The 141,188-nt window shown below is 39.5% G+C and overlaps 3 protein-coding genes across 4 annotated transcripts; 1 reads left to right on the top strand and 2 right to left on the bottom strand.

Annotated features, from left to right (window-relative positions):
* Nucleotides 1–23,305: 23,305 nt before the first annotated feature.
* Nucleotides 23,306–58,225, top strand: LOC149302759 (AT-rich interactive domain-containing protein 2-like). Of its 2 annotated transcripts, XM_089482106.1 has the most exons (22): nucleotides 23,306–23,397; nucleotides 25,002–25,095; nucleotides 26,111–26,208; nucleotides 38,611–38,744; nucleotides 39,475–39,693; nucleotides 42,565–42,632; nucleotides 44,567–44,633; nucleotides 46,316–46,566; nucleotides 47,243–47,339; nucleotides 47,428–47,637; nucleotides 48,046–48,213; nucleotides 48,464–48,542; nucleotides 49,161–49,295; nucleotides 50,074–50,297; nucleotides 50,455–51,602; nucleotides 51,663–53,297; nucleotides 56,191–56,345; nucleotides 56,435–56,573; nucleotides 56,678–56,763; nucleotides 57,269–57,389; nucleotides 57,757–57,848; nucleotides 58,081–58,225. In XM_089482106.1, exons 1-22 carry the CDS (start codon nucleotides 23,306–23,308, stop codon nucleotides 58,223–58,225), a joined length of 5,457 nt encoding a protein of 1,818 aa, XP_089338232.1. The 2 variants fall into 2 exon arrangements, with proteins under 2 accessions (XP_089338232.1, XP_089338231.1); XM_089482105.1 differs by having other exon boundaries at nucleotides 50,074–50,246; nucleotides 50,455–53,297.
* Nucleotides 58,226–71,454: 13,229 nt separating this feature from the next.
* LOC149302758 (protein SCAF11-like) lies at nucleotides 71,455–89,824 on the bottom strand. Its single transcript, XM_089481967.1, has 11 exons — nucleotides 89,773–89,824; nucleotides 88,975–89,123; nucleotides 86,367–86,444; nucleotides 84,100–84,197; nucleotides 80,665–80,760; nucleotides 80,148–80,248; nucleotides 75,295–78,096; nucleotides 74,408–74,757; nucleotides 72,654–72,866; nucleotides 72,041–72,160; nucleotides 71,455–71,565 (listed from the first exon to the last, which is right to left on the bottom strand). Exons 1-11 carry the CDS (start codon nucleotides 89,822–89,824, stop codon nucleotides 71,455–71,457), a joined length of 4,170 nt encoding a protein of 1,389 aa, XP_089338093.1.
* Nucleotides 89,825–102,282: 12,458 nt separating this feature from the next.
* Nucleotides 102,283–125,908, bottom strand: LOC149302757 (sodium-coupled neutral amino acid symporter 1-like). Its single transcript, XM_089481966.1, has 15 exons — nucleotides 125,790–125,908; nucleotides 121,730–121,805; nucleotides 121,495–121,610; nucleotides 114,911–114,984; nucleotides 113,373–113,465; nucleotides 112,574–112,655; nucleotides 111,202–111,284; nucleotides 110,569–110,627; nucleotides 110,035–110,145; nucleotides 109,598–109,677; nucleotides 108,803–108,903; nucleotides 108,274–108,392; nucleotides 103,977–104,118; nucleotides 103,058–103,152; nucleotides 102,283–102,369 (listed from the first exon to the last, which is right to left on the bottom strand). Exons 1-15 carry the CDS (start codon nucleotides 125,906–125,908, stop codon nucleotides 102,283–102,285), a joined length of 1,437 nt encoding a protein of 478 aa, XP_089338092.1.
* Between the last annotated feature and the right edge of the window lie 15,280 nt (nucleotides 125,909–141,188).

Here is a 141,188-nt window from a genome sequence, read left to right as displayed (position 1 = left end):
CAAGACGCCTGAATTGACTTGCTTGAAATCAAAAGGATTACACATTGCACTGAGGGCCATTCCATGTATTGATCTTGCTGCATATTTTGAATTTACTGAAGTTTAAAATTCTCTACAATCACTTTTTTTTAAAAAATCACATTTTATTAAAATTTTATTAAAATCACATTTTTAAAGGGCCCCTAACACCTACTCTAGTAGAAGTTAATTGAATAAGAATATTAAAGTACTCAGCTTAATATGTATTCTTCCAAAATAAAAAAAGGACTTACCTGACCTAGATGCTGCAGCAACTGCTCTCCTCCTCCATGATCTGACATTTGTTGCCACTGATTGGCTAAAATCAAATCGTTTTGCGTATACCACATATTTCCTATTTGTGGGGTTTTTTGCCGCATGCAAAATATTTTTTGTGTGTTTACATCATCTTACAGACAGGCTGCTATTTTACATGTTTTAACATTGTATCACTTACCCAGAAAATACAAAATATGAAGAAAATTAGATGAGCAATTATAACATAAAGCACCCCCACAGCAGCTAGTGTAAAATCTATTAAAATATGTTTAAAACCGATGAAAAATGTGCAATGTGCAAAACATGGTGTTGAAGTTTAGGCTGGTTCTAAAGCTTTAAAGTTATACTGTCCTTGGTCTCATTACATTCAGGAGTAGTAAAACTCATCTGTTGGAATCGAGCTATGTATTCACCCACCCAGATACTGCCTTCTAATGTATTTTCTAGTCTAAATTTGCCAAATTGCCATATACCAAAGAAAAGACGTTTATTCGTGAAACCAGTTAAATGATAAAACAGAACTGCTGTCGGGACAATCCGTCCAATACCTTTTCATGAAGCATATATTCTAATGATTGATTTTATCAGAAGGATTAGCTTTGTAATGAGGCTGGGTCTTGCAAATGGATGCATACCTTATATAAAATAATGATGCAGGTAATCTATTAATATTTATCTAGCGGTTTTCTAATTTTCCATGTACTGAACTGAAATCAGTTATGATTGTGACTTGCTTAAAGAGAAAAATACCTTGTTAGATGATTTTTTTTTTTTTTAATGACCAACAGAACTCAAAAAGGATAATTTTTTTGACTTCTATGGAATGCTTAATGCTTGTTTGACTTTATATCGAATTATATACATGAGTTAACATTAGTTCACTAGGATACAGGAGGGTTTACCCTAAAAGTTTGTGAAACCAGCTTTTATGTTATGGATTGGCACTACGGCTGCTGTAGAATGTACATCACATGATTTAATAACCGCAATTTGAGTCCTATTTTGGTTCCAAGCCTTTATATGTCCCCTTTCTACTACCCGTGAGGTTGATCCAGCATCTACAATAATATTTAGCCAGATGTATTACTAGCTCAGCTTTGAGGGAATTGAAGTTATAGACCTGAGTTGTGATGGTCTCCACTACACATTTACTTTTTTGTTGCTGACTGCAGCTTCCATGATATATAACGAGTCTTTACTGGATGAACACCGTAGGCATTGTTGACTAGGGTAGTTGTGGCAAATCTTTACCACCCCAGCTATTGCGAACTAAAGTTCCTATGTTGTGCAGGTACATGCTGGTCTGCTGATCATTATATGTATATATGAAAAAAAAAGTCAAATAAGCATATAACTGTTTTTTTTTGTTTGTTTGTTTTTTTCCTTTTGTCGTGCTGGTCATTTTGCTATTTTTTTTTTAATTTGTTTTTTATTTTTCAATTATCTATTTAAGGGGACAGAATTTTCCAATAGCACTAACTATAGTCCCTTTGAGTCCTGTGAATTTTTGCTTTTAAAATATTTTGTTTGATTTATTAAATATTCATATAGCATTTCAGTGTCGTAAAGCAAAAACATCTCTGTTTATTTTAGTTTAATAAATTAAGTTGATTTACTGCAAAATGAACTGTACGTTATCACCCAAAGAGATAACATTTGCTTATCCTAACAAGAAATATAACATTTACCATGGCCAGACTTAAACTGGTAGAATGATTAAAATAAAGTGATTGCCACAGTTAACCTGTTTTGTTTTGTTGTTTTTTTAATTGTAATTGCACATATATAATTATAGAGGCCAGTTTGGCTTTACAGAAATTTGAGAATTCAGTTAATCAAAGTCCTTCCCAGTTCTAAATTACACATTCTCTTTCCTGTGTAATTACAAACTTTTAAATCTCACTGGAAAAATCCATACTGTTAGGGTAGGCATTGGCAGGTGGAGAATGAATGATGGTGCACTTAAAAATGTATACTTGTATATATTTTACTTTAACAAGATTTATAATTTTTTGATGCTTTAACACAATGGTATAAAAGGTTGGAAAAATATAAATATTAATGCAAAGCAACCTGCGTGTTGTGAGGTTATGAGCGGAATGCAGTACTTATTCAATCAAATAATTGAATGCCTTGTGATCAATAAATGTCATGTTTAAAGTTTCTGTAATGTGTATTTGATATATGCAGTGTCAAATGATAAACACAAATATATATATATATATAATAATAATAATATGGGAAATGCAAGCATTATTGAAAATTCATTTAGGTTTTGATCACTTCATATATTTAAGCTATGACGAGTTAAGCTACAAATCAGCCAACGCAAATTTTAATTACAAAAGTATGTCCCGTTCCACAAAGCTAACTTTTGGCATTCAATAGTCTTTCTATGTCGCTAAAAATGGTGTTCCTTTCAATGTGCTGGAAATCATATTAGAGGTTCTACAAACTATTTTGAGTGTTTGTGGCTCTGTAAGCTTTTTTAAAAACTTATAGAAATCACCATTGAATGTTGTAATGTATTTCCACCCTTGATATGGGAATCATCTAATTATGGCATGTACTATTATTTGCTATTTTATTATGTTGCCCTTTTGGATGCCATTAAAATGACAAGCTGAGCTGGGTCATGTGCACAGGTGTAGGGTGAAATGTTTGTAGGCTGTACCATTTTATCGTTGACTTTTGGAATTGTGCGTGTGGTTTGTTGGGAACTAGGAGGACTAAAGAGCTTTCCAAAACTGGAATACATTGGTACTTTTCTTTTGTAAGTCCAGATATAGCAGACTTTTTACAGTTTTGAGATTTCTATAGCAGTTGCACAATGCTTGTTTACCATTAATAACAGAAGACGTTTTGACATTTATGGAGATGTCACTGAACGTACTGTTTGAATAGGCGCACAGATCAGGCCTGTTTTTAAATAGCCACGGTAGGGTGGGGTGAGGTCAGAGATCCTATATCCATACCCTTTCATGCGATTTAGGCTTTGAGATTGTTATAGGTAAGCCACTAAACCATAATCACACTCACAGGTTTGACCTGGAGTCTCTTGGTGAAGCCCTGTTTCTCCTGGAAAGGGAGCCCTTCCGCTCCATTCTCACTAAATGCCACTTGCTCAGAAGAAGGAGAGCTCCAGTAGGTATTTGTATTGCTTATGGTATGTTTTACAAAATGTAAGATGTTCCTAATGCATGTATGTATATCAAATAACTTTGGAAAATCAATATATATTGTTTAACATTGCAGGGTGCAAAATCTGCCAGAAATAAATGTATTTATTCTATATGAAGTAAAGTTGTGAACGGCATTTTGTGACAGCTTGCATTAGTGTGACCACATCTCCCTGTTTTCCAGGATGCATATACACTTCACATGTTGCTGATGTGGGATCCTGCAGTTTGTTGGATTTATATGTGCACAGAAATGGAATTGATTACTTAGTTATAAATTAGACACTGCGGGAGAGCACTCTAGATGTAAAGCGCATAGTATATTTTTCTTGGATAAACGGCACACGGGGTCATCCTAGCTGGCATACATCTTTGTATAACTGTTTTGTTACTATGATGTGTACATCTTATACTAAGAGAAAATTCTGAAGGTTATGTTATAATGTCTTTATATGTATCCATTGTTAATGTTTATAATGTCCATAATCAGAGAATTGTTTTGTGGTTTTTTGTTTTTTTTGCACATTTTGCAATAAAATGTTTTATATTACATTATTTCTTCTAGCATCATTACTTCGTGATTACCAGTTTTAAAGTTTAAGTAGCAGTAATATTTTGGCACATAGATAAATGGTTTAAATGCTATTGAAAACTATAAACGTTGGCAATGTACGACATTCAACACATTTCTGCTGACTGGCCCATTCCATTAGTTTCTGTAAAAATATTCTATTTAAAACCAAGCACGCTGTTCACTAATACCCAGTGAGGGTTTGCGTAGTAAGTATACTCTTGAACGCTCACTGCGTTGCTGGACAGGAGTTTAGCGCCGCTGCTCTACATTGATCATTTTGATCAATTAGCATTTTTTTATCACTTGTAAATACAGTAAGTAAATGTAAATATGCATGGAATAGACATATGGGCTGAATAGTTATATGCTCTCAAATTCTGTGTCTGTCTCTTTCTGTCTTTTTGTTTGCATTTTACTTTTTGACAACATTTATTTTCTTTGCAGAAAAAAAATGTACATTGTAAGACACTCAAAGAAGACCCGATACTCATTCAGCGACATACCCTATCACTTATTAAGATCAGTGCCTTGTTGGTATGAGGCCTCTCAAAGATTGGTGATGACCAGTTGAGGCGCTATAGAGAACACAATTTAACATCCCATCGCAAACGCTGACCCATAACAGATATGTCTGCCACCAAAACCAAACCTATAATGAGCTTTAACAAACTATTAAATCTAGATTGGTCATGTGTAAATATTGGGATGCTATGTCAAAGTGCAGTGCTTAATCCCCCAAGTGCAATTTAGGTGTCTATTAAGCTTTTCCCAAGCACTAGTTGCGAACCATACCATTCTGTATGCTGGAAAATTTTCTTTCAAAAATGATGACTGACAGAGTGCACCCAGTCCATGGTAAACAGAAAATGCAGCTTGCCCTTAAACAGAGCTATTGTGGGTCTGTCCGGATGGTTTTCCGCGTGACCTTCGTCATTATCTGCTCCACACTACGGCTCTCCCAGTAATTTTGTTTACCCCCAAAACTGCCATCTGGGGTAAGATGCAGATCACAAATGTGCATGCCCTTTTAAGATATATTTTAAGCCTCTTCCAGAATCAACTAAACTGCACGACCATAGACCATGCACAACATCACCTCAAGCTGACCGCATTTTGCGCACTTGCTATCTGGTTGAACACCCCATTTATAGAGACTCATTGGGGAGAGCAATGGTGCGTAATTTTAGATGTCATTTCTGCATGCGACCATCAGTAACATCTGTTAGTCCTCAAAAAAGCTTTCCGTATAACCTCTGGTCCTATGTTCGGAAATGTACAGGCCCCGGTAGTTCAAGAGGATCTAACAGAGCTTGTTAAGCGTGTGGCCAGTGTGTGGGGTAGCCTGGATACATTTATCTAAATCTTATTCCAATCAGCTGGTGTAAAATTATGTATTACTGACCTTACGCATCTCTTCCTGAAAAACGCGAGCAGGTATACCATGCTGGAATTATGGGTTGTGGGAAAAAAGTAGATAATATCTCCTGGACATCATGATTGGAAGGGAGTCCAGGCCATTTGTTTTGAGCTGTGTTCTAGTGTTACAGTATAGGCTCCTTATTAAGCCCCAAAAATTTGCCCCAAAGAATCTTTTTCAGTATTTGAATCAAGTTCTATAAGGACTTCTGCCTGTTTCTGGCCCATACGTTTATGTGCAGGGCTACCTGCACCCCCAGCACCAAGTGTTTGCCCTTCAAATCCCGGTTGATGCGGGGTCAGCAATCTGTGAAGCCTATTTGCCATTATTTTAGTTTAACATCTTGGTTTTGTTTCTTGAAATACCCAACATACATATAGTAAATTTTACTGTGTACTATAGTTTATCTTTTCACAATCTGCTAAACAATTGCATTTATTTATTTTTTGCGTTTATTTTTACCTTTAGTCAAATGGATATTATTTTTACACTGCTAAGGAAACACCAGACGATAAATAGCTGCAAAATTTGCTTCGATACAATCCATTTAAAATGGTGTAACTGAAATGTTTTGCACTCAGCCACTAGGTGGAGCAAAATGACATAAATATGTCCAAAGTCTAACAGGCTTTTTTTTCACATAAAGAATATTTATTGCCAAATAAAAACCCATTATTCTCAGACAAAATATTTCCTAAGAAATGATTTAAAAAAACAAATACTTGTAACTGATTGTCCGATAATATAACTAACCCCAGTGATATACATATAAAACAGGTTACTAATGCATTCATGTAGCTTATGTTAATTTATATGCCATTACACAGGCTTACTTTAGTATTCTGATCTGAAATATGTAGCATATAGGAAGAAAATGGCACATCAACTAAAAAAGTAGAAAATACATATTTTGTCTTCAGGTTGTGCTGATATTCAAAATCAGTATATTATTAATGTTGACATGGCCAAGCATTAGGAGCTGTCCAACAGCTGCTGTTCCTGGTAACTACCCATGAAAACAAAGTTTCAGATGTGTCTACCATGCTTTCACACCATGGCTAAGATGTAGCAAAAAGTACTAAACATATAGGAAGGGGTTTATGTGATAAAGCCCACTTTCTTGCCTAAAATAAATATTCCATGGTTTGTGATTTATTTTCTCCCATTTGTTCATTCCTTCAATTATGAGAAAGATTATAACATGTTCCCTATATAAATTAATCCAACGTATTAAATGCATTTCTAAATCCAGCAGCAACCAAATTAAGTGTCCATTCAAAGTCATCCCACTGGTTCATTTACTCATTCACCAATAAACGTATTGTTAATTATTATTTTGAAAGAAAACATTTTTGTCTTTGCATGGGTAAATATCAAATATCCAAGTTAGAGTTTTATTTTTTTATTTGTTTTTGCAGTGCTTCCTAGTTACTTATTTATTGGGAGAAAATATACTGGCCCATAAATGTCAGGGAACAGGCATGGCAACTAGTGCTATGGTGCAAGTAGATTTTTAAATGTTTGGAAAAGACTAGCTAAGGCTTAGGCAACTGGGATGTGGACTGGAGACTAGGCATGTTTTAGAATTGTGACTACTCGTAGGAGACACACCGGGCTTGATTTAATGAGCCGTCAAAAATCCAGACTAATGAAAAATAAAATAAACACTACAACCATACTTACGCCTAAGGAATTCTACTCCTGGGTCACAACTAATAAGCGCTAACTGCTCCACCTCGCAGACACACGTTTAGCGAACATAACACTTAAGTTTCTTATAGCAAATGGTATTGTCAATTTAAGATCACATCTGTCCAAGAAGATCAAAGCAAACATCTGGGCATCCAATTGTGATCAGTTATTGCAGGGGTGCTCAAACTGCGGCCCTCCAGCTGCTGCAGGACTACATCTCCCATACTCCTCAGCCAGCCCCTTAGCTGAAGGAGCATTATGGGAGATGTAGTCCTGCAGCAGCTGGAGGGCCGCAGTTTGAGCATCCCTGAGTTATTGAGTAATTAGGTTCAATATGTGTAAACCACGTATAAAAATGTCTCCAGATACAAACTAAAAATGATACAAGACATGCAACAAATACATATATATTTAGAACCCAAAACATTATATAACAATCATATTTGCTACAACTGTTTTGTTCACTTGTGTGAGTTGTAGTTTAAATGTGTTTATACATAACTGCATTAAAAGGGTCTCTTAAGTAAAAAGCAGACATTAAGTTTAAAAAACGTAATTTAATATATTTCACAATGCAAGCTGGGTGCCTAGTGTTGGAAATGCAGTTTGGAAAGCTAATATTCATTTGGTTTGGTTTTGTACTAAGTAGTTTATATAGGTCTGGGTCACTCTAAATGTAATTTATTTTGAACATTAAATTAATTGAGCATTGCGAAGGTTAGAAAAGATTTTTTTTTTTTAAAGTTTAGTTTTTGTAAATAAAATAAATCTTGGCTATGCCTGTACTACATACAATACATGAATCTATATTGGATTGGCACATATTAAATCTTGCCTAGCAAAAAAGGATACATTTGTCTATATAAAAAAAGTGTCCTTAAGACTCTATGCTTGCGTTTTGTGAGGTTGCTTTAGCATTTAACTCTGAGTTAAAGTTTAGACCTACAAATATCTAAAATGTACTTTCTGTCCATCTAGAAAATCTGAGAAGTATCAATTTAAGATGTGCTAACATTATGCACATCCCATTGAATCACTTAGGTGAGGTTGTTTCAATTGATTTCTGGGTAGCTTTTTTAATACTTAATTTAACAAGTGCTAAGATGACCTTAGAACACCAAACAGGCATTTCATACTTCTGTTACAGCCAATTGATGTTTACACAAGCCCACTGTCTCTTGGCTGGTGCCCAAGTTGTGCCCCATTTAAGTACATATTCAATTCGTTAAACACAGTTCTGTATGTTATTTTACAAGATCTGTATTATCATCCGCAGTGTATTTATTAATCAACTGTTTCTTGATTGGAAGAATGCATTCATTCTGTGGTTACTTTGGATTTTTCTTCATATATATATACTTACAAGTAGAAAATAATTAAAAAAAATGATCCGTCACCTTTGCTCAAAATTGTCAGCATCAAAAAAAAAACATGAAATAGTTTAAATAACTTTGGTTTTCTGATAGCACTTACAGTTTCAGTTGTAGTTTTAAGAAAACAAGGTGTATCTCCTGAAATAAGTCACACACTGTAGGGGCAGCTTGTCAGCAGGTGCACAGTGATTGGCTGAGACAGCATGTGTATCAGCCAATTAGCTGAAAGTAGACACCAACTGAGTAGCGAGTACAGAGCTATCTTTAATGCTAAGCAAGAGAAGCAGATGCCCTGTGTGGTAACTTGTCTTCTCCCCATAAACAAAGGGAATAGGTTCCCTTAGAATCCTTCCCTCCCACAGTTCACTAAAGGAAGTGATGAAACCGGATGTGATGTCAAATGAAGGGTATATAATATAATACCACACATGGACTCTTTCAGTTCTTTTTGCTTTTCCTCCATGGTGGATGTGGTGAGAGTCAGCTCCCAGCAGTGAGCTATTATTGGATCTGGAGGCTTAACATTGGGTGAGATCAAATTGTGTTGAAGGGAATTGTTATATGTATAGAGAGAGAGATAAAAGGGGGTTGTTGTCCTGTGGTGTTTGGCTAGGCGTGTGTATATGAAATAAATGTGTCTGCTGTGTTGTTACCTTATAATAAATACCTTTTAATGTAAACGAACCTTTGTGAGATATATTTTTATATTTGGTTTAAACACCACACCCTGTGCCCAGGCTTACCTTGGAGAACCACAGTGGTTGTCCTTCAGTCCCTATGAACAGATGTGGTGTAATTTTCACCCTGACACAAGCACAACATCAGCGTATGCATAGAAATATTAAGTATATTTGTATAGCGTGACTGATTAGTCTGCAGCTGAGAGGTAGTAAGAAAAATTACACTGGCTGATATGTGTCAAGTGTAACAATTTTCACCATTTTCACAATGGAAATTATTTGAATCTAATCAATGTGTTCTTGAAACATCCACTTTTAAGTTGATCATCCCACATCTGGAGTAGAAATAATGCAACACGTTATAGGCTGGATCAGCCACAGTTCTTGGTGAAAAACTTTAATATCGTTATTGTACTTTCCATCCAGTTGTATTATACTGTCTCCAATACACTGTGGACCATTGAGAACTGCCAGGAGAACATTTTTGATTCAGAGCCTCTCCATACATATGTATCAGTGATTTAAAGTCTCAGAACGGTGAATTGAAGTATTTTCTGGAGCAGTAAAGAGGAGACTGTTATATCTCTCAAGTATAATATACCACATTTTATTTCAGGAAATACTGTGATATGTCATCCGACACATAATCATGGCTGGTGCCATAGAAACTGAAGTGGCTTCTTAAAAGTTTTGTCTTTGCGTGATTAAACCTTCAGAGAAAAGAATTAAAAAATTTCATAAGGAGTATTTGCCTAACAGGCTGATGTGCTCAATAAATGTTTTGTCTAAGTGAAACAGTACCAAATGTATTATTATGCATGTGAAATGTGACATTATTTTGCAACAATTTAATTTCCTTCTTCTTGTACTCAAGTAATAAACAGGCACAATCTAATGTCCGTGATGCCCCCTAAACATATCTTCTACACTGCAAATATCTGTACATATTGTAATACTAAGAACGTTACAGCATCATAAGCAGTATTGCCTCTCCTTTTCCGACTTCCCTATTTGACTGTGGTTGACAGCATGTGACTGCTCCAAAATAAACACTGAGGTCTTTTCATAATTCAAATTTAGGCTATTCAGTAGGTTGCCTTTTGTTCATATACATGAAGCTTTCTATATTCATTGTTCTCCAGCCCTCAATAAAATGTGAAACATTGTGTTTTATTTGCAAGTCTTATCAAGTCCTGGATTCGCCGATATATTTACACAAAAAATGTTTACAATACTAGATATTTCAAAGTGCACTTTGACCTTTATCTTTGTCAGAGTTTATGAAGGCATTATTAACCTACTGACTGCCAGATGGGCTACATAGACCCCAATTAATAAAAGTGAAAACTGAACGCTCAGATGTTAATATTTTCCAATAAATTGTCAATTCATCCCTTTTGAGGCTATGTACTTAAGCTTTTGCACCATGACATGGCAGCTGTATGGCTGCCCCTGACCTTACAAAATAATTACTGAAAAAGGATCAAATTATTTCTCCCCGCCAGCAGGCATTCCATGTTTACATGTGGTAGTGGTGCTAGTTTAACTGTACCTATCTAAGACTTGTATGACATTTCTCAACATTGTGGATTGGAGCAGTCACGTTGTGTTGACCAGTTTTGCCTAACTTAACCTGCTTGGGACACATTTTCATTTGGTATTTTACTTTAATGGAAACCTCAATTATGATGAATGAATTACCTGGGTAACTCCTGCCAAGTATAGTACCACTCTTAACTTTTACTGAGCACCAGTAATTGGTTGAGACAGGTGAACACATTACACCAATATAGACATTAACCAAAGTGTACAAGCAGGGCCGGCCCAAGGCAAAATGCCGCCCCCTCCCCCTTATCTACCCTTTCTCTCCCTCCGTCCCTGCCGCCCCCCCATTATCTACCCTTACCCCCCCCCCCTTGTACTTACCTTTCAGCAGTCCGGCGGCGAGTCTCCCTGTTCGGTCTCGGTGCACCAAGACCGAACAGGGAGACTTGCCGCAGAGGAGAGAGAGAGGGGCGGCGAGCGGGTACTGACAGCTTGGTAAGCGAAAACCACTCAGCGCCCCTCTCTCTCTCTCTTTCTCTTTAAAAAAAAAAAAAAAAAAAAAAAAGGGCTTGGGGCGGCAAAGTGGCGTCCGGAACGGTTGCCCCACTCGGCTCCATTGTCGGGCCGGCCCTGTGTACAAGCCTTAACTAGACAAACATGAAGTTGACCACTAGACAACTAAATGCAGCACCTTGGGATATAAGCAATAATACATTTTAAATTGGAGTTGTAGTTTCTCCAATGATTTTCTATCCACGTTCAGAGAATGAGAATGAGCGGGGCCTGGTCATTGAGGACCAGTATGACCTTTTATGTGCATCCCCCACTTGGGGAGGCTTACTTTGCACCCCTGGCAGGCACCAGAACTCCTTCCCCAAATTGTGGACATTTTCTGGGGTGCAAACATCACCCCCATCCAACCCTTCCAATACACCATATTTGAGAACAGGTAGATATCTTCAGGTGTTCTATATAAAAGGTGATATCAATTGCCAGCCTTGTGAATACTAGAGAATGAAAATGTCCTTCCTGACTCACAGTCTTTTACAGTGGACAGCGTAAAAAGTGCTTGTTTTTGAGCAAACTTAAGCTAAATTCCAGCTATTGATATAGATCCAGTAGCATTATTTCCACAAATGGTTTGTAGTCAGCATAATATAAGGTGACCTGTGCAGGATCACCATCTTGTCTTGTGATAAGACATGGCAGAGTAGTGTGGTTATCCACATTCCCATTGATAAGCCTCTTGGTTTCTTGTTGTCATAGTCAGCAGCTTCTTTTAAAGGTAAGATCTTTTAACTCATGCTATACTGAAAAGTGTAGCGTAGTGTATTGCTTTTATAATGTATCCTATAACCACAAGCCCATACATTTGTTGAATATGTAGAAGGGCAAGCTGGTGGTCGAAATACTTTGAAACAAGGTGTCATCGGACTTGCCTGTCCTGTGTTCACATGTATACAGAGGTAGTAACATTCCCATTACAGTGAAACACATTTCATTAGTCCATTGACATCATTCAGCCATAAAGTCCCCCTTTATGAGCGACAGTCCCTTTTTGGGGACTTTAATGCCTGATACCGCTCTTTCCTTGCCTGATATCCACCTTTTCTAGGTGACCCGGATGTTCTACAATGTTCCGCATCCATAGAAGTCACAGCTGTATATATGTGAACACATACAAACAATAGGGAACGTGTATACCTTAACCCTTTGTGTTTCAGGGGGAAGGACACCTTTTTCCCCATTGGAGGCCAGGACATTTTTTTTTTTTGCTACAGTTAGATTTAGATGGGAAAAACCCTAACTTATCTCCTCCCCAATTCTCTATATAAGGTTAACTACAGAGTGAAAGAAACAAATAATAAATTAAATAGGTTCTTAAAAATCCCACGCACAACCCAATATATGTAGTTTTACATACATTACTGCACACAATGCCCATATGGGTGACAGTACACAATATTTGGATAGGCACACAAAAGAAAAGGTTAAATTCTGTAATTAAGATGCACAATATAGGCTGAGAATAAACTTTTCTACGATTATGACACCTCTGGTTCATCTGATTTTTGTGCAACACTTCTCATCATCCACCTCCTTTTATCATCATTCCATCTGTGGGTGATGGGAGTTGCAGTTTACAAAAGCAACACATGCTCTGTAGTGCTCACATGGAAGTCAATTAGGATCAGGGATAATCTGGAACATGTCAGCTCCTTAAAAACTAAATTTAATTAAAAATAAATATGAACATGACATATAAAAATAAATCTGAACAGCATGGATTACAAAAAATTACAGGATAGACCGGCTGGCTAGACCTCTGAGATCACTTATTTTGAGTAACAGCCTGTGTTGTGTTGTTCTTAATTGACATTTAAAAATGAGGAGCCAAACTTTTAATGGAAGGTTATTATTACCTGTAAATAATAGAGGTGTGTTTTGATTGACAGGAGACGTATCCAATCATTTTGTAATGCCTCTAATAAAATGGCTATTTTAAATATTCTTCAGGCTAGCTATGTTATATTTTCTCCTGACACAGCCAGCTTTTTGGTGAATCTCGGTTTTTTTAGGTTTTGGTTTTTTGCAAAGGTAATAATAGTACAATAATTGTAACTTTTTTTGTGTCCCTCTTTCTTCTGTAACAATTTTTTAATACATATCTCAAATTATAGCCTGTGATTAAGGTTGGAGGAAAACTGATTTTTAGGCAACTGAGTAGGTGTGCTTGGTTGAGATGGTTTTGCTGCGGAAAAAAAATGGCTTACCACAAATATACACATTAGCCCTTGATAGGTTAGACTTGAAATTTTTTATTTTAAATACATTTTTAGTAAAGTCTTAGTTGAAAATTGTTTTGAGAAACACAGTCTCGGGACTTTGTAGAACACTATAATGTCGATTTCAGTGGTTTCATCTGTCATACAACAACTGCACACTGTTAAAGGTTATAAAGGTGTATTAAATGTATCATGTAGCATAATTAAAACTATAGATATCAACTGTTTTTATGTTTATAGGGTAATAAACCAGTGGCATAACAAAGGCTCTGCAGCTCTTATGGTGCAGGAATTCAGGGCATGTCATAGTGGCCCCTTCATGGTGCAAAAATGGGATCTTTGAAACTGACCCTAAACTCCTGTTAATGAGATATGTAATATGTTAATGGTGACCATCCACAGAGTGATTGTTAACATACCACTGGCTCATATTTTGAGCAAAATTGTGTTAATTTGCACATAAATCAGCACTAATTTCACACATTCAATAACTTCTTCTGAAGCACAGCCATCTGAATCCATCCAAAACAAGATACATAGATGAAAAGGGACCCCAGTTCTCTAGTTGCCTCCATTCAACCCAGGAGGCAAGCCCAAAGCTACAGGTCCAATAATATGGTGTCCCAAAACATTTATCGAATAATGGCATGGACAAATAATGTTCTATGCTCATAATCTGGTTCTGTCCAATACATATTTGCCAAAATAATCTGTGTAAAAGAAGTGCAGAATGAATACAAACCACTCTGGTGACTATATGTGGAACTGAAAGTAAAACAGTTTAAGTTGCATCATTTAACTTTCTAAACATACATACTTTTACATTAAGATGCCAATATAAAAAAATCATATAGGTACTTTAAGTGCCACACACACCTCATAGACTGCAGCAGCCAAGTACACAATAAGAACTCAGTTATATAGTAAATCACATGTGGATAGTGCTGGGCAACAAAGAGATATTTCATGCAAACAAGTTTACATCTCTATTTGTGTATCCCACGTGTTGGTTAATCAGCCTCCTGCTAGGTAAGTAATTGTTATCATTTTTCACAAAGTCACAGTTGAGATGTTGGCTGCGTACAGGTCAAAGCACTATTTCACAAGGACGTCAGTGAGGAAGACCGAAGCGATACAAGTTTGGTTTCCACCAGACTAGACATCTGCCCTCTTTATCGGAGCCCGTATGTTTACTGCATTATTGTTACGTTTGCTTTTGCATTAGTAATCTGTGCAAAGTCAATAATGATTTTCATAGAGTCCTCTTTTCCCTTCAACATTCAGGACTGCCTTCAGGTACATTCGAATGGCAGAATTTTACGGGGCCCAGGCCATAAGGTGATGACTGTTAAAGCAATGGCAGCTGGACCCTACGGGATGTATTGAACAAAATTCTGGGGGATCTTTCTGGAATGTAGTACCTGCTAACACGGTATACTACCTCAATGCCCAATGCATTACAATAAGGAGATGACCTGTGCTAACACTGCCTACTATACTGGTATGATTTATAATAATAATAGTTAGCCATGTTTTTGCCATCCTATAGACAAGAAGGGGTTACTTGAATTATATGTATTGTATATTTAATTTCCAGGTTATTTAACTACGTAACAATGCACTATTCCAGCATAAGGATTGCGTGCTTAATGACCCGTGTGATGTTTTATAATCTTTGCATTGGCAATCAGCAAGTCACCAGGCAGCCTCTTCTGTGGAATAATATTACATCTTTATTTTTGTCAGTACAATGAAGTTCTTATGACCAACAACGCTAAGGCTAAGAAAATGTTGAAAAGAAGGGACTTCTGAAGACAAAAAAACTGCTAAACCATTTAAAATAATCCTGATCTGTATCAGCTCACTGTTTTTTGCTTTCATGGACAGAACCTGTCCTTGGTTATGGTAGCTTGAGTGGTTTAACAAACACAACAAACTTCTGAATTTGCTTTACTTTGCCTCCCCCCTCTGAACTGGAGTTTAAAGGGAGGTAAAGGAGATGCCATGCTGAATGAGAAACCAGTGAGATCAGGTTTCACCACCCTTACACACTTTTTTTTTTTTGCTTTGAATGATTTCCCCTTGGTTCTTTGAAGCACGGCTCCATGTTTGCATTGTGTAACCAACTTTGTTTTCAATTTAGGCTAGAGACATAATGAGATAAAAAGGACTACATATAGTATAGTAACCCTTCACAGTGCCAGTGCCAGTGAATGTTACAGCTAACATTTTCCTTCCAGGCACACCAGCAAGATCAACAGCAGACACCTGCTAAGTGTAACTGCTGCTGTGTACTACCCACCATTCCATAGATTCAAACTCCCATATGTAAACTTAACAAATAACGGCAACAGTTCTTTAGCACTCAACCTATGGAGAAATGCGAGTCTTTGTAATGAAGCATTGATTACTGCTTAACTATATTAAGGACTAGGAGCAGGTCCAGACCCTGACCTTCGGCGGGGCCATTCACACACATTCAGACACTCATACTGACACGCATATATATACACGCATGCTAATATACACGCACACAGACACTCACGCTAACACACAAGCATACCCAGATACTCAAACTAACACAACCAGACACACACATTAACATACCTCAAAACACAGTTTTACACAATAAAATACTCACACACACACACTAACATACCCAGTCAGGCACATGTTCACATGCTAAAATACCCACAAACGCTAACATACCCAGACAAAGACACATGGTCACAAACTGGCATACCAATAAACCGAGACACACAGTAACATACCCAGACAGACACAGTAACATGCCCAGACACACATACACAAGCAAATCACTTATCACGTGAAGTCTCAGCCCGTCAAAAAAAGTGTGAAAAATATTTTTTTGCCCCCAGTTTTACCTATTAAACTATACATATACCTTGTATTTTCTACTTGGTAGTTACAAGGCTAAAAATTAAAAATCTGCTTCGCCGTTTCCAGAATTGTTTATATATTTGTATGCTTGGAGTGAAGCCCTAACAGCAACTAGAAATAAATGCTGAACAAAAGTATATATTTTTTGAAAGTTGACAACTCAACATATTTTACTAGGGTCATTTTAACCATTTTTTATTCAACCAATTTACCTCCAGCCTGTTCCAAACATTACACATTGCAGTATTTCAGAAACAACTCTTGATATTGGAACATGTGCATTTCAGTTTTGTTTTTTTACTCAAACATGGATCACTTTACTGGCTGAATGTCTCATGTGAGGCACATGATAGGCCACACATTTCAATTTAACCCCATTAAACTATGTAACTTTCAAACCTAGACAGCCCACAGTATTTTTCAATAGATCTATGGACATTCATGATGCCATATCCTCACCAATTGATATATTTTTTTAACTATACATTGGTGAGGATATTGGTCAATTAAAAAAATTGGTCCTTAAAAAAATAATAAATTCCATAATTAGAGCACCAAACTAATTTGTTGCACTTTATCTGGTCTCTCCCTCCTATTTTAACCCCCAAGTACTTGGCTCAATATGTATCATTGAATACAGTAACATTCAGTCATTTTCTATGTGTGTATTGATTTTGCCTAAGTCACAGGGAAAATGGGTGAATGGATAAAAAAACATACTTATTAAAATGTAATTGTTTTGTGTGAATGTTTTAAAACAGATCACACTGCAGAGCCCAGGCTGGCGGGGACAATCACCACAATACAAACTGGTATCTGTCTGTTTCGCCTGTTATGCGCATATCCTACATTTTTGTGTGGTTTGAGGGGTATTTAAAGGGAGAGTGGCCACGCACTGTGCTTTCTGGTGTGGTTTCTTCAACGTGTGTGCTTAAAATTTCTAAAACCAGATGAAGCTGGTATTTCAGAAAAGAAAATGTCTCTTTGAAAACCAGGAAATAGTTGTGCATTGTCATATACATTAAGTATATTTTTATACTAGGCACTGCATGAGGGTGTAATTAAATATGGCTGTAGGCATTGATCTGAGAGGTCATCATCCACATGTGCTTGTTGTACTCTTTCACACAAACACTGGCACTGTTGACTGTTGTCATCAGGCAGACGGTTTTTTTTTTTGGTCTTGCCTGTTGGCATAGGAAATTGCTTTTACCTCTTTTGAGGTATGAATCTTTCAATGTTTTTTTGGAAACCCTCTGCTTTTTAGTCATATTGTTCTGCAGGCCAACTTTTCAAAACCATTATTTTTTAAATAAGGACACTTGTATAATAATTGTCCATATAGAAGGGATAAACCAGGTCTCACTCAATTTTGCCATTGACCCCATATATTCAGGCCCGCCTGGTGGAGCTAGGTTGCTGCCCCTACCCTTGTAAATGTGGAAGGCCTGGGTGTATCTGGTGGCACTTTTGCCAAACCTAGACCTCTTTGCAGGGGCATACTGCCCTTGTATTTAAATAGGGTTTCATCAACTGAAATATTTTTATCTGGGGTATATATTGCAGCAAACTTTGATTGAAAATAAGTAACAAGCATGAAAATTTTCAAAATCGTTGAAGTGCAAAAATCTAAGCAGAATTAAATATTTGTACCCGTTCATGACAATTTTTAAAAACTGTAATGAAAAATACCAGATTTTTCATCCAGTATGATTTGGTGGCGGGCTTTTTGCCATGCCCATATGAATTGTTAGTGTCTAAAACATTCTCATCTCAACTGTATCAGTTGGATGCCAGAATGGATGTTTTCTCAGGTTAGCTGCCAGGAACTGGGCAGCATACAATTTAATCTGTTAGTCTCCCCAAAAAGATCATATCCTGAAAATAACTGCATGAAACTCATAGGGGTAAATTCTGTCACATTTATCCTGATTCCAGGGTTGGCACTGACAATGGGATTTCAGGGACATACCCTGATAGGATTTGGGCTTAGCTTCTTTTTTTCCCTCCATCACAAGTTAAACGTCTCTGTCCTTGAAACCACAAAGATGTGGGCATCACTACCTGTTGATTCTTCACAGTGTCGTTAATAAGAGTACATATAGCACTTTTTTTCTTTTAAAGCTGTTTTTTTTTTTTGAGTTAATGTATCTCAGTGTGATAAAACTGCATTAGATACATACATTCACACACACACAATTATAAACATATATATAGTAATTGATACTTTTGATGGTTAACGCTATCAAAGTGGATACATGGCAATATTGTTTCAACTCAATTCACAGTAATTGTATTGTTACAATTACGTTTGGGTGTGATTTATTGCTCTCACTTTTTTCTTACTGTTTTGTTTTATTAGCACTTATAGGATGGTTTTATTGTGATTTGAGCACTTATTCCCATTACTTTATTATTCTTTTGTGTCACCTCTAATTATTTTGTTGGTATTATTTGACATAAATGCATAATTCAAAGCAAAGGGATCACATATTAAGTACATAGTGAATTTGACATACAGGCTGAAAAATGTGAATGGAAGAAATAACACTACTCACCTAATACATTTTGAGAGGAATCACTTAACCAAAGTTCAAAGAGTTAATACATCATACCTCTCCAAATTAGATCATGTCACATTGCCTGTTCACCCCCAAACTATTGCTGACAGACCTCAGCACTGATCTTGAATGATCCAAATCTACTCTTTGTTTTGTCAGCCAGAACAGTTTACCTGCTCAGAAAACATAGCCTCCTGATCTCATTTCTGCCTGGACCACTGTATTCACTTTAAAGTTAGCAAGTTTTCCTACACATGTCAAATATGAGGAGTATGGCTGGGACCCAGGCAAAACCGTGCACGCCTTCCTCACATGCTGGGACTCCATGTGGTAAAGGCACGCGGCGACATGTAGTGCACCCCATGGAGGCTGTTTCGGATAAGCACAACCTCCATAGTGTTAGCTTGAAAGATCTCTCATTTGACAGCCTGCACTCCCCTGCAGGTACCAAGACTCCATGACATACATGGATGCATCCTTAGTCCTCAAGGACCAGTTTTTGTGGTCCTACATCAAAATTCATGAAGAGGTTAAATCACACTAGGGCTGGATAAACAAATAGCAAGTTTTCTTGCTGATATTATGAATAACACATAAGTATAATTTTTTTTTACTTTGAGGTTTATTCACTAATGTGAGAGCTGTGTTTTCAACTGACTCACTTCATTATTCATTATGAATGGCCAACACAGGGAAGTTCCTCAAGCAAGAAGGGTTGAGTCGGCACTGCATAAAGTATAGAATAATAGATGAGGAGGCATTGAAGAAAGTTCACTGAGTTTACTATACATTATACCGGGCCAGCCATGCTGTTCCTGCAGCAGGAGATCATTGGGGTTGGACCTTCATAATTTATAGTGAAGAAGTTAAAGCCACAATTGTCTCTTAACCCGCATGTGTGAAATATGTTCATGTTGCCCCGTCGAGGTATGGACTCCACTAGACCACTGAGGGTGTGCTGTGGTATCTGGCACCAGGATGTTAACAGCAAATCCTTTAAGTCCTGTAAATTGCTAGGTGGGGCCTCAATGGATCGGACTTGTTAGTCCAGCATATCCCATAAAGGCTCAACTGGATCGAAATCTGTGGAATTTGGAGGCCAAGCAAACACCTTGAACTCGTTGTTGTGTTCCTTAAACCATTCCTGAACAATGTTTGCTTTGTGGGAGGGCACATTATCCTGCTGAAAGAGACCAATGCCATCAAGGAATACAGTGTCCATGAAAAGGTGTGCATGGTCTGTAACAATGCTAAAGTAGGCGGTGCGTGTCAAAGTAACAGCCACATGAATGGCAGGACCCAAGGTTTCCCTGCAGAACATTGCCCAAAGTATCACACTGTCTCCACCGGCTTGCCTTTTCCCCATAGTGCTTCCTGGTGCCATGTGTTTTCTACGTAAGCGATGCACGAGCGCTAGGCCATCCACGTAATGTTAAAGAACATGATTCATCAGACCAGGCCACCTTCTCCTATTGTTCTGTGGTCCAGTTTGTATGCTTACATTCCCATTCTAAGTGCACCATCAGCTCAGTATTGCTGTCCAGAGAAGTCTTGTCAGAAGTGGTCTTTATGGAAGACATGTGGCTAAAAAGCCATATCTTCAACATGGAAACAAGGCCACTTACCTATTCACGAAAACACAGTAACTGGGGTGCAGAAAAATGGCAGCAGGGGCTCTGGCCAAACAAGTCAAATTTTGAAATCCTTGGCTATGGCAGAAGTTTGTTCCCTGAATGGCTGGAAGGTACAGGAATGAGTGCAGGCAAAAGTGTAGCATGATGGAGGTTCCTTGCAAGTTGGGATGTCATATCTGCAAATGTATTTGGGGATTTGGTCACATTTAATGGTATCCTCAATGCTGAGAAGTACAAATACTTATCTGCCATGCAATACCATCAGGCAGGAATCTGATTGGCCCCAAATTAATTCTGCTGTACGGCACGACCCCATACAGCCAAAGTTATTAAGAACTATCTTCAACGTAAAGGAGAACAAGGAGTCATGGATGGCCCCAGCAGAGCTCTGATCTCAACATCAATAAGTTTGGGATTAAATGAAGAGAGAGAAGCAACTGAGGCCGCCTAAACGCACAGAGGAACTATGCTTACTTCTCCAAGATGTTTGGAACAACCTACCTGCCGAGCTCCTTAAAAACTGTGTGCAAGTGTACTTAGAAGAATTGATGCTGTTCTGAAGGCAAAGGGTGGTCCCAACCAATACTGATCTGAATTAGATTTTTTTTCTGTTCAGTCATTTTACTTTTTGTCAAATTATAAAAAATAAAGTATTGACATCTATTTTTGTAACCATTCTGACTTTACAGCATTTTTCAGTGTTTACCACTAATGGCCTAGGGCAACAATTCTAGGGGGGCTCCAAAGATTTTGAGCGAAAAACTTTACAATTAAACCGTGCATGTTTAACTTTCTTCTGCTTTAATGTACAGAAAAGATGTGTGTTCAAACTTATTATAAAGGGGTTGTCCACAGACACATACATACTTATTTCTACACAGCAGCGTTCGTTTAACAGAAGGCTGGCAGAAGAGTTGTGGTTACGAGTCGCTGACCCGAGTTAAATTTTACTTTACCAAGGGAGTGGTATATGAATGGAACATCCTCCCATCAGACGTGGTAGAAGGTAATAGAATGAGGGAGCTTAAACACTAAAATGAGACTAAGGACTGATTAACTCCTTTGTGGCCGGGCAACTTGTGTACGCTTTGACAGTGGCTGTTTCTGCAGTTTGTGTTTAGTTGTAATTTTCCTTCTCTCTCATTTACAGCACACACAAATTTTAAATTATATATTTATATATATATTTATTTAAAGGACAATAGTGGCTTTCTTAAGGGCATAACAATTGAAAGGGACTCCTTAGATACCATATGATGGCTGGAGGGTCCTTTAAATTAACATGCTCGCCACCAAAGGCTTGGGATTGTAAGAAGGATTGTAAGAAACAGTGTACACAGCAACCACACCGAGCCCGATAACTCCCTCAAATACAAACACCACGCGTCAACTGGGATCTCTGTTTATGGAAATAACCCCGCCAAAAAAAAAGTTAAGTAAGGCTTCGTATCTACATTGCCACAGGGTCCAGTAAACATACGCCAGGAAACCGAACCCGCACGTGTGAAATACGTTGGCCCTGTGTTTGCATTAAGTAGATAAAACTTCAACAGAAAGCTCCCAGCGCACAGTGACGCCTACGTAAAAATAAAAAAAGTTCGGGTTTTGCATTTTGCCACGATCCCTAAGGTAGTCCCCAACGGTCGGTTTCATGTTGTTGCTGTCTGCTTCGCTTACCAGCACTTGCGTCACTTTGCACACCGTCCCTACGCTGCTCAGAGCAGCTTCACTTCTATCTCCTATTGTTCCCTGCCGCGCGCGCGTTGCGGACCTGGAAGCCTGCGCGAGCACGGTGCCCCTAGCCAGGCTCTCGGGCGCGAGCACGCTGCCTTCCCTCTCCCTCGCCGGGGTGGTGCGCGCGCGGCATGTTCCAGGAGCGCGCGAAGCTCGCTGCGAGGTGCAGGCCTTACTTGTAGTTCTCGCGGCCGGCGCAAAGGGGTCGCTGTTCTGCGCTTTCTGTCCCCCTCACCAGCAGCAGGAGCAGCAGTGGCCGCCGCTGCGGCCTGAGATCTTTTTGTCTGTGAGGTAGAGTGAGGAGCGGTGAATTCCGCGGCCGCTGTACTCGGCAGTCCCCTGCGCGGGTACATCAGCGAAAGGGCCCCGGCAGGGGGGAAATCCGGAACGGACTGCCACCGCCATCACGGACGTTAGCACCCACGGACCGGGGCCGCCGGCATAAGGCAGTTACACAAAGGGAGATAGGGAGCCCGTAGCGGCCCGGCACCAACATGCTCCGTGTCAGACAGGAACCGGCCGGCCGCCCGTGCTGAAGGTGGCGGAGACAGACAAACGAGGAGCAGCTTGCCAACCCCGGCCAGGCCGTCGCTGCTCGCCGCCGCCAATCCACTTGTCGACGCTCTCTGTTTCCCCCCCCCTTTCTTGTGTTCGTTGCTGTTTCCCGCGGCCTCCTCTACCTGAACTTTTCCCATCTCTTGGTGTACTGGGCTTGCCGGACCCCCGTGTCCTCCCAGCACCTCCTGTGCGGTCCATGAGCGGGCTGCCTGCTCTCCTGAGAGCCAAGGAGCGGGAGGCCGACACCCCTGGCCTCAGAGCTGCTCCCTGTAAATAAGTGGGTATCCGGAGATCTCCACACCGATATCACTAATCGGTTATCTGAGGACAGCCCCGGGATCAGCTCTGTCCTCTGTGGACCTGAATCACGAAACATGTCTAACTCGACGGTCAAGTGTGAACCGAATCACCGGAGGAAGGGGCTGGCTTTTCTGGACGAGCTGCGGCAGTTCCACGAGAGTAGAGGGTGAGCTGAGCTGGGAGAAAGCTGCACATGCACCGGGACTCTATCACATGGGGGAGGGGAGCTGGACCTCACCGTGTTATTATACGGAGGGGGGTGGAATCCCGCTCACGCACGGTCTACACTCATTCTGTAGGGGTTAATCCACGCACACAAGCCTGTTGATCTAAGGGACCTGCATATACTTTGCCCTGGAGTTGTGAACGGGTCCTAAAAGAAATAGCATAACACGTACGCTCTATTAATTATTTGGCTGGTGATGCCAAACAGATAAGCACCAAAATGTCCCTCCCCCCAAAGGAATATGTCCTACACACATAATGCCTGATCTTATTTACATCAATAGTGTGAGGGGAATCCCAGGATGCAACTATGAAAACACTTCTTACATTGACATGGATACCTTGCCTGTATCCTCTCATGCTATAACCAACTAGGATGTAACCATTGTAGCCCTGTGGCATGTAAATAGTTTTGGGGTGGGAATAAACTGGGCCCCATGCATAGACCCCATTCAAAACTTTTTCATCCTCGCCCTTTGAGATGCATTTAATCCATGCATGGCACTTATATAGGCCTTTACCATCTCCCTTTGGTGGCTGTCCCATTTGTGAAAGAAATGTACATGCGGATCCCCCCATTTTTTGTTTAGTAGGAAAAATAAACATTAACTCACACGTTAACTTCATTTACCTTTAGTTCGCCAATGTGCATCCAGTTCTCTGTAGCGTAACTATTTTCATTATGATTTTACTCTGACATTTGTTCTGTTTTGTTCCTTGTTCAATGATTTATTCTTTTCTATATCCCATATGGGCTCACGCCATATACCGATGTTTCACGTATGGTAGCGCATATTTTTGGCCAAGGAACCATATCTGTCAACAGTTACTGTTGGTTAACTTTATTGCTAAGGTCCTGGTCAGTCTTTAAGGTACTCTTTACCAAAGCCTAGCATATAATGTCCTCCAAGGATATGCCAAACCTGGGGAGCATGGCCTTTTACCATCAGCTCTTGGCAGGGAACTCCAAGGGTTTAGCAGGTCCTCTTTGTACTGCAGCCAAAGCATTATGTCATATATAGGTCATCTGAGAGGTGTTATGGAGGATGGAATGGCCTTAATATATTTAGTGTTAGCCACCTCTTTCTTCTTCACATCGCTCCCCAGCTTCAGGTAGTATGTTGAGTAACATAAAGTACAGAAATGAACAAATATACTCGGGCGCATCCAGCTAAGTGTAGCATCCATAGCATTCCATGTGCTTCAAGTGCTTCCACTGGCATTCTTCTAGGGTAGGTCCTGCTGAAATCCACATTCTGCCCATTACAGCACATCTGTAACCCCCATGTGCCTGGTCACTACTAAAAACACTGGGTAAGGCTTCCATACAAACTAAATGCTATGACGTCCGGACAATCATTTAGTATGTCACATTAAGGGGATACTAAGTCCTTTATATGTATAAGTAACAGTTAATGTTGTTTTTAATTCTTTAACCCCTTTATAAGGTCCGTAACTGTGTCTGAACAGGTGTTTGCTTTGGCTATGTAAGGGTGGCAGCAGCAGCAGGCCTTTACCCTCTCTTTATGTCGGGTGTCTCAGCAGGTCACGCTTCAGGAAACTACCCGCCGTTGGGGGCAGAGAGCTCGACCTGCACTCCCTCTACACGAGAGTCACCACTTTGGGAGGATTTGCCAAGGTGAGGGGCACATAGTTGTTCTTATTTGTGTGCGCATTGTGGGCTGAAGCCATGCCCTGTACCCGTTTGGATTTTGTCTGCCTTCGTGTATTCGCACAAATACCGCTACAGGTTAGAAGTCTGTTTACATATAGCTTCCCGGTAAAAGCCAGTGTATGATCCTTAGCTGCGTGTGTGAAGCGTGGTGCACCACTGACCCTAAAGTGTGAAAAAATGCCTGGGAAATACTCCATCGGCTAGCTGCGTGTGCCTGCTTTCCAGCCTGGGGCTGGAATCATGGAAAGGCCCCGGATTTGGGGCCTGGTCATACAGTCGAAGTTTCGACGGGCCCCGCTAGTTTTGGATGAGGATAGCTGCAGCCCTGATGAATGCTGCTACCGGGGGGCTGTCCTGTGTGTGTTTGTGGTGTGACGATCAGGTGTAAATGGGGGTTCTAAGGACCCCCGATCCGTATCAGCCCTCCCCTGCCTTCCTCCTGCACGGCCCGGCGCACAGAGCTCTCATACTGAGCACTTTCTCAGCGAGTCAAAATTAGCGGGGAAAGCCTTCACATCGGTGATCGTCCTAAAAGCTCGAAGCCTGCCCGGGCGGCCTCGCGCTAACCCCTCCCTGCCATGTTTCCCGAGCACAGTGGGGGAGATGACATAAACAGCTCGGGCTGGCATCAATAGCCATCTTGGGTCTCAGTCGTTAGGGAGAAAATAAAGGTACGAAGAAAAGAATAATAAAAGGCGACGGCGATTACTGTTACAGTAACGTTAGCCGGGCGGGAGAGCGCTCCGTGTACTGCCCCCTCCCCCCGGCGCTTCAGGGCTTCCCTCCCTATCCCTGCACTTTACTCGGCTTCAGAGAGGCACCGGGGACAGGGCGAGCGCTGTCATCTATAGGGATATACGGCCTTATGTGATTAGAGTATTGTGTGTTTAGATTGTACAGAGCCATATGCACAGTCACAGCGCTGATGCTGCTTGTTACTCTTTGAAAGGTGCGATAATTGTACGTGTTTGTCTCTAAGGTATCCGAAAAGAACCAGTGGGGTGAGATAGCGGAGGATTTTAACTTCCCGAGAGGTTGTGCAAACGCTGCGTTCGCTTTGAAACAGTATTATTTACGGTAAGTGGCAGCATTTTCAATATGATAAATGGGTCAGTATTCCTCCTTAAGTAAAGTCATTTCTTCTTTATACAATAGAGTGCAGCAAAGCCCCTGTTTATTTGGTAGCCTTTTTATAGTTAATTTAATGCTTCATGATTAATGTTTGCTTTTGCTACTTGTTTTAAAGACTGACTGTATATTACAAATTGTGTAGAAAACGGTATACTGTGTTGTACGTAGTGTGTGTGTATATATATATATATGTATGTATATATATAGATATATATATAAAAGCACATTTGGATGGACCATATAATTGTATTTGTATACAATATGCATGTTTGCTTATCTATCCCCAAATTTGCTTTTATTCAATACTGTATGAGACAAGTGTGCCGTTTAGTTGAAAAGCCTAAAAAAAAAAGAAACGCAAAAGGTCTATAATGTCAGCAGGGGATTGTCGGAGTCATTCCTCGAACACTTTTGGGTTTAGGAATATGTTTTGTCGAATGACTTTATGCTAGTTTCATGAAATTTTACTGGAGCGTGTTTTCTGCATTGATTTCTCTTCTGCGATGTCCGTGTGAAGTTCAGTCCTGGATCACTTAGTGTGTTTATGGTGTGAGTTATCCGCACGGTGTTTTTAGAACGCCGCTATTACTGGCTGGGGAAGCTCTGGAATTGCTTACACTCTCTCGCTATTGGCTGCTCTAGGTGGACTAAACATGTGAGGTCGTAGCATTTCTAGAACTACGTGAACAGACTGTTTCATAAAACTTTAACGGCTTCTCTCCTGTTTTTGCAGATTTAATTTTTTTTCCTTGTATTTTCCTTGTATTTTCCTTGTATACATTGGCACCATCAAAAAGATAATTAGGTACTTGTTTGAGTTCATTGGCCAAACGATACAAAAGAACTTTATTTTGTTAAACAGGTTTTTCCTACTGTATGGAATCTCTGTATCATTGTTTTTAGTAAATCAGTACGTGCTCTCATATCACTATTTTAGTGAAGCTTAAGATCACAGTAATTAAGGCTCAGGTAATAAATATGAAGATGGGAAATTTTGTATTTTTTCCATTTAAGTGCTGTAAGTGGACCTGGATAAAAAATGATTGAATCTATAAATGCAAATGCTTAGGTTCTTGTTTTAAATTTGTTTGCTTTTTTTTTGCTGTAGGGCAGAACAGTGGATTGATGCTGTATAAACGTTGGCAAAACGGCCAAGAGTACCATTTCATAAAAATTTTTTGTCATGGTTTAGATCAGGGCTTGACAAATTTGTTTTGAATCTAGGAGCCAGCTAAAAAAAGTTAGGAGCCAGGATTTTTTTTAAACTAACAAGGTTTTCAAGGACAAAAATTAACGATGTCCCAAGGGAATCCCCCACTCCCTTAAATATAGGCCCATTGGACGCCCCTGACCTAGGCGGCAGGACAAAATTCTGTCGTCATGGCCATTGGCGAGCCCTGGTTTAGATACTGTTTTTCACATACAGTTTGCTGTAAATGAATCTGCTGTTCGTTCTAAATCATTCAGCGTATTCAGATTTACTGATAATATATATTGAAAAGGAGCACCATCTTTGTGGCCACTTTAACTTTAAACACCATGTGGCCTCTGAAGATTGTTGATGTGTCCCTCAGCATTACTGGCTCCTGAACAGGGCCTGCCCTACCGTGGAGCAGAGTGGGGCAATTGCTCCAGGCGGCACTTTTAAAGGGGTGGCACTTTGCCTTTTTTTTTTTTTTTAGCGGAAGAGAGAGAGGGTGCCGAGTGGTTTTCGCTTACCAAGTTGTCAGTTCCCACTCGGCGCCCCTCTCTCTCCTCTGCGAGCCCTCTCGCTCGGTCTCGGTGCCGGCTTGTAATGCTGAGCACCGGAAGATGATGTCATTTCCGGCACTCAGCATTACAAGCCGGCACCGAGACCAAGCAGGGAGACTCGCCGCAGGACTGCTGAAAGGTAAGTACAAAGGGGGGAGGGAGGGAGAGTAAGGGTAGATAATAGGGAAGGAGGGAGAGTAAGGGTAGATAATAGGGAGGGAGGGGCGGCATTTTAAACTTCGCCCCAGGCGGCATTTTGACATGGGCCGGCCCTGCTCCTGAAGTGATGTTACTGCTGAGTTCCAACTCTGTGGGCAAAACATTAGGAAGGTGCATGCAGACATTGCGGCTTGACTTAAGTTGAGAGGGAGATGCTGGGTGAATAAGTAAGTGGCATTACTTGGTGGAACCTAGCTTGATTGACCCTGAAGAGAGTGCTTTGGGCATGATTGCCCTTTAGAAATGTAATAAGGAATATTCAAGAAGATCTTTTCTAAATTCATCAGACTAATACATACATACAGTTGGTGCTGCATGGCAGACACTCACAAAAGAGCAAAATCTTTTTAGTATCAAAGGATATATTTTATCTACCAAGAACGCATAATGAACCTTTTTCGTTGTAATCTTAAAATATTATTGCAGTTATTCTGTTTTTAGATCGGGTATATACTAAATGTTATATCCTGTCCACTCTTTGTACAGCGCCGCAGAGTCTGATGGCGCTATATAAAACAATAAATAATACCCTATGAAAGCCTTCTGCACTCAATTTACGCAAGTGTGTAAATAGGTCTGGTAAATCAGTTACTCTTCTGCCAGTTATGATGGCGAGATTCTGATTCTCACCGAGTATTCATTTCCTCGTGTGCTTGGAGATCCTCTGCTGTACAAAATAATAAAATCACTAAGCTGTGCACCCATTTCTTAGCAGTGAGTTAAGCAAGCAACGAATTGCACACTTGGTTATTAATGTCTTAGTAGTTTTATTTAAATTCTGCTACCTATTCCTGGAAATGTGCATTGTGAATGCATGTACTTTACCTTGAATACTGGTCAATAAGTATTAGAAGCGAGTGCAACGCTGTAATAATTTCATGCAAATACAATAGTATTGCGGATTGTGTGTTTCCAAGGACTTGGACGAGTTTCACCGAGTGTTGGTAAAATGTGCACCCCTGGGTGTGCACCTGAGTGTTGCTCCTAAATCTGTTAAGTTTGTTAGCGGCCTTGTTGCTGCATGGAAATTGCACATTAACAAGATAAAGTATATTTGTCATTTAAAAAACATAGAGGTAGAGAATTTGATTTTGTAATAGCCAATTACTTTTCCCATTTATAGATCAGAAAACTCTACCTGATATCTGTATGTCTTCAGGACTCCTATATAGCAACTACCATAAACATTGAGCTCCTTGCTGACGTTCACATTTCACCCCAGTAGAAATATGTATTCCTGTGGATTTGCTGGTGATTCGGCTAGGAAAGTGTATCGATAAGTTATCCTGCGTAGGGCATACCACACACACACACGTTTGAAGGTTATCCGTATATGTTCTTAGTCTAGTTGGAGTTCTTGCTATAATGTAATGTTTCTTACTCAAAATCTGTTCTGTTTTACTGGAAATTAAAAGCATTTGATTTGTAGCTGTATATGCTACACAATAATTCACGTTTTCTTCGACATGTGGAAGACTTCCCTTGAAACAGTTTTTCAAGGATTTGTGACTGTTATTTCAGCATTAATCAAGAGCCATGCAAACATTGTCCCTGATTAACAGTTTACTCCCTAGTTAGTGTTTCTGGCAAGCATGGAAATATAGTTTTCAAAATGGGATTTATAGACCCCAAAGTCTCGGGCATTTAGGTTTTCAAGTATAGCAATAAGCACATGTAGACGGTAACAAACCTAGTGCATCAGACGCCCAGGGCTGATCATTTTTAGCACCCCTGTATGAAAAAAATTATTTGAACAACTTAGTGTAGTGTGACGTGGCTCCCCCAACGTTAGAAGCCTTGCAGTATAGAATCTTCTAGGCGGCATTTGTTTTAATCCATCATGACCAGGCATAGGCACGGACATGGTCCGTGGCAATCTTTTTTAAATTACTGGATTCATTGAAGGACACTATCAATCTTTCAATTTAAAACAGTACTGAATAACTCCTCCAGATTTAAAATAGGTTAAAATGAATCATTCTATTCCCTTTAGGGCGAAAACAAAAGTGGTAATGGATAGACCGCCAAGCATACACTCTTGCCCATACACATGCTCACACACACATTCATGCTTGCCCATACATACAAACACCCTAGCATACACTTGCCCTATCATACACACTTTCCTATCTCTCTTCTTTCTCCTTCTTTCTCTTCTTTCTCCTTCTCTCTCTTTCTCTGTCTCTTTATCTCCACTTTCTTTTTCTTTCAACTCTGGTGGTCCTGTGGCAGGAGTGAGACGTCTGCTCATACAGGCCTCTGTTTCAGTGCTCCCCCCCCCCCCCCGTGCAGCTTCAGCAGAGAGTGTCTAGATATCACATCATATCCTGGTGCTCAGCTTCAATAGGTGGCGCACACAGAGAGCACTGACACAGGTCTCTAGTAACAAACCTTGCACTCTCTCAATTTTGAGCCATGTAGAACGAGATCCATGATCTCCCCAACTGTCTCTGCTCCTCCAGTGGCTGATAGTTCTGTCCACCGCTGGTGTCAACTGTCCGGATGATGGACACCTTGTCGACCCTGGTTGTGACTGCGCCTCCATGGCGGCAGGCACCTGGAGTGGACAAACTGAGGATTTGAGGAAAATACACATGCTAAATGCATTGTGTGTATGAAATCTGATATTCAGCAGTGAGGAACCACAGCTGAATGTTAGTGGATGGAATATAGTGGTATGACATGAGATTGGATTAATGTGATAGTCCATTTGGTTCCGATGTGTCACTTGTTTAATGGGTTTAAACTGGTATAATTGCGTGTTTACAACAGTAGGCCTTTATTTGTGTCCAGAAAATTTGGGTAGCATGACAAATGTTCTATTTTTTTTATTTATTTTTATATTTAAGTCCTATTCAGCAACTTTAAACTGAAAGCTATGTGTTTAAACACAAAATGAAAGAATAGAATAGCTGATTGGCCTCTGAAGTGCTGCCAGTGGATATGCGAAGATTTGGAGTCTTAAACTTGGTACTTCCAGACACTGTATAATGATTTCCAACTATATGCCTTGGCTCAGGTAACTGCTCTTTCATGGCCAGGCAACCAGCAAGTTTTTGTTTTGATTATAGATTAGTTTGGCAAGCTAGCTAATCGTATGAAGTCATATCATTGTGCTCAAAACGTACTCAACAACCCGTTCAACTAGAAGTTTTGTTTTCTGTCTTTGGTCTTCTCCAATTGAAGGCAGCATTAAATCTGGATTAAAGGGACATCTATAGTTTCTACAATCTGATGTTTAATTGGCGATCCATAATTCAAAATAATTTGTCGTTTAACCTGCATTTTTCTTAAGAGGAAAATGTGCATTTTATTTGTAACATCCCGAATAACCTCCTAAAGTGTCATCAAATTAAAGGAATAGGCATTTTCTAGAACAATTCACCTAGACATATTCTGCTGGCATGGAGGGGAGGGGAACCAATATTTTTTTTTTTTTTTTTTAAAACATGCCTAAATATAAACCTCCCAAATAAAGGTGGAAACGGTAAAAGAAAAGTTCACTTTGTGAATAACAGAATAGTTGAGGCGTTAAGTGGCTGGATAAAATCCAGGTAGTCACCACTGTTTTATATTGGTATTACATTATACCTTGCTGCCAAACTCTACGTAGTTGGATTAATGACTGCTTTCGTGTGCTACACAATTTATAGAGTCAGCGTAAGCATTCAACTAGCCAAATCTTTGCTGATGGTATATACAGTACTTCAGATTATGGATTCTAGTTGGATATTTCAACAGCATACAACCGGCTTGGTTGATGAAGCCACCCATTCAGTCAGCTGTAAGTCTTGTGGTTTCTTTATGTTGTGTATTATGCACGTATTGTGCATACAATAATATTTGCGTGAGCTGTTTATACATAGCAGAGAAGTAAATGTCTCTGGGTCTTTTGGTGCCCCTCTGTCTCCTTGTTATCAGAAAGATGCATGGACTCTGCCAAAGGACTGACATCGCTCCTGATCCTTTACCAGCCAGGTGTATAATTTTGCACCTACGTTACACCTTTGTCTCTCTCCAGTGAAGTCACTTGAATTCAGGGGAAGGGATGGTCCCCCCCCCCCCCCCCCCGAGTGTATCACCTTCCAGATTTACTGCTTTCTTTAAATGTTTTTTTCTAAACATGCCTCCTTTATCCTGACCTGCACTTCTGTTGTGCAGTATATGTTGGATAAGAAGCTCCTTCGTGGAGCACACATTGTGCTTTGTAGTGACCGCAATCATTTTGTCTTAGAACCTGTACATGATATATGTGTGTTAAACCCACTATGAAAGTTGTCTGTTGTATTTCTCCAAAGTAAAGTGATATGTAATACGTTCAAACAACCAACCTGCAGCAGTTATGCATTGAAGCAGGGAATCGTGCCAATGTTTTCCAGTATTGTCAGTTTGCTGTTGTAGCTATTCATAATATAGTTAAAAAGGAAGGCAGGTCCAGCACACTATTGTAAGGTAATTTTATTCAAAACATTATACAAAATATATAGTGTGTATATATATGTATGTGTATGTGTATGTATATATATATATATATATATATATATATATATATATATATATATACACACACACAAATTAGTTTTAAAAGGCTTTCTACCCAAAGCTGCTTTTACCCAAATCTTCACAAAATTAAGGTGTTTTCCCCTTTATTGCTCAAACTTGTTTTTATTTACTTATTAAGTTGATTTATCATGAGTTGAGGTATGTGCTATCCCACCCCCACCCCACCCCCCTTTCTCGCCATTAACACTATAAAATGAATTCATGTAGCAAACTATTTTTTCATATTTAATAAAAGATATGATTGAGAAAAATATTTTTGTTTTCTTTTTATTTGCCAACCTGCCCCCAGGCTTGCCACTCTGCCCCCACAAATGCCTTATGCCCCCTATATGCCACTCTGCCTCCCTAGTATACCGTTTACCCTCCTATATGCCACTCTGCCCCATGATATGCCTTTTAACCCCCTATATGCCACTCTGCCTCCAGAAATGCCTAATACCTCTGTATGCCACTGTGGCATATAGGGGGTTAAAAGGCATATCATGGGACAGAGTGGCAATCCCACGGGATTACGCAATGATGCTTTGTCACCCCGCTAGACCCCGCCTCCTCTATAAAATTAAAGAGGTAAGTCTACCAGATCCGCCGATGACTTTGGGATGGCACAGTGCCACCGGGGTCCCATGGGCAGGCCGCTCTTGCTTCTGGAGGGCCGTCTGTCACAGAAGGATCAATGATTTCCTCAACCGGCTCTGCTTCCCTGGCAGTTGGTCAGCTATCCCGGCGCACGTAGACAATCTCCGCTGCTGCCGGCACTTTCGCCGGTGCTCGTGATAGAAGCCCCAGTGGGAAGTGCCAGCAGCAGCTGAGGTTACCAGACAGGAGGATCCAGGTCCCCTGCAGCGCTGCGGGGGATCTGGATCTGCATTTGCTCTGAAAGAAACCTTGTCTTATAATTGAGAAAATACGATATATGTACATAATAAAGTTTTTCTTTTATCTAGAGATTCTACATTTTCTGCCAAACCAGACCTCAGTTACATCTTATAAGGTGATATTTGGGTGTATATATTAAATCAAAAGCTGCAGGATATTTAAAAGCAGTTTGTTTGCCACATTGCAGCTGGTCTGGGTGGGTTTGTGTGGCATATATAAGAACACAGCTGTACCTGAGAAGCGAGGGATTTCTAAGACGGGAAACATATTTATATGTTAGTCTTGCCACAAATCTTGGCCTCCCTAAGGTGCTGTGGACTATACAGGACTGTATAGTCTCCAAATCCGTTACCCAGATGGACGCATTTAAAAACCACTTGCAACAATGTATGTTACTAAAAGTTGTGACAATGAAAGGCTTCCTTTGCTGTCAGATTATTTTTTGGTGATTAGATTTGTTGGCACCCCAGTGTGCTCAGAAGTTGTTGATGGGCATGTGTTTATAGAGGTATACTCTGCTACCTGCTGCCCCGTATTACTGGCTGTCTTTGGGTAAGTTTGCAGAATAAGTTATATTTTGTTTCATTGATCTTTCGCCCGGCCCGTCGTTTGAACTTTAGGACCTTGTCCATGGAACCTTTATCCTGCAAATACCAACAGATTACATGAGAATTTTAGGCGTCCACTTACTAAAATCAGAGCATTAAAATGTTTTTTTCTTCATAGGCACTATTTATCCATAAATTATCAGGTTTTTTTTTTGTTTTGGTTTTTTACGTTTTACTATAAATATAAGAATGTGTTTGTGAACTAAATGGCAGAGACAGATGTTATTGTAAAACAAAGACCTGGCACGGGTTGCTGAAATCGCTCTAGTCTTGTAACAGATACATGAAGCTCAGCCCTGACCTGGAATAAATTGCTGTCTTTGTGCAAATAAAGTATTTTAAATGTTGCTAGAATTTTGCTGCCCCCCCCCAATATAAATCACCAGATACGTTTTAATAGTGTATAAATATGTATATATTACACTCTCTTTTTAGAAAGTGAAAAGTTCCCTTTTTCACTTGTGGGGCACCTCCCGTTCCTTTGTTTTCTGTTTTGTGTGTTTCATGTTTCTTTCTTTATTTTGCCCCGTGGTTTTGTTCCCTCTGCTGGACTTAACTGATACCATCCAGCATCTGCAGTCTGGCAGCCCCTGCACAGCGTGCATAAAAACACAGGATTTCCTGCTTTCTAACCGTATCTTTCCACAGTCAAGCATCACACGCCACTGCTGCAACTACTGCCACTACTGCAGATATAACACACATAAAATATATATACACAACAACACATGACCTATTACATCGTGTCCCGATTTATTGTACAAAATACGTTAACTTTATACTGAAGTGTGAAAGCTCTCCAAGGTTGTGTGTCCAGTTGTACTCTCTGGTTTCTGTCGCAGAAATTCTAAACTCCTAAATTAGCTTGTGTTCAAATAAATATGACAATTTTTATGTATCAAAGCCTACTTGTTTAGAAACTCACAATAACATCCTACTTATGGTCTCTGGGTTACACCTAATATAGTATATTCTTGCTTGGTGCATCATTATCTGTGAACAAAGCTTAAAGGAGACTGATGTCATTATAGCATTCAATACTTTTTCTCTGACAAAACAAACGAGTCCCCAAGTAACAGAAATATCAAGAAGTTATATACTGTTTGTTTGAATTCTATGATAAATACGTTGGCAGCAAAATTCCAGCATTATGAGGTTTATTGAAGAACGAGTTGCTGGGAGAGGAAATATTTTATCTTCCTAAATCATCTGTGTTACACAAGGCCGCTTTGGCACTTTTTACTTGGGAAATTTAAGCTTTAGCCCTTCACAAGTCATGGTTAATGATGTACGTAAAAATCTTCCTTTTACCACCACTGTTTAGAGAATAAAGCCCAATAAGTGCATAGAGGGTTTTGGTACTTTCTATTTCTTGAAATAGATATTTAATAAACATATATAATATAATAAAATACTTCTAAATATATTTTTGCGTCTTTGGTGTCAGGTCTATCGCATTTGGGCTTCAATTACGTTTATGTCTGGATGTTTTGTTTTTTTAGTGAGTGATTTTTCTTGCGGACAAAAGCAACATTGAATGAGAGTTAGCAGCTATTTGGCTGCATTCTTATTTATTCTGTAGCGTTAACAAACACATAATTTCTGGGTGGCTGAGTCATCAGTGAGTGAATGACGGTCTCGTCTGATTATTGGTGCCTAGTGTCTCAAGGGAAGTATTAATCAGACATAATCCTACGAAATCTTGACTGATGTAACTAGTGATTGCAACCGAACTTGGTTCTGCTCTGTTGCTATTTGGGAACATAATTGAGGAATCTCTAGCGGTTCCTTTCCAAAAAGTAACTTGGCAGCAGACAGTGGCGTCGCTACAGGGGGGCAATTGCCCCCCCTAGGTTAATCCTTGTCCCCCCTGTTGCCCCCTGCCGAATTTGGAATAAAATTTAAATCCCGTCGGCGCCCCCCATTCTCCTCCACGAGGCCTCTACCTCCGTCGCGGTGCCGGCATTTCATGCTGAGCGCCGAAATATGACGTCATATTTTGGCGCTCAGCAGTGAAGCAGCGGCCACCGCAGCAGACAAGGAAGACTGAAGCCTCGTGCTCCCGTCACTGGACCTAAAGGTGAGAGAACTACAAAGGGGGAGGGTAGATAGTGAGTAGGGAGGGGGGTTAGAAAGTGATAAGGGAGGGAGAGGGGTAGAAAGTGATAAGGGAGGGAGAGGGGTAGAAAGTAATAAGGCAGGGGCGTCCAACATGCGGGCCAAATGCGGCCCGTGAGACCTCGATGTGCGGCCCACGTAAGATCGCCAGCCAGGGCAACCGATCTTATGCGGTCCGCACCTCGAGCATGTACTGGCTAACTTGGCATGATAGGAGTGCGATTGCTAACAGCAATCACAGTCCCATCATGCCTAGGTTCCAGCACTTACGCATCCAACCAGTAAATGCTGGAACCTAGGCATGATGGGACTGTGATTGCTGTTAGCAATCACACTCCTATCATGCCAAGTCAGCCAGTACATGCTGAAACCTAGCTAGCTGCCCCCCTTGTGTATTGATGCTGCCAGCAGTATGGGGTCTACACATCACTTACAACCACCCTGTGTGACTTGGCATGATAGGAGTGTGATTGCTAACAGCAAGCACAGTCCCATCATGCCTAGGTACCAGCATTTACTGGTTGCCTGGGTATGATAGGAGTGTGATTGCTGTGTGGGCAGTGTGGACGCCAGGGCTGGCTTTGGGGTGTGCAACCTGTGATCTATGCCTGTAATTTAGGGGGTTTTAAATATACCTTTTAATGACGTGTTTTTATGTGAATTCAAATTGATCTATACCTGCAAAGCTGGGTTTTTGCGTTATTCAGTAGATCCATATCTATATGTTTCCATACATTATTTATGTATACCTGCAAATACAGTGTTTGTATGTCTTATTCAGTTGATTAATACCTGCAATGCGGTTTCCATGTATTTATTTGATCTATACCTGCAGTGCTACATTTCATATACTATTGTATACCTGCAAATACAGGATTTGTATGTCTGATTCTGTTTATTTGATATATACCTTCAGTGCTGAGATCACAAGTGAATTTCAGTTGATCTATACATGCAAAGCTTGGTTTGTGTGTTAATGTGTTGATCTATACCTGCTATCGGCAACTGGGGCTAATAATATATATGGGCAGCAGGGGCATCAATACACAAGGGGCAAAAACACTAAGGGGGGTATAAACGACAATGCAGTGTGAAAAATCCATCCTGATGTAGACGTCTGGGACGTAGATTGTGTCCTGCTGTTTGTGTGGTTTTGGTTATCAGTGTAGCAGAGCCTGTCCTCGGGTGTGTGTGTATAGGTGTTGGTGTGGCAGAGCCTGTCCTGGTGTGTGTCTGGGTGTCAGTGTGTCAGAGCCTGTCCTGGTGTGTATTTGGGTGTTGGTGTGGCAGAGCCTGTCCTAGGGTGTGTGTTTGGGTGTCAGTGTGTCAGAGCCTGTCCTGGTGTGTGTGTGTTTGGATGTGGGTGTGGCAGAGCCTGTCCTGATGTGTGACTTCAGGGGACAAAACGTTCAAGGCCCTGAAATCATTTAGTGGAAAAGTTATTTATTGTGTTATAATATTTATTTCAAGGATTAGTCGCACTCAACTGTGGCTTCAGGCTTCCCATGTTGATTGATCAAGTATTATTTTAGCCCAATAACAAAAGTATAATTCCATAGCACATTACTTTTGGAAATTATGAATGCCCCCCAGTTTGACTGTGGTATCTTGTGTGCCCCCCCCCCCCCTATATATTATTGCCACTGGCAGCAGATGACCTCTTTCATAGGAGATATGCATGACATAGATGAATTCTTTACTTATCGTTCACTTGCATATCACAGCTTTAACACTACCAAAACAGACATATACTACAGCAAGTAATTCCTTGTAATAAAATAGCTGTCTTCATGTTTACCTTGGTAGGATAGTTATACTCTACAATCTTAAGTGTATTTTCCAATTTATAATGGAATGGAATGGAATTTGAATGCGTGCGTGATATACACATATTATATAGTATTACCCTAACCAACCCTTAATACACTTTGTTGTTTTTAATGCAAGATTTCAAAATATGTATAGGTAATTTTTAAAAGCACACAATTTGACTTTTGTGGAGGAAAACCAGCCTATGTAAATAGTATTTACTATGTAAGATGAAAACTCATTCATTATGGAGCTAAAAATGGTTTGGTAACTTTCAAACACATGATGGTTTGTAGATTCCATCCCAACTATAGCCTGTATTATGTTCCTAAAAAAAAAAAAGTATGAAAACTCATTTTTGAACAATTCAGTAAATTTGTGGGTTTTTTTTGTCTGTATCTAGTTATTTGGAGAAATATGAGAAAGTGCATCATTTTGGGGAGGATGATGACGAAGTCCAACCTGGAAACCCCAAACCACAGCAACCAGCGGGTGCAATACCATGTTCCTACAACTATCAGCAGCACATTGTACCAGGTAACTACAGAGCTATGCAGTGGCCCGTCAGACTCGATGCTGCCAGCTGTTTGTATAAAAATGTTCCTTGCATCACGGCTACCAATCAAATAGTTGTCAGAAGGAACACCAGATTCTCAGTGGAAATTTTGGCCCAGAAATGTTTTTTTTAATGGTTTTTTGTAGAACGAACTACATTGTATCGTTCTACATGCACTGACTTGAAACAACCACACAGAATGACGGGTCAAGACTTTTGTTTTGTCACAAGGGATACATTTCTTGACCTACAGCAGGACAAAGTGAAATGTGTATTTAAATGCAGCATGTGGTACTCCACACAAGCCATTTGTAACTAACCACCAACCAGACTCTGTGATAGTTCAATCTTTAGCTGGGGAAATAGACCTGGAGTGACATCTGAGGTTACAGATGCTAGTTTTTTTTTCTTGTTCTTGCTTGGGTATGGGGAAAGCAAGGGTTACATTTAGGGGTAATCTATTTTAGTGGGCATATATTAGGTATTCGGAAATGGACAGTGCAGATTCTGGTTAATTTGGACTATTTCTGTCCACACTGTTCAATGTAGTCACATATATGCTTCTACTGCTGCTTGTTTTAATATTTTATTTGCCAAAAGAAAATGTGTACAGAGCTGTTTGACCCTGACTGCACTCACATGTAAAATTTGGTGACAATTGTGATCATTTGAGTCTTTTTTTTTTTTTTTTTTTCTTTTGTTCAATTACAGATTATCTACGACAAAGTTACGGGCTTACTATGGACTTCAACACACCAAATGATTACAACAAACTAGTGCTCTCGCTTTTATCTGGACTCCCGAATGAAGTGGACTTTGCAATTAATGTGTGCACACTTCTGTCCAATGAAAGCAAGCATGTAATGCAGCTTGAGAAGGACCCCAAGATAATCACTTTGCTGCTGGCTAATGCTGGGGTGTTTGATGACAGTGAGTATAATTTTTATATATTTTTTTATTAAACATAGAATTAGCATTACTGCTTCTGTGTAACCGTCACCTAAACTATGGTTTAAAGTCTATTTTGTGGCAGCTGGTATGTGTGTCATTAAAATGATAGTAGGTGTCCCACTCACTTTCAGACAACCCCCTCTGCTAGCCACACCTCCTTCCGGCTGCAGCGTAAGTTGTGTACCCGAATCGCGTAGACATATTTTCACACTGCCCCGGCTGCACACCGGGCACTCAGAAGCACCGGTAAGTGTGTGTGTGTGTGGGGGGGAGACAGGAGGATCCAGGCCCCTGCAGCTGCGGAGGATCTGGATCTTAGTCGTCTCATAGTGAGACCTGTTTGAGGTCTGATTATAAGATGACCCTGATTATAAGACGAAGGGGTATTTTTCAGAGCATTTGCTCTGAAAAAAAACCTCGTCTTATAATCGAGCAAATACGGTATATATATTGTGGTAAAGTGTATGGGAGAGTGGTGGATGGGATATATATCTCACCTGGTTTCCTCAGCCAGGCACGGTAGCAAACCCAGGAGCCCTCAGGTGAGGCTTCCTAAGCTCATTACTGGGGAGGAAGCCTTAAAAGAGAGGGCTGTTAGGTTTGAAGGGGAGAGGAGAAACTGAGTGAAGGAGCAGCTACAGCCAGCGCTGCAGTCCACCAGGTATGAAGCTTTACCTATGGAAAACCTGTTACTTTGCTTTGTGCCAGACCTTAGGCTTGTAGAGAGGTATCTGGATGTTTAGTTAGAGCCGGACAGGCTTAGAGTTTGTTTTGTTTACAAGGTGCTCTGTGCCTACAGCATCCAAATAAACACGCTTTACGTTTGAAACCTGTGTGAATACTGTCATTGCCGCCCCATGCGTGAGCTGTTCCCTACAATATATATATATATTATATATACATATATGCGCTACGTGTGCCAGTGCCTGCCTGCTCAGGCCCGGTCCCCTCTTACTGCTAGTCATTCACTGTCCTTACTCTTAAGGAACCTTTTTTATATAGCTTCAAGGGGGGTCTGCCTAGGCCAAGTGCCTTACTACTATTATTGCTACTGCTGCTGCTCCTCTTTCACCTTCCTTACTCTAACGTATCAATTCTTATTATTTTTCTAATATGGGGAGGAGTCGGTTTTGTGGCTGGATGTGTCTGTCTGCTGGGACCTGCCCTGTTCCCTTTACCTCAATGCCTTTCCTTGCTCTGGGGAATCGATTATCTTTTTAATTATTTGGGGGGGGGGTAGACTTTTATACCTGGCCTGTCCTGCCCCTGTGACTCAATGCCCTTTTTGCTCAGGGGAATGAATTCTTAATTTTTCTAATATGTGGAGAGGGATTGGTCTAGTGGCTGGATGTGTCTATCTGCCAGTGCCTGGTCTGTGCCCTGCCCTATTGCCTCAATGCCCTTCCTTACCTGGGGGATCAATTTGTTTTCTGTTTATTTTTTGTAATATGGAGGGGGGTTTTCCTTGGGGCTCTATGTGACTGCCTGCCAGTGCTTGGCCTGTCCTGCTGTGTGCCCTGCCCTGTGCTTCAGTTCCCTTTGTTACTCTGGTGGATCAGTTCTTTTTTTAATATGGGGGGATTCCATAGGTCTGCCAGTGCCTTCTCTGTGCCCTGTTCTGCCTCGGCTAATTCCACTAAATTTCCTCCCTTACACTTAAGTGTCCGATGTGGCTGGATATGTGCCAGTGTCTACCTACTTCCAGTGCCCTGCTACTACAGCAGCTGCTGCCATATCCCCTTCTATCAATGCATGGAGAAATTGAGTCCTGTAACATGCTGCTGGATGTGTGTATCAGAAGGTGTCAGAAGCTGCTCCCTCCGAGTGTCTCTTCTCTTGCTCTGCCCAGGAACACAGCGGAGTCACGGGATTTTACGTCGCTTCCCGTGACGCCGCTGGGTTCCTGGGCAGAACAAGAGAAGAGACTGTGTGGGAGCAACACAAAGGCAGCCTTGTGGGACTGGGCTGGAAATCTGCAGTTCAGGTAAGGAGGTAGGCGGGATTGACCACATATGTGGCTGGAGCGGGCAGGATTGACCACATATGAGGCGGGAGCTAAAACATATGTGGCGGGATTTAAAACATATGTGGCGGAAGCGGGCGGGATTGAAAACATATGTGGCGGGATTGAAAACATATGTGGCGGGAGCAGGCGGGATTGAAAACATGTGGCGGGAGCGGGCGGGATTGAAAACATATGTGGCGGGATTGAAAACATATGTGCCGGGAGCGGGCGGGATTGAAAAAATATGTGCCGGGATTGGGCAAGATTAGGCACACATTGCGTGAGCGGACAAAAAATCAGCGGCAGTATTATTAAAAAAGCAGTCCCCCGCAGGGCTCTACCCTGAACTTTGTGCAAGAGGAATGGCTGGGAAACAACATTTGTTGCCCAATAACAAATGTGGCAAGAAACTAAACGAAAATGTCATGTGCACCTTCTAATATCTGCCTGTAAATGTCAAGGACCGGTGAACATCCTTGGCATAGAGATGCTTCTGAAATTGAGACGTAAATATATTTTGAGGTTTTTTGGTTTTTTTGGAGTTGTCGCATACAAAAGTCTGAGGTTTGATTACTTTTGCTTTCTGCCTAAAGGACCTGTGGGCAAAAAAATGTCTTTGCTCATCCTGCCTTCACGTCTGTATGAAATATAGCAAATCGTTTCAGAATTCTCGCACACGGTTTTGTTCGTTATACCAATGTTACTCAATATTTTTATTTCTTTGAAGCTGTGTTTTTTTTTTGGTTTTTACATAGAATATAAAAAAAGCTAATAATGTTAATTGTAATTCTTTGTACCACTGAATGCTTCTAAAAAAACCTTTTTTTTTTACTTTTTTTTTTTAGCTCTAGGATCTTTTTCTGCTGTATTTGGTGATGAGTGGAAGGAGAAAACAGATAGAGATTTCATACAGGTAATTTTTTTAATTATTTTTCCCCAAAATAATGCCATTGGAGTGTGAACACAGAATTAGAATACGCATTGTCTGTCATAATGATTATATAGTAATCCTTTTAAAACAGACCTCTGGAAGTTTTCCAAGTTGTTTACAAACATATTGTATATTGAAACTGTGCTGCTGCTTAATACATCAGAGCTGATGGATACAATCAATCCTCTTTAACTCCCGCTTAACAGCACAGATGAATTTTGAATCCATATGTATATGCTTAATTTGGCAATTCCTGTGGCGCCCATTTATTACAAGTAACTGCCGCTTTATTTAGATTTAAATGATTTATGAGTCATCTCCTTTTGGATGCTTGAAATACTTTATAGCTTTTACAAATATAATTTTACTGCAGGTAGAAACCGCTGGCCAGTACTTGGCTAGTGTTTTTTTTTTTTTTTTAATTTTACATTTGCTTTCTTAGCCCATGATCTTGATGCTTGCATTCACCCAAAACCACAGCGTTAATCCAATTTAAGCTTATTCTCTCTCATTATGTATATTTCCCACAGTTTTTATTCTCTCATCTATGTGGCACGGATTAGTTTTAATACTTTACAGTGTTCTGCTGTTAATGTTCTCACCTCATTCCAAATTACAATTAACATTGTACCTTTTGTTGTTTACTTGAAAGCATTAGAGAAGGATTGGCCAGTAAATGTAGAAAAAAAGGAAAAGTCTATGCGTGCTTATTTACAATGAATTGAATCAAGTGTTGCCATATTCTATAACTCAGGACAAGCGATAGAGAAGAAAAATATATGTACATTATTTTTCATAAATATAACATACAAGCACATTAATAAAAGGTTATTGATTATAATTATATCAACTTCAAATTTACTTTCTGCTTTAAAATAAATACCTTTTGAATTTTATTGGACTGTTAACGACAAAGCAACATTCTTGGAATAGTGCATTCCTGTTACGGTTCTAGGACAGTTTCTGTATTCAGCATGAAGCTCCTATATTTAAAGCTCCCACTAGTGGCTCCAAGGGGGTAACTGCTAGCCACCGACACCTTCCGAAAACCGAAACGCATTAAACAGCGTTTAGTGCTCATTGCTTCAAATATGAATCGGCACAGGATGGGCCTATGGACCTTGCAACCTTCATGCGTTCCTGTGATGCCTGATCTTGTGTGCTAAAGCTATTTAAGGAGACAAGTGGAGTTTGAATGATACCTTTATTGGCTGAGTAAATATAGACTGCAAGCTTTCAAGACCTCTCAGGTCCCTTCATCAGGCATGTTATATAACGATGTGAAAGACCTCTCTTTAAGTATCAGTCAAATAACATGGTTAAGAATGGGAAGCAGATAACATCAAAAAGTCTAAGGCAAGGTTCTTTGATCAGTCAATAGTGTTAAAATCAGAGGTGTCAGGAGGTAATCACAACTCTAATGGGGCCAGGTTGTGTGCATGTCTGGTTTGTTAATCTACAAAGTCATAATGGGATACAAATTCCCTATCTCGGTTGAGGCCAGCATTTAAAGAGTTAAATTTAAGTATTAATTTAACCTCCCATATTTTTCTCTCCCTCTGAGTTTTGAACAGTCCCGTTAATACAGCCAGTCTGATACAGTCACTGATGCTATGTCTATTTTGTAAAAAATGTTCTCCCACCGGTGTCTCTGCTCTCTTGTTGTTGATGTTGAATCTGTGTGAATTATTTTATACAATGGCTGGCCTGTTTCACCCACGTAGAGGGCTGTTGGACACGCATAATAAGGTAAACCACATTAGACGATTTGCAGGAGAAGGCACCATTGATCTTATTTAAAAAAGTAGCCTGTTTGGGTACTTTTCTACAGGCACCTCTGTGGTCAGGGGACCAGCGTCCCGCAGAAACATCACCACATTTTGCCGCTGTATACAAATAGATTTTTTTTCTTCCAGTTTTGGAAGGATATCGTGGATGACAGTGAAATACGTGACCTCATATACGACAAAAGTAGATCTCAAGGTAAGTTCTCTTTAGTATTCCCACTGATATTGTATTATCTTTACTGGGGTCTCTTAAAGGACACAGTACTATTGCCCTTTTTATTGTCAGTGCCCCACAGAATACTTCATCTTTACCTTTAGTTATTGCAGTACGAGATGGGGGAGGGGTGTAATATACACACATACACACTACCGTCCAAAGGTTTGGGGTCACTTAGAAACGTAACTGTTTTTGAAAGAAAAGTAATTTTGTCTGTTAAATAACGTGAAATGGAAGAATTACGACTCAGACATTGTTAATGTTATAAATGATGGAAACAGCAGATTTTAATAGAATATCTTTGTAGCCGTATAGAGGCCATTTATCAGCAACCATCACTCCTGTGTTCCAATGGCACGTTGTGTTCGCTAATCCAGGTTTAAGCTTAAAAGGCTAATTGATCATTAAAAAAACATTTTGCAATTGTTACACAGCTAGAAATGTCCTTGTTTTCCATGAAAATAACTGTGACCCCAGACATTTGAGCAATATTGTGTATGTATGTATATGTGTGATTTTTATTTTATATATATATATATATATATATATATATATATATATATATATATATATATATATATGTGTGTGTGTGTGTGCTCCACAAATCCTCACCACCCCCACGGGGAAGGTGTTAGGGTGCCAGGTTCACGATGGCAGAAGTGGTGTGGGAGATCTCCACAAGGGGATAGGTGGTTCTGTGTATATTGTAGTGTCAGTCCGTGTGTGTGTATGTTGTCGTGTCAGTCCGTGTGTGTGTGTATATTGTAGTGTCAGTCTGTGTGTGTAAATGTGTAGTGCTGGAGCCAGTCTGAGTGTGTGTGTGTGTACGGTATAGTGCTGGAGTCTGTATGTGTATAGTGTAGTGTTAGTCAATATGTGTGTATGTATAGTGCTGGAGTCTGAGTGTGTGTACTATATTTTCAGTCTGTGTGTGTGAATGTATGTGTATACTATAGTGTTAGTTGATGTGTGTTTGTATATATGTAGTGCTGGAGTCAGTCTGAGTGTATGCGTGTATTCTGCACGGTCAGCGTGTGTATGTGTGAATATATAAGTGCCACAGTCCGCATGTCTACTGTATTGTAGCCAAAACTGCAACCAAACATATACCAAAAGTGAACGTGTGCAAAGATTGTGTGTGTATATCAAAAATCCTTCCTTGGTAAACCGCCGACCCCCACTGAAGCACTTCTCCCAAATGCCAAAACCGAAAGGGGATAGCGCAGGAACGCACCCGATATATGAGAGGATAAAACTCTACCCTGGATAGAGTTTTTCCTTTAATAAATACTTAAGTAAAAAACACAAAAATATCACATGCTAAAGTATACACTTACAGGAGCCACACTGATAAAAGTGTATAGCGTAGAGAGGATATTGAATTGATTTGTTTGTATTGGACATCTGGATTTATCTTGCCTGCATTTTATTGATATGAAGCATTTGACTTTTTTTACTGAGGTGTCCTAAAACCACAAACAGATTAATGTTTCTCTGTGTTGGCCCTCATGGTCTATCCAATGTATTAGACTCAAAAGGCTTTTACATTTTCGTGTATACAGTATAGTTCTTTATTTATCTAATCTAATTATTCTGTTGATCCCCGTGTTGCTTGCAGAATGCTAAAATCTCCTAATGCTTAATGTTTCTTCCGTCTTCAGAAGGTACATCGCAAGAGTCCTTATGGGACTCCCTTTTTCACCCTCCAAGGAAACTGGGCATTAATGACATTGAAGGCCAACGTGTTCTCCAAATAGCTGTCATTTTACGGAATCTTTCCTTTGAAGAAAGCAATGTGAAGCTTTTGGCAGCTAATCGTACCTGTCTCCGATTCCTATTACTATCGGCTCACAGTCATTTTATTTCCCTACGGCAATTGGGACTTGATACATTGGGAAATATTGCTGCAGAGGTATGAGAGCAACTTGATGAATTAAACCTAAATCCTATTTTCTTGTTTAGTTTATTCATTTCTCGAGTGTTTTTGTAGTGCAAGCAATACGAATTTCCCGATAAGGAATAACAAAACCTGTCCACTGAAAAGAATATGCATGCGATTGCTGAAAGTAATGCAACGGAGCACTAGGCTACTTGGTGGCGGTGGATGTTTGTACCAGCCGAACATGTCTGAAGTTATGGGAATTAATACGCTTACCGTATACATTAATTAATCATATACTGCATGACAAATCACAATTGATATGCATTTTACAATTTATGATTAATGTATCAGCAGGATAGTTGTGTCTATCATGGGAACATCAATCCATCTATTATTATTATTAATAATTATTTAAATGAGACGTTTCATTTTTTAACTCCGGCAACCAAGAAATTCCTCCACTGATCTGCACGCCATAAAATGCATTGGGTTCCATGCAAAATCTAGTTAGACTGAACTTCTCCTTTATTGGTTGCAACGTGGCCGTTGGTGCTAAGATCAGACCTGGCAGACGCCTATCTGGACAAAGTTGTGCATTATTTAAGAACATTACAAAGTTCACTACTTTAGGGTCCTAATTTTCTTTAATGTATTTAGACAGTATATATGTTTATGCTAACTGATTGCTTTGTGCTTCCAATTGCAGCTTCAGTTAGATCCTGTCGACTTCAAAACCACTCACCTTATGTTCCATACTATTACTAAATGCCTAATGTCAAGGGATAGGTTCTTAAAAATGAGGGGTAAGCGTTGTATTTTTTTTTTCTCATTATTTCATCACCCCTTAATCTTTTTGTGTCCTAAAACTGATTATTTCATTCTTCATCGCAGGCATGGAGATTTTAGGAAACCTGTGTAAAGCTGATGACAATGGGGTTCTTATTTGTGAGTACGTGGATCAAGATAGCTACAAGGAAATAATCTGTCACCTGACTTTACCGGATGTGCTTCTTGTAATCGCTACACTTGAGGTGCTGTATATGCTCACTGAGCTGGGAGAAGTGGCCTGTGTGAAAATCGCAAATGTAGAGAGGAGTATAGGTGAGTGCGTCATTGTTACTTAATAAACCGGGTGGTGTTTAATACATTTAGGATGTTTAATTACCTTTTAAATTACTTAAACTGCACTTATCTGCTATCCTATCTCTGGTGTTACCTACACAAAAAACTTTAGAAATGAAAAGTACTCATTTTGATCCACCTTTGATATTCATGCATCCATACACATGCCGTATATATGCAGAACCAAAAGTACGGCCAAGAGGGCTTTTTTTCATTTGAAATAACTTCAATATTGTGTCGGGAAAAAACAAGATGATTGCACATGACTCCAAATGTTTGTACTTGACACTTTTGTAAATACAGGACTATGTGACTCCATATTGATGATTCTACAGCTAACAGCCTATGATTCTAACCTGCTCTTTATTGTATGGCTTTGTCATTTAGATACCCTTGTATATCTGATATCTATGGACATTAATATGTTTGGAGCTGATGCGTTAACAGCAGTGAAGCTTATTGAACATCAAAGCTCAAACCACCAAGTTGTTTCTGAAATCCGGCCTCAAACAGTGGAACACGTTCCAGCGCCAGTTAATGCAAGTCCTGCTCCCGGTAAGCGAGATCAACAAACTTCATTAGCTGTTCATACTTTAATATTATCACTTCACGTTTCTGGTACCAGTTTATAGCAACATGGAACTGCTTTCACCATATTTCTTAAACTACACGGTATGACCTAAAGTGAACGCGTTCTTTAGATTTTTTTTAACCTTTTCAATTGGCAAGAATCTTGTACGTATGTAGGAGTAGAAGTGTTGCTTATGTATAAAATTATCTAAAAACCTCATTTGATATCCCTTAGCTTCACGTCCGGTTCCGGCACACACTGTTCCGCCACCTGGAATTGTAGAGATAGACAGTGAAAAGTTTGGTTGTCAGTGGTAAGTAAAACTTTTACAATTTGTGGAAATTAACATGAATTGGTGATTTTCTTTTAATGTGCATTGAATGTTTTTTTGTGTGTTCGACAACTGTTTTAACCCTTTTGTGCCTTCACATTCTTGTTTCCTTTGCCATTTATACCCATGATCTATCTATCTTTCCTTCAGTTAGTTTGTGGGAGTATTAACCATTTGAGGTGTCACATGACCAGCTAAATTATCCACCACTGATCTATGCTGTTACTTTATACTACTTTTTAACTTCACACTTTGCTATGTATATTTTATATGGCTCCTCGCGTATAGAAGAGTAATGCAATAACCCTTCCTAATACATTGTGTTATGCTCTGTTTGAGCACGGCAGTGTCATGTGATCAAAAAAAAATTCAACTAATGATTTTCAACTCCAGGAAAATGCATGTTGGCTGTTCTTTGGGCATTATATCATAAATGGCCTTTTTGAACATCAGTCTTGTAAAACCTGTTTTTGGTGTTTGATTAGGGCAGTTCACTTTCCAAATTGTATATCAAGCATTTTGTCCCATTTGTAAGTGGAATGTAATAACCCTACTTAGCCTGCTCTTAAACCATGCTTTCCTTTATATACTACCTTACAGGTTAAATGCATATTTTGAGGTGAGTCCTGATTGCTCTGTCTCCCGGTCAGAAATGTATTCGGAATACCTCTCTACTTGCAGCAAGTTAGCAAGAGGCGGAATCCTAACTTCCTCTGGATTTTACAAATGTCTTAGGTATGATTTCTGCCTTGGTTTCTTTTTTTATTTTATTATTTATTTGTATTTTTCAAAATATTGCAAAGCAAACAAAAAGTAAGAACAATGGATTGTATGAAAAAAATCAAAAGGGCACAAATATGAGCGATCAGGAAGGTCCAAAAATTGAACCAGTTTACCGTTATGAAACCGCTGTAGGCATCTGTGAATACTGATATCTATTAAAGCTTTAAATTCGGCTAACTGTAGACCCAGGATGGGATGTACTGTTTCCCAATCCGCATACATTTATGTACCAACTTGTCCCAAGTTGTAGAGTGGAGAATGCTAGGGCATGTAGGTTTTATCAGCGGGCTGTAAACTTTCGGGGTCCATATGTAAAATCTGAGAGGGTTGGTTGGGAGTAATCTGTGTTCCAAGTCCACCCATCTTTTTATTCCATCGGTAACATGCCACTGTTGTAATAGGAGTAATTGAGCGGCAATATGATAGAGGAGGAGGTTGAGTAAACCCAAACCCCAGAAATAGTCTTATTTGATCAGAGGAATGGGTAATGCCTTAGTTTATTAAAAAACAATATTTGTTAGTCAGGGAAGACCGTGTTGTAATGGCATATTGTTTTTTATTATAGTATATATAGTTTTGTGCGCAAGAGATTATATAAACTTTTTTTTTTGTATTTTTTATTATATTATGATTTACTTGAGTTCATTTTTTAATTTAATGTAGCTTTTTATGCATACTTCCATATTGATATTATAATGTGTGGCTTTGTTTTGTAAATTCTTTTTTGTAGGTCTGTTTTTCCAAACCACTCGATAAAGAGAGTAGAGGATCCAAATAATAATGGTCAAGCTCATATCCACGTGGCTGGAGTCAAAAGGAGGGCATTACCACTTCCTATTCAAATGTACTATCAGCAGCAGCCAGCTTCAGGCGTCACAGATGCTGCTCTGTCAAATTCTGCAGGTCTTTATAAACTTTTTTTCTACAATATTGTTCTTAATATTAGTAGTCTTAGTGGTACCTATGCATTACCAGGTGATAATTTGGTTATTATATAATTATCTATAATAGTTATAAAGACATTTATTGAGTTAGTCCCAAGTAGACTAGGGACTGCCAGCTAGTAGACTTAATTAACATCCATTTTGCTAACATTTTTGTTTGTTTGCAGCAAACCATTTCCAGAGAGTCTCAATAACCAACCAAGCACCTAATCTGACCGCAACACAGATGTCTTTTCCCATTCAAGGCGTCCACAGTGTAGCACAAACAATTTGTCGGATTCCACAAAATCCTTTGAGTCAAGCTCAACAGCAGCATCAAAACTCCACAGTGACTGTAATACATAACAAAACTCCAATTTCGTGTGAAGTTGTTAAAGCTGCTGTAATACAGGGCTGTGTTCAGCATTCAGGCGTTCCTGTTAGTATAGCTTTGGCAGGATCGTCCCAAGCGCCTTTAGTCCAAAATCACAGCGTTGCGGGCCAGCAATCTTCTGTTACTGTAGTAGGATCTCAGGCATTATTTCACCATCCATCTGTTATTCAACAGCAATCTCCATTGCATACTGTCGTACCAGGCCAGATAACATCGGGCACTCCTGTAGCAGTGATCCAGCAAGCTGTATCCCAAGGCCACATATTTGGTAGGGTGCAAAACATGCCACCAGGTACGTCAGCAATTACACAAGGGCAGCAGTTAATTACCACATCCTCACAAACTGTCCAGGTCTCATCTCAGCAATCTCAAGCTTCAAACCAGCAAAATGATACTGTAATCATAACACCCCAACAGTACGTAACAACGTCTTCATCTAACATTGTATCGGCGACTACCGTGCAGAGTTTCCAAGTTGCAGCTGGGCAGGTAGTTACCATAGCAGGAGTCCAAAATCCCCAAACGTCTAGAATTGGTTTTCAAAACATTGCTCCTAAACCCCTTTGTTCTCAGCAAGTATCTTCAACAATGGTTCAACAGCCTATCCAGCAACAGCCCCAGCAGAGTGTTGTGATTGTCAGTCAGACATCCCAGCATGGTCAGGCATATGCACCAGCCATTCACCAAATTGTGCTTGCTAATCCAGCCGCTATTCAAGCTTCACAAACTGTTCAGTTAACAGGTCAGACAAGCATGTCCCCATCTTCTTCTACAATAACACCTACAAATAACCAGCTCCCACCAATTATGACCTCTCCTCCTACAACTCCAGTTCCCCAAGGACCTCCTCCTACTGTTAGCCAAATGCTTTCTGTAAAGAGACAACAGTTGTCACCAGCATCTCCCCAGCAACAGCAGGCACAAGCTCAGCAACAGGCACAAGTACAAGCTCAGCAACAGCAACCACCCCAGCAGGTGCAATTACAGGTACAGCAGCAGCAGCAGCAGACTCCCAGTGGAGGAGTTGGACATGCCACTCCAGGTGAATCAAGCCTCATTAAACAGCTGCTTTTACCAAAACGAGGACCTTCAACACCAGGTGGAAAACTTATACTTCCTGCTCCACAAATACCTCCCCCAAATAATACACCATCACCTAGTCCCCAGGTTGTTTACCAAGTGGCAAATAATCAGACACCTTCGCTTGGCGTCCAAGGACAGCCACCAGCTCCACAAATCCTTGTAGGACAACAGAACGTGCAGTTAGTCCAGGGTGCAATGCCTAACCAGAATTCAGTGCAGACCGTTCCAATCTCAAATTTACAGATCTTGCCTGGCCAGTTAATTTCTAATTCCCCGGCAACCATTTTCCAAGGAACAACAGGCAATCAAGTTACCATAACAGTTGTGCCAAACACAAGTTTTGCTACTGCAACCGTAAGCCAGGGTAATACAACTCAGATTATTGCACCGGTGAGCGGGACGCAAACAGGAGTTGGCCTTCAGGTACAGAGCCTACCTGCTGCTCTTTCCCAGCCAGGTAGCCAATTACCAGGATCTGCTGCTTCTTCCCCATTTAAAGGTGATAAAATAATTTGCCAAAAGGAAGAAGAAGCAAAGGAAGCCACAGGTTTGCACGTACATGAACGTAAAATTGAAGTGATGGAAAATCCTTCCTGTCCAAAAGCTTCTGCAAACACCAGCAATGGTGACACCAATGACAATGACGCCCAAACGGGAAATCTTTTAAATGGTAAAAAATATGACTCCAGTCTACCTCCTTCAAACTCAGGGAAAACTCAGAATGAGGCCAGTCAGGGTCTCCTGGTCACAAATGGGTCATCTGTGGAACAGGGGGAAAACGGAGCTCCCGGGAAACAGTGCTCTGAGCCGACTGATGTGCAGGATACAAAAAATGACTTAAAAAGGCCACAAGTTAATGGGATTTGTGATTTAGACAGCTCTCATATGAGCAAAAACATTCCAAATCACAAAGCTTCCAACCATGTGGGAAATGGGGAAATCTCTCCAATGGGGCAACAAGAACTTCTTCTGAATTCTTCACAAGTAACTGCCAAAGGCGATCAAGTTGAAAAACTTTCTAATGGACCTATATTACCCAACAGTGTGTCACATTTTGCAAGCAACATTAATGATGCTTCTAGTCTAGCTATTCAGATACATTGTGGCAACCCTACAGACTTGCCTAATGGACCCGTGCTTTCAAGTTTGAATTCAGATGTGCCTCAGCAGCGACCATCCGTAGTTGTCTCCACACAAACTACAGCTCCTGTTTTACCAGGACATCAAGTTTTCGCTTTGTCCCACACAGGACCTAGAGTTTCGCCGTCTGTCCCTCCAGCGGATGTTCGATCTAATGGCACGGCAGACTGCAAACCCGCTAAGAGACCAGCAGATGAGAATGGCAGGGAATCGGTCCCAGTCATTCCAAATAAAGTGGGTGTGAGGATAGTTACAATTAGCGATCCTAATAATGCGGGCTGCAGTGCTACAATGGTTGCTGTTCCAGCAGGAGTTGATCCAAGCACTGTGGCTAAAGTAGCAATAGAGAGCGCTGTTCACCAAAAGCAGCAGCAGCAGCACCCACAATCCTTTGTACAGACTATGGTTGCGCAGGTGAGTTTACATTTTTTGTGTGTTCGAATAAGGTGAAGGGCTCAGCTGTCCCAATGCATAGAGAATGGTGTCAAAGAAATCGCCCAACATTATCTATACACTATACAGGGCCGGCAAAGCCCTTGCTGCAGGAGAAGTTTGCTGGTGTTGTGCTTCATACAGTATAGTGAAGTCAGGGGTATCAGATGTTCCTGCAAGCCGGTGAATACACCCTGGTCTCTCCGCATGCAAAACTTGTTTTGTTTTTTTACGTGAAGGACGCACGTGGGCACAAAATATGAGATGCTTGATATTCGTACTCCTTATTTAACGCTGACCTGCTATTTTTGTTTTCTGTAATGGAAAGTTTGTGTTTAAATGTTTCTATCGGAAAATGCTGACGCAGAACAGAAAATGTACAACTCACAGGGGAGAGAATGACCTTACCTTAGAGAAGATAGGCTAGTAATAATTGTGTGTACTTCAATTCTACGATGCATAGGCTTTCTTTTAGTTTAGTTCAGTGTTTGGGCATTGGATTTTGTACATTTTGAGGAGCAATGTCGTTTGATGCCGTGATATAGCAGTTTCTGTTCTTCCTAGGCAGATAGTAAATTCAGACATAGTCTGTGTTTGGACCAGATGCAAAGAACTGTTGCCCCGCCATGTGCAATGCCTTGTTGGGTTGGGAGTGATTCCAGCAGAACGTATCGTGCGATGTATGAATGCTGTGTATATAACGATTGATGAAAATACACGATTCCCGGCTAGATCAGATAGTGACTGCTCGTTGTATTATTGCAGACATTACTAGACTGCTCAGTACATGTATATTCGTGTGCCATACAAGCCTGTGTTGTCTCCGTAGTTATCACCGCTGTTATTTTATTTTTAACATGTGTAACTGATACATGGTGGAAGTGTGTTGTGTACCTTTCTAAGTTTCAGCTTCGTTGCCTTGTGAAGTTCGATGAAAAGTATTTTTGCTTATTTTGTTCTCAATAAAGGCACTTTCGTTGTGGCCGATAATAATGAAATGAGAGATGGTATTGCAGCCAGAAACGGGCAATTCTCCAATTGTGATTAGATGTTATGGGTGTTTTTTATTTTTCTGTCCCAGTCCACAAATCTGAGTGTAAACTCGCTGTATTACCTTCGGGTGCGCAGTCCCTTCATCGTGGATTAACTGTTTGTAGTTTGGCCGCTATCTTTGTGCAGTACTTCGCCTACTGTACTTGATGCGTTATGTCCTCTAGTTTAGAAATTATATAAAGTGTTTCTTTGGTATAGGGAGTTATACCTTTAGTGTTTGCAGCATTTTTTCTGGAGCACTTTTCATGATATTTTTTTTTTGCACTAGCCTAAATATATTTTAGCGCCTGACCACTATCCAGACAATCACTGTCCTCGTGTTTAGTTTGTGTTTAGTCTGCTCTGTTTTTTTAAGTTATATATTTTTTTACTCCAGCGCTTCTCTATCGCACAAACTGGTTAAATGGTAACTATCTTACAAAAGCCTTTGTGGTAATTTGAGGTTTTGGTTACTCTGAGAAACTTCACAGTGTTGCAGCTGAATGGTAGATGGTTTTGAGAAGAAATTGCTTATTTACTATACTGATTTAATTGAATGACCTACTTGTTGATTCTTGTGTCTCAAACCATATGTTGTCAGCCTGTATTGTGAAGGTCCCGCTTGACGAGGGGAACTGGCCTCGGATAAATGTTCTGCAGTGAATATGCTGTGGAAGGAGGTGGATTTGCTCGCAGAGTTTTTGCACCCAAAGTCTCAAGGCTGATGTTTTGAAATCCATCATCATCTGATGCTGATTGAAAGAGAACCAGCTCAGCCCCTGTAATCCAAACATTACTGCCTTTAGTCCTTCTTTTGTGGTGCAAGATAAAAGAGATATATATTGTTTCAGCTAAACTGTGAAGTTGACGACTTCTGGGTTTTGAGACCAGGCATGAGTCACACAAAAGCTTTATAAACCAGTCTGTGACCTGCGGTTGACCAAATGATGTAGGCAAGTTGTGCCTAGCTCTGGGTCTCGAGGCCCATCATACGCATAGGGTTTCAGGACATCTTCAGAAAGGCTGCGTGTGTTCTTCTTTGCCTTCACCGAGAATCTTCACCAGCGTTTGAGCTACTTCACTGATCTGGATTGAAATTGCACAATAATGGGGGGAAAAAATAGAGTTAAACACCAACCGCCTCCGGCGATAGAATCTGTTTTGTTGACATATTTTAATTGACCTTATAATCCTAAGAGGATCCCGCTCCTGGTTTTGTCACCATAATGTCAAACGTCTTTTAGGTAAAATTAAGATATTGTGACACAAGATTTTGGTTTGAATCCTCTTAGAGAAAGCACAGGTTGCATGCCAGACCGGGTAAATCCCACAGATCAGGTAGCCATGGCTTCAAAAATGTTTTACTGCAGGAGCCTTTTTTTTTTTTTTCTTCTTCTTTCTTTTGTAAGCTTTTTGTTATTATTTCACATCAAGGGTGGATCCATTTACTTCTAAACACTACATAGATTGATCCAGACCTATGTGCTAGTGATGTTCATTTCTAATTGCGTGCTGGTAATTTAGGTCGATGTCTTTAGCCACGTTGCAGATATTAAGAACATGGTGTTGCGCAGCTAATTACACTTAATTTTTTTTTACGATGGAAACACAAATTTTTTACACACTTTAAGGGTTTAAAAAAAAAATGTACTTAAATTATGATTGAAATTGAATGAAAGTAAATGTTCAGTCTTTCAGCTGGTTCTCTTGATTTAACTTGATCTAAATCCTAGTTTAATCTGTGTAAAAAGTCTAATATATAACATTTTGTTCTTTGTTTCCTTTGGATAATACGATTTACAAATGCGTATTCACCATGTGCTGATTATTCCTCCCCTTCCAGAGTACACCTGTGACAACACTACCAGCACTGCAAGTACAAGGCCACCTAGTCAGCTCTCAGCCCTCGTCATACCCTTCAACGACCGCCAGTCACCACACGGAGCAAATGAAAAAACCGGGACAGAACTTTATGTGTTTATGGCAGTCATGCAAGAGGTAAATCCTTCTATTCTCTCCATACTGTGTCTGAAAACGCAGAAACTTTAACAGAAACTCATCTTTTTTCTGCATTCTCTTTTTATAAGGTGGTTTGAAACTCCATCCCAGGTTTTCTACCATGCAGCAACAGAGCATGGGGGTAAAGATGTGTACCCCGGGCAGTGTCTGTGGGAAGGCTGCGAACCTTTTCAGCGCCAGAGGTTTTCTTTCATTACCCACTTACAAGTAAGTCCGCTCGTTTGTTTAGTCAGTAGGTCAAATAAAATCACATGCCGTTTTGAGTGTTTGTTGGAAAATACAGTGTTTACCTATTTTTGTCTTTTTTCTAGGACAAGCACTGTTCGAGAGATGCTTTGCTAGCAGGTCTAAAACTGGAGGAGCAAGGACAGGCTGGGAATCAAAAAACTTCCAATAAGTAAGATAAAGCATTGTTTAAATGAAGTACAAACATGTTCATCTTCATGCAGTATGAAACTCTCCCTTGGGTTTCCTATTGTAAATAACGCTTTTATAGTTTCCATAATGACCCACTGATTTATTAGGTGATAGAGGGTCGGAGCAATGTAGTAAACTTCATTAGCAATCCTTGTATTAAATTGCTGAGGCCAACAAAGTTCATGTAAAATGAACCTATCATGTTGACAGTTGTTTTTCAAAGTAATGATGCTATACTGTAGAGTGTATGGGTTTTACAGAAACTTCTCCTGAAAAGACATTTCTGTTCCTTAAACTCGTTTAACTTACAGGTAACTTTCTTGCCTTTTAGCCCAACGTCATATGGTTGGCCCAAAACATTGTTTTGCCGTGATCTGTAAACCCCTCTGAAATAGTTCTGTCCTGTTATGTAGTGCATGAATATCTTATCAAACTACGAATATATATTAGTATAGTTTATTTACCAATATGATGTATACTTGTAGACAACCTGCTGCAGGTGCTTCATCCACTCCCAGAGCACAGAAGGCCATTGTGAACCACCCGAGCGCGGCCCTTATGGCATTGAGACGGGGATCAAGAAATCTGGTCTTCAAAGACTTTACAGTAAGTGGACCTTATAGAAGAACCAAAGGGTTCAACTAATGTTATCAATAAGCGCAGTGAACATATTTAAGGCTCTCTGCACATTGCAAAGGTGAATCGGGAACATCATAGACTTTTTTTTATGCATTTGCATTGAAAGTTCCATTAATATTGCAGCAAACTTCAGGGGATTGCCCTTGGCTTCAGCAACAACCTGGTGCTAGTGTTCTGAAAAGCATGTTACCATATCAGTCATTTGCTGTTAACTTAACAGGAAATAGGGGAAATAGGGTTATACGGTCCTGCTGTATAGAAATGACTAATTTCTGCTAATCTACACCTTGTCTTAGTTTTATTTTTTTCCTTTTTCTGCTTTATTTTCCTGAAGGATGAAAAAGAGGGACCAATCACAAAACACATACGATTAACAGCTGCCTTAATATTAAAAAATGTTGCAAAACACTCAGAATGTGGTCGCAGGTAAGTGGCTGTAATGGTGCATCAAATGTCAAATAGAAATAATTCAATGACGCACATAAGTAAGCATTATTGATTTGGATTTCTGTAAATGTTTTTATTTTTATTATGTTTAGCATGAATGCCATTTGAATGCATGCCTTTCAGCTTAGGTTTGTAAGTGCCATAGTATATATTTTGTAATTACTCAGTCCGTATGCCTAAAGGTCATTTTGTTTCTTTTTTCCTTCCCTAGATCGTTAAAAAGACATGAAAACCAATTATCAGTTCTAGCCCTTAGTAATATGGAAGCTTCCTCCACACTTGCCAAATGCCTTTATGAACTCAATATTACAGCTCACAGTAAAGAACAAGAATCAGACTGTGAAATGCTGCAGTGAAAAGAATGCCCATTGTACACCGGGGACTGTGTAGTCAAACAACATTTCAAATACTGTTACCGAGGAAAGCACTAAGTCTTAATGGGACAGAAATCCTAGATTGCATTACTCTATCCTCTCCCACCATGCTTAGAGGAAACGTCACATTGTGATCACAGAATGAATCCCTCTGTTCTCTGTAAAAAAACAAAAACAAAAACAAAAAAATATATAAATAGAAAAAATACATTAAAAAAAGGACAAAAAAAAAAACAAACTGCCACAGGATTTTCAACCAGCAGTCTACAGGATATCTGTCACAGTCTATCAGTCCTGAAGGGAACTGGTGTGTTCAGAATTCAGTACCATCCACATTGGAATAAACATGGAAACGTTGTAAAACCTACATGAGCAGAATAAATAGAAGCATTAAAATATTTTTATCTATATCCAAATGGAGCACATTTTTATATTTACAGAACTCTTTAAGCTGGTTTGGATAAAAATGTCTGCACATCTGTAACCCCCAGCAGTGGTGGGTGCCACCAATTTCTCGCTATGGATTGCGTGTTTTGTTTAGAATTCAGTAGCTTGGTTTTCTTACTTGAGCCAATATATTTTCACGTATTTATTATCATAAAATTTACCAGTCTGAATAGATCTTGTAAATATTGTGAATAGAACACGATTCATGCCACTGCAGCCACTGGAAGAAATGCATTCTGTGGTGTTCTAGAAGCGTTCTAGCTAGGTTCAATTATTTTTTTTTTTTAAAAAGACTTTCCTGTCAATTGTAACTAATTGTGATATATTCTGCGCAGTGGATGAATGTTCTTTAAATTTGTGTAAATAATTCTGGAAAGGTACCGATGCTGTAAAGTCAAAACAGTTTTGTGGAACTGTGATATTTCCCCCCCACTGTTTTCTTTCTTTTTTTTTTTTTTTATTTGTATTATACACCTTGTAGAACTCATTTTGCTGGCTGAAAGAGTATGAAATAATATATCACATGTCATTTTTGTAGAAGAAAAACTATTTGAAGGTATTTTTGGTTTTTTTTCCCCTCCTCCAACATATATCCACTGTAAACGTTTGTCATAGTGCAAGCTCAGAGCTTGTACAGAATTTTTTGTATTTGTAAATTGGTTTAAATACATGGATTTTTATACAGGTTTTCTCCTGTGTTATATTTGCATTAAGTGCAGGTATGATATTTTCTTCACTACTTTTTCTATCTTAATATATATAGTGTGGGATTTTATTGTATTATCTTCCATTCTTAATACTGTACCACATTCCTGCTCAGACCCTGCTCACGTCCTTAAATTTGTTTCTCCTCTCCCCCCCTTTCACCTCGGCGTGAAGTGTATCCATTTATAACTGCCTGTTGTATTAGCATCCAACAATGTGGAAAAACTCCCAGCCACCATTTCTGCTGTGTCCGTAGGATGTGCAGTAAAGATATAGACCTAACAGTTTATGTTATAGAATGGCTTTATTTACTTTGGTGACTGTTTATAGTTTTTAAATAAAAGACTGAACATTTCCTGGTCTCTTATTTTAAAGACGTACATCTGATTGATGAAAAAAAAAGTAGGAAATTGACTGTTTACTTATAGTACTAATTATATTCCTGTTTAAGATTTATTTATTAAAGTTTGTGTAGTTTATAAATATATGAAGATTTTTTTAAATATCCACAAAAAATATACTATTGCTGTTGTCCTTAGGATAAGCAGCATATAACATGCTTTGTTTAGTATAGCTGGTACGAAGAAAAGGCAAATTGGAACAGAACCATACATTTTAAGTGTACTTACAGTAAATCGTATATGATTTCAATTAAATCTTAAACCAAATGTGTTCTGTCGGGTTTTTATGCATTCCATCATGTTTTATCAGTTTACTTAGAAAGAAGTCATTGCATCATCCTTTCATCTTTTGTAGTGTTGTAGCTGGATTATGATTGAGGAGCTTCAAACCCTGCTTTGTTGTACCAGCATTTACCAAGGTATATACACTATATGATCAAAAGTATGTGGACAGCTGTCCATCTTGGCTATGTGAGCTTGTTGGACGTCCCATTCCAAAATCCTGAGTATTAATATGGGTTGTCCCCTTTGCTGTTGGGAAGGCTTTACATGAGACTCCGGAGTGTTTCTGTGGGAATCTTTGCCCATTCATCCAGTAGAGCATTTGTCCAAAAAGTCTTGGTATACTTAAGCATTAAGTAAGGGGTCTCTAGCCCAACCCCTGAAAAATAGCCCCATACCGTTATCCCTCCTCCACCAAACATTACAGTTGGCGCAATGCAGTCAGGCAGGTAACATTATCCTGGCATCCTCCAAACCCAGACTCGCTCCAGAGTCCAGTGACGGCATCCTTTACCACCGACGCTTGGCATCCTACTTGGTGATGTGAGGCTTGCATGCAGCTGCTTGACTGTGGAAACCCATTGCATAACGCTCGCTCCTGCCGCACAGTTTTGTGCTGATATGAATGCCAGTGGAAGTGCGAAAAACTTTACTAGATGAAAGGGACCTCGTCCAACCCCTGAATAACAGCCCCTCCACCAAGCTTTACAGTTGGCACAATGCAGTCAGGCAGGTAAAGCTCTCCTGGCATCCGCCAAACCCAGACTCGCCCAGAGAAGTGTGAATTGTCACTCCACAAAACTAGTTTTTACTGCTACTCTCTTCTACCATCATCACCCAGTCCCATATTCAGAATGACACACGTGCTGTACCACTTCTCTGGAATTCCCTACCCTATTTTGTCAGACTTTCTCTGTTGTGCATTTAAAAAACCCATTGTTTAAAAAAAACAAAAAAACACTTCTTAACACTCAGCCAGCATCTTGATCAAGCCATCTGAATGATCAACATCTACAAAGCATCCCGACTCAACTCTTCTCTATCCAAGCAGTCTTCTACTGTTTCTCTTCCCCCTCAACCACTGATTAGATTGTAAGTTTGCAAGAGCCTCTTATAAGAGGACTGAAAATGTGTGCTTCCTACTCCAGACCTAATGGAGGGTGGTGATAGTGGATTCCTACTAGACATGGGCGCTGGTGTAAAGTTTGTGTTCTGTTCAGAAACCCCATTTGTCTGTCCAGGCTGCCATGGAAACAAGAAATAAACGTGTAGAAGTAGAATTAAAATAACGAGGTTCTCTTAGTTTAGTTACGACAAAGTAGAAATGAGCAAAGATTTTTGTATTGTGCACATTTGTTTTTAGTTTTTGTTGCATTTGTTCGTTTGTTATTTGGATGAATGGACCAAACGGTAAAATTAAGGATGAAAAACTCCCCCTTGCTACAGAAAGCTGATTCGCATAACAACCAGGTGAGTAACCTCACTAGTACAGAGGGGGACAAAAAGGCTAGACAAGGTGTGATGGTAGGGAATTCAATTATAAAGCAGATAAATAGGGTAAAATACCACAAACATCCTGAGTGCTGAGCAGTATGCTGTCTCCCACGTCCTCAGGTTCTGCATGTTGTGGACTTTGTCTGTACCACATGCTATACCGGAGAGGCAGCAGGAGGTTAGGGAGATGAATACGTGGCTGTGAAAGTGGTTTAGGAAGCAGGGCTTTTAGAGAACTGGGCAGACTCTGTAGTTGACTGAAGACTCTATAGCAGGGATGAGCTGCACCTCACTGTTAAGGGGGCGGCAGTACTGGGCTAGCAGGTGGTTGAAGGAGATTTTAAACTAGTGTGGGGCGATTGAAGACATGCTAAAGGCATTAAACTTGTTAGTAAGACTAAGAAAAAGGAAACCACTGTGGTACTCTGCAAATGTGGCAAATATTTTAAAAGAGAATAAGGCAGCTTCTAGGAACTATAAACAGATTCAAAATCATGATGATGGGAGCAAATAAAAAGGTAACCTTAGAGAGGCAAAACACGGAGGAGAACATTTGCAAGGTTAACAGTGATACAATTTAGTTAGATATATAATTAAAAGAAGAAAACTTTAACCAGAACTAAAAACAAATGAAGGGAGTTACAAAAAAAAAAAAAAAAGGATAAAATAGATATAAATGTATAATCCCCCTTGGGGGTGGAAATATACATACTCTTTTGGACCAACTTGAAGTATTCTGGATATTTAGCTTGGGCACTAGATCTCTCAATAGGCTTAATACTCAGTATGCATCATGTAACACAGGCATTATTTAACTTTTTTTTTTTTTTTTTGCTGTCTCTGTGCAAGTTTTTTTAAAGGCTTGTATGCCATCTATTATTATTATTATTACTATTATTTTATCTTTTAATTAAATAGCGCCAACAATTTATGCAGCGCTCAATACAATACATGTATTCAAGGGGAATAACAAGACGAGAATTGACAGACTAAGACAAACCGATACATTGGTGGAGAGAGCCCTGCTCGTAAGATTACAATCTTGAGGGAATGGGGTGACAAACAAGGCACAGAGAAAGGGTGAGCGGTAGTGTGGTGGTAGTATCAGTGACAGGGAAGTTCTAGCAGCTAAGATGGTATGCTTCTCTGAAGAAGTGGTGTCATGATTAACTCATAACGTAGTGGATGCATGGAAGGGTAACCCAGCAGAGGTGGTTAGTTTCTTTGTTTAAGCATTCAATGAGTTAATCTGAGGTTGGTGTGAATGTGTTTTTGTGCATGCCCTCTGTATCTGTTCTGGCTAGAGGGGTCATCTTCCCAAAGGACCCCGTGGTGATTCATGGCCTAACAGATAAGGACCCTGAGTTATAGGAATTCCATTCCTATCTTAAGTGGAATTGGCACATCAAAGATGGGACCCGATTCTTGGAAAAGGTGTCATAATTCGGATTTCTCACGAATCCGGTATTAAAATCGTGAGTGGTGACAGACTACCTGGGGGGATACAGGCAGGATTTGGGGGTTAATTTGGTGTAATTTATGCCTTGTTAAGGGGTGAAGTTAGTAAATCCAGAGGCCTGGTGCTATTAACCCCTTCATGCCCACGCCCTCCACACAGTCACGGCTTGGCAAGTAGTCCTGACCGTGACAAGTGGGTTTTGAGATGTGTCTTGAATGTTGGGAGGGAGGGTGAATGCTGAAGGTTCGGTGGGAGTAGATTCCAGAGTTATGGGGCAGCCCGAGTGAAATCTTGTAGACGGGAAAAGGAAGAGGTGATAAGTGAGGAGGAGAGCCTTAGCCCATTGTTAGAACGTAAGGATCAAGTAGGAGAGTTTTTGCTTATGAGGGCAGAAATGTATGGAGGAGCAGTGTTATGGAAGGCCTTATATGTTAGTACCAGGATTTTAAATTTAATTCTAAAGGTAATTGGGAGCCAGTGTAGGGTTTCACAGAGCAGGGAAGCAGAAGAGGAGCGTGTGCAAGGAAGATAAGCCTAGCAGCAGCATTTAGGACAGACTGTAGAGGATAGAGTTGAGACAGTGGAATGCCAACCAGAAGAGTGTTGCAGTAGTGAAGATGGGAAATGATAAGTGAATGAACCAGAGTTTTGTGGATTCTTCGGTGAGGAATGGGCAGATGCGAGATGATGTTTTTTAGGTGCAAGTGGCAGGATCTGGCGAGGGACTGAATGTGAGGGTTGAAGGAAAGGTTAGAGTCAAGGATGACCCCAAGGCCAATGGCCTGGTTAGTAGGAGAGATAGTCGTGTTCTAATGGTGATAGAGAATTCAGGTAGTGGAGATGGAAGGAGGGAAGACACTGAGTTTAGTTTTAGAAAGATTAAGTTTCAGGTAGCGTTGTGACATCCATAAAGAAATAGCAGACAAGCAATTGGCAATACGGGACAAGAGAGATGGAGAGAGATCAGGAGAAGATAGGTAGATTTGGGTATCATCTGTGTATAAATGATACTGGGGGACTGAACCTTGGGGGACACCAACCGAAAGTGGAAGGGGTGATGATGTCTTGCCAGAGAAGCTGACAGAGAAGGAACGGTTAGACAGAAATGAGGAGATCCAGGAGAGAGCTGTATCTCGAATGCCTATAGAAGCAAGTGAGTCAAGAAGAAGGTGGTGATCAACAGTATCAAAAGCAGCAGCGAGATCTAATAGTATTAGAATGGAGAAGTGACCATTTGCTTTGGCAGAGAGGAAGTCATTGGAGACTTTTGTTAGAGCAGTTTCATGGTGAAGGGTTTTGAAACCAGACTGTAGTGGGTCAGAGGGAATTAGAGGAGAGGAAGTTAGTAAGGCGATTGCACACAATCCGTTCAAGCAGCTTAGAGGTAAAAGGAAGCACAGAGATAGGGCGGTAGTTAATCAGATGGGATCTGAGGAAGGATTTTTTAGAATGGGTGTGATTGGTGCATGCTTGAAGGCTGTTGGTACAGTTCCAGATGATAGTGAAAGATTAAATAGACTTTGTAAGGTGTTATGGGATGGGGTCAAGGGGACAGGTTGTTGGGTGAGAGGAAGAAAGAAGAGTGGCTAATCTTTGGTTGTAGGGGAAAAGGCTGTTTGTATGGGATGAGTGGAGAGAGTGGCGGTGGGTGGTGTAGGAGGGGTTGTAAAGAAGAGAGGTCTTGTCTAATAGTCTCAATCTTGTCTTTGAAATGAGTAGCAAGATCTTGGGCAGTGAGAGAGGTTTGTGGTGTGGGTGTGGAGGGACAGAGAAGGGAGTTGAAAGTAGAAGAAAGGTGTCACGGGTTGGAAGAAACAGAGGATATGAGAGTGGAGAAGTAGAGCTGTTTGGCGAGAGAGAGGGCAGAGTTGTAGGTGCGAAGCATTAATTTATAGTGAATATAGTGAAGTCTTCGCTGGATTTGGATTTTCTGAAGTAGCATTCAGCCGGGCAGCAGCACTTCTGAAGAAACCGTGTGGTTTTGGTATGCCACGGTTGGCATTTCAATTGTCGGGGTAACATTTAGCAATTGGAGCTATGTTGTCGAGGGATGAGGCAAGTGTATTGGTATAAAAAGAGGCTGCTGCGTCTGGGCAGGAAAGGGTTAAAATGGAAGGTAAGAGAGGTTCTAGTGAGGCTGACAGTTGGGTAAGGGTGCTATCTGGTAATTGCCTACAAATATGAGGTAACAAAAAAAGTTTGTTTTGTTGTTAGGGGTTAGCACTGGAGAAAAGGATAGAAGGTGGTGGTCAGACAGAGGGAAGGGCGAGCAGGAGAAATCTGAAAGGGAGCATGATCTGGAGAAAACCAAATCAAGTGAGTGTCCCTCAGTGTGCGTACGGGAATTAGTCCATTGAGAAAGATCAGAAGAGGATGTCAGGGAGAGGAGTTTGTAGTTAGCAGAATTGTTAGATATATCAAAAGGAATGTTAAAGTCACCCATAAGGGATATGAGGAGAAAGGATTCAGTTGCTATTATAATTTCGGATTAAGATCATAGATTAATAAGAGACTTTTATTATAATTTGTTATATTTATTAGGTATAAAGGGTCATTTTGTTGATACCATGACAATAAGAATTGTGCCATTTCTGTACCAATCACGATTAATTATATAAATGCACATTTATATGTAATTTAGATTATGTATTAATTGCATATGCTACATTGATGTACTTTTCTGTAATATCATATATATACTTTTGATTATATATTATATAATGTATTTATTTTTTGATATTTTATTTATACAAGATGAGTTGATTTATTTATATTTATTTTACTTGGTATTTTGAGTTAAGGGGGATGTGCTTGTCCCATTTTGTACTGCTTAATCACGTTCATGTTTATGCCCTAATATTTATAGGGTGTAATCTTCCCTTCAAAGCAGACTGCTTTTGATTAGGCATGGGTGTGCGAAAGCGTCAAAGCTTGAAGTATGGCCCACTGGCTGAAGTCGCCGATTGCTGCTGTCCGAAGAGAGGTCTGAAGTTTCTTTTGATTTTACTTTTTTTGCCATATTGTTGTCCGTTTCCCCTGGATGTGCACTCGTCTGTTTAGGATCGTGGCTGTGGAACATGGAGCCGGGGTGAGCCCGAATAGTTTAGATGGCTAGAGCGTTACCAAAACTGATGGACGTTTGGATAAAGTAGATACGGCCTATCTTGATTTCAGTAAAGCATTTGACACCCGTAGAGAACTCACAAATTGTGAAAATAGTTGAATGATTAACATACCGGTTGAGCGACACGACACAGAAGGATTTTAGTCAAGGATGTATATTCAGAAGAAGGTCTTGTTACTAGCGGGGTACCACAGGGATTAGTAATTTACCATACTTTTACATCTTTGTATTAGTCTGTAACATGGCAAATGGTTTAACCCCTTCGCGACCTTTGCCGGTTCAGGACCGTCATAACAAGAAGGTCACTAAATGACCTTTGACGGTCCTGAACCGTCAAAAAATTAAATAAGCTTAGAAAGTGATAAAGGATCACTTTCTTCGCTTAAACGGCCTTGCTGCAATGCCTCGATGTCGAGGCATTCAGCAAGGCCGAGATCGGCATCGGGGGCCATGTCTGGCCCCTTCCCGGGGCGTCAACAGCCGCCATACATTGTATGGCGGCGGACGCCCGTTTTAAAAGCGTTTAGGAGGCGATCAACGATCGCCTCCTAAACTTAAATGGTGTCGCTGGAATGCCTCGATCAGGAGGCATCCAGCGACACCAAACACTTACCTCTGGGTGGGCTGTGACCGCTCCGGAGAGCGGTCACAGCCGCCGCTGCCGGTGATCTTCGCCATCAAGCAAGATGGCGGCGGCCCGGGAAATAAAACAATAAAGACGAAAAAGTTTGCTAGAGGGTCTCCAGACCCTCTAGAGAACTGGCTCCACTTGCTGGTTGAATACAGGTACTGCATTCAACCATGCAAGTCAATGGAGCCCAGCTTTCTAATCACTATGTGATTAGTAAAATATTCAAAAAAAATAAAAATAAATAAAAAATGGAAAAATTTTTTTTAAAAAAAATGTGCTAACATTTAAAAATAATTATGCAGTGATGTCACTAGATGAACCATCCAGTACCAGCAAAATGTGTAAAAAAAAATATAAAAAAAGTATTAAAAAAATAAAATAAAATTAAAAAATAAAGTTTATTATTTTGAGCAAGTGCTAAAATTTCTCAAAAATCTCAACAAAGAGTTAAAATAAAAGCACTTCAAATACCCAAGGGGTGTCTAATATATAAAAAAAATGGCTGATGGGGTAAATTGGAGTGGCCTAGCTCAAAGATAGGGCATAGGTACAGACTGACCAAAATGGCGAAAAAAAGCGCACTTCCCAAATGTGGCATTTTAAATCTGAAACAACCCGACAAACCCATGCATGTCGGGTATCACTGCACTCAGGAGATGTTCCTGAACACACATTGGCGTGTTGTTTGACAGTGGCATATACCAGGACCTGTATATCTATAACTAAAGTACAATTTGTGTGAAAAAAAAATAAAAAAAATTACTATTACAAAGTTTGACAAAGTGTAGTTCTATAATTGGTGCATGGAAAGGGTTAAAATAACAGCATTTGGAATACCCTGGGGTGTCTAGTTTTCAAAAATATATGGTTTGAATGGGTTAAATTGAGTTAACCGGCTTCAAAGATATTCCAAAGAGGAGAGGGAGGCACAATGACCAAATGACCACCTGAATTACGCATGCCCCAAAAGTAGCCTTTTATCAGCCAAACAATCTGACAAACCCATGCATGTGGGGTATCGCTGTACTCAGGAGATGTTGCTGAACACATATTGGGGTGTTGTTTGACAGTGACATATACCAGCACCTGTATATCTATAACTAAAGTACAATTTGTGTGGAAAAAAAAAAAAAAAAATTACTATTACAAAGTTTGACAAAGTGTAGTTGTATAATTGGTGCATGGAAAGGGTTAAAATAACAGCATTTGGAATACCCCGGGGTGTCTTGTTTTCAAAAATATATGGTTTGAATGGGTTAAATTGAGTTAACCGGCTTCAAAGATGTTCCAAAGAGGAGATGGAGGCAGACTGACCAGATTTGTTAAAAAAGATTTGGAAATCATAAAACGCTGCTTGTACTTATTGCCCTATAACTTACAAAAAACAGCAAAAAAACATAAAAACATTGGGTATTTCTAAACTCAGGACAAGTAGTAGAATCTATTTAGCTAGTTTTTTTACTTGCTTTTTTAGGTGAGTAAAAGATTTTTCAAATAAAAGTCATAAAATGTGTTTTTTTTTCAATTTTTCACCATGTTTTTTTATTTTTTTTTATAGTAAATAAGATGATACGATCAAAATAATGGGTGAGGAGAAAATTACAGCTGAACACAAGCACCACAAAAGTGTCAAAACAGCCTCGGTCCCACAGGGTACAAAACGAAAAATGAGCCCGGTCCTTAAGGGGTTAATGTTGATAAACATAAAAATACATTTGGGATTTAAAAATCCCAAGGAAGAATACAGGATCCTGGCCCGGCCTGTCTTTTTGGTATACGCTCCTGGATTACAATTTGGTTTTGTTTGCTTGCTTTTTACGATAAAGGTGTTTTTGCCTTATATATTTTGTGTCCGTTTGGTTCCTGGTCCCTAACACCCTGGGTCCGCTATCTTGCCCTACAGAAACCTCATGCGACCTTCTGCCAAAATAGTGAACGTCCTCTCCCGATTGGTGGATCAAGGGAGAGGAAGTTATCGGAAGCTTCACCAATTTGGCAGAAGTTTGGGAGCAGGTTATATCTGCGGAGAAACGCACAAAAAGCTGCCAGGGATCACAGGGGAATGTTATATTGTTACCTGCAAATTTCATTGTGTGTCTTCAACTGCAAAAAAGTATGTCCCCACAAATTTTGTTGAGTATTGTTAGGGATCTATGATAAAATATCTGACAGTATATACAGTCTGGTTCAAAAATATTTGGACAGTGGCAGATTTTTCATAATTTTGGCTGTGTATACCACCACTCTGGATTTGAAATGAAGCAATCAAAATGTGATTGAAGTGTATACTTTTAGCTTGGAGTGTACTTACATCCAAATTGAGTGACTGGCTTCGGCATTACAGCATATGCTGTATGTAGCCGCCCCTCCCCCTTCATGGACCAAAAGTAAATGGACAATTGACAGAGAAACTGTTTTATTGCTTGTGTGGGCTGTTTTCTCATTAATGCATTAACAATCAAGCAGTCAAGAGGTCTGGAGTTGGCAATCAGAAGCTGTGAACTCTCAATATGAGGTCCAAAGAGCCGTCAATGAAAGTCAAACATGCCATCATTAGAGGGGGGAGGGGGGAACCAAACCCATCAGAGACATAGCAGAAACATCAGGAGTAGTACAATTTAGTGCATTCTGAAAAAAGGAACAGAGTGGTGAGCTCAGCCACACCAAAAGTCCTGGTCGACCACGGAAGACAACTGTAGTGGATGACCGCAGAATTATTTCCTTGAAGAAAAACCACTTCACAACATCTAACTAGGTCAGAAATAGTCACCAGAAGGTAGGTGTATCATTGTTAAAGTCTATAATAAAGAGAAGACATTGTCTGTGTTTATGTTGATGGTTTACCGCAAGGAGCAAGTCACCGGTAAGCCTAAAGTATAGGAAGGATTAGACTTTGCCAGAAAACATATTCGAATGCCTGCCTAAGAACAATATTTGCCCAAGTGAAAATAAAATCAACCTATACCTGAATGATGGGAAGAGAAGGGAAGAAACAGCTCATGCTGAAATACGATGGAGGCAGTGTCATGACATGGGCATGTATGGCTGCTAACTAGTGACCTAGTTTTAACAGAATGAACAGGGTGAATTCTGATACATATAGGGCTATACTAGCAGTTCTTTAGCCAAACGCTGAAAAATTAATAGGATGACAATGACTTAAACATACATACATACTATTAAAGCAACCAAACAAGCAAAAGGCATTGATAGTCTTCAGCAGCCAAGTAAGACAGAATTGAACATGTTTACATAACTGAATGCAGAAAGACCTACACAACAATCAGCAACTTAAGACTGAATAGTTCCAGACGATTGGAAGTTGGCAACTACCATTTCACACACACACACAAAAAAATGTAGCAAGGGACAATAAGTCAATAGTTGTGAAATTAATGGAAACCATTTTAAAAGGAAAATGCCTGGACATAAATGGTTGGTATGGGTTTATTGTAGGAAGATTCTGGCACACTACAGTGGTGTTTTGTTTTTGTTTAATAAAATAGACATCTGGCACTGTCCCTCACAGGAGTTAGTATAGAAGTACAGCAGGGCCCCTGACACCAGTCCAGACCCTGCCATAATTATTGGCATTTGGGTAGACAGATTATAAAAAAAAAAATAAAAAAAATAAGATATATTGCCTACCCTATAGATGGATATGATGCCAGCACCTGTTATACAGAGACATGCACAAATCTGTACATCACAATGCACAACTGATTGCCACAGGCACATGGGAGTGGGATGGCCTTAAACCATATACTGCTTTACATTATAGGCAAAAGAAAGCAACATACATGAATAGAAGATATGTAATCAAACTGATAGACTATTTGTGCACCCCAGTACACTGTTATACCCCAAGAATGCTGGCAGGCTCTACAGCAAGCATTATGTATGGAGCCCAAACGATCTGGTAAAAAAAAATGTTCATGTTATTCTGTATTATAGTGTAATGTGCTGCCCATCACATTTAACAATGTAATAAGGAGAGCTTAATTATAGTCGGAAAACTATGCTTTAGAAGATATAAGAGACACAACACAAACAAGCAGCATAATATTTATTTGGTGTTGCCATAGTTTGTGCCCATGTTAAAAAAATATATATTTGTTGGACACTTTTTTTTGCAGTAGCATACTATTCTTCTGAAAGTTTATTTTCTAAACAGGATCTATTTCAAGATACAGACACTCATCACATACACTGAAACAGTGCATCCAGTTAGGGTAAAAATGATTTAAGGAAAAAAAATAAACCCAAACATTTCACTACAATTATGAGGAAAAACACAATCAAAAGTGATTCCTATCAGAAGTTACCCAACAGATTACATGGACTGTACATACCGTACCTGGCGGATAACCAAGTATTGAGATAAACATCTCTAATATTACACACAATTGATAAAGTCAAAATGCTGCACATTGTTGTTAACCACACAGCTTTGCTAGTAAAAACAAAAAAAAATGATTTAAGTCTGTCAAAGAAACATTAAGGGAGGGGAAATGAAAGATCTCTAATGAAACATTACTACACAAAAATAAAAATTATCAAAAGCCCATTTTAATCACAGTTGTGAACAATTCAGTTAATTAGACATACTGAAATTGCACTTTGACAGTTACATTAGAGGTCCATTGTCCATATGTTCCAGTGAAGCTTTCATTTTTCCTCCATCCCCTTTTTTCGAGAGTGTTTATATTTGTCCACGTATGCCTTTACTAGATTTGCAACTTTAGCCGAATCAACTTCTCCGCTTTTACTATGGCAGACCTATAGTCGGGGAAAACAAAACAATGACTGATGCGTATTTAAAGTTACATATAGTTAAATATTTTAGACACATTTGGAAGAAAACCGCGGTACATCTATAGTGGGTTTGGGGTAAAATACTTCCAGGGGAAAACTTGGGAGAATGGCAAGATCTGTGGTATTCTGGGCGTTCAGGCAGATATTCATGACATTTTATTTAATGCCCATAACATTTGGGGACTACTACTACTGCTGATTTCAATGAAAGTGCTAACGAATGTTCCAGGCACACATATATATATACACACACATATATATATATATACACACACACATATATATATATATATACACACACACATACATATACTTTCAGCAGAGACAGCTGGGGTTAAATAACAGACTACAACTATTTGTATGCAGCCCAACATTTTTGATCTTTAAAAACAGCACAACTAATTTTCTTTACAACCAACATAATACAATATCTGCTTACCTTGTCAACTGCTTTCTTTACTATCTCCTTATATTCATCCTTTGTTATGTCTTTATTTTGGTAATACTGTTTAATTGCCATTTTTACTTCATTTGCTGCTTTTTCCTGTATTTGCAATTTCTAGGAAAGAACATAACAGCAACATGACATTTTTTGCCATTAAAAATAAGAAAAAATAAAAAAATATATATATTTCCAACAGGACAGGCAATACATTGGCAAGTACACGTTAAAAGACTCACCACCAAAGGTGATGTTAAATCTCAATGAGTTAATACTGATTGCATGCAAGGGTAGATTACACTGTACACATAATACTGTATTTCATACATTCATATCACTGCACAACAAATATTGGCCTTGTTGCCCCACTAGTAACAAGACCTTCCTCCAAATATATACCATTAACTTTCTGTCTAACTGTCTTAGCCATTCTACCTTTTCTGCCGTAGGCTAACAGTGCAATTTATTTTAGCCTTCTATAAGAGCTGATGTCTGCATCTACTGCTCCACGCTGGTCTATCACTTGTGTTACAGAAATATAAAAACATGGCTTCCATCAATTTCCCAGCCAGGGTAGCCCAAGTACTAAGAACGCAAACAGCAAAATTACCTTTTCTTTCTTGGAGCTATCTGCACTGGCTTCCACTGTCACACTTCGGGCTGGAGGTTTAACAGAAGCATGTGGTGGTTTGCTGTGAGCAGATGAGGCTACACTACCAGAGTTAGGTCCCAGAACCGTTCCAACAATACCCATGGCTGCTGCCGAAACTGGCAAGAGTGGTGCACTGAAGTTATTACTTACATGAGAAGCACTCGGAATACCCTGTTTTAAAGAGTTGGGAAGGGTTAATGTGCAACATATATAAAGTTATGTTACTCAGGGGGGCATATGGAAGCTACACTAAGAGCCATACATCTCGTAATACTGCAGAATATGCTACAGATCATACACAATATCACACAGCGTCAAACAAGGGATTGGTGAATAACTTTTCCAGTAGTGGGGCAGCTTTCTTCATGTGTCCGACCTTACTGACAAGCTGTGCACACTATCACGATGTAATGAAAAAATACTAGTAAAAAAACAAAATCAAAGAAGCCCGTAGCATGTAGGTGACAGTACACAACTCTTTAGAAGAGTAAGCACATGATTCTAGTTCAAATGTCACTTTTGAACATACAATATTAACAACCAGCTATTATAGGCGGCCTGCTCCATGGAACAATGACTGCAGATCAGTCTTACCGATTAGCAGCACTTGTTCATATGAAGTGCGTGTTTAACTGGAAATGTGAGGCTTTCCTCTGAATCTTTCCTGCGTGTAGCAGGACTGCGGGAATTAAACAATTGCATAAAGTGATTACAAGCGCAGTGTACTGCCACATATGGGGTACATGTTTGGCACCCCAGGTCCACAATATCAGCCATATATTCCTTGCATTCCATCCCAGTAGTGTCACTGCAGGAAGGTTGTCAGTGCAGTAGAGAAATTGCAGGGTACAGACCCGATGTCATCCCAGGCCCCCAATCACATGGTGTGATCAGATCATGGTGCACAGATCACTGATAAGTAATGCAAAAAGGAAGGTTAAAAAAAAAAAAAAAAAAAAAAGTGAAAGAGCTACCAACCCAATCTTTTTATGAAACAAAAATTCATGTGCGCATTTTGGAGCTCCAAAACAAACTACACGCACATTCAAGTTATTACTGAACTTGGTGGATGTTGAACGTAAATTGCGTTTCTTTTAGCCCAAGCAATCGCACTTATGTTTTGCAAGATATGTGAACTATAACAGCGTCAGGCAAGGAAGTGTGTGTGTGTGTGTGTGTGTGTGTGTGTCAAACAATTTGTAATTAGAAGAAACCTATAAGATTTTTTTTTTAAATTCCTTTCCTATCCCCTACAATGCTTCCTGGTTACGAGAAAAACTAAACAAAAAAAAGCCACAAGATATGTTTTGTTGAGTACATTTTAGGAATAAACATGGGATAGTTTGAATTGGGGGCAGCTAAACTTGAGGGACGCTGCTGAACATAGTGATTTATTTTTTTCTGCAGTCACTTACTGGGCAAGAAATAAAAAGTAAAATGCCATGTTTTTCATCCTTTTTCTTCTTTGTTTGATTGAATAAAGTTGTGTTTCACAAAAAAAGTTTTGCTTTTTAGTAATACATAGCTATACGGGTGGTTTTAATATCTATGGCCAAAGCAATTGCACCTATCTTTTGGAAGAAATCTGAAACATAAAAGCAGCAGACTGAGGGACGTACGACACAAACACAATTTGTAATTATAGACTAATCAGGAAAGGAGAATCACAAGGATTTGAGAGAAAATAAAAATTTGAAAAAAAAAGTGCATACCTGCAGTTGTTTGCCCTCTTGCTGCAAAGCAACATAGTTGACTTGTTGGGATGGTGGAGGTGGGGGCGGTGGAGGGGGCAATCCCTGAGACACGTTGGTAGGAGCAGATACCTGAACAAGTGGTATTCCAGGATGAATGTGCATGGGCAACTGTGCATGAATGTTATATGGATTGTGTTGCATGTTCACCAACGGAGGAGGAGGAACGGCCACAGAGTACGGAAACATATTCATTGCCTGGGGAGGAGGGTTGATTTGCTGCGGCACTACATTCATTTGACCCGGCACCATATTTAAGGGTATATGAGGACTTTCAGTTTGCTGATTTGCTTGGTCTTGAGTGGGCTGGTCTGTCTTGATGGCTATTTTTTGGGAGAGGAAAAAAAAAAAAAGTTAAACCTCACATTTGAGGGGATTCCAACATCAGCAAAAGTTACCATTTAAATGCAGGTATGGAAAAGAAATTTGCTAAATAAACCAAGTTCTGTCCTACCCATAGGAGAGAAAAAAAAATAAAACCCAAGGAAACCTGTTGCTATTTACTTCCCAAAGAGGGATTTTGTGGGAAAATTGTACATTCAATGCCTCGATATTACTTTACAGTTTAAAGGTGCAAACCTAATGAGTTAAATGAGGGAGGAAACCTTCTACCTTTCTTATACACAGAAGATGCTCATTGAGTTTGCATTTCAATACAATTCTGCCACAAAAATAACTGTCAACTAGACCGCATAACAGTTGCTGGTGATTTCCTAAGCAGACAAGGAGCACATAAATGTTCTTTATTGTGATTTTTGTCCTATGTGTACACCACAGATGCATACCTAACTTGATAGGAAGACAAAATGTAATGGTGTCAAAGCTAGGAAGGATCTCAAGTAACATACCTTGGTCTTGAGGCTCTTCCTGCTTTGGCCATGTGGACTGCGAACCACTGGAGGTTCTTCCTCTTTTTGAATAATAATTTTGTACATCAGCAGGCAGAGTTTTTCTAACAGCCCAACTCGATGCAGAAGACCAACCAGAGCGATCAGCAGGGGAATCAAACTGTTCCTGATCATATTTAGGTCGGTAGTTTTTCTGCTCTGAGAATCTTGTGGAGTCTTGCCCTGAGCTATTAGAATTTCCTGAGAAGGGCTGCCAATTGTTCCAACGATTTTCACCGTCTGCGAATCCACCTCGGACACCAGCTCTGCCACGCCCGCCACGCCCACGGGGTGATTTCCAATCCATGCCAGGACTTTTATTCCAGGAATCCCCGGGACTATGATTACTGTCCCGGTGAGAACCTCTAGGAGAAACTCCTGACCTGTTTCCTCCTTTACCTCTAGCATCTGAAGATTTCATCTTTTCCACTACCCAGTCTGGGTACTCATTCTGAGATTTATTTTCTTGGTACTGCTCTGATGAATCTTTACTAACATCATGCCGCTCTCTATTCATATCATGCCTCTCTCTTCTAAGATTTTCATTTGGTTTATCTTGGTCGTTCCTTTTGTACCTTTCATTTCCTCTAGGACTCTTCCAGTTATCATACTGACGGCGCTCTTTCCAAGAGGGTGAACCACAATCACCTTCATTTCTATCAGGTCCTCCACACCTACTTCGTGCGGTACGTGATGGAGACCTAGAACGAGACCGGCTCCTAGATTTAGATCTAGATTGCCTTCTATACCTTCTCTCTCTGCTGCGACCTTTCCACTGTCCCCCATGCTCACGATTTCCATCTCTATCTCTGCTGCGTGATCTCGATTTACGTCTACCAGGAGAGTCTCTACCTTTAGAACGGGAGCGAGATCTCTGCCTATCTTTAACATCGGTTTTCCGCGGGGACCAGGTAGTTGACGGGGAATGAAACCTTGATTTTCTTGTTCGTGTTTCTTTCTTAGATGTATCATTCGTATTATCCTCATTAACATGTTTGCATTCAGTGCTTTCAGATTTCGGCTCCTCTGTTTCTATTGATGACGCCACATCACATTTGCTTTCATCCATTTTATTTATTTCTATGGGCTGACTAATTTCAGACTCATTGTGATCACTATCAAGAGATTCACACTCCATTGCAATAGATTCATTATTATCTTCACAAAATACACTTTTCTGTTCATTATTTAGATCAGAGGCGGTTTGGGTTTGAAGAGTATTTGCCTGTTTAAGAGCACATTGAAAACTCTTTCCATTTTCATCCATACAATCAGCATCACTAACCTCATTTGTTTTACTTAAATCCTGTCTGGAATGCTGAAACACAGTTGTAATATGAATTTCAGGGATGCAACTCTTGTACTTATTTGGTACACTTGATATATCTTCCCATGAAATATTTTCTTTTAATTCAATCTCTTGACGACTCCTGTCTACACCATTGGTGGCTTTATCCCCATTGAGATTTTCCTTGGATATAATTACATCTTCCCGCGTTTCACAAGAAGTGGAATTTGCAACTTCTGTGCCGGAATCAGTATCATGGGAGGTTGAGGGGTTCCGTGACTCCGTTACCCCTCCTGTATGTGTGGTAAGAGATGCTGGAGATTCCTCAGTCGTATATGGCATATCAGCATTTTCTAACGAATGACACTCCAGAGAGTGTTTCCCATTCTTTAAGTCTGAATAATCACTAGATTCTGTCCTCTCAGAATTATTCCCATCTAAAGATGCAAGTGATTCTTGAAGGTGTTCCTTTGTCAATGGCAAATTCCCACCTGTGGAAGACAGAATATCTGGACCATTTGTTTCATGGCTATCCATAGGTAAAATGTTTTCAGCATCCTCTCCATCAGAGTTATCCTGCTTTCCAGAGATAGAATGATCATCACATGACTCGTCTTGTCTGCTAGCATAAGGCGAAAGAGTGGAATCCAAGCAGTCAGAATTATGGTGTTTTTCAGGAAGAGGAGGAGATGTTGAGTTATCCGTCTCATATAAATGAGACTTAGAATCTGAACAATCTCCTTCATCAGACTCCAGATGGCTTTTCACAATTTTGGATTGTGGCAGATCATCCACCAGCTGATCCTCGGAGGCTATGGGTGGTAAAGAGTTTGCTACCTTTAAACTATGGGCATTGTTTAAGACTGGGAATGTAGATGTTTCTTCTAGATCAGACTCACTGTCATTTTGAGATAATGGGGACTTTGACACTTTTTCATCAGAAAGTTCATCATCCATAGGAGCAGAAAGTTCACCATCAGACTTTATCTGAAATGGAGACCCAGAAGAAGACCGCTGCTCTACATTGTCTGCATAGTGTGTTGAAGAGGTTTCAATATCAGAAGATGCGGTTTCTGTTGAATTCTTGACAAATACTTTATCGTTCTCAAGTTCTTCTTCAGACTCCGAACTTTCGTTTGACTGTTCTTGAGTCTGTTTTGCTGGCTTAAGACGCTTTCTGATTTGAGTTCCTTTTTTAGAATGTTTAGTTTGTTTTGGAGGCTTTTTTCCCGGTTGTTCAGATGGTGACACATTCAAAGATCCACTATTGTGCCCTGGGGCATCATGATCAGAGCTGCTAGATTTTGGTGAAGCTGGAAGCTGGCTTGTATCTTCAGATTTGCTGTTTCGTGTAGATCTCCTTCTAGTTGTGGACTGTGCAGTTTTCTTTGTTCCTCTGTTTGATGCACCAGACGCAGCTTTTTTTTCTGTGCCTTCCTGCGCGCTAGAATGAACATATGTTCGCTTCAAAAACCCTAATTGCAAAAACAAAAAATGCATTACTAAATGTCTTAAAACGTTCAAAATTTTATGAAGCTGCTAAAATTGCCAATGACAATGGACAAAATTATTAGCAGTTACAGTACTCCTAGCATACACAGTGAAATTTGCAAACAGACATGCGAGTAGAATGGATACTATTGAGTGCAAAACCCGCATTACAACAATATACTGCAGATGGTCACATACAACATGCTAGTTAGGACCAATAAAATATGGACAAGCTATTCATTATATGTACAGTGTTTTAACATAGAAAAAAAAACCGAACATCAGGATACTGTCAGATATTTTATGATAGAAAACATGTATTCCATATATTCTGTACTTTACATGAACACAAAATGGAGTCAGAGCCATTTTATTTTACTTAATCATGTAGTGATGATTTCTTTTTGACCTTGTTCCCTCTATAATAGAGAACAAAGGAGTATTCATGTATAATGATGTTTCAGCGTATATATGATACAATTAATGTTATCTTCCATGAGAAAGTTAAGGAGTAGACGCTGCATATCTTTAGAAATGTAACTTGGAATGGGGAATACATGGTAAGACTACCAAGGCCTGAGTTACTATCTAGGAGGTAACACCTGGCGATTAGGGTAACCAAGGATAAATTCCAAACACATATTTAATGGTTTTAAGTTAATTCTTAGACCAGAGCGTCTCACAGGTAAATTAAGAAATTACAACGGTGTAAATATGAGTAGAAATCCTAATTTTAATGGGTAAAACCCACCGTTATGATTGGAGAATTCCAATCAAGAGGTGGAGGCTATGATAATAAGCTCTGTTTTTAAGCTTATGTCTTGGATAATTAAAAAAAAGACGGACCTTAAAAAAGACAGACCCGGACGGACTTATTCACCAAATTTACCCCAGAGAATTGGAATCTTAAGATTCTGGCACCATATTTCACTCTTGGAGTTACTTTGAGTTCTAACCTATATAACTGGTAGAAAGTTATATTCTTTTCCACTTAATTTCTTGCCAATGAACCTGGATTAACTTCTACAAGTACCAGTTGGACAACAGCAACAAGTGGTGGTAATTATAATTGTTTTATTATTCTGAATAGAGATGAATTTTGTCTTCTTCGTATAGAATTCCCTGTTTCCGGGAAATAGTATATTGCATTATTGTATATGGCGGCTTGTGAGACTGCAGTTTATAACCCGTGATAATAACAATAATGAAAAGGTATTTTTACCTATAGATGAAGTTTGACATCATTTGCATCTATTAGGAATTTCACTAATACTCGTAGACATTATTAAATTAGTTTTTAATTTGTTATATTAGTTGAACTAATATTAGAGAGATAGTGATATCTTTATTACTGCCCTGATTATTATCAATTTTTGGTTGCTGAGTGGACTGGAAATTAATTGTGTGTTAGACTCAAAGTACTAATTCATATTGATAACTATCGATAATATATTGTATTTAAATTGATTCAATTTTGACATGTTTTAAGAACTTTGTGTTTTATATTATGCACTGTGTGACTCATACATAGATTTTATAAATTGTATTCACAATAAATAAATATTTTTGATTGACTATCGTGGCGATATCTATCTAATTTGAATTATAATTTTCGGTGATCTGAAAGAATTTAGGATCGGAGATAAAATATAGGGTATCTCCTTAAATTCATATTGTGGATGTGGTACTACAATATTTGATAGCGTCGTTATTTTGCGTATGTGATAAAATATTGGTTTTGCCTATTTTGTCTCATTAATATCCCTAACAATACCCAGTGGTCTTATCTTATTGGGGGGGGGGGGGGAGTGTAATAGACGTATGGTGTTTAAAGTATTAAAGAATATTTCGTTTTGTTCTTTTGCCTTTCCTTTATGTCATGCGGGCAAGCCTCAGATTTCTGCAGCAACCTAACACTTTGTCAAAAGCACTCTGCTAAAACTCGTAGTCTTCCCCATTTGAAAGGGCGAAGAGCAACTTGCTGGATAACATCATCACAACTACTAAACGGTACACTGTAGACAGTACAAATTACCTTTGTTTCTAGTAGAAATGGACATAAAGTTATCCAATCTAAAAGTAGCTGGTAGAGAGAGAAGTGTTTCAGTTTCTGTTTCAGCAGTAAGAGACATCATGCTACAAAATGAAAGAGTAAAATGTGAACATAGGAAAAAGTGGCACAGTAAATAACAGTTTAACAAATAGGCAATGTAACACCTTTAAGATTAAGAAAAAAATATTTTTTTTAGATATTAAGTCTAGTATCCCATACAGCACCACCAATTAAGAATGTACTTTAATGTGCATTAGCTCAACCGGTAATGAGGAACCATCAACTCCCCTTTACTTTACCATCTTTGCACTATTTTTTCAGACTAAAATTACAACTTCAAAACTGAAGATATGGGAATATGTATCATGTGTTATTGGCTTTCTGGAAGAAAGAGGGGGAAAAAAATAAATAAAAAAAAATGGCCCACTAACTGTTTTTGACCAGCACGTAGAAATTCGGGATTAGGTGGTTTGACGCAAAATGCAAATAGTAATCTTACCATTCAGATCTTCGACGCAACACCATAGGCCTTAGATGTTTCAGTCCTTCGTTCTTCTGTCGTACTAAATGAATTTCACTGTCTTCTGAAAATTCACTAAAAATATACACATTCCTACTAATTATAAAACACCAATATAGTTTGTCACGTAGAGAAAAAAAAAGTAAAATCAAAGTTCAGAAAAATGGATATCACAAAAGATGGAGTCTTACATAAAATTTGGATCTTTGTGTTGCAAGGTACCGAAAGCTTAAGTAGTATTACATGGTTTTTCTATACTGAACCAATACAAAATGGTATCAATTTCAACAAGACATCCGCATTAATTTAGGTGGACAAAACGCAGCCAGTAGGCAACCTACATCAATTTCAACCCTGGCAAGTAATTTTACAGGCAGCATGCTTTAATGCGATACATTTTTTTTAAAGCTTTCAGTTTGACATTTTTCAAAAACCTCAGATCAACATCATTTTTTGTACCTTTTTAAGTAACTCTTCCTTACATCACATCAGTTCACTATAAGTTAAGATAGCCTTTTGTGATGCAAGTACAAAGGAGGTTCATTTGCAAATGCACAGGTTCTGTTAAAACCAATGTTTTTATCACTGACAATTACGGAAGGATAACCTGGAGTTTAAATAGAAACCAACGCATTTAATCTTTTGATTCCAACATATGTTAATGCATATTAAAGCAGCTGAATGGTCCCTTTACTGTGCGGGAGATGTGTTCCGATAAGTAAGTGTACATCTCACATGTTAATGTACATATTGATCGATCAAGGACTGCATTTTTGACATTTCATATATAAAGGCACATTGTTATAATAGAATGTTTCCTTTTGGGCCACGTAGAAAAGATGCACTACCATATTTCCCGTATACCATAATATAATGACCTGCCTCCGGTTTATTTGAATCTGTCAGTCTACGTATGGCATTAAGGAGTATTTTACAAAATGTAATTCGCAACTCCAACAGCCCCAAACACAGGCTTCAAACTGGAAAATTAAGTTTAAATCAGTAAATTAACATTGACACACAGGAGCTATGAAATATTTGCTTCCTGACCACTGCTTGATAAATGCCCACATGCTTTTAACTAGTTTTTTCATTTTTATTTTTTTTTATGGAGTCTAAATAGGATCTAACATTACTTTTAAAGACCACACCATCCTATGCATTTGGAGAGAAAAACATTTCAGAGATATTATGTGAACACAATTGAAAGTGGTTATTAAAAATGTGCATATTTACAGTAAACTCATAAAGAGTAGTCTACAAAAAACGCCCAACGTCACACGCAAAAAAACCCCCAACATTTCACATTAAAGATTGTGAAGTGCCAGCTTTGCATGTTCTATGCATTTAACAGGGCACTTTGCTGCTATCCCATGGCTAGAGTCAGGAAACCCTTTGCCTGTTCAGAAGATAATACATACAAACAGAAAAAAAGGTGGCTTCTTGCCTCAGCTAAGATGAGAATTATGTAATAAAAGGGTTTCTTTTTTAGTTAAGGCCTGCATATCTTCCATACTTCTTGAGGATCTCCTCTCAGCCGAAAAAGAGGTTTAAACGTGACGTCTTCAATAACCATCAAAGAGTTCTTATGTTGGCTTTGTTAGTGCCTGAAAAACAGATTTAAGATCCACTATAGTAACAGAGCCTTGAAACGTGTTCTTGTTACCATATGCACGGACCTGTTTTGTTTGCAATGAGTGCGTGAAACTGAAACTTTTAGAAGGCTACCAAAGTCACTGAATCTTTGACTGTACGCAGCTTTCCTTACCACAGATGGTCAAGTATGTAGGGCTAACTTTTCCTACATATACTCAAGAGAATGACAAGTCAAGAATACATTTATGTATCAACATGCTTCAAACTACTGATGCAATATCAAGCGCCCACTACTAGCTGCCAATTATCAACAAAAGGAGACAACAGAAAAGCCACTGAAGGCCATCAATTAGTTGATATTCATTTGGTTTAGTGCTTTTTTTTTAATATAATCCAATGACAAGGTTAGCAAAGTTACACACGCATTGCGTGTGCAGATGGCAGTTTTCAAGTGTCCTCTGAACAGCTGGTATTCCAAGAGGACGGTTAGGTCCTTTACAGTAAGTATTAAGAATTGGGCACAAGTGAGTTCAGGAACGGGGGGGGGCAAAAACATTTTCAGACCAGCTCTCGTGATCAGTTACATGCAAGTTTCTAGTAGCTCAGCCATAATAAATAAAAAAGGAGGAACAATGTGGAATATGAAGACCATAAAGGGCTACTAGTATTGGGTTTTAAAGAATCTTAACACAATTACAGAGGCCATATGGTGTGTAATATTACAAGGGCCTTTTAGCCTGAAAGTATCCAGCATGTCCAGCATTCTCTTCAGTTTAATAACTTTCCTTGAACATACCATATCTTCAGATCAAACATAATGAAGTACCATGTTCCGCCAGATGTATATAGGTGACCTACATGGATATCACAATTGAAGTAGTTGATCGAAACCCAAGTACCTTGTGGTCTTGAACGGACGTACAGAAGTCTTCGTTCTTGAACAGGGGATATGTGGATTGAACTCTTAAAATATATATATATATATACACACATACACACACACACACTGATTGGGCCATTTGCTACAAATTCTATTGTAATGTTGTAAAGCTTCCAACTCCACAGGTTTTCAAGATTTCACTCAAGTATTAATGGTCATCTGCACACAGCTGATTGTGAAACAGAATGGTGTAAACAGACTAACAATAAACCACCTAACATACAGTCTCAACAGAAGAACAAGAGAAATGTATGTCATTACTATAATTATGTGAATAACTTCATTTTCCCCATCTCCTTTGTTAATTCATCAAGAGATGCACAGCTCCTGGCTTCATATACAATTCTTGACATAGGATATATCTTCTTGTGCATCAGCTGTATTTCATAATACAAGGAGGAAAGAGTCACAGCCTCCTCACGTCGATGCTGCATGCAGCTTCCACAGCTTTTTCTTTCCATTGCAATATGCAGTCCTCATTTCCTTAGCGACATGTAGGAGCAGATTTGTAATGGTTTTCTTTGCCTTGAATGCAGATATTTTCCACTAGTTGTTCATCCGGACATGCTGTACATATTGACTGCACAAAAGTCATTCCTTTCTCAGTGTTTTGAGAATATTTGCGCTTGTGAAATACTACCACAGACATCCCAGAACTGTTGGCATCCAACAGAAAAAACAATGCTACATTTTCAAACCCAAAGGGTAAACATGATATCACTGAATTACACTAAAGAAAAGTTATAGATCCAGTGTTAGGCCTTCTGAAGAAACCTATGTGGGAGCAGCAGCTTTCTGAAGCAAATATTTTAAATTATGTAGTCAATACGCAAGCAGATATTGTACTTAATAAAATGAATGAAAGGAAGGACACCCACCTGTTATTAGCACACATGGGTAAACCAGACTGGTTTAGTGGACAAAAGTTCACAAAATCACTACCGAAACATCGGTTGGGTAAGCTTAATTTCTTGAGCTACAATAAGAAATAAGGCAAGGAAAAAAAAAAAACTAAACATGAATATCAGCAATCTCACTAAAAAAAAATTTCAGATATTCACAAATTTGTGGAACACAATATTGGATCATAAAACAGAAGCAAAGCAAATCTTATAAATCTTATGACTATACAAGTTCAAACTAAGTTCGCTCTAGTCGCACTAAAGGTGAGGTAGAGTGTGGCCATTTGATTGCTTTATATTAAAAGTCACAATGACTATTCAAAATCTCCTTCCAGATTGTCTGCTTGTTTTGATTTTTTTTTATTCCAATAAAGATTGCCACTGCTGGAATATTTTTGCATACATTTCTAATCTGATAAAAAAAAAAAAAAAATCATGGAAGGAGTGTGTATATTTAAAAAAAACAAAAACCTAGATATAGTATTATGCAATGGAAGACAAACATAAATGATACTGCCCTGATAAAAGACTCAAACAAATTTCAATCATTTTTATTACCTCCAAATCCAGTAACTGTTTTTCTTCATGTACTATGCATCCTAAATGTGAGACACACAAAGTTACACTTTGAATATATGTGTTTAATAATAATAATCATCATCATCATTTTGTTAGAATCATTAAATTCATAGTGAGAGCGGTCATAGGGCTCCCATTAGGAATCCTGATTGTTGTGGAAGAGAACACCACTGGAGAACCATGCAGAGGAACCCCCTGACTGCTGTGCTGGGGAACCCTAACAGGTGACATCACCAGCTCCCCTGTGCCAATAGAGATCCATGGGGTCATAAAAAGTGGATCTCTATACATTGTTCCAATAGAGCACTTTTTAAAAGAATGAAAAAATATATTGTATCTAGTAGATAAACCTCCTGAAAGGGATTTTTTTACTTTTTTGGGGGAAAAAAAAGAAACTCAGCTGGGGACAGCTTACTTTACTTGGGGGGATACTGCTAAACATAAAATAGCTTTAGACACTTATTTTCTAAACAAGAAATGAAAAAGGTACACAAAAAGTTTGGAAGATATTGGAAAATACTCCTTATGAGATGGTTTTGATTTAAGTTGGCCTCCAGCCATGCTAAGAGATAGATATCTATATCTGCCCTATAATGGACATATAGGGGATATATGGTAGTGTCCAAATTAGGGCAATTTAATAAAGTGTGTTCATTAACTAAGGAGCGGTGAGCAGAGAGACATGAAAAATTCTACTGTCCAGTAGTGTATTAAATCCCTGGTCCACAATGAGTTAAAGGATTACACAGGAGGTTATAATACCAGTCTGTTGATTTCCATTACTATAAAAGGTGCACTGTAAGAAGCTGTTGCTTATTTTAAAAACCATCAATGTAAAAATGCAGAGCTGCATAAAAAAAGTGTGCTCTTGAACGGAAATCTTGATAAGACATAGCATGCAAACACCAAGCTTTGCAAGGAAACTTACGTTTAGTCTCATATTTGTTGGATTGAAAGTTTTGACTTGCAGAATCCTTGTTTGTGTCACTTCTGTTTGAAATAAGACAAAAGTTTCTATAAGGACAATTTTTGGGGAATAATTTGTATATATTTGCATGTGGAACTCAACAACAAAATGTAATATTTAGCACAAAAGATATTGCAACTGTTAAAGTTCGGCTATAAAAAAAACTAAATCCTTGCTTCGGTTAGCTTTGACTGCAGTTTTGTAACTTTATACAATACTGCTCACCTGCACCAGGTTTTGGCTTTTGCACAGCAAAAGGAATGCCACAGATTGTCATTGCAACAGCACTTTGATCTTGGTCGCCTCGGTTTTACATGGATCTTTGAGAGAAATTGACAAATTTAAATACAAAAAAAAAACATGTCTCAATGTGCTCACCAACAAATTCACCGAACATTCACTGTAATCCAATGTATCTAAAGACTTAACTTTAACTGAAAATTCATACATGTGTATCTAGTCATAATTCATACATTGCTAAAGTTGTGCCAAATGACCACAGAGGTTTTAAGATACCTGAATTTTAGGGAAAGGATAATTAAAAAATAAAGAGAAAGCAGATTTATCAACGTGCTCATGTTACCAGATTGCAATAATATAAAATTATATTATATATACACACACACACACTATTTTGTGGTCCTTGACATCTTATTTAAACTTTGATATAACATTTTATAGGGACAGCAAACAATACCTTAGTAGATCCACCAGCTGGATTTATTTTACACACTACTTGAAAAGGTTTTCGGTCAACAGGACAAGACGTAGATGTCTAAAACCAGAAGAAAGGGTATAAGGATTTTACATTCTGTCATTAATAAAGGGACCATGCACACTAGAGTCCAGTAGACAGGAGAACAGATAACACTACATAACATCTGCAAAATCATTCATAAAGTGAAGAGTGCTATACCCGATTGCCTACCGAACGCTGGCTCAGCAGTATTCATTTATATTTATGGCACCCATTAACTGTTTTTGAAGAGCATGAGTACCTTAACTTTTTAATTTGTTAAAACTTATGAAAACATAATTTTTTAACACAAGTAAGGATCCCCAGGGGTTTTATAGAAGTAGCAGTAGCACATCAAGAGTGCATCAGTTGTAGGGCTGAAATAACTAATCGATAAAATCGATAATGAAAATCGTTGACAACGATTTTCATTATCGATTAGTCAAATCGATTTTTATCGATCATAAAAAAGTTTTTTTCCCCAGAACAAATGCTCTGAAAAACTCCTCTCCTTATAATCCGATCTCTGAGGTCGGATTATATAACACTAGAATCCAGATCCCCCGAAACGCTGCAGGGGACCTGGATTCCCCTCACTGTCAGCCGGTGGTTGTCCGTGCGATGCGCACAGACAACTTCCGCCTCTCCCCTCCACTTCCGCTCCTACGATGCAGTGGCAGAATCACATGATGTAGAAGCCCCAGTGGAAGTGAAGGTGAGTAACGGAGGCTGTCTGTGCGCATCGTGCAGACCCCCACTGGCTGACAGAGAATCGAGGTCTCCTGCAGAGGATCATCCTGTCAGCTGGTGGGGATCTGCATTACTGCTCTTCACTTACGCTGAGGCTTCTATGAAGCTGCAGTGAAAGTGCCGGTCAGCAACAGAGGTTCACAAAACACCAGGGAGTCGTGAGAGAGGCAAAGTGGTGTATGGGAGGGGGAGGAGTCAGAGGGGTGTATGGGAGCCACCCTCCCCATACACCACTCTGGCTCCTCCCCCTCCCCCCCACCACTGCCTCTCTACCCGGCTCCCTGGTGTCTTGTGAACGTCCGTTGCTGACAGGAGGCAGAGTGGTGTATGGGAGGGGGGAGGAGGTGGCAGAGTGGTGTATGGGAGAGTTATAGTGGTGTATGGGGGGTATAATGAATTTCAGGGTAGCCGAGTGGTGTATGGGGGGGTATAATGAATTTCAGGGAGGCAGAATGGCATATCTGGGGGAGTTAGAGTGGTGTATGGGGGTATAATGAATTTCAGAGTGGCATATCTGGGGGAGGCAGAGTGGTGATTCAGGGAGTATAATGAATTACATGGTAGTGAAGGGCATTTATGGGGGCGAAGTGGCATATCAGGGTGCACAGTGGCATATAGGGGGTATAAGGCATAAATGGGGGCGAGTGGCATATTGGAAGTTATAAGGCATATCAGGGGGCACAGTGGCATATAGGGGGTATAAGGCATATCGACATCAGGCATATCAGGGGGGCATAAGACATATCTCGGGGTAAAAGATATATCAGGGGGCTCAGTTGCATATCACTGGCATATAAGGAGTATAAGGCATATCGGGGGCAGAGTGGTGTATAGGGGGAGGTAAAGTGGTGTATGGGGGTATAATGAATTTTAGAGTGGCATATCTGGGGGAGGCAGAGTGGTGTATGGGGGGGGTATAATGAATTTCAGGGTAGTGCAGGGCATTTATGGGGGCGGAGTGGCATATCAGGGGTTGAGTGGCATATAGGGGGTATAAGGCATATCGATATTAGGCATATCAGGGGGGCATAAGACATATCTGGGGGTAAAAGGTATATCAGGGGGCTCAGTTGCATATCACTGGCATATAAGGAGTATAAGGCATATCGGGGCACAGTGGAATCTCTGGCATATAGGAGGTACAAGGCATATCTGGGGGCAGAGTGGCAAGCTGGGGGTCAGATGTGCATAACTGGGGCAGTTTGGTAAATAAAATATAAACAAGGCTTTTTTCTCATAGTTTTTATTAAATATGAAAAATAGTTAACATATGAATTAATATTTACTAATTACTTTGTATTAAAACCTAGTTTGAGAAACACTGTTTGGGTTCTTGTAGCTTTTATTATGTCAGTAAAATAAGAAGGTGAATAGAGAGGCCATTGCAATAAAGAGAAAGTGTAAATTGTAAGTTTTATTACATTGTTTTAAATTTAAAAAGATTTGCATTCTTTTATCCGATTAATCGAAAAAATAATCGGCCAACTAATCGATTATTAAAATAATCGTTAGTTGCAGCCCTAATCAGTTGTGCATGTTTTATCATCAGAAGCATCCAAGAATGGTCCAGTCTCCATTTAAAAACCACACTCTTTATCAACACTCCACTACAACTTATCCTCAAGGCCACGCATCAGCCTGCCTCATGTCCATCACATCACAATCTGTCGTATGAGAACAGGGATAAGCCTTAAATAACTAACACACATGCCTACTAACACGCAAACTCACTGACACCACACACGCTACTCCCCGTGTACCCCCCCAGGGCCTCTAGCCCTGGGCTCACTGCAGACAATTTTTTCCCTTTCCCACTTACTTCAGACCATTTGAGAATGCAGGTCAAACAGAAAGCATGGTAACAATTTTCCGGAAAGCCAACATCTTGAGTGAGAACATTTAGACATATGGGACACCTTTCAGACGAGCATAGAGCTGCCACACTGGTCCACTTGTTGTTCTCTTCATCTGACAAACAAGATTGCAGTACGTTAGACAAACGTAAGTTCAGAGATGCAATATAGACCCACGGAGACCTGCTCTTTTTTATTGAAACAACTCCTTTCAAAATCGATAAAACAGATGCATAGATCTCTTTTGCATTTCAAAAGTATTTAACAATTTATCAGACTTTCCTGTGTACCAACAAATAGCTCTGAAACAAGCTCCCCACATCAACTTGTCTATACCCATAAGCCCTTCAAAACTAAGGGACAGGGTTATATTTTAGTTAATACTACTTACTAAAGGGTTAAGGGGTATTGTAGAGGGGTTATTTTTGTACATGCAGTGCTAAAGCAGTAGGGTGGTGAGGCACTTGAAAATCAAATATTGTAATTTTTTTCATATTGTATTGAACATTGTTTTCATGAAGACGGAGAAACTTAGTTTTGTACTCTCTTTACCTCGACTTCCCCTGAACGGATCACAGTATAGTCAGCAAGCAGCGCTCCATAGGCTTGCATTGCTGATCACAATGTGCGTGATGAGCTGTTAAAGGACGCAATCTAGATAGTCTATCATGTGTAACAGCCCATCAGAGCCTGGCAGAAAGAAGAACAACTGTATACAGATACAGCCGATATGAAACTACACCACGATATACATATATACTTACTATCGCTTTCTTGGTCATTTGCTCCAGATGTGTATGAGGGATTGTTCTTCATTTTTTATGTCAGTAACAGCTAAAATTAAACATAAATACAGCTCAAGTTGCAACAGGTTGGTTTTAATACAAACAGTTCAAAACAATATGATTTGAAATGTTTAAAAACATGTGGTCAACATCAGCTGGCAGCACCAACTATTGGTGAGCTGCGAGAAAATGTTACCTTGTTTCAAATACTATACATCACATTAAGAAGCATACTTCTATATGCTACAATATACTATAATGGCAAAATAATAAGCCTCCAGGTCTGCAGATAAAGGGATTTGATTGGGGGAAAGTTAGATAGAATCAGGTTTATGTTAGTGCTTATAATCAAGCTGAAAAAGCCTCGGCAGGCTCAAGCCTGTCTTCTCCTGGAAATTAGGGAGGTGAAGGTAAGCCCATGTATCAGACCCCTACCTGCAGAGCATGCCTCCGTCTATCTCTGGAAGGGATGGTTATTGCCCCTTTGCCCCCATGGTTGGAGGTGCGTTTATATGTCCGGCAGGCAGCATTTGGCCCGCATGTTGTACACCGCTGGTGTGGTAGATTACACTATGATAGAGCTAGAACGCATACAAATGGCTAAAATGCCTGAACACATTCATGCAAAAGCTTTTTTTTTTTTTTTTTTCTTAAAAAAATTTGCACAATATATTTTAAAATGTTTTTTATCTGACATTAGTAAAGAGAAATTAGGTGGAACTCCCCCTTTAAATAGTGTTTAATTCAGAATTATGTACCTAACTGAAACCATGGATCATCATCTACAAAAGATACAAGATTGTAAGCTTGCGAGCAGGGCTCTCTCCACCTGATGTATCGGTTTGTCTTAGTCTGTCAATTCTCGTCTTGTCATACCCCCTGAATATATGTATTGTATTAAGCGCTGTGTAAATTGTTGGCGCTATATAAATAAAAGATTAATACAGAGTGCGGATTTTAACCTGATTATATAATAGTTTATCGCTGCTCTCGGGCAAAGGTTTACAGCCCACACTTACTTTAAAGTCTGATTAGGATTCACATGGCTGGATTCTCATTTTTTGGCCGAACACCACATTGAAAGAGATTTCTGCACATAGAAAAAGTTACAAGAACATACCATTTGCTCGACTAAATCATGTGCTAAAGTTTATCAATGAATAAGTAAATTTTTTTTTTTCTGAAACAAGAACCGTGTCTTGAAATAAGCAAAAACTGAAAAGCCCAAACGAAACACACTGCCAACTACCAAGAAGAGACATTCTCCCCAACAATGACAAATCCGGCATCACCAAGCCTCCGCATCGACCACCAATGGAAAAGTAAAAACCATGAGGTCTATTCACTAAGGCATATACCCAATAAGCCATGTATAGTGTATAGTTAGGTCAGTGAGATTTGTACAACGTCTCCTCACTATTAACTTGTAAAGTTCTGGCTTTCTAGCAAGAGAAACTTGTTGGTGTTGGCATTTCATAATGAAAAATGAAGGGAAGGAGTTAAAACCAAAAGTCTTCTGCACAACCCTCCAGTTAGTGAAGAGACCCCAATACGCCCATCCACAGACTACATGACCTGGGGACGGACTAGCTAAATAACGCATACACCCTACACAGTGGTACATTACACTTCTACAAACATACACATTTGTGACGTTGTGACTTCTTCCACACCTTTCCCTTAGAAAAGGTTAGAGCAACTAAGTCACAACGGCAGAGAATATGAGCATTTACTCACGCAACAAAAAATATACAATGGTGCTAAATCATTATGTTGGCAGTAAAGGTAAGGGGTCAAACCCAAAATAAAATGACATTTCCTTTCAGTTTGCTTTATTTGCAACTGACCTGTGATAAAGAGATCAGAATATGAACCTTCACAAAAGGCGTACGTAAACAAACGGCACGTTGGAGGCTTTAGGTGGAAGGAAACTCAGGTATATATAAACTAGTGACTCACTAAGTCCGTTGCTTGACTTTTCTTATCAACAAACTTCACCACCCATCATCAAAAATGCTAAAAACAAAAGTAAGATTGAGTTATTTTCATATCCGACTAGCATGTGGGAAAATCTTCATTCTCTGGGCTCCTTCGGTCCTCATATCAGGAGTTCACCAGTAGTCCATCTTAAATATTTTATTATTTTCCTTTAAGTACAAAATCAAACTAACATTAGTTCCCACTCATCTTTCATTAGACAGCCGGGGCCCTTTTGAACCGCGGAACTTTCTAAAGAGCTCAACTTGGGTAAACATTTGTCGACTAAACTGCTGGCACGCCAAGTCCATACATTAGATTTGTATTGGGACGCTGTACACCGACAGATGTGACGAAAATCAGGATAAAACCGAGTATTAGGGTCACAAACTATTTGAAAGCTGCAATGTCAAAGTACCAAAAATCAAATATCTTTTATTTACATAGCGTGAATAATTTACGCAGCGCTTCTTACAATACATATATTCAGGGGGTATGACAAGACGAGAATTATCAGACTAAGACACACCCATACATTAGGTACTATTGTCAAATAACTAAGAACAAGATACAAATAAAATAAATATAATCAAGAATGTATCAAGATGAATATAAAACTAAACAAAAAGTAACCATTCATTCCTCTAGATTGGAAGCTGTTTCCGTAAGTAAAATTGTTATGTTATATTACTACTTGTTATAACTCGTCTACCCATAGCACAGTGCTACGGAATATGATGGCGCTATTCAAAACAACAACAACAACAACAACCTGCTTAGACAAACGTTCCCAACAGGGAAACTCATGGCACACTCCGGGGCCACAGATTTATTACACGGCAGTCCAGGGTTCCTCGAGCACATACCTGATGGATGGATCACTACTGTATAAGCAATATTAAACCCCCTCTCCCGGGCAGCTCTCGAACACACACACAGAGACAATACAGAGAATTGTGCGCAAAGTTATAATATTAAAGAAAACAATCTAAGTCTGAGCCCCATGAACTTTTTTTTCTGGCATGTCTTATAACGTAGAGCTATAGGGATCGGTCGTCGAGCAACACCTGTAACACACCAGATATTCAGTCCATAACCGTCTCATTAGACCGCTGGCACACTCACCACGACAATAAGGCACTAGGAAAGCTCCTTGTAGATACACACATACAACCATATCCACCACGGCATGTCATATTGTGTATATATATATATATATATATATATATATATATATATATATATATATATACACACACACACACACAATACACAAAGCTTACGAAAAACAGACATGGCTTCCTTAAACACGACACTGCCACTCTGTTCACTCTAGGTGCAGCTTTAGGTAGGAGCCAGGTAAGGACACTCAGATATTTTCTTCTCATATACAGCAGGTTATGCCCCATTTACCCGTTGTACAGCGCCGCAGAATACGAAGGCGCTATACAAAGCAATTTATTCACCACAGGGAAAGTCAGCGGGAGAGATGTGGTTTAAACTCTCTCGGTTCACTAATGATTATGAATGCCCACAACCTAGCCAATTTCACTAGAATGAAGGGCCCTGTATAATGCATAGTTGTGTGAGGGTGGCCCTTCATAATATAATGACGTCAAGGAGCTGAAACAACTACCCTGCAAACTCTCCCTTTAGTGAATAAACATTGAGGAGCGCGAGGTTTCCAGCACGCCCCGCACTCTAATCTACAGTGTAACGCGAAGGGCCCAAGTGAGCACGGTAACCGGCGCAGCCATTACACAGGCCAAGTAACTTCACGGACTCAGCGGCACAATGACTAACACAGGCCTCAAACACACACACTCCTAGCAACACACGCAGAGCCCTAGAAGTCGCCTGAGGAGGGCACATGACAGGTGAAAGGCGGAGGCCCATACACAGTTCCACGGCCGCCCGCGCCGCCCCAGCCCGTACCTACGTCAATGAGGTCCGCCTGCCTCTTGTGCGTGCGCCCGGTGTCAGCGCGCAATGCTTCCCGCTGCAGGCTCCTGCTATCTGCCGGTCCGCCTCCCCACGCTCACGCAGGCCACATGTCCGGCCTTACACACACAAGGAAACTGATTGCGACAACACCGCGCGGCGGCGCTCGAAGGCCCAACCTCACACTACAAAAACACCGGCCGCCATCTTGTTTGCCGATTTGGGGACGGGCTGCCCCTCTAAGCCAATTAGCTGAGCAGATCGCAGCAGCCTTTGAAGATGGACTTTCTATAGGACGTCTCTAGCAAAGAGGAAGAGGAGGGTTTACGCGGTGCCATGACGAAAGCGCTCCCGAAGCCAGGTGTATATGGGAAATGTAGTCTTGGCACAAGTACGGGCGCCTGCACGGTCAAAAGCGGACTTTTGTAAACACTGACCCGTTTGAGCTCCCAGCAGGACGAATACGCCACCTCCTGGCCAGCTGGCAGAGTCCGCGACTGTTTTCCTAATTCCACATTAGCACGACAATTGGATTGTATTTTCTTTCCTGCCCTTCACCAATAAATACATGACGGACATTTCTCAGAAGTGTTCACACCTTGCTGTATGAAATTGGGCCAGGGGGCGGCTATATGCATTTATGGGCACAAACCGTACCTCAAACCCGTTTTAATGCCTTCTTTACTGAGGGTACTTTTTACTCCAAAACCTCGAGCTTTTTTCATGATTTTAGGATATGTTTGTTTAGTTATGATTCCCCCTATTTTAAGAACATATAGGGCTTTCTTTTGATACTTTTAAATGTATATTCCAACATTTAGTATGAATAGTATATTAACAACATTATAATATATATAAACATTTTTTAATGATTTTGCCATGATAGTTGTCACTAAAGTAGTTGAGTTGGCCAAAATACCTCAAAATATATTAATGTAAGTGTCTTGGCCAAAATTAGCCATTATTATTATTATTTTTTTTTTTCTTCTTCAAAAATGCTTTTGTGTTGGTCACCATTTTTTACAGAAGCACGCTAGACTTTTGTTCTCTATAACTCCCCATCACCCTCATCTTCAGTCAGGCTGAAGGTGATAGAAGTTGTCATGCACAGAAAGTCATTTCTAAAATAAAAAAGTAATATGTTTATAAAATGTAGGTGTAGGATATTTTTCTATTTTTACTATTTTTTCAGTCTGTAACCGATCAACAGCACTGGCTCACTGTGAAGGGAGCCTCGCGTTTAGTGGATCGTTTTCATGACGGCATGGTGCACCATGATTGCAGTAGAGGTGTGTGTGTGTAGCATTGGCATTTTGATTTCACTGATTTAAATGCCATAAAGACATCTACCATTATGTCATAATACATTTCCCCACCGGCAGGGTGAAGCTGACATCAGGTGCAGTGATGGAACCAGTGAGCTAAGGGCCCTGGTGCAAGATAGCCAGTGGCGTCTCCAGCTTTCATATTTAGAGGGGGCACATGGGGGGCCAGGGACCAAAGTAGGGGGGCCAATTATAAAACGGTACATATACACTATATATATATATATATATATATATATATATATACACACACACGTTAGACGTGCATTTTTAACTACATAATATGCACTTATCTCTTTGAAGTTAGCCCCTGCTGCCGATATATAGAAATATTACACCCTGCTTCTGATATATATTAATATTAACCCCTGCTGGGGATATATGTTGATATTAGCCCCTGCTGGGGATATATGTTGATATTAGCCCCTACTGCCAATATATATTATTAGTCACTGCAGCCAATATATATAATTAGCCCCTGCAGCCAATATATATTAATATTAACCCCTGCTGCCGATATGAATATAAATACTAGACCCTGCTGCCAATATATGTTAATATTAGCTCCTGCTGCCAATATATGTTAATATTAGCTCCTGCTGCCAATATATATTAGCCCCTGCTGCCAATATATATATTAATATTAGCCCCTGCTGCTGGTATATATTAATATTGGACCCTGCTGCCGATATATATTAATATTAGACCCTGCTGCCGATATATATAGTATTGGTCCCTGCTTCCTATATATATTAATATTAGCCCCTGCAGCCAATATATATATATTAATATTAGACCCTGTTGCCAATATATAAATATTAGCCCCTGCTGCCAAAACATATATAAATATTTGCCCCTGCTGCCAATATATTTTATAGTGAAAAAATATCCAAGCATTTCCTTGGGCCCCGCTCAACGCTTCCTTGCATGCAATCACTCCCTCCGCTACCACAACAAAAAAAAGAAATATTTCCCACACTGACTGCAGATCAGGGAAAGACCGTGAGAGTCAGTCCTGCACCGTGACATTGAGAGGTCCTCTCCCCTGTAATCATCCCCAGAGTCCCTTTATCCCCTCATTCACTAAACCATACCGCTCTTTTACTTACACCCTGTAGTTCAGGTATAGATCAAATAAACAACACATGGAAACAGCACATGCAACTAAATGAGATATAAAAAAAACAACTTGTATTTGCAGGTATACATAAATAATGTATGGAAACATAGCATTGCAGTTATAAACCAACAGAACACACAAACCCAGCATTGCAGGTATAGATCAACTGGAAATCACATGTACACTCAGCACTGAAGGTATAGATCAAATAAACAACACATGGAAACAGCACTCCAGGTATTGATCAACTGAATAAGACATACAAATCCTATATTTGCAGGTAAACATAAATAATGTATGGAAATATAGCCGATACAGATGAACAGAATGACACAAAACCCAGCTTTGCAGGTATATATCAATTGGAAATTACATATAAACTCTGCATTAAAGGTATAGATAAAACACCCTAAATTACAGGCATAGATCACTGGTCACACACCCCAAAGCCAGCCCTGGTGTCCACACTGCCCACATAAAACCCGACCAGCACCCAAATTACATATTGTGTCAACTTTGTCCCCAAACAGCTGAACGTACGCCAAGTTTGTCCCATAAACACCTCTCCCTCCTAATCTATCCTATCTACCCCCTCTCCCTCCCAATCTATCCTATCTACCCCCTCTTCCTCCCTATCTACCACCTCTGCCTCCCTATATACCTACTCTCCCTCCCAATCTATCCTATGTACCCCCTCTCCCTCCCAATCTATCCCATCTACCCCCTCTCCCTCCCAATCTATCCCATCTACCCCCTCTCCCTCCCAATCTATCCCATCTACCCCCTCTCCCTCCCTATCTATCTCATCTACCCCATCTCCCTCCCAATCTATCCCATCTACCCCCATCTCCCTCCCTATCTATCATATCTATCCCATCTACCCCCTCTCCCTCCCAATCTATCCTATCTATCCCCTCTCCCTCCCAATCTATACCTATCTACCTCTTCTGACTCTCTAACCCCCTCCTAACTTTCTACCCCCCTTTGAAGTTCACTTACCTTGGGCTTGTCCAGCGGTGAGATCGCGAGGTCTCTGTATCCCTGGTTCTGCAGTGTGCGCGGCTTCACTGCCGGGCGCCGGATATGACGACATATACCGGCGCCCGGCTTGAAATGCCGGCACTGCGACCAAGGCAGAGGCCTCGCGGTCGCGGAGAAGAGTGAGAGGCGCCGAACGGTTGCTGAGAACTTAATCCTCAGCAACCGCTCGGCGCCTCTCTTTCTCTCCTCCGGGTCTATTAAAAAAAAAAAGCCGGCGTTTCAATTGGGGGGGCACACCGGGGGGCACAGCATGATGTTGGGGGGGCCATGGCCCCCTCTGGCCCCCCCCTGCCGACGCCACTGAAGATAGCTTGTAGCCCCCTCCACTTTTTTTTACAATAATCACACTATTATGAATAAATTAGACGAAAATGAAAATATCTGTGTGACAGAATGACCTCTCATACAGGGGCCCAAGGTACTCAGAGATGGCTCCAGCTTGGCTGCCAAACTGGCAGGAACTCCATTGTTAAACTAATCCCATTAACAGGATGGCTACCAGGGGGATATTCAGTAGCTAAAGGGGATTAAAGGTTGGGTTGTGTACCTGTTTATCAATGTTAATTTATGTTTATGAAGTTCTGTGGCTATATCAGTCTATGTTTTACAACAATAAACTGTTCATTCCTGCTGTACTCAGTTCAAGGTAGTTGTGTCTTCTTATTGGGTACACATAGCAGGGTTCCAAGGTGCGCATGCTGGCTGGTGCTGGAAGTGATTCCAGGGACAAGAGGAGGATACATGTGGGTGATCTGTGGGAGTTACTACAGCTCTCTTGGTGAACCCGTTACAATCTGCATATGTGAAGCTATTTGTTTTGGAACAGTAAATGAACCAGGGCATATCAGTGTGTCTTTAATATTGATCTTTATGCAGGTAAGGTACTCCTTTCTTCACTTTTCCACTGTAACCATGCAGGGCAGTGATCTATGTTATCTTTATTGGATCCCACCAATAAGAATGTAATGTCGGAAATGCAGGAACCCCTCTTATTTACATTGGATCCCTCATTATTAGGTTGTGAGCTGTGCAGAGTAGGGACTTATATTCTCTTTATTGCCGTCTACCTATCGGACTATACTTTGTATGGGGCAGGGGCCAAGCTTCCTACAATGTATACAGAAATATGAAGTTACAAAAGCCAGGCAGTTGATCCAGGGATAAACCGATCTCCATATTTGGGTCAGGAAGGAATTCTATTTTCCCTTGTGAGACAGAGATGGCTGGAAGTTTTTGTCACCTTCCTCTGGATCAAACCGTTATCAAATTTAAACTAATAGTAATAAAATAGAATAGTAATACAGTTTATAGTGCACTTCAGGTTATTGGTGTTAAACAATAGATAAAATACAAAAAAGACATCTATGTATCTCAAGTATGTTAGTTCTTGAACCAGATTTAAAAAATATATCAATACACATACCTGTCAACTCTCTAAATGATATAACCCAGAGACTCAAATATTAACCCTTTAATAGCAAATTACAAATATCCTCTTGCGGTGATGCACTAATGAAGGCAATCAGATGGTTCTAATAATGGTCCTTTTCAAAACCATGACATGACAAGAGTTATAATTATTCTGAATTACGTCACATGTATTCAAGGAGGCATTTTAGCACATATTGGGATCCTAAGGTATCATTATATGACAATATATGGAGTCAGGTCAGCCTTTTACATAAAATGTGTAAGGGTGAAAACCCTTACACATCCCTAGTATGAATATAAAAAGATTAAATATGGTTTTTAGTATATATTTTTACTTTACAATGGTCAAGCCTTCCTTTGCCTCAATATCAATTTAATTTCCTTTAATAATAAATCAGCTGCCTCTTTGCTTTATGACATACAGTATGTTTGTATGTTAAGTATTTAGGCCCGGATCTTAATGTCTCACCACCAAGGTTAGCATTTAATCTTTAGCATAACTTTCTCTTTATATCTTTATATGCAAAAACTGTTGTATTATATACATTGTGAAACCTACAATTCATTTATTGGCGTACTTTAATATGAGAAATAGAAAAATCAGGTACTTACCTTAGGGAGATCTGACGATTCCCACAACTCATAGGCTGCTTGAAGACCCCCCACTATGTCTACCAAGACAGTGCTGGTGACAAGCATATCATGCGGCTCTTAAAATAAATACTATTACATGGGTTTGTTTAGTGTACTGGCCGTTAAAATAAAGAATTTGGGAAAAGTCTCGGTATATACATATACACACAATTATGAAAAAAAGACAAGAGAACATATCTATCTGCATTGGTTTAATAAAAACAACAGTTTGTAACATTGTTTACAAGACTTAATGTTTAACAAAATAAATGCCAAGTTCGACTGTAACAAATTTGTACCAATGAAACACAAATTGGATTCAAGTAATTTCTACCTAAACCATAGGTAACACTAAATTGTAACATTCACAAAGTAACATTCAAGTCATGTTGTGTAAAGTGTACCACAAATACTCTTGTGTTGGTGATAGCAGTAGATGAGTACCTAAACAGCGAGAGATCTCAGCAAAAATAAATAAATCTGGGGGTAATTTAAAAATGATTTTAAAACACATTGTGCACGTAAGGTAATTAATTGTATTATCTGTTTCACATGTAAATTGCTTATGTTGCAGGCTGAAGGATGTAGAAAATAAAATAGGGCTAACGGGAACAATGGCATCCCGTTTTAAGTAGGAGAGCTAAAGAAGCCAAGCATGGAAAAAATAAAAATATCTCTGGAGATGCTCAGGAAATTCTATGTTTCTGTTTAAATTACCCTCAAATTTCAATCTACAATTTTACATTTGTGCTCATCACATAATTCAAGTGTTGTTTTTTTCCCCCTTGACCTCAAAGGCTTTTGGAAAAGAAAGTCTAGACCCGTTTAAAAACCTTAATTAGCATTCATTAAATTACATAGTATAACCCAACTTTAAACCACAAATATGTTACATGAATTTGCTGGTTTAGCATTTCTCCTGAATAACAATTCTTTTAATCGTTGCTACATATTAACACATCATGGAAAAAAGGCATATAAATATAGGTACGTCTATTATCCACCAATAGCAGATATAAATGTCAAGTTCGCTTTGTATTCATCTGGATTAACTGCATGTAAGAACCTACTTTATAAGCGCTGAACTCAGATGCTGCCTGATTATGTCCACTAGCCAATTTAGCCCATATGTTCTTTTCAGACTTCCCTTATGCCATAAATGATACTCACAATTTTATATACACATTGACACTTCCATAAATCAGAACGTGTATGGAGCCAATGAAAGTTGTGCTTAAAGTTACATTTGCAACATTTTCAAGACAGATTCCTTTGAAGGTGGTGATACATACAATGCCTGATGTCTTCTAGTAGGGACATCCGTTATAAAATGCATTTAAAGTTACTGGAAGCAATCCTGTGACATTTATAACAGACTACAGCTAACGTTGTAAGAAAACTGAAGCCAGCAAGTTTCTATATAAACTGTTGTATAAATAATCAATTTAGTTCTGCGTTTATATTTCTCTTTATAAGCAGTATCACGATGATTGCCTATTGCTTGAAAACACACAACGGCTGCTTCCCGTAACCTTAAGAGATGGCAGCATCTAAAACAATGGAGTCAGACGAAACATTTTAATTAGGTATTTAACACCGCATCATCACAAGAGACTTGCACTACTATTTGTATTACTACTTACCATATAATTACTTTTGACAGCACATAACTCTGATTTAAAGATGAATGCCTTAATTGCTTCAACACAAATGGCAACTACAGCTAAAGCTCAAATAAAAAAAGTTTCAGTGTATTCGAATGTGAAGAGAAACAAAAAATTGCAAAAATATATCTAGCATCCTATCTATTTACAGCATATATACATGTACTGATATGATGAACAGCCAAAGTATACACCTAGATCCACCTAGATCGAGCTTGGTTATGGTTAGTTTTTACATTGTTCTCTAGAATTGTCTAATCTCAGTGAATAAAGTAAATGTATGAATCTGTTCCATAGTTTAGGCACCCAAAGGAAAATGGTTTTATTACATTTTTAAAAAAGTGCTTTTGCTTTTTTAATTTAAGGTTTGACTAATAATCTAAGTGTCCCCTTATGTCTGTTGTTTGAATTTTAGGGACCACTCCAATGTGCTAGCTTTTGCTTAATGTTAATCATAACAGTAAATCAGTCTCTTGTTTTACAACAATGCTGTTTACCACTATTGCATTTTCCTGCATTGTTATACATGGATAACTGAATGTTACAAGCTTGATATGTTTACTCGGTTAACATTGAAAATAATGGGCACTTGCACAAAATACACTTTTAACAACCATACAGAGACCCCTGCACCTTAGAAGCACATTCTGGACAATCACCATCCTTAACACAAATTATACTTATATTAGGTAATCACTAGGGCAATTTTAAAGGTGTAGTAGTCAACATTACATCTGCTGCGAACGTAATATTTACTAAAATCAATATGGTCACTATAAGAATACTATAGAGAAAGCCATCTTCTATAATAAAAGATATCTGATATTGTAAAATTTGGGTTTATGGGTAGTAGATACTGTAGCTAGCCCAGGTTTACTGTAATAATATTAAGAATGCATCATTCTTCATATGTTTTAGTGATGCTAAATTCATGTTTGTCAAATTTAGAATCATGGCAGATTATAGACAGTAAAAAGAAAAGGAAAAAACCACAAAATGTATTAAACAATAACACACAACAGGAAGCACTGGAAAGTTTTCAAATTGTACTAAATAAAGTTATTGAGGGGTTATAAATAAAAAGTGAACCTGGTGCAAAGTTCAAAAAGTTAATTTCAGTATTCATTTGGTTGCTATGGTGATAAGAAACCTTGCATCAAAATCACTTTTCATGCATACCCCTCATTGCTGTGAAAAAAATAGAATAAAACACCATACGGTAGAAAATATAAATATTAAAAAAAAACCACTTAATGGGTAATGGTTATAACGCTTCTTCAAAAGTTGTTATTCCCTTGAAACAAGGTGGCAGCAGTGATATTAGACAACATGAATGTTAGCAGGAATATTTCTCCGGTCAGTTTTCTGAGTTGACCCAGTCATAGATGACAAGGGGAATGCTTATTATTGAAAACAACACCCCCAATGCCAAGAAGGCAAATGCCTGAAAACCAATAAAAGTAAAAACAATTAAATTGCAGTTTTATAGGTTTTAGGTGTACATGTTATATTGTTTAATTTAACTTTATTATAGTTTGCTTGGGTCATGAAAATGTATACAATGAATTAACCAGTATAAACAAAAGTGTGTAAATGTAGATTCTGACCAATATATTTTCCCCCACACTACAGGCTTGTCATCCAGCATTATCACCTACTTGCCTTTTTTGAGGATGACTTAGTTTTACTATTGAATTGGGTAATCTATGTGTAAGTATGGACCCAAGCCTGCTCCTTCTGGAAGCCCTGTGGAAGCCTCATGGGCTTTTGATTATGTTGAAAACAAGCTTACTATAACATTCAGCTGCTATGCTCCGAACCTGATGTCAAATTGACTGTATGTTTAGGAAAAAAAGTCCATTTAACCTTAGTGCCAGTTACACAAGAGATATGTAGCAGGCAAACTGGGCTCAGAAGGCCAGCTACTTATCTCCTATGTAACCGCACACCCGCAGCTATACCTACATTCTATAATGTAGTGAGGCTACCCGGCTGATAAGCTATAGTTATATTGCTAGTTAAAGAGTGATGTAGTAATGCTATAGTTAACATTTTTCTCATTTTTTTTTTGCTGAAGTTTTTAACGACTTCCCAGTTTCAGTTTGATGTATGTTAAATTCATTAGAACTCACCCACAACCTATCTTTAGATAATCCCTCTGTGCTTGTAATTTTCAAATACAACGATGAGGGAAGTATGAAGATCAACATATTGGCAGATGTTACTCCTACAAAATATGCAGAGAAAATGGAGGCTTGTTACATCTAAGATACGTTTATCAAAACACGCACAAACAACTTTTGCAATTGATCTCTACAGAGGAGAATAGAGGATAATATTTAGTGCACATAAAGTCACTAATAGTGATAGTCATAAGTCACTGATTTAGATGAATTCCCAATTGTTTATAAAAATAGTATACCACATGAAAAAGGAAACGTGCAAGGGAACTATTGGACAACTAGAATATAAATTAGAATAACTAAATGCACATTAGTCCAACTAGGGGCCACTAGCCATTTGTGGCTTTCCACAGCTTCCTTATAAGCCTCAGAGAACATCAGGTGTACGATATTGCACTATTAGTTTAATAGAGACTAGCCCATGAGGCCTGACACTCTGAGACCTTCTTCAAAATCAAACCCAACAGCATGATATAAAGAATGCCGCTTTCAGGCTGCTTGCTTTGAGTTTATAAAGCATAGAAGGAAAAAACACGGGAATGAAGCTTAATGACAATGACATAGAAAACATAATGAGACAGAGATACTGCATGAGAAAGAAACACGAGTTTATCTTAATAGTGCCTCCTCTGATGATGAGATGAGGAACCGAACTATAAGAAAAGGAAGACCCTAAATTGGTAACACAGGCAGGAAATGAGTGTGGGTGGGGGAGAAACATGACAATTTCTTCACAAAAAATAATCTCTCTTTGAAACAGAAAGTGTAAGACCCTACCAGAAAACTTTCCATCTCTAAACAATATAAATAAAAAAATCCACTGAAAGGTAATACGATGCAATTAAACAGTAGTAAAAAAATAACTTACCCACTACAGCAAAAATATCCTTCATAGATGGTATAAAAATCACCAGCAGATCAATTATGGTTAACAGACATACTGTTACTAAGAGATACTGCCAAAAATTATACTTTGTTTTCTGAGCCATTTCAAACAGAGATGAGCGAACCTGAGGAAGTAAGAAAGAGAATGCAAATTCTACATGAAAATTAGAATTTCATATTCATATGAGAGTAGAAGAACAAGGAGGCAAAGAGACAGCTGGGGACATATAATTAAGAACAAGGCACAAATTATCCTTAAAGGGACACCCCAGCCATTTCATGCACATTAATGCATATGATAGCTGATTGGTTCCTTTAAACATTTGTGTTGTCCCCCTTGGATTGTCCCCATCCATATGCATCTGCCCTTCATTAAGGAGATCTTATGGAAAGTAAAAATTAAGGGGCAAGTGGCAGATGCACTTCATTAATCTGGCACCAGCAAAGGTTTATGTTTCTACTTGATAGATATTAATAAATATGGGCCGTGGTAATTGGAATAAAAGCAGCAGAACTGATGGTAATGCTAACAGTGACATAAGCCTAAAAACATAGAAACAAGAACCATTTGGTCCCATCTTATCTGCCCATATTCCCCAGTGTAGAGATTCAGAATTTAATTAGTCATTGGTCTTGTCTTAGATAACTTTATACCTTTATGCTTTATGCCTTTATGCCTATCACATTCATGTTTTCCTCGCTGTATTATCCTCTACCACTTCTGATGGGAGACTGTTCCATTTATATACCATTCTCTAAGTATAGTAAAAACATAAGATCTAAACATCTGACCCTCCTGTGTTAGACCATGGCCTCTTGTTTTAACACTTCTCCTCCGAAATAAACTTTCCAGTACAGGAGTACTTTGTTACACCAGTATTTAAATGTTTCACATTTTCCTTATCCAAACAATATATATATATATATATATATATATATATATATATATATATACCTGAAAGTCATTTACCATTTTAGAAGCTCTTTTAAACACTCTTCAATATATCAATATATTTCTGGGGATGGGGTCTCCAAAACTGTACACAATATTCTAGGTGAGGTCTGACCAGTGATCTATAAAGTGGCAGAACCACCTCTGTCTTACTGCTAACAATGCCTCTAGTTGTAAGGACTTTCTAGCAGATACAGAAGATGTAAAACGTTGTCCTTTCAGAATTTCTCCAATAGTACTCACACAATTGTATATCAGTAGGCAGGCCCGGACTGGCCATCGGGCACACCGGGCGTTTGCCCGGTGGGCCGGGCCACGGCAGGGCCGCATTGACTTAGGGGCTGATGGAGCTGCAGCTCCAGGCCCCTATCCTACCTACGGCCGCATTAACGCAGGGCATAAGGGGCACCTGCCCCTTAAGCCCGCCGCAACTGCGACCGGGTCCGCCACTCTAAGGGGCCGGGAAGTCCCCACCAAGGCCGGCCTTACGGGTCTGCGGCCGCACAGGGTTTAAATTAAAACATCGGGGTTTTTTTGTAACTTTATTTAACATCCTCCATGTTAAATAAAGTTTTTTTTAACTTTATTTAACATGGAGGATGTTAAATAAAGTTGAGAAAAAACCCCGATGTTTTAATTTAAACCCTGTGCGGCCGCAAACCCCTAAGGCCGGCCCTGGTGGGGGCTTCCCGGCCCCTTAGAGCAGGACCGGCCTTTGGGGTGTGCGACCGCACAGGGCGTCACACTCTAGGGGGCGGTCCGCCGCTGGAGGAGCAGGCTCGCAAGGGAGCGGTATCGGAGGTCTTTAACAGACCTCCGGTTCCCTTGAGTGATTTTAAGCCGGGTTCAACACGGCTTAAAATCACTCAAGGGAGCCGGAGGTCTGCTAAAGACCTCCGATACCGCTCCCTTGTGATCCGCGCGGCAACAGCGCCCACCGCTGTCCGTGCCCTCTGAACCGGAAGAAGACAGAGAAGAACTGAAGAAGAGGAGGAAAAGGAGCTGTAAGGAGAAAAGAGTAAAGGTAGGAAAATATTCAGTGAGAGTGGATTAGTATATATGTGTGGATTGGTATATATGTGTGGATTGGTATATATGTGTGGATTGGTGTATGTGTGGATTGGTATATATGTGTGGATTGGTATATGTGTGTGGATTAGTGTATATGTGTGGATTAGTGTATATGTGTGGATTGGTATATATGTGTGGATTGGTATATATGTGTGGATTGGTATATATGTGTGGATTGGTGTATGTGTGTGGATTGGTATATATGTGTGGATTGGTATATATGTGTGGATTGGTATATATGTGTGGATTAGTGTATATGTGTGGATTAGTGTATATGTGTGGATTGGTATATATGTGTGGATTGGTATATACGTGTGGATTGGTATATACGTGTGGATTGGTATATACGTGTGGATTGGTATATACGTGTGGATTGGTGTATGTGTGGATTGGTATATACGTGTGGATTGGTGTATGTGTGGATTGGTATATACGTGTGGATTGGTATATGTGTGTGGATTGGTATATGTGTGTGGATTGGTATATACGTGTGGATTGGTATATAGGTGTGGATTGGTATATGTGTGGATTGGTATATATGTGTGGATTGGTAAGTGTGTGAGAGTGATGGGTGTTATGCTGTACCATTTCCAATGTCTTTTTCATGATCTAATTATGCTCTAAAAGTACATCATAACTCCCATCACTCTATACTGTTCCATACAGTGGCAGAGCTGGGAGGCAGAGGCCTTACACCCTCACCGCAGGACTCCTGAAAGGTAAGTGAACTTCAAAGAGGGAGAGGGTAGATAGTTAGGAGGGGGTAGATAGGGAGAAGGGCGTGAGACGGGGGAAAGGGGGTAGATAGGGGGAAAGGGGGTAGATAGGGGAGAAGGGAGTGAGAAGGGGTAGATGGGGCAGAAGGGAGTTAGAAGGGGTAGACAGGGCAATCATACTCCTATCATGCCAAGTCTGCGAGTACATCCTGGAATCTGGGTATGCCTGGGCATGATAGGAATGTGATTGCTGTTAACAATCATATATATATACATATAATATTGTTTTTTAATTGTTTTGTCCTATTTTGGTGTGTTACTTACTTTAAATAAAAGGGTTTTTTTTATGGTGTGGGGAGGTCATATTCGGTTTCGGACAGGTAAATGCTGCATTTTCGGTTTCAGTCCAGAATTCGTTTCGGTGCATCCCTACTACTAAGCCAGACAATGAAGTGGTAGGCCTACACCACAACAATGTTTGGCGTAGTATATAGTGATTGGGGTTATGCTGCACTATTGTCAATGTCTGGCTCAATGTATAGTGATAAGGATTACGCTGTACCACTGTCAATGTGTGCCTCAGTATATAGTGATAGGTGTTATGCTGTACCACCGTCATTGTCTGCCTCAGTATATCGTGGTAGGTGTTATGCTGTACCACCGTCAATTTCTGCCTCAGTATATAGTGATAAGTATTATGCTGTACCACCGTCAATGTCTGCCTCAGTATATAATAACAGTGAGAAGAGGCAGAGGTGGTAGATAGTGATACAGGGGGATAGATAGTGAGAAAGGGGAGTTTTGTTACAAGTTTTTATTCCTTTCTTTTTTTGGGATGGGGGGGCACCAGAGGAGTAGTTCGCACAGGGCGCCAGAACACCTAAGGCCGGCTCTGCCTTAGAGTGGCGGACCCGGTTGCAGTTGCGGCGGGCTTAAGGGGCTCTGCCTTAATGCGGCCATATAGGCCCAGTCAGTCCGGTCCTGACTGGGCCTATTTTAAGGTAGGAGCCTGGAGCTGCAGCTCCATCAGCCCCTAAGTCAATCCTGCCCTGCCACAGGCGCGGTCGCAGTTGCTGCTTGCTCTGGCAACAAGGTAAATAGGGTGAGGGAAGGGGCTGCAGTGAGAAGGGGCAGAGGGGGGTTAGGTAGTGAGAAAGGGGGAGAGGGGATAGATAGAGGCGGTACATATTGAGAAGTGGGGAAGGGAGTTACATAGTAAAAAGGGGGAACATAGTGAGAAGGGGCAGATAAGATGATGAGAGGGGGTAGTGTGAATGCGTATGAGAATGAATGAATAAATGTGTGGATGAATTGTGTGAATGCGTATGACAATTAATGAATTCATGTGTGGATGAATTGCTTGAATGATTTGTGAGACTGCATTAATGAATGTGTTAATGATTTGTGTGAATGATTAAATGCAAAGATGGTACATGAAGGGTGGGCTTTAACAATAAATAAATAAATATGGGCTGCTCAGGCTTAAATGCCCGGGCCTATTTTTTGTCCCAGTCCGGGCCTGTCAGTAGGCTTTCACTTACGGTAAAAAATAACACTGGCACCGTGAGAATGACTGCAATTATCACGGCCAGACGCACAGTCAGAATAAGAACATCTTTTTTGTCTTCGTATGTATGAAGCAGCTCGGCTTGCACATTGCCTGAGGGGGAAAATGACACATAACATGACACATAACATGTCCATTCCTACTTCAAAGTCAATGTTCATATTCTACGTTAGAAAGTTTAAATTAATATGAACATCTAGTGTTAATTAACAAAAATGAGGAAACCAGGATCCTAAATGTCAGTAGTGCAGGAGAAAATTCTCACCACCAGATTTGTGGATTTAGGTTCAGACATAATCGTCATTTTCACAATGTAGACTACTGAAACCATAAAGAATACTTGAGCTGTTTAGGCTACGCATTGGGGAGACAAGAGCGCCCAAATGTATCCACAGACAGTTGTATATATTTAAAATAGTATTTAAATCAGTTGATCTATCAATGCTGCCAGGTATAAATACAATTCAACAGAAACACACAGTTCTTAAGTTATTTATACTTACTAAGAAATGTCAGATATCCAAAAACTGCAGTAGTAAGATACATAACAAACATAGCAAAGAAAGATATATGTGAAACCAGTTGCATTTTTTTCTTTGAGCGGCTAAAAAATAAACAAAAGATACAGAGAAACAAAAATTATTATTATGACTAATCCTCAAATATTTTAAGGCGACACCTATTTTAAAAAAAACACAACAAAACACATTTCCCAGTAATTGGATTTCATTGGAGGGAAATAACTCTAAACGTTAAAGAAAACCACAGTGGGTTGTGACAAACAGAGACATATAACACTTCTGATCACTCTTGTATTTATCTACCACCATGCATGCACAATATGGCTACTCGCTGTGGTGTCTGTTAGATTCATTCTTTGCTAGATATAACATGCACATTGTGTTACAAAACCATACATACAAAGTGACAAAGGTTCAACAAAAGCTCACTAACACACAAAATACTCGTTCTCCTGGAACACCTCTAAAAACGATTTATAATTGCTATAGTCTACTTAATGCGCATTATTTTCAGTGTGAGTTGATTATTGTGTTATTATGACACTTCAGAGATATATTCAATGGGTATGACAAAACTAGAATCGACAGACTAGTGCAAACTGATACAATGGGTAAATCCGGGTCCGGCTTGCAAGCTTACATTGCAGAAACACAAATTAAACGTTTTTGTAGCAGCATCTCCAAGATATAATGCCATTACAAACTAATATAGAACGCACAAATATTCAATGACTCGACACAATGATGCTAATGAAATTAAGGCAGAAGTATTCTTACTCTCTAAGTTCGCTGTATATAGGAAGGACTGATGGGTGACACACAAACGCAAATGCTATCGTTGGCAATGCATAAACAGTCTGTGAAAAAAAGAAACACATTCGAATATGATATCTGAAACACCGCGATCACACAGTTCTTTGTGATCGTAAATGAGAAACAGATTTTAAAAACAAATAGTGACTTCTGCTTTTACAACTCGAGGGATGAGGAGAGAGAGAGAGAGAGAGAGAGAAAACAAAAATGTTGGCACAATGTAAGAACAGATAGACACAAGGTCTTCTGGTGCCTTGAAGCACTGTGAAAATAATGGGATGGAATTAATGTAATTAGTTTCAATTCTGTCATTTTAGCATGGCAGATGCTTGTTAAAAATATTTGATATATTATTAATTCAACAATTAACTCAATCTGATTTTTTAAATGTAATAACTTACCTTAGAATTGAATGTAAAATATTTTGGTTGACATAGTTCTTCAGATTCAACAGGTGATGTTCCATTTGTGTGAAGAAAGGGGCATTTTATTTGAAATTTATTGTAGATCACCTGTTTCAAACAAAGCATTTTAACTGGATAGCTGCACTTTTCGGTCAATTCTCTAAAGTTTGAGCAAATGCAAAATGTCCAAGCTACATATTGCAACAGATGCATGGTTTAAAACACCAACTCAGGGCTCAAGGCTTTGTGGGTCACTGGATGGCATTTCAAGGTTGAAACATATTTTTCCTTTAGGGGGACAATCATTATTCCTTTTGTGAATAAATTATTATTTTTAAATAGGTGTGCCAAATTTTTTTTGATTGTAGAGTCAAATTTAACTCCAGCTCACATTTCTTCCATTGCAACAGGCAACATTTCAAGACTGCAAGCTGTGTCAAATAACATCAGTCTTTTAGTGACTGTGTGTGTTAGTGAGTGCCTTAAACACATGTAACATGATGGCATAAAATTTTAACAACTAGAACTTACCACCACAAGGAAAAAAAACATACACGTCAGCGAGAATCCACTGGTGTATCCAAGATATCCTGTATAAAACACAGTACACTCTTTTGAATGTAAAATGTAACATATTCAGAAGCATACTGTCACAAACACACTACTCACACGCTGCCACAATGCAGCGGTGAGCGGAGACTCCATTGCGTCTCCTCCTTGTTGCCTCCTTGTTCCTCTCCTTGGAAGCCAGCAAGGAGAGGAACGCAATCCAGCATTGCCACGGGAACACGTCTTTTACGGTGACATCACAGTGGCGCCAAATTCAAAGGTATTTAAACCCTGACCTCCCTATACCCAGTGGCGCCAAATTCAAAAGGTATTTAAACTCTGACCTCCCTATACCCTTTACTCAGATATCAGGTGGAAAAACAGGTTTATTGAGTTGTCTGTCTTTTGATAACTTTTTTATGGACAGCCCATGCTAAATTTGCTAAAAGTGATCTCATAATGAGTCAAAAGTTGCATGAATATAAACAGTAAGAAAAGCATTAATTCTATAGTGCGGTCGTATGTAAAAATTGCTATCCCCTAGTGGCTTTTTGTAGGATGATATTTATCCAGTTTGGAAAAAATAGATTATACACACATTAATTACAGTCATACCTAGATTCTTCAGAAGACACAATGGAAGAATTATGAAGACTGTCACAAGGATTACAAGAATACGGCCATCTAGATACCATGCCCTGTAAAATACATTTTCAGGGGGGAAAAAAAGAGAGAAAATGAGCCATACTCACTATCATATAGATGTGTCTTAATCACCATTAAGCAGGCATTTAAACCACATGACATTTCATGCATGCAGAAGCACTTATGGCCATAAACCAATATGGCCATGTAAAACGTTTACATTCATATACTAGATCAGGTCTAGATCAGTCAGCCCAGTCACAAAGTTCCCTACAAATATCACAGAACAGAAATTATAAAACAAAAATTTACTTAATTGAGTAAATGTCTCAAAAAATCTGTTTCAAAGGTCATGGAAAGTCTACACAAAAATACATGTGTCATGATATTTTGTTACAGGAAATCCCCTCGGCAGGTGCATTTGCAGAAACCTCTATATATATAAGACATGAAGTCTGTCGCCTATGATTTTCATATGCTGGCAGGGATGCCATAAGAATTCAGGGGTGTGCTGGAGACCCCCCCATGCCTGTGTCAGTTCCCCTCCTCCGGTCCAGGGTACATTTTTCCTTTTAATTGGTCCAGTAGTTACTGGGTCAGGCCACAGGTTGCGTGGTTGTGTGTATGGACATCTGTATAAAGATGCTATTCTTTTTCCTTCGTGTGTTGCACAAGTACCATACCACCTCCTCTACACCATGTTTATTGTTCAGGTCCACCATCGATTCAATACTGTAATGGTTTACTCAGTGATAAGACACTTCCAGGCTTTGTGACGGACATTTGGACAAATGTTCTACAGGCACATATAGATGTCCATATACAGACTTTCTGCCTGTCCCTGATTACTAATTTTACTAAGTTAGTAAAACACCTTGGATAAGGGGGGCTATAAAATCTGTAAATTAAGTAAATAAACAAGTACACAACTGAGAGCCTTGCCCTTCTCTGTATGTTCAGGGTAGTCTTATGCCTTTCGCATGCACATTAAAATCCCGCCACTGTATTAACCTCTTCTACGTATCCACCAACCTTGGAGTGCAATTAAATATCAGATATCATGACTTCTTCTTGTAACATTTATCGCTAATGATCTGTTTACCTTCTTTACGAGTAGGGTTCTGGCATTCAGTAACAATAAGCTTTATTCCTTATTATATGTTTAGTACGTAAATTGTGCTTAAATTATCCTGTTTAGCAGAGGTAACAATAACCATTTATATCTATTATTGGGCGGGATATATCTTGAGAGGGGGTTAAAATTATTTTCATGCTTTTTCAGACACACACGAATAGATTGGCTACCAAAGTATACGTCAATGAAATTTGGTAGAAAACTTACTCAAATGAATCTTCTTTTCCAACCAGGAATGTGACAACTATAGGCAATTCATTTTTTACAATGAAGAGATAACTGAGCATTGCTGAAAGAAAGAGAATGTTAAAAATGGCTCTAGTCTTATGGAAATAACAAACCCCCCCCCCCCCCAAAAACATTTTATTTAAAGAGTTTAATTCAACTCTATTTCCATGTTATATGCACATTAAAGCCCAGTGTCCAGTAAGGACAGCCTAGTGAGGAGTTAGAAGTTTCATTTCCCAACTCCAGTAACTAAAGCATGCCTGCATTGATTTGCATGCAGTTTTATGCATTTTATTTCATGGAAAATGAAGTCCCAAAAGAGGTCTGCTAACCTGTTTTTGATTGGAAGGACTTGTTGAAAGCCTTGTTAAAGCCCTCTCTGAATCACCGAATACCACTGCATTCACAAGATGCTTGATTGAAAAATTCTGTATATTGCAAAATTCTTATATAGCAACATTTTTAACATAGTAGTGCTACTCGTTTTGCATTAGATGACGCCCCAAAATGTTACTCCTTAAGGTGTTTTTCACCTTCAGGGGATGATCTGATTTTTTTTTCTCCTTCTGCTACTATAAAGAGTGTCCCAGACAATCAGACTACCTCTACTTTCTTCTCCTCCTCATTAAATGCCTTTCCTTTTGTCTGGACACACACTCATAACTCAATTCATTCATTAGCATTTATGTATACTGTTATTACACATTTATAAACGTGTATTGAGATATAAGAATAGTATATAAAGTGGAAAAGAACATTTAAAAAAATATATACTTGCCTCCAGTGTTTTGAAGAGTTGTGGATCCAAACACTAGCAACTGACCTGGTGTACCAAACACTTCTTTGCCCAACTTTTCATATACCATACAACCTGTTTTAATGAAAGGCGGAAGGACAACCGTTATATACCTCTACATGCATTTAAAAAAAAAAACTAAACGCATTTATCCCTTTGCATAATGTATAAAGAACAAAATCAAACAGACATACTAGCATAATGGAGGCCTCCCTACATTATAGTGCACAGGCTCAATGCCAGCAAAGCCCTGCCAATCCCCTACCCACTCCAGGGTGTGCATACTGTTGGGCTGGAGAACAGAGGTCCCTTAGTCCTAGAACACTGATTTTGAACGCCAGGATATGCTGTCATTTCCCGAAGCTCAGACGTAGCCAGTGCGTGAGGACTGCGAGGCAGCTAAAGAGCTCACACCGGTGGGTGGTCAACAAGGGTGGGAAGGTGGACAACAAGGGTGAGGGAGGGGGTTAGGTGATTATGTGTTTGAGTGTGTGTATGTAGGTGTGTGAGTGTGTTGCTATCTGTGTACATTAGTATGTATGTATGTTATGCCACTGAGTTATGGAATGATGTAAACCGCAGTGGGGGCTCTGGGAAGAGATGTTGAATGGAATGTGCAATCAAACCTTCATTTATTTAGAGAGGCTAAATGAGTATATGGGGTTAACAAAACTGAATATGAAAGGGGTATTTTACTTCCTATAGTAATGCCATCATTAATAAATGATCAATATCCGAACCACAGGTTTTTTTAATGGCAAATAAATGAAACTTTATAAAAAAAGTATAGTTGTATTTGCCACCCATCACAGTCACATTTTAAAGCATTTAACCATAATGTATTTTACCATAAGCTTATAAAAAATATCATATGAACTGGGTCATGACTGGGAATTCAACATACAACTGCTTAAAGCTTTATGTATGGTTAAGGAAGCAAGAAGTAATCTACTTATGGGATAAAGTCTACAATAAGTTCTGTACACATGAGTAAACATTTCCCTAATCTGCCATCCTAGGGTAACATCAGAAGCCTCTTTATAATAAGAAATAGCCTTAGCTGGCAGCATTGCTGAGATGTCTAACACCCAGTGATAAGCTGTAAAGTGAACCGTATGATCATATGCGATTTTGGTTACTGTGGTTTTCAGTTTGAGCTACGATGAAAAGACATCATATGTGAACCTCATAAAATAAAACAATAACATTGGGAGTCTGATAAAACTGATAAATAAGCAATCAAATGCAGGACACAAGGTTAAAGAAGTCCATATGAATATGAAGATCATAGGCATGGCAGTGTATTTATTAACTGCTCTAAGCCTAACCTAGGGCATTGCCCCCTACTGACACCCAAGACTAGTCTGCCTTGGCCCAAATATTCCAGTGCATAGGTGTTACAATAACAGACAACTTGGTCCATAATTTCAGTATATAAAAATTCAGATCAAAATACTACAAGGAGCAATTATTCATACACATTATACAATTGTATATTCCAATATAAATATGTAGCACACCTGTCTCTTGAGCACATTTTAGCAGAAGGTTTATGGAATAGACCGATAACAGCGTCACTGAAATTAAAAGCAGCCTGCAACAAAAACAATCATAATTTAAATGAATTCAAATACAAAATGTATTTATGTATTTGTATACACAATTGTTATATTTAACATTTATTCAACAGATAGAACATCATAATAGAAGGGAATCCAGGTTGTATTAAGACTAATGCTAATGTACAGACTCACAGACTAACAATTGGACTCTTTAACCCCCCCCCCCCGTTATATTTTCCTTACATGGCCCCAAAAGACTCTGGACAATTATTTAGAAAAATAACCAATATAAGCAAACCATGTGTGGCAGACATAGGCTCTTCGGATAAACACAGATTTTATGTATATTTATATACTGTACATGCTGAGAATTAGATTCTCTTCTACTGGCTTCACTATTTTCCTCCCCTGAAAACATGTTTGTGAATACCAGTACCTACTCAGGCCCCCACAATAGCTGTTGATTACACCTCCCATGTTTGAATAAAACACTAATTCATAACAGCTGTGTATGCATGCATAATAAATAACACATATAAACATGTGTACCTATCTGTATATAAAGAAACCTGCATTCAAAGAAACAAGTTAAAACAAGTATGTATGTTTCATACAGTCATTACTGCCTAATTCTCATGTGTGCAGTAAAATAAAGTAATCATGAGGCTAGGTTTCCACTTGGTTTTTTTTAGCTAAAAACGCCCATAAAAACGCCAATAGCGCCACCTGGCGTTTTTTTTGTGAAAAAACGCAGCAGCCAGATGTTAGCTGTTCTTCAATAGGAAATCGCAGAATGCCATATCCACTTGGCGTTTTTTTGTTTGGCGTTTTTTCAGTCCTCTTTGGCGTTTTTCTGCTTTTTTGGGCTCTGTGGCAGTTTTTCAAAATCGCAGCATGTTGACACTCTGGCGTTTTTTGCAAGGAAATCTTGGCGTTTTTCTCCAATAGAAGTCTATGGGAGAGAAAAAAACGCCATGAAAAAGCCATGTGGGTTTATTGCCTTGGCGTTTTTTATGGCGGTTTTTCCACAGTTACAATGCAGAGGATGGACCCAGTATCTGTGTGTCCTACGAGAAATAGGCTGGAAACAAACAGTTTCACACAAAACAAAGTTCATATTGAATTCTACACCATTTGGAACAAACATGCCATTACAAACAAACATATGCGACGCATCAACTGGATCCTGCGTGCCAAAAGCAACAGCAAACAATTTGCACCATCATTTGGGGCCAATCTTCCTAGAGGAGCAGACATTCGGAATAAAGCATGCCTTACAAACCACAGAAAAGAGACAAAAGGGTCCGCCGGGGCGTTTAAGTAGAACTCTACTAAGTAAATGACATCAGGGGGCAGATACTTGCCATTTATCCTAATCCCTTTTAGCTGGGTGAAACTTCTAATCTGTAAAGGCTGGAAAAACTGCCTAAGGTCAAAAAAAGCAATTTCCACAGAAAGACTAAAACGCCAGAAAAAACTCCAGAAAAAAACGCCAAAACGCAGGAAAATGCAGTGGCAGTTTTCTTGGCGTTTTTCATCAAGAAAAAAAACGCAGGACAAAAACCCAAGTGGAAACCTAGCCTAACACGGACCCTATGTAAAAAAGTTTCCAATGTGCTTTTTGGGAATTCTAGATAGAAACATCCAGATAAGGACATGGCATGCCATTTCTTTTAGTTCTTATCCAAGTTCCTGCTGCGATTTTGAAAAACTGCCACAGAGCCCAAAAAAGCAGAAAAACGCCAAGTGAATATGGCATTGTGTGATTTCCTATTGAAGAACAGCTAACATCTGGCCGCAGCGTTTTTTCACTAAAAAAACGTCGTGTGGGTGAATTGGCGTTTTTATGGGCGTTTTTAGCAAAAAAAAACCCAAGTGGAAACCTAGCCTTAGGCTAGGTTTCCACTTGGGTTTTTGTCCTGCGTTTTTTTTCTTGATGAAAAACGCCAAGAAAACTGCCACTGCATTTTCCTGCGTTTTGGCGTTTTTTTCTGGAGTTTTTTCTGGCGTTTTAGCCTTTCTGTGGAAATTGCTTTTTTTGACCTTAGGCAGTTTTTCCAGCCTTTACAAGTTAGAAGTTTCACCCAGCTAAAAGGGATTAGGATAAATGGCAAGTATCTGCCCTCTCCTGATGTCATTTACTTGGTAGACCCTTTTGTCACTTTTCTGTGGTTTGTAAGGCATGCTTTATTCCGAATGTCTGCTCCTCTGGGAAGATTGGCCCCAAATGATGGTGCAAATTGTTTGCTGTTGCTTTTGGCACGCAGAATCCAGTTGATGTGTCGGGTATGTTTGTTTGTAATGACATGTTTGTTCCAAATGGTGTAAAATTCAATATGAACCAGTCCAGGACTTTGTTTTGTGTGAAACCTATTCCAGCCTATTTCTCGTAGGACACACAGATACTGGGTCCATCCTCTGCATTGTAACTGTGGAAAAAACGCCATAAAAAACGCCAAGGCAATAAACCCACATGGCTTTTTCATGGCGTTTTTTCTCTCCCATAGACTTCTATTGGAGAAAAACGCCAAGATTTCCTTGAAAAAACGCCAGAGTGTGAACATGCTGCGATTTTGAAAAACTGCCACAGAGCCCAAAAAAGCAGAAAAACGCCAAAGAGGACTGAAAAAACGCCAGACAGAAAAACGCCAAGTGGAAATGGCATTTTGCGATTTCCTATTGAAAAACAGCTAACATCTGGCTGCTGCGTTTTTCCACTAAAAAAACGCCAGGTGGCGCTATTGGCGTTTTTATGGGCGTTTTTAGCATAAAAAAACCAAGTGGAAACCTAGCCTTAAACTGTGATTTTATTTACAAATGGATACAGAATAAAACAAATTTAATTCCTTTTTGGCCTATATTTTGTTGGCATTATTTTGATATCGTCTATTTTACTATAAAAAAAATATGGTGAAAAGTGTAAGCACTCCACCCCACTTTTATTTAAAAAAAATATTTTACTCATCTACAAATGTTAATAAAAAATGCTTAATAGATTCTGATATAAGTAATGAGTTTAGAAAGACTCAATGCTTTTATGTTTTTGTAAGTTATAAGGCAGTAAGTACAAGTAGCATATTGCTACTTGAAAACCATTTTTTCAGATCTGATCATACTGTGCCCATGTCCTATTTCAGACATCTTTGAAGCTGGTCAGTTTAATTTACCCCCCATCAAACAGTATACTTTTGAAAACTAGAAACCCCACGGTATTTCAAATGCTGGTATTCTAACTTCTTCCATTCCAGAATTTTGGGGAAGATACAGCGCCAACTTTAGGACTTGTTTTTTGGACATATTTTTGAACTGGTCATTCGACATCACTTTTTAATTAATAATTTTGCATTTTTTAAATTTTATTGATCACATAATGATTAGTGAGCTGGGCTCCAGTGACCTGTATACATGGCTGCTGTAACTGAACAGACCCTCTGGGAACTCTTATTTTGAATGGGTGCTGCCATCTTGTGAGAGGCAGCATATCTCCTTCTTGTGGTGTTTCTAAAAGCTCCTAGGAGCTAACGTACTTGACCACTGCCTTTTTTGTGTGTGTTGTTGAATGCCTCCATATCGAGGCAGATCAGCAACACTGGCTGAGTATCAAGGGGTTAATGTGTTTTACATAACCGTCTCTGCAGTTTTATTTGTAAGACTTGAGACCAATGCAGTACCAAGATTATCTTTATTCCGTATATCCTTATATACTATATATATTATTTTTTGGTTTCTTCCTCCATTTTTCTTCTCTTTTCCTTTCTTTTAACCTACAATGATTATAGTTGTATTTTCTTTCTAAAATGTAAATAATAAATCAAAAAGTACATATTGTTACTGTTATTCATCAAAACTATGATCCCCTGTTGCCTAAGTATTTGGAGTTTTAGGACACATCAAGAGGTGTGGCTTCAGAAGGATTCAGAGTATTAGCCTTACTACAGCCAGTTTATACTGGTGGTAATCCACTGCTTAATATTTAGACACTCACAGTGTCAGGGTTCCACCCTACCAGCCTAGACTATGTGATAATTATTCATTGTCATGTCTACCTGCCGCTACTAGTTGCCACCCTTCCCTCTAAATACTTGGGACAGCTGAGCCACGTTACCAGGGTTTAGCCCTGCCCTTTTATACCTACTCTGCCCTTCAGTCTGGGCCTTTGCATTGTTTGGCTTCGGTTCCTCTTAGTCTGCTTGCAGCAAAAGCTCTGTGTACTTCATTCTGATCTCCTGTGTATGACCATGGCTACGTTCACAATCCAGATTTGTGTACCAGACCCTGGCATGTCCCAGACTTGCCTACCTGTCCAGCTGTTTCCAAACCGTGCGCCCTGTCCTTGCTACTGTTCCCCTTTATTCTTCGATTCCAGTCCTACTTTTCTGTCTGTTGTGTGCCTACCTACCAGTCATGATGCATCAAGGGGTACAGACAGAGCCCCTGGTATCCCCTGCAACTGGGCCCAGGTCCTGACACAGTCATTTCTACAAGCCTTGGTATAGCAAATACTTTTTTTTTTATACAACCAAATAACTCATCAAATGCCAAACTGATTATAAGTAGTCATATTTACAATATCACAAAAATTTCCATGTTAAATAAATAAAAAGGAAGTGACACGCAATATGAAATTGTTGATTGTGGATGACTCATTCGTAATTTAATGTAGAGAAGCATTTATGTTCCCTGCTAGCAAAGAACAAGGTATGTTGATAAACCTTGTGTAAACAGATAATTCTAAATGTTTTGTAACATCCGGAACCCCTACAGTCCCAGGGGTTTTTGGTACCGGAGCAATTTTGCCATTTTTGCCGTATGTCGGTTCAGCGATTATTCACCTTTCCTGCCAATAGTGTACCCATGTAAACTATATATTGTTTTTTCAAGGAGAGATAGAGCTTTCTTTTGATACCATAGTTAGAGGATTAGCTGAAAATTTAGGATGAGAAATTTAGTAAAAACTAGCAAAAAACCCCTACTTTTTTAAAATATATTTTCCCTCTGAAGCCTGACAAAATTAGGTAAAGTAATGGAAAATCCCCTCCAGGTTTATCAATTTAGGTGTCCTGATTTTAGAAATACCCAATTTATATAGATTTTCCATACCTTCCCAGCACTTATAAGGAATATACTATAAGGTGTACATTATTCGTAGAATTTTTATGCTTATGACTTAACGGGTTCGGGAGCGGTGAACGGGGGCAGGGGGGTTATACTTTTTAGATGTTGTGTTAGGGCAATGGGATGTAAGGTTTTTTTCTTTTTCTATTATTATTTTTTTTTTTAAATGCACTGTTAGTGCAGAATGGTTAGAGGTCCTCTTAGGGACATCTTGAACATGTTATTAATGCCAGTGATGTCACAATGACATCACTTAGCTCACTTTATTGTTTTTTAAAACTATTATTTATTGTATTATTTTAGTGATTTTTTTTTTAAATCACTATTTTTTTTCTTCGTTTTGTTTTCGTTTTTCAGTAACTTTTTGTTTAGCAGAGGAAGTCATGCAAAGTATTACATGACTGGCAATAATGGCAGCATCTAGGCAGGCAGATAAAGCACATTTATTGGAGCAAACTAAAATATTGTTTTGTCAATGCTAACCTACATATATGCATACAGCACTGTTTTATGCTCAAGGGAAAAACATGGGACTTTACCTTTAAGAGATCAGGGTGAGCTATTAAAAATCTTTGCCAAAATTCTATATTTAACAAGCAGCAACAATGTATCAAAAGGTAACACTCTCTCTTAATGGCTCCCTAACTTATGTTCTGTCTTCCAATTGTCCCTGTGTGTTTAGTCTTGACTCACTTCTACAAAAGGTCAGAGCTTCTGTCCACACCAGTTCCCCCAATTAGAGGAGAGGCTGTCTCAGTGACATAGCTTAAGAAGCCAGACTATTGCAGGCAGATTTGCAGAGAAAGAGAGGTGCAGAAACGCATATATTTCTGCAAGTCTGTCTGCAACATTGGTGCTTCTTAGTGTACGTCTGCAAAAGAGCTGAGTTAGCGAATGTGCCTGGAAGCTTCGTCCATTTGCCGAAGTGCACTGGGAGTCAAGACTGAACACACAAGCAGAAGACAGACGGCAGAAGACAGGAGACAGAACAAGAAGATAGAAGGGAAGAAGCAAAGCCTTGTGAAAGTAAACAGGGGCACAGACTGCACCCCTAACAAAAGTGCGATCTATAATCGGGACAATACAGTATATATATATATATATATATATATATATATATATATATTCAGGACAGGTTATGGTACTCCTAAATGCCTAGTTTATAGCCATGAGTGGCGCTAAGAAAATGGGTTAAGAGGCTCCATCTATAAACTAAGGAACATGATTCTTACAATCGCAAGTTTTTCCTAAAAAGGAGACATAAATTATATAACTTTATGAGGAGTTTATAAATCATCCCCACACTATCTGAGAGGCCCTTTAGATAATATATATTTTTATGTTTTCCCTTTTTGAAATATGGTTTCAAAATATAATGCAGGGTTTTGCTGTGATTGGTAAACGGCATCAGATAATAGTGTACTTACACAAAGAGAACAATTCCTGTGTTAGCCAAAGCAAAAGCAAGGCCAAGAATTCCACTACCCATAATAGCATTGCTCAGGTTGAAAACAGACATTCCCACTGACGTTGTCCCTGGAGTCTGTTGATAAAAAAATCAAATCAACACAACTCAATGAATGATAACCAACAATTTAAATACAGCGAACTAAATATGAAAACAAACATAAATGAGATATTTAAAATAATTATTGTACTTACATAATCATCACATTTCTTTTTTTCCAGGTGACTATTTGTAAGACTTCTTCTACTTTCACGGTCAGCAATAAACTTGCTGTAGAGGAAAAAAAACAATGGTACATTAAATATGATAATTGTACTCCAGCAATTATATACACTTTAATACGTATGATATTGTGGTTTCTTCAAAATTCGTGTGGCGCCATTTGCAAGTGCATGGAGGGATTCTGCAGAAGCTTCCATATGCATTTACCCCTTTCAACACCTTTCTCCCTTGCTATTTGGCATGCGGACATTTTTATCTGAACATGTCCCCTGTCATGTGATATACTTAATGCTAATCATTGTGGGGCAGTGTAACTGTGGGGTACTTACCTTCTGTCTGTCCCAACCGCCGTTCTTCTGAAACCCCTCGACGCCTGTAGCCACTGGCAGGTTTCCTGAACACAGACTGCATGGACTATGGTTCTGTGTACACGCGCGCCACCGTGCGGCCTCTTATAGGAACTACCCTTGTGCGTTCCAAGCCTCCGTTTCATGCTGGGCGGGAAATGCAATTAGTATGTCTATTTAAACCTGGCTGTTGCATTAGCTCATTGCCTGTGATAGTGCCTTGTGCATGTTGGCTGTGCTTATTAAATACCTTGTGATTTTGGCTTCTGACCTTGGCTTGTTTTTGACGTTCCTGTCTATCTCCTGTGTTTGACCCGGCTTGTTTTTGATTATCCTGTTCTCGCCTACTCCTGACTTTGGCTCCGTGTAACGACTACTCTTTTGCCTGCTGCTACCAGTATACTGCTCTGCTCCTGTACCGGTGGATGATACCAAGTTCCTGCACTGCTGGTCCTCTAGCCGTGACAGTAACAAGACCCCACCATGTACATGCAAAAAAGCACTTTCACTGATTTGTATGGGAGCTCTTTCCTGCCACCGATCGGCTGGCTCCAAATGTTGGACCACAGCAAAAGCACAGAGCTGCAGCTTCTCCTAAAGGTAAGTATATTATTTAGAAATTATTTTGAAGAATGTGTATTTAAGTAATATTACCCTGGCCATCATATGCATTAATTCTAACTGGTCTCTTTCAATTATCTTGCAAACACATGGATAGATTTTGAAGAATCCCCCCATAAGCATTTGTGTCTTTTCCTGCCTACAGCTTGTAGGCCTGCAGGAGATGTGTTGGACCGGACCCAACTCCTGCTTCCTGCACCCAGTGAGTTTACTCACTTCCAGTCACCAATGCTGGCTCAGTGAGAGTTCTGAGGGGGTCTAATGAGTAGACTTGTGCATTCGTCTTCGGGCGAACATGAAAACGAACACGAAGAGTGCGTTTTCGTGTTCGTTCCGAAGACATCCCGAAGAGAAGACAGCGGCGGTAAAACGTAGGCGAAGACGAAGACACACACCACGAAGATCTTCGTGATCGTCTTCCTCTTCGTCTACCATTCTCCCCCCCTTCTAACTTACCTTGGCATCGCGGCAGTTCACGGAAGTGGAAATCCGCAGGTTTGCCGTCACGGGTTACAGGGCAGTGCGAATGAGCCTATTGGTCGCCTACAGGGACCTCCTCTGGCATCAACCAATTGGTTGATGCCAGAGGAAGACCCTGCAGGTGACCAATAGGCTCACTCGCACGGCCTTTCTAACCCCTGACAGCGAACCTATGGATTTCCGTTAACCCCTTCGATGCTGCGTTAGATAACGGGAGCGGAAATCCATAGGTTAAAGAGCCGTGCAAGCGACCAATAGGCTCACTCGCACGGCCCCTTAACCCCTTAAGGTGCAACAAGTGCACCAGGAGCCTGAAAGCCTTTAAAAAGTTAACCCCTAATGAAGCAACTTGTCCGGCAGATCCCACTGGTTTCCCTGTTCTATCATTTATTAACTGATAGAACAGGGAGACCAGTGGGATCTGCCGGGTAAGTTGCAGCATTGGGATTTTAAAAGTCTGTACGAGCGACTCTGTTGGTCGCTCGTACAGACTTTTAAAACCCCAACGCTGCAACTTACCCGGCACATCCCACTGGTCTCCCTGTTCTATCAGTTAAATGTCCGTACGAACGACTTTATTGGTGCCACCTCCACTTCTGCATCACATGACCTTCCAGTGCTCATTTATAGAGGCCACGGCGGAAGCGCCGGCAGCAGCTCAGGTTGTCTCTGCGTATCCCACAGACCTCCACCGGCAGCCCCCACTACACACCAAGGAATCTGGAGCACAGGGAGAAGTCTAAAGAAGCACTAGTAAGTCGGGGGAGGGTAAGAGTGGCATATGGGGGGCTTTAAAGGGTAAACAATTTTATAGGGGGCTTTCTGGAGGCAGAGTAGCATATAGGGGTTAAAAAGAATAGGAGGGAGGCAAAGTGGCATATAGGGGGTTAAAAGGAATATTAGGGAGGCAGAGCGGCATATAAGGGGTATAAGGCATATCTGGGGGCAGAGTGGCAAATAGGGGGTCAAGAGGCATATCAGGGAGGCAGAGTGCCATATCAGGGAGGCAGAGTGCCATATAGGGGGGTATAAGGCATTTCTGGGGCAGAGTGGCATATAAGGGGGTATGGGGCATATAGTGGAGGCAGATGTGCATAACTGGGGGCAGGTTGGCAAGTAAAAGGAGATAAAAACAAAAAATGCATTTTTCTCATAGTTTTTATTAAATATGGAAAAAATTGTTCACATGTGAATTAATATTTACTAGTAAAACTTTTTTCTTATAGGGTAGTCTTATATTCAGGCTTTTTCTTTTTTCTCCTAAATTAATATTCAAATGTTGGGCACTTTGCCGCCCCAAGCCCCTTTTTTTTTTTTAAAGTGGAAGAGAGAAAGAGGGGCGCCGAGTGGTTTTCGCTTACCAAGTTGTCAGTACCCGCTCGGCGCCCCTCTCTCTCTCCTCTGCGAACCCTCTAGCTTGGTCTCGGTGCCGGCTTGTAATGCTGAGCACCAGAAGATGACGTCATTTCCGGCGCTCAGCATTACAAGCATTACTGCTGAAAGGTAAGTACAAAGGGGGGAGGGAGGGAGAGTAAGGGTAGATAATAGGGCAGACGGCATGTTATCTTGGGCCGGCCCTGGCTGTAGTGCCCCCACGGTGGAAAATAATGTAGTGGTTGTAACTGGAAGCTAAAATGAAGTCTGATATATTAACTTTTTAATTTATTTGCTTATCCCATTTATACTAAAATGGTTAAATACACCATAATTGTCAATGCAAAAGGTATAACGAAGTTGATGTCGGTGTTGATACAGATAGTGTTAAGCAGGAAATCAAATATTTCCCAAGCTACTAGAGCACAACACAATATACTACTTTGTACCGTTCCCCTTTGTTATGATACTTGTACCACTCTGTGATGTATGCTCTTGAGTTATACTATTACTATAAAATCCATTAAAAAAAAAAAAGACACAAGATATTAACCTGCAGCTTCACTGCCTGTCTGAAACCCACTAAGATACTTTGACACATGCACATCATAGAGAAAATATTATTTCTTCTAAAATAATAATCACATCACAATGCTATAGATACAATGCTCACAGGGCCGGCCCAAGGCAAAATGCCGCCTGGGGCGAATTTTAAAATGCCGCCCCCCCTTATCTACCCTTCCTCTCCCTCCGTCCCTGCCGCCCCCTTCTTGTACTTACCTTTAAGCAGTCCTGCGGCGAGTCTCCCTGTTCGGTCTCGGTGCCGGCTTGTAATGCTGAGCGCCGGAAATCTTCCGGCACTCAGCATTACAAGCCGGCACCGAGACCGAACAGGAAGACTCGCCGCAGAGGAGAGAGAGAGGGGCGCCGAGCGGGTACTGACAGCGGCGCCCCTTTCTCTCTCTTTCGCTTAAAAAAAAAAAAAAAAAAAAAAAAAAAGGGCTTGGGGCAGCGAAGTGCCGCCCCTTCAAGAGTGCCGCCTGGAGCGGTTGCCCCACTCGGCTCCATTGTCGGGCCGGCCCTGAATGCTCACATTGCATTGTCATTAATAGGTTTAAGAACAGCCAGTTGTCGTTAAGGGGTCAATTATAGGCATACCTATGAAAAGTGGAAATGTGATAAATGAATTAGACTTGATGGTAATACCAACCTACTTATTCGTGTGCCGTCAGCCTCTATCAGCTCATTGGAGTCATTGCTGATATTGTCATCCTCAGGAGTGTTCATATTCTGCAATTCGGTTAGCTCCAAACTAGCTTTAAAAGGCATTCTAGCACACACAAGTAAAAGTCCTTGGTTCCTCCACAAATTTTCAGTATATCTGTAGCAAACCTTGAAACAGGAAAATAAATCAGCAACTAGACTGTACAACAATGATGATACACACACATTATATATATATATATATATATATATATATATATATATATATATATATATATATAAACATGTTAGAAATATTTATTAACCCCTTAAGGACAATGGGCGGTCCCTAAACCCATTGAAAACAAAGCATTTTGAGCCCGTACATGTACGGGCTTTGTCATTAAGGGGTTAAAGTATATAGATTACATGCGGGTACCATGTAGTCTTCTGACATTAAAAAAGATCAAATGGCCTTTTTATAGCCAAACCACTGGTACAGAAGTTATATTCCTAAAGAATAATATATATATATATATATTATAACTGGTAGTGCCTGAAATGTGCAATGCACTTTGTACTCTCACTGTAGGAATATCATATGACTAGCAGCTCTACCTGGCTCTGCTTAACCTGCTAACCCAGGATACATTTGATCTGATAATCTGGGATGAAAATAGGTTACTGGAACGTCATACAAGGGGAGCCAATGAGCAGCTGGAATGTACCATAATAATCCAATGTGGTCAAAGCCATAAATAAACATTGAGGTAACGTACATAACGCGTGTGTATTACCTCAATATATCTATCTATCTATTTATATATATATATATATATATATTTATAAACATATATACACATACAATGTCAAAAAACAAAGTATTGCAGAGTATCCAGGGATATCTTTTTTACTGGACTAACACAATATTTAACAGACAAGCTTTCAAGAGTTATCCTCTCTTCATCAGGTCTGACTAATACGGCTTAACCCATTTACATATATATATATATATATATACATAAACGCAATCAAAACATTGAGGTAATGTACATAACGTTTGTTACATAGTTACATACATAGTTCATAAGGTTGAAAAAAGACCTAAATCCATCAAGTTCAACCCTTCTACCTTACCTTTCTATTCTTGATCCAAAAGAAGGGGAAAAAAACCCTAATTAAGCTACTTCGAATTCTGCCCTCAGGGGAAAAAAATTCCTTCTTGACTCCAAGAGGCAATCGGATTTCTCCTTGGATCAAGAAGCTCTAAAATATTGTTATTGTTGTTATTCTATTTATATCCCTGTATGGCATGCCTTTCCAAGAAAATATCGAGGCCCCTTTTGAAGGTATCTAATGTATTGGATAACACCACCTCCCTTGGAAGGGAATTCCATACCTTAATTGTCCTCACTGTGAAGAATCCCTTCCTTTGTTGTCTATGAAACCTGCGCTCTTCCAGTCTGAGTGTGACCTCTTGTTCTTTGTATATTTCTGTTAATGAACAGGTCACCGAAGAGCTCTTTATATTGGCCCTGCATATATTTGTGTAATGTTATCATATGTTTGTGTGTGTGCGTACCTATTACCTCAATATATATATTTATAAATATACTGTATGTATATGTGTGTATATATATATATATATATATATACTGTATATATGAATGCAATCATTCTGGGCAATATGTTGAAATAGCATGCAATGTTTCCCAGAAATCTACTACAGATCGTTACATTATTCCCTCCGCTGGAAGGGGCCAGTAAGCAATGTAAACAGCACATGTTAGATACAGTTACACGCATTATTTAAATACAAGCTTGGTTTAACCCGTCCCGTGCCGAGGATAGTTAAATACCTTTTTGCCATATAGGTATAACACTGAAATGGTTTAGCGTCTGATCAACAGTCAAGCGACACAGGATGTTAAATGGAGGGAAAAATTCAAGTGTACGGCGGTCATGTTCTAGAAATACTAGCATGTATTCGATGTACGGGATTTAACTCCAAACCGGAGGAGGATCCATTTAAAGGGCATAACGAGCGTCATTATTTCCAGTACCTGACACGCACATACTCATCACAGATTGAGCGATGAAAATGTGGTGCTGATTACAGTCACCAGGACGACAGGTTACGGTTATCAGCCATGACATCAACACATCGTGCGAACATCATACAGCATAAAGATCGTTAGCGTTATGTGTTCTACATCAGCATTAAATAGGTTAGCATGTGTCCTGTTCCGGCGAGGACTGGGTTAATACGATGAGACTACGCCTGATTCTATAGACAGGAACCGTAGAACGTATGTAGGACATCCATCCGCCCCGTGCCATGTCATATCAGCATGTGCGCGTGTTTTATTTACCTTCCTGTCCCGGGTGCTGGTCCAGCGGGCAGTCCAATGACGGGCACGGTGCTTTCAGCCCGTTTGATGTGTCTGGAGGCGCCTGTCGGAGGTTTGGAAGCGAAGCAGCTTTAAACAAAGAGATTGCATCAGACTGAGCATGTGTGAGGAAGCTGCGTGTGGCCACCTACATATCATACACTCGGCTCCTGCCTGCTCCGATACGCTACTTTCATTCATTCCTTCGCCTTGTGTCCAATAACGACAAAAACGAAATATTACATACATTATGGAGTCATTTGTTCCCGCACTGCCTACCTCTCACCCTCGCGTTGGGCCTGTCCGGATTTTGAAGTGTTAATTCATTTTTTACGGCATTCGGATTCCATTATAGACACGTCCTCTGTATACATATTTTATATATATATATATATATATATATATTCATAAACTTTCATGTGAAGTCTGTGCTTTCCTTCTATTAACACCCCCTCAGGCATATACACATACTTATTGTGAAATCTGAGGAAATGATCAGTTGTAACCTCAATGGGATTGTTTGCGCCTTGTGCTTATTATTATGAAAAAAACATAAACATTATTTTGCAACATAAATAATGTATTGATCTTTTTTTATTTTTATTTATTTTGGCTTTATTGTAAGGGTTTGAATGTGTGTGTAACAGCAGGAATACATTTGGTACAAATATATGTATAGACATAGAAATGGATCTATGTATGTAATACTCGTGTGAATAAAAAATGTGTTTATACGTCTATAATACCCAAATAGTGCTGTCTCTTGAGTGTGTTTCTGCTTTTATAGGTCCTTTCTATTTTCTAGGGAGTTTTTGATTTTCAGGACTAGCTGCTTTGTTTCATACTGGATGTATCCCATCCTCAAAAGTCCCTATTTCTGCTTTGTATATGGTCGGTAACTATGATTGAAAATATTTCTTTTTCACATATATTAATAAACTTTTGGTGGGTTCTTTTGTTCAAAAATTAAGCGCTGTATTCTCATCACAATTTTAAATATTCTAATTGACATAGTGTAAAGCAAGTGGAGGTGTCTGTGGAATAGGAGTAGTGTATATATACATGCATATTTATGAGGTAGAGGTGGGGGAAAAAGTGTAATCCCCGGTGGCAGGATGCTGGAGGCACCAGGTGTCCGCAACCTGTGCTGTATTTAATGCTCGTCTTACCTTATTGAGTTCAGAGTAGAATAAAGAAGTCGTACCGTCGGAAAGGTCAAACCTACTGTCAAGGACAAGGTTAAGGTCACCACCCATGATCAAAATACTGTCTGTGAATGAAGAAACTTTGGCAATAGAAACACCTGTTGGTTAAATTAACATAATAAAACATTAGCCAATGTCATCAATTGAAGTCCTACTTTAACCTTTAAATAGAGTTGATCATCATTTCATTAGTCTAGTAGGCATAGAAATTATGTTTCTATGGAACACCAAGAGAGTAATCTAGACCACAGCCAAGGTACCTGCAAGTCTAAAAATGTTGATTTATTGGGGTTAAATATTTTTTCCTTATGTCTTTATTTGCCGCTTGTCCATATATGCATGAATAAGAAAGAGCATTACTTCCATAAGGCGAGAGAGGCCAAAAAAAGAAATATAATTAAAAAAAAATAATAATTTCAGAATGTAACATCAGTGTATATGAAAAATAATTCAAAGCCCTACTAAAAAAAGCAGTGCTGCTTGTCTAATCGAAAGTTAGTGGAATGTTGTTGTGACCTTCTTATATATCCATAAATAATTTTGTTTATTCCAGGATGTTAATGTAGTATGACTGCACATAAGGCAACAATGTTTTTTAAGTCTAACTACATCTTTCTTTCACAAATTACACAATCCAAAAAATTATGATCCTGGAACAAGTAAAATTCTTTAAGATACAAAGCCGCTGTCCCATGCAAAGAACTGGTGACAAGGATGTTTGCAATGGTTTGTCATATTGAACCTGCAAGGTAGGTTGAGCTCCAGGCATAGAACAAGTGAAAACTTGTGAAAATGTTACAATTTCTTGCTTCTTTCAACAAAATCTCATGAATTTTTGAATTAGCTGGTGGGAATGAGGAAATACTCAGTTCCTATAAGGAAATTGACAACTTTATTTGCTGCAATTCTTCTTGCTAGTATATCAGAGCACTGTGTAGATAATTAAGAAATGTACTTGAAGAGTATGAGCTTTATTAAGGAAGCCTAAAGAAACTAGGTTCTGATTCTATGTCTAGTGACCTGATAGTACACCTTATTATTTTAATGAACATAACTAAATCAGAGTCAAGGCACTTGATAAGTTATATGATATCATCTCTTTGTACTGGATAATTAATTGTATTCAATTATTTGTAACTAATTTAGTCAATTAACTAGCATTTTCGCCAGGAGCTTGCATTAGATTGTAACAATGTTATATCAAAGGTAATTGTTAATGGCTGGTGAATCATAACAAAGAAAAACACGCAAAACAATACATTTGATCTGATCTTTAGTAAAGAGAATATAGCCTTCTCTAATTCGATCTGGCCCTTTTACCAAATTCTGCATTTACAGTTCTCTATGAAATTATTCATTCACTTTATCTCACAATGATTTACTACACAACAACTACATTCTAATTTAAAAGGCATGATTGGTGTGTTCAGGCCAACTAGGTCCGTGTGGGCCATATTGGGTCATCAAGATCCCTGGTGGAACACTTCCTTAATGGACCAGTTGTGGTAATCAGCGATCTCTTTTGTAACCTGCCCACTTATACAATGTTGAGCTGTGTCTACCTGGTACAGCCTCCACAGCTTGAGAAACTCCCTAGGATGCTAGCCTATGCTATCACATATTTCACCAAATATCTTACTAATGATGGCATAGTTGAACATCCAGGCAGCATGGAAGAGTTATGTAGAACGTGTGCTCTCTGATGGCCATCTACAGTGCAAGGTAATCGAGGGAGAGCTTGTTTAGATATTAGTAATAACAAAATAATTATAAAATCTGTAGTCTCAGCTGAATACTCTTGTGCTTTAGATACTGGTGGAATGAGTGAAAGTTAAGTATAACATGATGGGGCTGAGTAAAGTAGAAGTACTTACTTGCTTTATCTGTCTATAGCTTCCATACCACCAGTTCCAAGTGGGCTGCAAGTCTTCGCCCTTTTCCAGAGAACGGTGCTATTGCTACATCTAGGAGGCATTGTGTTACGGTCAGGTACACGAGGTGGATCCAACAATACAGGTAAGCACAGCTTAGAGAAAGTCCAGTACACAGTCCGAGGTCGAGGGCAACAACAGGCCGCAAGGTCAAAAACAATCAGAGGTCAGGGCAGGTAGATCAGGTGCAAAAACGGTAAACGGTCAGTAGGCAGGCAGAGAAGAATCGTGGTCGTATAAACAGGCAAGAGGTCGGTACACAAGGCAGAGATAAAGCAGAACGAGAAATAGCACACCCACAGCTAAATAACGCTTAGAACCAGGGCCGGCCCAAGGCAAAATGCCGCCTGGGGCGAATTTTAAAATGCCGCCCCCCCCCTTATCTACCCTTCCTCTCCCTCCGTCCCTGCCGCCCCCCCCCCATTATCTACCCTTCCTCTCCCTCCGCCCCCCCCCTATACTTACCTTTCAGCAGTCCTGCGGCGAGTCTCCCTGTTCGGTCTCGGTGCTGGCTTGTAATGCTGAGCGCCGGAAATCTTCCGGCACTCAGCATTACAAGCCGGCACCGAGACCGAACAGGGAGACTCGCCGCAGAGGAGAGAGAGAGAGGGGCGCTGAGCGGGTACTGACAGCTTGGTAAGCGAAAACCACTCGGCGCCCATTTCTCTCTTTCACTTTTTAAGAAAAAAAAAGGGCTTGGGGCGGCAAAGTGCCGCCCCTTCAAAAGTGCCGCCTGGAGCGGTTGCCCCACTTGGCTCCATTGTCGGGCCGGCCCTGCTTAGAACGGGCAAAGACATGGAAAACAAATGGGGTTTAAATAGGAAAAAAGGCACTCACGTCATAGGCCGCGCCGTTGCGTGTGCGTCGGATGCAATCAGGTGCATTGCGGCTGGCATCTCCACTAAACGTGGGCGGGCGTGCGCGCTGGAGGAGGTAGGACCCAAAGCCCTGTGAGTGGTAGCGGCGGTGGCAGAGGCGAAGCCACGGCGGCGACGCACGAGCGGAATGGAGGTGGAACAGCCGGAGAGAGAGCCGCGGCAGAGCGCGTGACACATTGGAATGTGATCATGCATTGTATTCCCATCAAGCCTTATTCACATAAGTGTAAGGAGCATCACTGTGCTGGTGAGCCTATTCTCTGTTCAAACCTGAAATGCACATTGTAGACACCATCATGTTAGGGTGTGGAGACCTACAGAATTTCAGATTTTGTGGCACTTTTACAATAATGACAATATACAAAATTGACAATAACATAAGCACATGTTAAAGACATACTGTAGAAGAGGACAAAATAATATCCCAAGAACTAAGCCTCTCGGGGGATATTTACTAAACTGTGAGTTTAGTACTAAACTGCTGAGACCTTTTAATGTAATGACTTGACTTTGCAAGGCATACACGAATGACAGAGATATGTTTAACTCATCTGCAAACTCTCTGAATAGTAAAAATAGCCCTGAGACATTTACTTCAGAGTCCCAAATAAATATTCTTTATATTCTTTGGAGAGAAAATGATAAGATTTACATTTTTCAGGGTTTTACTGCCAGCTTGTTCTCCTAACAAGGAGCTCATGGCAGTGCACTCCACTTAATGATGTGACAGTCATTCAGACCAAGCACCTTGTGATGTTGCATGCACACTAAATCCTTGCGGTTTACAAATGTCTTTAAATTGTTACAATCTGCAAGCAGCTTCTTCTAAATCACTTTACTGACAATATTACATTTTTAAAGAATATTACTAACAATTTCATTAACGTAGACAGCAAATTGACTATATTTTCTTTTTATCAACAAGGACTTCTCATGAAAAAGATTAGCCTGGATATGTAGATATAAATATATCACAACACCATAAGCTGATTGGGACGCAGGCAGCTCAGAAAATGTACAAACAAACAAGTCTACACCATGGAGAAAATATATCTGTGCTGCTGGACAATAGCAATACCAACTCATAAAATAACCTGCCTACTGCTACCACTTATAGGAGGCAATAAGCATCAACAAACTCAATAGAATAGTAGTATGTGGTTTTTATTGAACAATGCCATTGTGTACATTACTAAGCTTAGTTATTAAATGCGGTCTTAGGGTAGGGGCATGAGAGGGCTGGCAAATTTGCATTTGTGAACAAGCCAAGCAAAGTAGCCTGGTAATTATGTGGCACAAATCATATTGGTCCAAAATACATACAAAAATAGGACTATGTATGAAGTAGTATAGATCCTTTTGTATACTCTATATTTGTAGGCAATATGCATTTAATATTTGTCACAGCAAATGAAGATTCGAGATGTTGTATAAATATTAACTTTTTTTCTATATTTCCAGGGAGTTCTCACCCATGCTATTTGATATGCTAGTTCTCTGGACTTGGAAGCCTTTTGGATATTGGAACATGACATATGAGATATGTGTCACATGTAATACATCATGCAAACATTGATGCCACAAATAGCATCAGACGTCTCACAAAGAGCAAAAATATGTCTGTATTTAGGACGCTAATCTGGCTTCATGTATGTCGTGCCAGCTCAGCTCAGGCTAGTCTACTCTCTTTATGGCTTGGAAAGGCGACACACAAGTGCAGTGAACACTGGATTTAACACACACACATCACACTGGGAAAACGGGAACTGGCTTGGCTGCAGGTGACAAAAACCTACACAGCACACATTGTCAGGTACCCTACTTAAAATGCAGAGTAGTAGATCTTTGTCGATTTTTAGTTAGACATTATGTTGATGAAATCTTTTTTCATGCTGCATGTTATCACCTTCCTTGCAGCTGGAGAGAGTTACTAAAGGTTGTGTTTTATTTAAAAGACAGACCTACATAGTTCCAGGAACTCAATCTGGAGCAGGTGTAGAGAGAACTACACGAGATGGAATTAGCCCAGCCCTTACGAAAAATGACTGCAGTTTTTTCTGAAGTAATACTGCAGTTTTTTGGACATGAAAAAACTGCAATACTTACTGCAGTATTACTGCACATTTACTGCAGTTTTACCGCATTTGTACTTCACTGTACTGCACTTTTACTGCACATTTACTGCACTTTTTTTTTTATATTGCAAACCTACAGTTGTGCTTCAAAGTACCGCAGCTTTATTGCATTTGTACTTCCATACAAAAATAACTGCGGTAAAACTGCAGTACAGTGAAGTACAAATGCAGTAAAACTGCAGTAAATGTGCACTAATACTGCAGTAAAAGTGCAGTATTGCAGTTTTTTCATGTCCAAAAAACTGCAGTATTACTTCAGAAAAACTGCAGTAATTTTTTCGTAAGGGAGTTAGCTTATTTCTTAATTGAAACTATATCCTATGTGTACAACTGTAAAGGCAAAGGTCTAACTCTTCAAGGATCACCTGCCCAATCCATCACTTTGAAGCCCATTATAGATCTCAATAAATAGTCCAAAGCTGATGGGCAGCTATACCAGCTATACATGTTCTTTATGTACCAGATATTGGGGTCATACTTGAAAAGGACACGCCAGCCATCATACGCACCTTAATGTATGTATGTATGTATGTATTATTTTTTGTGCATGTGATATATTTGCTGCTAGTCAGCTATAGCTGAAAGTGCTAAAAAGTGCTCCCATAGATCTAAATGTGAATGATTTCCTGACACTGATTGGCTGCTTTATTTATTTATTTATTGTGTTTTTTATTCACATTAGTGGGCCTGTCAAGGACAGAAAACTGTTATTTTAAACTAGTTTAATGAAAGAAAAAACAACTCAGAAATAATTTGAAAAACAATACTCTTGAACATGAGCTAGTATGTTCAGGTAGTCAAAGACTGATTACAATAAAGGTCATTAATGGGCATTAGAACACAAAATGAATCGGGGCAGATACATTTACACATAGATCTTTGCTTGAAAGACACGCTGTGATGGTCTGGAGCCTTTCACCAGCACTGTTTGTGTGTTATTAGCTTAAGCACATTTTTTAAGTAAAATATCTCCAGGCTCACTAAAATGCTATAATGCTGAATTCAGTTTGGCTTTGCTTAAATGTTCATGCTTTTGCTTAATTAATGTATCAAAACATTTTTGTCTACTTTAAAAAGACCAGGAATGAAAAAAAAAAATGTCAAAACAATAGTTCAGCTCTTTCTCTGATGTTTTTTTGCATCAGAATGTGTCTGCCATCTAGTGTCATTAAACGGGTATTGAACACATTGTTCAATCATTTCACAAAATGGCTCCCAGAGAGATTACTGGAACTGTACTGTGAACCGATCATTATTAATAACTCATTACATTATTTACACAGACACTAACAGAGACAAGCTGATACCTGAAGTTAAGAGCATTGTGCGCAATATCCATTGCTTCAAGCAAAAATTTGAGTGGAATACACTGGGATTCTGATTTGAGGCTTTTATATATAATATTTTTATGTACATGGAACACCTTTCCATAAACAGTGGCCTGACTACAGGGGAGTAGTAATAGAACGCGGCTGTAACAGAACCAAGTGCCCCTGGTACTCCCACAACTCGCATGCTATCCAGTGCGAGAGCACAATAACTTTGGCTGTAAACTTGCATTTCTGGTCATTAAGGGCTCTTTTATATGATGCTGTCAGTCACCTTTACAGAGCTTTGATGAGGGTAACCATGCCCCTGACATGGCTAGACCTGACTCCACTTGAAGCAACTGCCATAGGAGAAGGAGAGCTCCATGTGGCCTACCTTGGGAAGTTCCCAGGTATGCTGATCAGCACTTATATAGTTCTGGTCTCCAATATATGTGACATATAACATAGAAAATGCCTATATGGAAACCCTGGTCCAACCCCACATAAGTATGCATAAAGGCAGTGGTCCAAAACTGAGCTTTGCATCGTCACTGACTGATTTATTATGAATACTAAATTCTTCACTTCCATATTTATTAAAACTATACTACATTGACATGAACTGTATCTGCTACTGCTCCCATTGAAACCCATCAAGCAAAACATATTGATCATATAAGTTAAACACACTCACAGGACTCCTAAGTAAGGGAAAAATCCAATCTTCATTCAAGACCGTTCGAGATCTTGTATATTATTATATAAATTGAAAATTATATTAGTTGATAGAAACCTAGAACATGACAGCAGGTTAAAAAAATTCTACTCTTCCTGTTTTACCTTATCCTTAATCAGTCCTATACATGCTTACATTCCCTCATTGTAATTGCCTCTACAACGTCTGCTGGAAGGCTGTTCCAGTTATCTACCCCCCTAATCAATGAATCATTATAACAGAAGAGGGTGTCATATCCTGCCATATCTATTTTTTTACGGTTGCACAATGCATGAACATAATGTTTTCACTTGCAGCTGTGGCATCCTGTTTGCGAAAGGGGTGAGCTTCCTGATGTTCACAGTTCCAGTCCATTCCTATGACTGTAATTCCCTCTGTTAACACTAGGTGGCGTCACCCTCTCCTATGGGCTTTCTTTACCATGTGCACATGTGTATAAACTGAATGCACGTTCTTTCACAATCAGGATGGGAGGGGAAGAGAGTGTTATTGTTTAACTACACCTCCTACTTCCAGTAGTCCTCTGTGGGGAGACATTAAAAGAGCACAGAAAACCAATTCTTAGGAAGATGAATCAATTTTATGGATCCTTATTTTCTCTCTCACTTCCATTATTTCTTTAATTTTCTTGTTTCTAAGCCTACTGTGGATAAGTACTTTGCAATACTTTGTGCTAAATAGGACATAGTTAAGGCAATGTTATGTTACCATCATAATGGGAGAGGGTGTCATGGTGCATCATGGTTACAAATAATAATCATTTTTTATTAAACTGCAATAAGCATCGGTTGTGTAAAAATGACTGCAATGGGTGAAAACCTGACTATCTGCCTTATTTGTCATAGGGAATACATGTTAATGTTATTTGACTATTGCCTAACCCGTTTCCTGTTTTATTGAAATATGTGCATGTTAACAATAAGGGAAAAACTAAACAATGGGCACTTATGTGAGATTTGATTAGCAGACTTCATTAAAATTAAACAATCCTGGGTGTGGTGCAAAATAGCACTGGTACTGGAAAGCAACATCATCTGCCAGATAAAAGCTACTTCTGTTTTTTCCTCCATAACTAACTCTTGAGTAAAACAAACCATATAGAGCAATAAAATTATACAGTATATGCTAACTCTGGATGCTCAAAGTTGTTATATCTAAAATTAACGGGTGGACCATAGCGGCTCCACCAGACTAGATATTCGTAGAGTTATAAAAAAAATCCTGTAGATAAAATGTTATATGATTCCCTACTAAGGCTTTAAAAAGCATAGCATATGTGTACCAGGGGCATAACCAGAAACCGCAGGATCCTGGTACGAAAATTGCCCCAAGGCCCCCAACTTTACCAATTAACATGTCCCACAGTGCCACATTTTCCCCCAAACAGCTTGTGAGTACCTCCTTTGCCCCAAGCAGCTTATCTTTGCTCTAGCTTGCTAGTCCCCCCAAAAAGCTGGTCAGTGCCATCTTTGCCCTTTGCCCTCAAACAGATTGTCTGTGCCATCAGTGCCCCTTATCCCCCTCCAACATACACTCTGGCACACATATGTAAACATACACACTAATACACATTCATTTTAACACACACTCCATTTCACACACACACACTTCCACATCCATGCTTACACACCCTCATACATCCACATACATGCTTATACACACTTCTACATCCACAACCATGGTCACATACACTTATACAAAGACATGTATAAGATTGAGGTCTAGGTTGGAAGGGCCCTTTCTGAACAATTTTGAAGCTGTACGGAGTAAGACAGGAACAAGTAGTTACAGTGCACATACACAAGTTGACAATCTGGTTCTCTTTAAGGACATCACAGTCACTTTATGCAACCCAACTGAAAGATAAATTGCTCATCAACTGGACATTATTTTTCATTTGATATAAGTGCTTTAATCTAAGTGTAATCGTACAAAATCAAGTGAACTGTCACATTTTATTTTAGAGCACAAGATCTTGGGTCGCAGCAGCTCTTATTATGGGGTTGTGCCTCTCCACAGGCTGGAAAGTTGCTGTCTATTAGCAAACATGGTTCCTTATAAAATAGTGTGACAAACCTTAGGGCTTGAAAGTATTCAGACACATTAACTTGCACCTTTTCTACAAAAAGTTAACTCAGGGAAAAAATACAGTGAGCCATAAATGATTCAAGCTGCCTCAGAAAGGTACAAATGAGAAAGTTACTCAGTGTAATACCATGTACGTCATAAGTAATGAATATTTTATACATTTGGTTCAGGTTTCTCCGGTGGACAAGATTAGTGTCAGCTCAGAGGTGTGGGTTTGAATTACATTACAGTGGAAATAATACATGCCATGCATAATGTTATTGGCACTGTTGGACCAGTCTCGTTATTGAAGTTTTATGGAAAAAAATATAACATGCTTCATTCATCTTCCCATCATTTTTTACAAGATTCCCTGTGTCTTTAGAGCTCACCCCCCCAAAAAAAACATCAGTGAGCCACCACCATGCTTTGCAGTGGGGATAGTATTCTTTTAACTATAGCCCCTTTTGACCCCTCTCCAAACATAGGACTTCTGGTTGTGAGCATACAGCTCTATTTTGGTCTTCTCACTCCAGAAGCTGTGAGGCATGTCAAGGTGTTGTGGGGCATACTGTAACGGGGCTTTTTTTGTGGCATTGGAGCAGTAACTGCTTCTTTCTGGCAAATCGACCATGCAGCTCATGTATCGTCGTATTGTGCTCCTTGAAACAACCACACCGCCTTTTTCCAGAGCAACCTTTACTTCTCCTGACGTTACCTGAGGTTTTTCTTTATATCCCGAACAATTATTTTAGCGGTTGTGGCTAAAATCCTTCTTGATCTACCTGACCTTGGCTTGCGATCAAGAGATCCCCGAATTTTCCACTTCTTAATAAGTGATTGAACAGTACTGACTGGGGATTTCCAAGATGGCGCACCTGTATGCTTCTGTTTGATACATACTTACATACAACATTCTGTGGCTTAGCATACAGATAATAGAACGGGAGGGCGTATTGAAGATTATAATGTTTTGATCAAATCTTCAATGTATATTTATTGCAGACTGCAGAAATGTTAAATCGTAACATCATACAAATAAAAATCATATGTTTGGCCATTTTAATATATATTCATTTGTATTTCTTCTTTTGATATGTACACAAACAAAACCAATCCAGATAATTTGGTTCAAAAAGCTGGGAGTTTATTGTGTTTATTTAGTGTATTTTTACTTCCAGAAACATGATTGGCTATTTGTAAGAAATAGGCAGGCAACCTTCATGAACATGGCAAAAAAAACCCCTCTTACGCAATACTATCCTTATCATTTACAAAGGCTGACACTTTTAGTACCAGTAACTAAAACACCAAAATAGACTTCAAGATAGGGTCAGTGGAAAAGAGTTCAAGTTTAGACTGACTCTATTTTTAAACTTCGTGTTAATTCATTCAGAGTGATGCAATGTTTAGATATAGTGTCCTTAACCCCTTCGTGACAAAGGCTGATTTTACTTTTTGTACCCTTCGTGACAATGGCCGTTTTAACATTTCTGCGCTGCTCGTGTTTAGCTGTAATTTTCTTCTTTCCCGTTTACTGAACCCACACACATTATATATTGTTTTTTTCAGGACAAGAAGGGCTTTCTTTAGATGACATTGTTTTGATTGTATCATATTATTTACTATTAAAAAAAGTATAAAATATGGTGAAAAATTTAGAAAAATAGTAATTTTACTTACCGTAAATTCTTTTTTCCTTAGTGTAGTGTCAGTACCACGGGGTGTCGCTCTTCCTGGGACAAGGACCTAGAACCGAAGAGGATAAGATACCTCCTAACCCCTCTTACTCCTCCCTATAAGAGCCCCGGCAACCCTCATACCTTCAGAAAGTACCAAGAAACACAAGATAGCTTGCAAAAAATAATTTTAATACAAAAATGCACAGGGAGGGATATATGTACTGACACTACACTAAGGAAAAAAGAATTTACGGTAAGTAAAATTACTATTTTTCCCGTCGTGTAGTGTCAGTACCACGGGGATATAGCAAGATGACCCCTCCTGGGTGGGGAAAAAACGGTCACGAGGTAACTGCCTGAAGCACCTTACGCCCGAAGTCAGCATCAGAGGAGGAGAAGATGTCTAGCCGGTAATGCTTGATAAACGTGTGAAAGGAAGACCAAGTAGCTGCTTTGCATATTTCTTCTGGAGATGCCGAAGACCTTTCAGCCCAGGATGTAGCCATAGCTCTGGTGGAGTGAGCAGTAATGCGGGATGAAAGAACCTGACCACTGAGAGAGTAGGTTAAGCGAATAGTATCGGAAAGCCATCGAGATATCGTGTGCTTGGAGGCCGCATTGCCTGTGGATCTACCAAAATAATTAACAAACAATTGATCCATGGAGCGGAAAAAAGCAGTGCGGTCTATATAAATTCGTAGAGCTCTGTGGACGTCTAAAGTGTGCCAGAGTGATTCTTCCGGAGTTGAAGGAGACGGGAAGAAAGAGGGCAAAATTAATGGCTGATTGACATTAGCTTCAGAGATAACCTTGGGCAAAAAAGAAGGTTTAACATACAGGACGACTTTATCTTGGTGGAAAATAGTAAATTCTGGAGCCGCGGAAAGAGCTTGAAGTTCACTGACCCTCCTCGCTGAGGTAATGGCCACCAAAAAAGCCGTCTTGAGGGATAAAAATTTTAGAGATACCTCTTCCAAAGGTTCGAATGGTTCAGAGCAGAGTGCTTGGAGGACCAATGACAAATCCCAGGAGGGAAAATGCGAACGTCTGGGAGGCCGTTGAATGATGGCAG

The sequence above is a fragment of the Sceloporus occidentalis genome, unplaced genomic scaffold (assembly GCF_023333645.1).
Source record: "Sceloporus occidentalis isolate IW3139 unplaced genomic scaffold, rSceOcc1.0.p SCAF_17, whole genome shotgun sequence".
NCBI lineage: Eukaryota > Metazoa > Chordata > Lepidosauria > Squamata > Phrynosomatidae > Sceloporus > Sceloporus occidentalis.
Note: the sequence above shows the minus strand (reverse complement) of the source record. Positions and strands in the feature narration are given on the sequence as shown.

Bases quoted from the DNA above. Each gene is read 5' to 3' on its own strand.
- LOC149302759 (XM_089482105.1), top strand. From the start codon at position 23,306: ATGTCTAACTCGACGGTCAAGTGTGAACCGAATCACCGGAGGAAGGGG. The intron at 38,745-39,474 runs GTAACTACAGAG...GTTCAATTACAG, and splicing joins TCAGCAGCACATTGTACCAG to ATTATCTACGACAAAGTTAC. The intron at 42,633-44,566 runs GTAATTTTTTTA...TTTTTCTTCCAG, and splicing joins CAGATAGAGATTTCATACAG to TTTTGGAAGGATATCGTGGA.
- LOC149302758 (XM_089481967.1), bottom strand. From the start codon at position 89,824: ATGAAGAACAATCCCTCATACACATCTGGAGCAAATGACCAAGAAAGC. The intron at 89,124-89,772 runs GTAAGTATATAT...CTTGTTTGTCAG, and splicing joins AAATGACCAAGAAAGCGATA to ATGAAGAGAACAACAAGTGG. The intron at 78,097-80,147 runs GTAATTTGTACT...TTTTGCAATTAG, and splicing joins CATTTCTACTAGAAACAAAG to GGTTTTTGAAGCGAACATAT.
- LOC149302757 (XM_089481966.1), bottom strand. From the start codon at position 125,908: ATGCCTTTTAAAGCTAGTTTGGAGCTAACCGAATTGCAGAATATGAAC. The intron at 121,806-125,789 runs GTTGGTATTACC...TTTCCTCTACAG, and splicing joins GACGGCACACGAATAAGTAG to CAAGTTTATTGCTGACCGTG. The intron at 114,985-121,494 runs GTAAGTACACTA...TTTTTGTTGCAG, and splicing joins ACAGGAATTGTTCTCTTTGT to GCTGCTTTTAATTTCAGTGA.